We start from the raw sequence: 144,179 nt of genomic DNA, 5'->3' as shown, positions 1-144,179 counted from the left end.
TAGTGTTCTGAAAGGTTGTGTATAAACTAGAGATAGCCAATTCCGGAATTATTACTTTTCGGACTCCCGAAGGTAAAAGCGGACAAATTTCGGGATTCGGAAAATTCCGATTTTGGAATAATTCGGGAATTCGGAAAAATCCGGAATTTAGAAATTTCTGATTTCGTTCACATTCCGGAATTCGGAACAATCCGGATTTTTTCGAAATCCGGAGTTTTTCTCAATTCCGGAATTTTCTAAATTCCGGATTCTTCCCGAGTTCCGGAATTCTTCTGAATTAGGGAGTTTAACTGAATTCCATAATTTTCCGAAATCCGGAATGTGAAAGTTACGCTTCCGAAAAATGAATTTATTTTTGTTAATATGAATCGTGGCGGAAATAAGTCTTTGACCAGGTAATGGCGACTGCTTTGAAAGAAATGGGGTGTATTCAATTCAATTCAATCTGTCACATTTGTAGTTTCGTGTGGAGAAAAAACAAACTTGTGAACCAACGGTTTAAGAAAAACTCAAGTTATTAATGTAAACTTTTCCGACATCATAAAAGAAATACGAAAGTCATTTTGAATCGAAGAAATATAACATACAAGTTTGCAAGCGGAGACAAAGAAAACTAACGTAACCAGACTATAGACGAATCGTTTACCGCGTAGCGATCAAGGTCAACTGTTTTCGAGGGCGAATTTCGAGTTGAGTCGAGTTTGATAATGGCTCGCTCGCTCGTTCAGCTCGTTTTAACTCGTTTTGAAATAATGATCTGATTAGACTGGAAAGCGAAAGCCATGAGAAATGTAAGCAGTAATGTGGAATACTTTTAGTGTTGCTCACGACAGGGATGCGTCTCGTCTCGTAATTTTAGTGCATCTCGTGGGGCAATTTTAGTGTATGTAGTCTCGTCTAGATAACGAGAAGACAAGAGTTTTTTTTAATTATTATTATTACGAGACAGCCTCAAATGTCGTAGTCGCCAATATAAGTATATACGGTAGTTCTTAAAATCAAGGCTGAGACCTTCACTGTCGAATTCTTGAGCCCAAGCAGAAGACCAACTCGGGTAGTGATATCAACCGGCTCGGCTCGTATCAACTGAGCGAACAGCTCGAGTCGGCTCGGTTGGGATGAGCCGATGACCCGAGCCGGCTCAGTTGGAACGAACCATCGACTCAGCTCAATTGAGCCAATGGCTCGAGCTTTCTCGGTTGGGATGGGTCCTCTACTCGGCTCATGTGAACCGGTTCAAGCCAGCTAAGTTGAAACTAGTCCATCGGCACGTTTCGATTCAGCTCAACTAAGCCGATGGCTCAAATCGGCTCGGTTGGGTGAGCTGTTGGCTCGGCTCACTTCTCGGTTCGGTTCGAAGTGAATGAGCTGTAAGCCGAGCCGCTCGGGCCGTTGAGAAGCCTAAACCCGGTCCCAGCTGTTTTGAACATGTTTGGCTGAAGCCTATAACTTTTAACAATTTTTGGCTCGAGCCCGAATACTTGCCCCTTCGGAACTCAAACCCAGAGCGTGACCGCTGTCCTTCCCTCCTGAAAACTTTTCGACGACCGAGATCGACAGTCAATTAGTTTTTATTATTCAGATACAAACCGTATATCTTTTAAAGATTATACACGGTGTTGATATAATAATAATAATAATAATAATAATAATAATAATAATAACAATAAAAGTTTTAAACTTGCCGTTGAAATTTGGCAAATCTTACTTAAAAGTAGAGATTTCGGGGAAAGGGTTCCGTACCTTCAAGACACACCTCTGCAACTACCAACATTTTAAACTGCAACGTTCCATTGAAGTTTCATGTAGAAAGTATTCTACTGTATGTTTTAAGGAAATAACTGTAATAAATATAACTGAATATCATGCAACAGTAAGGCATATAATAAACTAATTTTTAGGATATGCAGAGGTAAATATAAAAGCTTTGCTACAAAATACCTACACAGAGCATAATTCAATGAGCTCTGAAATATAATGTAACGAAATAACCTATGATATTCAGTCTACAGAGCAATTGTTACTTAAAGAATGGACATACACTATTTCGAGAATCGAGACAAGACGGGAAATGTTTACCATACTTTTCGTCTCGTCTCGATTCTCATTTCCAAAGAGAGACGAAAATTTTGAGTTAGCCTTGACCCATCTCGAATGTAAAATGTTAATTCTCATGTTATTTTATTTGTTTTAGAAACGAGATGAGAAACTCCTCTTCTCGTGAGCAACATTAAACCAAACCAAAATATTCTTTCCAAATGTCACGTTTCTGCTTGTAATGGTATGACCTGAGCGATAATTAGCTCCTAGCTTTTAATCTTCTACGAGATAATAATAATTATTATTAGTTTATCATTATTACTATTATTATTCCTGAAGATTTGATAGTTCAAGTATTGAAACATCCGAGTATTCAAATATCTGAATATAATAAAACGTATGTTATCGCCGATCAATCGCCATCAAAAATACTAAAGTAAAAAAAAAATACAATGTGCATTCGCACAAGCACCATGACCACTGAACCACGATCGCTACGCGGTAAAAGATTCGTTTTTAGTCTGGTTACGTTAGTTTTTTTTGTCTCCGCTTGCAAACTTGTATGTTATATTTCTTCGATTCAAAATGTCTTTCGTATTTCTTTTATGAAGTCGGAAAAGTTTACATTACTAACTTGAGTTGTTCTTAAACCGCTGGTTCACAAGTTTGTTTTTTCTCCACACGAAACTACAAATATGACAGATTGAATTCTCATACACCCCATTTCTTTCAAAGCAGTCGCCATTACCTCGTCAAAGACTTATTCCCGCCACGATTCATATTAATCAAAATAAATTCATTTTTCGGAAGCGGGACTTTCACTTTTCGGATTTCGGAAAATTATGGAATTCAGTTAAACTCCGAAATTCAGAAGAATTCCGGAACTCGGAAACAATCCGGAATTTAGAAAATTCCGGAATTGAGAAAACTCCGGATTTCAAAAAATCGGATTTTTCCGAATTCCGGAATGTTAACAAAATCAGAAATTTATAAATGCCGGATTTTTCCGAATTCCGGAATTATTCCAAAATCGGAATTTTCCGAATTCCGGAATTTGTCCGCTTCGGGAGTCCGGAAAGTAATAATTCCGGAATTGGCTATCTCCAATTTATACACAACCTCTCAGAACACTAAGCTAGTAGCTGTCTACAAACAAACAAGTAATGCAAAGCATTTTGTATCCTGCAATACGTCATGTATTAAATCCGACAGCAGTTTCAGTATCTAACCAGAAATTGCATGTATCTATTTACTGGAAGCTGAGGTATGAAGAATTGTATTGTGTCTTATCTTTTTGTGTCTTATACAACCCTGCAAACCACTGAATATCTAAACGGCTTTCGTTAAATCCAAGTTGTAGTACTCACAGTTACATCCATTTATGTCTATATGATCGTGTTACTAAAGTTTTCTATATGACAGCGTTAGTAAGTCTTTCTCTGCTCTCCCGTAAAGTTGTGATACGATCTACTACAGAATAAAGAACCAATTATCAATTTAACCAAGTTGTTGTATTACTACACATTTGCTTCCGCCTCTGTCAACTTTGTTCAATCTCGTTGACGCGACATATTTGCTTTTTATACCCCTTTCTTCGTTTACTGAACTAAACAGTAACTATTCTGAAATATACTACTGCGCATGCCTCGTAGATAAATATTTCTGATGCCAATAGTTTCCGTTTTGTCCAAGGAATGTTCTTTTTCTTATTCCCAGCATGACCCTTTTATTACATTATATGAAGAGCATGTAGGTCTAAATACCTCATGTCTTACATAGAATGTAGGTTTAACTCTTCCAGCAAAGAAGAAACATGTGATCATGGTATACAACCTACAGAAGTGATAGCTGGCAATACAGTGATCGTAATCCCTAACGACACAGAGACTGAGCTATGCCCTCCCTGCTGGTCTAGTGGCTAGCACGTGCGCCTTAGGTCTATGGTGTCCCAGGTTCGATTCCCTGCGGGAGGGAATCTATGATTTTTAACTGTTCTCGATGTTTCTGTGTTCATGTCCCTGTCGTTATAAGTTATTAGAAAAAGCAAGTTAAACGAGTGAAGCAAGTAAAATTAGCAAAAAGTAAGTTATTGAACTGACTATTCTTATTCTTCCTACGAATGATGGATCTTCTCTTTCGCTTCATATCAAACATGCACACGTAATGAAAAGACACTGTCCATAATAATAATAATAATAATAATAATAATAATAATAATAATAATAATAATAATAATAATAATAATAATAATAATAATAATAATAATAATAATATGAAATATTACTAGCTAACTGGTGTGTGTATTTCGACAATATAATTTTATATTATTATGTGGAAATAAGTAATGCTGGCTCGCCCCCTGATTTTTTTCGATGCGCCTTATGGGTCCACGGTGTCCAACTTTGCCCATCTCACTAACGCTTCCTGTTCTCTCGATATAAGTTATCGACATTTTGCCTAAAGAGTGCTCTGCCGTGGCCCCATGACTACCCATGACAATGACTCTTCGTTCATTTTGCATTGAAATCGCTTATTTTTCTGAGTACTATGAGTGCATACTGTCCAACGTTGCTCCCATCACTATACAATTTCCCGTTCTCTCGATATAAATTGCTAATATTTTGTTTGTAAGGGAGATATGGCGTTACAATCATTTCGTTTGAAGAAGAATTGAAAAAGATATTGCCTTGCCACTAACAACACCTATTATTATTATTATTATTATTATTATTATTATTATTGTTGTTGTTGTTTTACTTACCACTAATGTTGCCTACCTTTATTTGCAATGCAATGTGTTACTAAAAAGCAAATCAAATAACACTCCTCGCCATTCAGGCTCTCGAACTCGAAATACATGATTTACAGTTCTGTGTGTTAGAGGAAAGCACATTTATTATATTATTCTTTCAAATAACACGTTTCACACGTTACTTCACTCTCAATGTGTAATTCCATATTATCACTAATAATCATCTTGTTCCGAAAGGAAAATAACCCTCCTCCTGCAAAAAAAAAAAAAAGCCTACCGTAGCGAAAGGGCGTGAACCTGCTTTAGGCGATTAATCGGGTCCAATATTTCAATAAAAGAGGATAAGTCCCTGCACACAAATATTTCAATAAAAGAGGAAAAGTTATTCAAACTTTCTGAATACCTATTAATGGGCGAAATTTGGTTCCCTTGGAAGTTTTTAAGAGTTTGAAGGGCCACCATTTTGAACATTTTCATCTGATTATTCTGGTTAACGAACTCATCAAGATATTTCAACAATTAATGTTTGTGCCAAGTTTCGTCTCAATCCGCTGAAAATTAGGGTGGTTAATGCTTTCACAAATAGCGTTATATATATACAGATAGATAGATAAATAGACACACAGAGGGAGAGAGAAATAGTGTTTTGCTCCCTTCTCGCACCTGTTGGTGCGTCAGAGCTAAACCGGGCCCCTTTGCAAAACTTATTGAGCAGCCTAACCTAAACAGAAACCTCTTACTTGCTAACGTAGAAACGTGGTCGGGAGGTGTAAGGCATGTAAAAATTGTATTTTTAATAACCATGAGTATGGATTCGAACACTCCACTTCCATGTTTTTCTTTTTACTTTTTGCAGCTACATCGGAACGTTCAAATTTTATTCTTTACTAATTGCAAATGGCGTTTACATTCAAAATATGAGGAATTTTGGTGGCATTTGTTCGGATTTTCTTCTCTTTCAAAATTAAGAATAAAAGCAATACGCAAAGACAAAAAGTATTATCAGTACTAAACATTACCAATAATAATTGCTACGAAAAACTAAATACGACCTCTTTTACCATCTCTCACGAGCTGCATGTATTATTAACAAAAATTTTTAAAAACGTCCTCACCGAAGATTCGAACTGGCGACCTTTGCATTTGTAATCCAGCACCTTAACCACTACACGAAGATCACGGCGTGGTGAACGTTTAGTTGTCGGCGTATTTGTTGTATTTATGTTTTATGTTCTCACTTCGACAATTTTTACTCTTTTTTTCTAAGTTTAACAGCTTTTTCTGGCTTTCTCTTTCGGTGTCGCCCTTTATTTACACTATGCACTATTCGTATTCACAGCTTGTGCCCCTCTGCAGTATCTTATTCAGATTAAACTTTTCTTTTTGCCCCTCAGTAAACATTTGATTGAGTTAATTCTCATACTTTCCACGGATGGAGCGCAGGAATGCCAGACTCGAAAAATAAGTGTACATTTACTTTCCTGACAGATAATACCATTGTGTGTGCTTGAGTCGTCATCTGTAGGCAGTCCGAAGTTACTTCTTCCCCTCTCAGCCACTCTCACTTCTGCTGCTTTGTTCTTGAGACTGGACTGCCTTCCTTTGGTCGGTGGCTTTTGCTTTGTTGTGGTTGTTGATTTTGAGCTGTTGTACTTTCTCCGCGTATGTTGGCTTGGTTACATGTATTCTTGCTCTTGTGGTCACTGGTCACTGGTCAGTATTTGACAGTTTTACAATTAGCTACGGGGTGTCGAGATAGTTATAATCCCCTGGCTCCTATGTGAATTGGGAGTGCATCGTGATTGGAGTAAATCTGTGTGCTGCTAAATGTTCAGAAACCGTCGTGAGACATTGTAGTATTTTTAGGGAACCCTAGGCATAGGGTAAACATGACGTGGTGGTAGAGGTCTGCACGGGCCGGAATGTTTAGCCCGAGACCGGCCCGGCCCGTAAATTTGCAATGCAAGGACCGACCCGAGTCCGAAATATGTTTTAGCATATAGGCCCGAGCCCGGCCCAAGCTTATGTGATAATCAAATGAGCCCGAAATAAGCCCGAATTACGGAAACTTAATAATTAACGCAAAATTGTATTTTTATTTACAGCAATTAGAGTTTTAATTTTGTAGTTGTGCTTTAAAAGGTCCTTAGAGAGGACGGTTCTATACCTATGTATATATCGTTGTGCAGTATATTTACAAAGTTAGGCCCGAAAAGACCCGAGAAATATGGTTGTATATTTAAATATTTACGGCCCGGGCCCGAAGTGATATATGCTTATAGGCCCGAGCCCGTTAAGACCTGTACGTGGTGGGTGTAATTGACCGAGGGTATGCAGAAGTTCATCTGTAGCTTGGTGAAGTGTGCGAAAAAACTTTCGTGATTAGAGTGTAATAACTTCCTACAAAAAGGAAAATCGTGTGTATTGGTCATGGCTGGTGATTATTCTTGTGGCACGATATTGCACAACTTGAAGATACGTCTGTTCGTAGGAGCAGCGGTGATGAACAGGAAGTTGTAGCAGAGTATACGGGATGTGCCTTTTAATATTATGATTGTGCCATCTTTGCGAGTGAAAATTCTGTCAGTGCGTATGAAATCGTAATTGCGAATTTTGAAGATGTTTCGTTTAAGCCATGTTTCCGAGATTAGGGCAGTATCTATTTTTCGATCTTGCAGGAAGTGCTGGAGTTCATTTCGTTGACGTTTCATACATTCTTTGTTCCAGAATATCATGGACAATTGACGTCTAATTTCTGTTGGTGCCATCGTCGAAGATTTCCATGATTATTTCTATGACTATAGTAATTTTAGTAATTGGATCACCTGCCGATTAAAATTTTTCTAGCCCTGTTTTGAGGTGTTCAAGAAGATGTTGAAAATTGAGCCCTTGGAAGAACGCAGCAATTTCTCTGAAAGATGAAATAATCTCAAAGTGGCGAGGTGGTGGTAGTTGATGATGATGGTGATTTGGGAGACCCATTTGTTCTTTGAGGGAAGGTTGACTTTGGCAGAGGAGGATAATCAAGAGTTGGAGTAGATGCTGATGTTGAAGACGTTGGTGGAATGGAGAATATTGTTGAAGACTGTTTGTTAATGAAAGTGGTCTTGGCTTTCATTCTGCGTTCTTTTTCACGCTGCAAACAAGACACCCTCGATAGTTCGCGGGAAGAGCCCAACTGCAGTTCCAACAATGAGCTGCTGTATCTCGATCCTTCTTAGAGCAGGTGGAAGTCAGATGTTGTTCCTTGCATTTCAAACAGCGGGCTTGCGCATGACAACTTTGGTGAGCGTGGCCGAGACTCTGGCACCGAAAACATTGCAAGTATTCTTGAGGTTTATACGTTCAATAAGAACTCTATAGTAAAGTAGTGAGCGACAGGTCTTATATCTTAGGCGTTAGTGGAGATTTGTCGAGTGAAACTAGAAATAGTGGAATGGGAACGCTCGATTTGTCGATTTTGCTTCTATCCCTCATCTTTGTCATTTTTTCCACAGGAAAGTTCTTCGCAAAAAGTGCGTTTTTGATATCCGTAGGATTGGTATCACAAGGGAGTTGTCGGATGACAACTTTTGTCGGTTAATCTGTTTTGCGTGTTTCGATTGCGTATTCATATTTATGAGCTTCACAGAAGTTGACTTTTTCATAGTCGGCTGCTGTTTTGCAAGTGAATTTTATGAAATGGAGTGGGTGATTGTCATGAAATAGTACGGGTGATTTATCAAAAGTTTGGGCGATGGTAGAGGTGAAATTAATTTGTTTGCCAACTTGATAGACGAAAATTCCCTTAGGAAAATATGAAGATGATGTCGAAGTTGAGTCGTTTGTAGCATGAGCAGAAGCGTCCATTTGCTGGTGATCAGACTTCGTATTATGAGATTATGGATTAGTCCCAGTGGAGTGGTCGTCATATTGAGATAGAGCATGGAACTAGTTGGCTGTTTTGAAGTCAACTAGAGAGTAAACACCATTTGGCGTAGCCATTTTAGAGCGTTTGAAGACCTTCGTGGGACGGGGGTAGTGAAATGAGCCTTCTTCTACAATATCATCATTCATTTCAGTTTCATCAGTTGAAAATTCCATATTTGCATTGTATGATGTTGGAGTGGCAGTTATCGCCAGTTCTTCAGGTATCTTGTCCGTTGATCCAGTTGGTATTGAGACCATTGTCTTTAGTTGACTCATTTCGAGTTGTAGCATTGCTTCTGCAATTAATGCAGTAGCAGGAAGTTTTGGCATCGAATCGCTGAAAAGGCCGTAGTTGTGAGTTTCAGAGGTTTTCTGTCCAACTCATGTGATGCCGAGATTCAAATTGATAATTTTAAATGCTAATCCTGAACTATTTGCATTTACCCTAAAAGCAGAGGAAAATCTTGCAGAGAACGACACCGATCCTACGTCTGGCACGACTCAGTTCTTATTCCTTATTTGTTGTTCAATACGTTTTCTGTTTTGGAGAAAACCTTTTTGGTTACTGTCTGAATTCCTTCCAACAAGCAAATCCGGTCTTTCTGTGGTGAGATAGTGAGCATTGCGGTGACTCAGGCTATAATTTGATTGGTATCTGTTTCAATTGCTTCCTGTATAGTGCCTTCGTTTGATTGGCAATCCTGTTGTTGGGCTCGTTTTGCTGTTGTTTCTTGCTGCGTGCCTCCGTGGTCCTTGACAGAGTCATTTCTTCTAGGTGTGACAGTATTTTCTATTATAATTCCTGTGACTCATTGTTGAGGACCAGCCTTTGGTCGTTTTGGACAATGACTGCTAGCTCTTCTGTGTGTGTTGACCTCAGAAGATGCACAGAAATTTTTGCTCACGGGGTAGCTGCATTCTGCCGTGTGTGGATCTCCGCAGCAGAAACATGCTCGTTGTGTTGCACACTCGTTGCATCGATGCCCGTACTGGTAGCAGTTCCAGCAGGGAATCGGTCTTGCCGGTTGCTTGGAGTTCTCAACCCTATAGTATCTGCCTTCAGCTTTATGACCATTTGTCATTAATCTGTTTATGTCTCCTGCATTTTTGGAGAATAGCCGGAGAAGTGGTGCCGGGCAACTTTGTGTGTGGAAGGATATAAGGTTGGTGAGCTTGCTGTTTTGCTGGTTACTGCTCTTTTGATTTCTTCTATATTAGCTGTGGTCGTCACTCCTTTTATAACTCATGTATATGTATTTGATTTTTTTTTCTCTTGAGTTGCTGGCTGATGTTAGGATTTTCTGCTCAACTTTATTCTTCTTTCTTCTTCTCTTAACAATTTGGTAGTTGTCTTCTAGTCCCTTTGTTGTTGGTTCTACGTCTAATTCTTGGTTTGGTTTATCAAATTGGTGTGCATTGCTCTCCTTCTGGGAGCTGGATGGTTTTTCTTTGTTAGGTTTCTCACTTTCTGGATTTGCGTTAGCCACCTGGGTGTATGAAACTGGCTCTTGGTTCTAATAAGGGCCGTTGGTAGCACTTGTGTGTGGTTTCTCTGGTTGTTTTTTCACCTCTGTGTGTCTGTTGATTGGATGGTACTGATAAGGTTGATAAGGGCTTGTGTTCTGTCTTGCTTCTTTTGTCTTCTGGTTGCTGCCCTCTTGGTCTGGTTCTCCTCGTTGGTCGTCTTGTCTCTTTCCCAGGATCAATGCTCAGGAACCAAAGTCTTTGTGTTGGAATATTTTCAGGAATATGTTTCCCCTAGCTTCCTTTTTGAAGAATATTCTCTTGCTGTAGTCATCTCCTACTACGCAGTACTGACTTCGGTCCATCTTCTTGTTGATAATTTTCTTTAACTTTTCGTTTGTGAGTATGGCGTTTGCCCTTAGAATTGTTACTAGTGGAACACTTAAGAATAGAGCAATATCTCTTGGTATATCTTCCATGGGTTCTATCGTCATGTCTGGCTGCGAGGTGAGGCGTTTAGCACCTTCCCTTCTTCTTGAGGCTTCTTCCAAACACTCAATGACAATTTCAGTTGTGATTCGTTCTTCCTTTTCCATCGGGCGTCAGGTTGGTATCTTTTTCGGTGGTCGCGGCATGGTCCTGAAAAGGGCCGTACTTTCACTAATGGGATTAGGAATCCCTAATTTTCTGTATGATGCTGCACTAATGCTGTCCCAAAGAGATAGTATTGTGTTCCCGTCAGCCGACTCTCGCCAAGGGCTGTACAACTTATATGACCAGATTGAATCTTGACTAACAATAAGAGGTCCTCGGGAATCTTGACAGAAAACAATGACTATTTCCTCAGGAAGCGGTGTGTGTAGTGTGTTGTGTAAGTTATTTTTATTAATTCGTAAGTCTCTTCTCTAAATGGCACAGAATTATCTTAAAAGACTATTCTGTGTGCAAGTAATAACAGTTCACAACACTAATATCTTGTTTGGCTTCTGCAAAGAACACAACTAGTCAATGACTGCTTGGTTTAACACTGCAAAATATCCACAGTCATGATGGGCGTCTCGCTCCATAGATTCAAGAACGTCTTTTCACTCCAATTCGGGTCTGCAGAGTTGCAAAAGTCAAAATCAATGTCAGAATCTGTTTTCCCATTGTAGGGAAGGACGTCTAGCCATCAGTTCTACTTTGTCCATAGTGATTTATGTATTGTTTTTGTATTGCGGGTCAGGTAGGTATGTTTCTTGTGGGATATAGGTATGGAAATTAGGTTTGTGGGTTTCTGGTATCTACTGTAACCAAGCGCTTGTTTTGTTATTACTTGATGAATCATCCTTAAGTTCCAGCTCGATCGTCACCCGAACGAGAAGAGCAGATTCAGAGGTCCGGTATTCAATTTAAAAACCGTTTTAAAGTATTTTTTAGTATTTGGTCTTTTATGAGGTTTATTAGGGCCTCGATTACTCTCTTTGGGTTATCCGTGTTTCTGACTCTTCGAAGTGTTCTTTAAAGAAGTTCGTTTCTATAAGTTTTTTGGCAAACCTTTTGTTTAGGCATGTGATGAATTCGTATACTTTGGTGAGGTTTGTATGTTTGGTATGCCTCTTCTTTTTTCTCTATCTTCCATAATCATTTTAGTCAGTATTTTTCAGTGCGTTGGAGATTTTGAACGTCCTCATTCGTAAAGAGCGGTGATCCGTACGTACGGTTGGCTCTAATCATAGTTTTGTAAATTCTGGAGTTGATATTCATTTTGTGGTTCCTGTTCTTCATTATTGGCTTGAGGAAGTGCATAATTTTGATAGCTTTACTTTTCAGGTTTTGAATGTGTTGATGTACATTGCGACTGTTGTTAAGGGTGACTCCTAAATTTGTGGCGCTTTTTTGTCGCTTGATGTATGCATTGTTGAATTTTATGGATCTGTTTTGATTTTTCCTCGTGCCTTTGGCTGAGGGGTGTATGATGAGTAGCTGTGTTTTAGTTGAATTCATCTCGAGGTGCCACTCTTTGCACCAATTGGAAAAGCTTGTGGCTTGTTTCTCTAGTTTTCTTAATATGTTTTTGGTGATACGTGATGTGGTCCAGTAGGCAGTGTCATAGGCGTATAGTGCCAGTCGTGTACTATCGTTGTTGGGTGTATCGTTCGCATATATTATGTATAGTAGTGGTGCAAGAGTGGATCCCTGAGGCACGCCTCCTTTTATTGGTATATGGTTTGAAATGTATCTTGGAATTTCAGTCTCGTTTCCGTGTTGCATAGAAAGAAGATCCATCGCATTATCGTTGCAGGCATGTTTATGTTGGACAGCTTATGTAGTAGTCCTTCGTGCAGTACCGTATCGAATGCACTGCTCAGGTCAAAGAAGATAGCTCCTAGTTTGTGTTTTCGTTTGAAGGCCTCCTGCGCATCGTTGTAGATTCTTATGGTGCATTGGATGGTGTTATAGATCGGTCTGAAGCCTGCTTGGTGTTTATTTAGTTGTCTGCTGCCTGCGATGTACTCGTGGATTCTGTTTACTAATATTTTTCTATTAACTTTGAGAATGTGGGTGTTAGTGTGATGGGCTTGTAGCTTTTGGAGACGGTGGGGGCCTTCCTGATTTGAGGATTAGAATGGTATGTGTTTGCTTCCATGCTGTTAGGATATATCCTATGATTAAGGTGGCCTTGTATAGTTCGGCGAGTTTACGAGTAAGATTTTCAAATGATTTCTTGATGTGCAGTGTTGTGATAATATCCGGACCTGGAGCAGTGCATTTTTTCTTTCATGCATTTATTACCTCTCCTTAGTGGATCTTTTAGCAGGATGTCGTGGTCTCGTGGGTAGGTGTCTACTTTGTCTGCTTCTATCAAGTATCAAGTTATGGTGGTGATTGATTATGTTAGTTATAAGTTGAGCTCGGTCTGTTATGCGTATTTGTTGGGTAGTTCCATTCGCTTCTCGGGCGTGTTTTTTTTCTCATGGTTTCCTCGATTTTCTCAGTGGAGGTTTGTACCTACCTGTTGTCTATTGTGTGTGGGTTCGGGATTAAGGCGCGTCGGTTGTATTTCGTTTCTGTAGTTCTTTGAATATGCTGCATATTCTGTTTAGTTTTGATTCTTTGTATTGTATAATGCGTTCTTTGATTTCTCTTTGTAATCTGTTGATGGCGTTTTTTTTTTTTTTGGTATTTGGATTGTTATGTATCTTGTGTATGCGGTGAAGCTCTCTCCTTTCTTTGATGTTGCTTATGATGGGTGCAAGTAGTCTTTTTTCTTGTGGGTTAATCCTGTTTTTTGGAATGTGATTACTATCGCTTCCTGTATGGCGTTAGTGAGGCATTGGTTGTCCGCTTCAATTGACTCCGGGGTGACGTCTATTTGTAGGTTGGCTATTTAGTTATTTATTGTATTCCTGTAGTCCTCCCAGTTAGCCTTATCATTTCTGTAGATTTCTTAGTGTTGAGTGTTTCTTTGTTTTTCCCATGTATTGTGAAGGGAATCACAGCGTGGTCCGATCCGGTAGAGAAATCAGGAGCGTGGCTCTCAGTTATTGCATTCCTTTCTGATGACGTGAATATTTTGTAAGGTTTAGTATCTATTTCATTTGGCATACGAGCTCTCCTGGTAGGTCCTGGAATTTTAACATTCAGCCACGTGCTCAAAGCCAGGTATTCAATCAGTTTTCTGCCATTTGTGTTGGTTATAGGATCCTCCATTAGTTGGTGTTGGCTGTTTATGTCTGTGGCTAATACGATTCTTTTGGACTGGGAGAGGTAGTTGAGGATGGGGAAGGAATTTGCTACGTTCAGATTTGGCGTGTTATAGAATGTGGCTAGGTAGAAAGGTATTCCTGTGTGGATGTGTGTTAGGATAGGAGTTTGAGAGTATTTTTTTTATTTCTGGGGCAGTAGATATTCACTGAATTTTATGCCATGCTTTATTAGTATGGCTATATCTCCATTGGCTTTGGTTGCATGAGCTTTGTCATTGCGGACTGTGATGTAACCTGGTATGTATAATGTATTCTTTTTAGTGAGCATCGTTTCGTTGAGTATGATAATATGCATATTGTGGTCCTTCGCGTATTAATTTAATTCTTCAGTTTTTTGTCGAGCTCCCTCAATGTCGAAGAGCATCAGTCGAAGCTTGCTGTTGGTTTTCTCCATTCTGTTGTTCATCATCTGATGGCACAGTCACATTCGGGTATTCATCTGTGGTGTAGTAGGGGTTTCTGCGAAAAAGCTGTTTCCCAACGTACAGAATTCTTTAACTGGATTTCGTGATGCTTACTTTTTTCATTGAAGATGCCTTCTGTCGTCCTTCTTAGAAAATTTAAAAGCTCTTGAGGTTTATCACTGTGTATTAGTGTAAGAGTACTGCTCACCCAGGTGAGGATATTGCCTGAATTTGTAGTATTTTATTTTTTACTTCTAGTGTGTTCTCACTTGGAGTGGGACTTCATGCGTCTTGGGTTGTCGTCTGTATTCTTCTTCCACACTGTTTTGCTTTTTCTAGTCGTGTTGGTTGGATATTATGAGTATTATTTTAACTTGGCTGTCCTCTTCTGGTATGGTCTTTCAGGGCATCGGCTACTTCCGATTCTGTGTTCTTTGGACTTGCAGGTAGCGCAGAACGTCTTCGAGGCCTCTGTGTGGCATGTCCTGCGTAAGTGTGTGTTGCACATCTGTAGCATGTAGTCTCATTGTTGTAGCTGGATGCGTGGTGTCCATATGAAAAGCATCGTGTGCATGACGTGGGTCGTCCCGTTGTTTTCGAATTTTCTACTTTATATCTAGCGATCCCAATTGTGATTCCATTGGTTATTAGTGTATTTATGATTTCGGGGACTTTAGAGAAGATCCGTAGTAATAAAATCGGTCCCTGCTCATTCTGGTTACATTTGTGAAATGTATTTGTTGTTCCCTTAGATCCTCTTTAATATCAGCAATGTCTTCGTAGACAGGGACCCCTCGTACCACACAGATAACAGTGGCTTGTGGCGTCTGTGTGTGAGAGTTGGTTCGTTTGATATAGTCGTTCGTGTTTCACTGGGCGTTGGCTCCGAAATACGACACTTCAAATCCATCTAGAAATCTTATCTTATCATTTTTGGTATTGAATATGATTTTAACACCGCTGTTTCTGTTGAGATGGTACACAGTAGCTTTGATTTCTGGGTTATCATCTCTAATTTTTTCTTAAGAGCTATAGGGCTTCCCTTAAGTGTGTCTGGATTGGATATTGCAATAGAGAAGATCTTCTGCTCATTTGTATTATGTCTTGTGTAGTGTGGCGTCTTTTGGTGTGACTTCCGATTACTTACTTCACTTGGCTAGTTGTCGCTTCTGTTGGTTGTATCTGTTCCCTGTTTCCCTGTTATTCATGACAGTTGTATGTATGAGTTCCGAGCTCTGTTTGAGGAGCTCCTGCCTCTTCCAAAATGATGTTGCATAATGATAATGTTGAGAAACGTATGTGAAGTTTAATCAGAAGCAACTGTCACCTGCTTACAGTAGGTGTTTTTTTACAATGGTTTTGGCATCTTATATATTCTTCTTCTGGGTTGTAGATGGCCTATGTTGTGAAGTGTATGGTAATCAGAGTGGCGAAGACGGTGTAGAATGTTCTAGTTTGCTGTTGGATGAGTTCAGTGATATATGGTAGGTCCAAATCTTCATGCAGTTGTTGAATACGGGTGTCCTTGGAGTAGCCAGAAATGCAGCGTGCTGCTGCATTTTGCACACACTGAAACTGAAGAATATGTGTTGGAACTGCATGAGCCCATGCTGGATGTCCATATAACAATTGGGAACGGTTAAGCATATTATAGGTTCTGACACGAGCTGAATGACTAAAGAATCTGGAACTTAAAAGGCATGAGACTTGCTGAAGCGTGATTTTTGCACGAGCTGCTTGTCGATGTAGATGGTCTTTGAATGTTAGTTTACGGTCAAGGTAGATACCTAGATATTTTACTCCTGGTTGTAGGTTGATGAGATGTCCATTTAGCTGAAGTTGAATTGGTCTGTGCTTGTAGGTTCTCGTGAAGTGAACTAATGTGGTTTTCTGAGGGTTGGTGGCAATTCGCCACTTTTCCATCCAATCTTCGATTTGGTGGAGATGGGTTTGAAGAGCAGCGGCAGCATATCGTATATTTTTATTCTAAGCAAAGATTGCTGTATCGTCTGCGAAGGTTGCTATTGTGTATTAGGCCTCGTAGGAATATGTGCGGTGTATATTGAGTATAGAATCGGCGAGAGACATGACCCTTGCGGGACGCCTGCAGTGATGGGATGTTATCTTGAAAGTGCCTGATTTATTCGGACTCTGAAGGAGCGATGATGAAGAAAGGATTGTATTAATATGATGAGTGATGGTGGAAAGTTCTGAAGATGAAGCTTGTATATAAGACCATGATGCCAAACGCGGTCGAAAGATTTTGGCAACATCCAAAAACATGCCCAGGGTTTGAGTTTTAGCGTTGAATCCATAAGTGACGATTACAACCAGTCTAGTGATTTGGGTTGTAGCACCATGTTGCGGCCGAAACCCAAACTGGTGATCTGGTAGCAGCTCGTGAGTCTGAAGATGATGTAGGAGCTTCTGGAGAATTATATTTTGCACAACTTTGGATGTATGATTCAGTAGACTAATAGGTCGATGGTTTTGAGGAAATCTGGAATTTTTGCCGGGTTTAGGTAACATGATGATGAGTGCTTCTTTCCAAGGAGATGGATAGTGGCCAGGTCGCAACATAGCATGATAAATGTTGCACAGTAGAACATATAGTTTGCGCGGTCCATATTTGAGAGCTGAAGAGGGAATTCAATCAGGCCCAGCAGCTTTACGGGGAGGTAAAGTCCTTACAAGTCTCTGGATTGTACGGGGAGTTGTGAGCAGGTCGAGTTGAATTTGCGTCCGTGGGTGGTAGTTGTGGATGAAACAGTGAACATCTTCAATGTAGAGATTGTCATAAGGTTCAGGATGAAGACTAAATTGATCTTCCATTGTTTCAGCAAAACATTAGCTTTTTCTTCATCGGTGAATACTAGGCCTTGAGGTCCTTGTAATGGTTGATTGGAAGATGGATTGTTGGTACGAAGGTTTTCGACTAGCTTCCAGAAATCATGGTTTGGTCTTGTAATGTGAGATAACTTATTCTCCCATTGTGTTAACCTGATGCGTTTTAAACGGTTGCGGACTGTTTTGGTGAGACGGTTGTGTAGAGCACGAATTGTAGGATGATGAGTAGATTGCCAGAGTTTGCGGATCAAACGTTTGAGGTGAATTAGAAATTGAGTACGTAATTCTTCATGCGGAGAATAGTGGCACTGAGGCTCCAGATTGGTTGATGCGAGTTGATAAGCACTATTAATGGCGGCTTCTAAATGGTCCACTGCGTGATCTACTTCTTCTGTGGTACTGAGTGGAATTTGGAGATTAATAATGGGTGTCAGTAGGGTTTTGTAGTGATCCCAATTAGTTACTGTTTCTGATGGTGGCAGTGGCACTGAAGATGTATGAAGATGTTGGATTTCTATATAAACAGGATTATGGTCAGAGGATAATGCGTTGACTGATTCTGGAAGGGCTGCGAATTGAACGTCGTTGAACAGTAACATGTCAAGTACGTCTGGGCGTCCTCCATTATACGGGAAGTGTGTTGGTTCAACTGGTGCGGTGGGGGTTAGTTTGATTCTATTTAAGTCGGCTGCTAATAGATCACCAGTATGGTTGCCTCGTCTTGGATGCCAGAGAACGTGCTTGCCGTTGAGATCACCAGCTATGATAGTCTTGGGATGTAGATTTCTGAGACGAAGCAAATCATCGGTGTTGAGTGGAGTACGCGGTGGACGATATGCAGTAATAATATGGATGGTTGATTGTGAAGTATGAATTGCAATTCCCAACGCTTCCAAGGATTGTAGGTTAGGTAGTTGCAAGACTGTGCATGGTAATTTCTTCTTGATCAATATGGCTAAACCACCACCAGGCGTGGGTCGGTCGACCGTAAGATGTCGTAGTTGCGGATGCTGAATTTAGTGGAAGGTTTTAACTTGGTTTCCTGTAGAAGTGCTATGTCTATATTGCGTTCTTTGAGTAGTATTGAAAATCCTTTTTCTGTGTGAGGATGGCATCTGCGTTCCATGAAAGAAGGTGAATAGTGCGGTGAATGGGCGTATTAGTTGGTGTCATCATCGAAGATATCAGCGACGACTTCTATCATGATTTGGAACTTGATGAAGGTATCAGTAGCTGTTTGTAATTTTTGTAGCCCAGTCTTGGCTTTGCGTAGTATAGTTGCAAGATTAAGGCCTTTAAAGAGTTGTATGAGTTCCTTTATTCCAGAGAAAATATCTGTCATATTGGGAGCATCTGCTTCTTGGGTGGTCTGCTGTGCGTATAACGTCTTGGCATAGGTCGTTTTGGAATGGGTGGGAGGATGGTCAGAAGGAGGATCAACAGTTATTTGAAGATCCGGCTTGGTATTTTTCTTGGAAGGAGAGTATCTTTCTTATTTTGGAGTCTGTGTTCCTTTTCCTGTTGAAAAATGGTGCATCTTGGAAAGTTTGCGGGATGGTTCCCTTGACAATTCAGCAAACAGCCGATTCGTCTCTTGTTGTCTTCTTACAGAATTTAGTTAGGTGTTCCCCTGGGCATTTTAAACAGCGTGGTATTGCTTTGCATGTAGCTTGACTGTGGCCCAGTCTCTGGCATTGAAAACATTGTAAAAATTCCTGAGCTTTATAGGACTCAACTAGTAATTTATAGTGTAGCAGATATTGTAGATCGTAAATCGTTTTGTTGTTGGGAGTTTTATCCAAAAATACAAGAAACAGAGGAAGAGGAATGCGGCTTGTGGGATTCTTGCCACGTCCTTTCATTTGTTTGACTTCTTGGATCGGAAAACCTTCAGCAAGTAGGGCTTCCTTAATTTCAGCTACAGGTGTGTCCACAGGGAGTTTGCATATGACTACTTTAAAGGGCTGGTCCTTTTTTGCTGTTTGTGTGGCATATTTGAGCTTTTCAGTGTCACAATATGCGAGTATCTTGTCATAATCAGCGTTTTCTTTGCAAGTAAATTTAATGTAATCTTTAGCATGCTGAACTTTAGTTTCACCGTAGAGATTAGCGACAAGCGACCTTGTGAATTGATGTGTTTGCTGTATTTCGTAGGTATAGATGCACTTTGGTTGAGGCTCCTTTGCACTTGTTGAAGTTTCATCAGAGTCTGTGATCATATTGTCTCCTTGGTACTGGAGTGTCGTGAAACGGTTGAAATTTACAAGAGAGTTTATGTTTTCTCCTTGATGGTTCTTTCCAGTTTGTCTTTTTGCTACTTTTTTAGGCTTTTTATATTCGTCGCTGTCGTCATCGGCATCTGATTGCATACCATTAACATCGTGGTTGAAATCTGGGTGGTGGCCAGGTACAGAAGGCAGCGGGAACGGCTGGGCAGAGCCCTTCATCATTCTTTGTTCAGAAGGAGATGGATCCGTTGGATAGGTTTCTATCATTAAAATCTGTCTTTGCGGAGAAGTAGCTCCTAATCCCGTGTATTGATACTGTAGCTCAGCAGTCGTCATGTTGGATGCAGTATTTTGCAAGAGACTAGGTTTCATCGTAAAGTTCAGGCCCTCAGGGAGCAAATAAGCAGGATGACTAGCTTGATTTGACGAAATAGCGTCAATTTTGATGTCACAGTCCAAGTTACGTGTGTCCAAAACGTGAAAACTTGATTAAGATCTACTACTGATTTTCTAATGCTTATTCGTAAGGAGTTGCACTTACCTAAGCGCAGCAAAATCTAGCAGAGTACGGAACAGATAATAAGTCTGGCACGACTCCGCTTCTCCGATGATTGAGATGTATATGATTGTATCTGCATGTGGGCATGTGTATATATAGTGACTATTTATGGGAGGAGTCTTGAATGGGGGCTTCTGATTAGCTGGCTTCTGGTTGGCTGAGGGGTGCTGCCTCGTGATTGGCTATTGTTGTGCTAGGAGAAATGGCTTTATTTAATGTAGGCCTATTTTTTTTCTGAAAAGGGCCGAACAGATAGGGCTGAGTTAAAACCCATTCTCTGTATTGGGAATGTTCCTTTCAAGTGAGACAGCTACGTCTTTCTATATTATTCTCTCCTAAAAATTGCTGCACTCGACTACTATTTGGACGGAGGAAATACGTTAGTTCTTCTTCCTAAAAAAAGAGCCGGATAAGTACTGTTCTTAGAAGAACAGAACGATCCTTTGTTCGATTCTAAGTCTGATCTTAATAAAGAGCGGCAAAGCCTGTATCTTAATTACATAACCTAACCGAACGTTGATAACTAACGCTGCTTCTTGCCTCTAAAGAAAGCCGGATAAGTACTGTCCGTAGAAGGCTGGTTCCTCGTTGGCTGAGGGATGCTGGGCTCTCATTGACTATTGTTGTGGTTATTAGAAATGGCTTTGTTCAATGTATGTTTTTGTTCCTGAAAAGGGCCGAAGAGAGGGGGCTGAGTTGAAACTCATTGTCTTTATTGAGAATTATCCTTTCACGTGAGATAGTTATGGTTTCTTTATCATTCTGTCCCAAAGGTTGCTGCACTCGACTACTATGGGGAGGGAGGAAAGACCTTAGCTCTTTTTTCTAAAAAAAAAATGCGGGATATGTACTGTTCTTAAAAGAATAGAACAATTCTTCGTTCGAGTCTAAGTCTGATCTTAATAAAGACCGGCAAAGCCTGTAGTCTTAGTCATATAAGCTAACCGAACGTTGGCATTTAACACTGGTTCTTGCCTCTAAAAGGACCGGGATAAGTACTGTTCGTATCAAGTCTATGAACGATAATCATACCATTCGTATAAAATATACAGTAACGTGAACGTGAACAACTGGTATTAAAAGGATACAAGAAACAGGCGTAAGCTATTTTTTCTAGGGTGACAACACATTAAACATAACTTATTAAATTTTTGGAATGACAGATTATCAACTCAGGTGTCGATGTAAGTCTATTCATTTTCACATTCGGGACCGCGGTGGCTTAGTGGTAGAGCGTTCACCTCTGGTGCATAGAGTCCTTAGTTCGATCCCACATCGTGTCTAGTCAACTTTGTGGTGGACAAACATCGTGTGCATGGGTTTCGTTGGGGTTTTCCTGTTTCCTCCTACCTTCTTCATTCCACCCTTTTCATTCACTTCTCATCATCACCGTCTTCTTAAGTCTAACCGGCATAACCGTGGGACGTAAAACTTAAAGATTTCATTTCATTTCATTTCATTTTCACATTGGAGCGACGAAAGAAGAAAGTGCGGTGGTAGTGATAAAAATCGAATTCGAGATTCCAATGAATTTAATGAGTTGATTTTCAGTTTGACGTCCCGTTCAGCAACGAGGCTATATGAGACGTGGACCTACTGATTAACGTGGATCCGAACCACATGAGCTCCCGCCGGGAATCGAACCCGGGTCTCCCACGCCAAAGGTGCGTACGCTAACCGCTTAGCCACGAAGGAGCTCCCAATGAATTTAAGTTTCATCGTCCTTTTACATGAACTCAACTAGAGGCCATGCCATTCAACGCATCTGGACCAATTCTATACATAATGTGTTTATAATATTCTATTGTTTCAAATGTTCCTCCTGCACCTAAAAATAACCCCATGCCGTAAACGTCGCCAACAGCTAGTGTCCCACTTGGCAGCAAATATCGATCATCGATATAGCGACGCGTTAAAGGATTACCGCTAGTGTGGCATTGGCGGCAGGGTTTCGTGAAGTCGAAAGAGATATCTAGAGTTGAGGTGTTGAAAATACCACCGCGTAGCAACAAGGGCTTTATCCTTGTCCGCGCTTTTTCGATTCGTTGCGGAGAATCGCGAAAGAACCAACACGAATTATCGCCAGTCATCTGCATGCGATTATTATTTATATATTATTTTTTCCTTTTGAATTGTTCCTAAACTGAGCTCCAAGGGTCAAGAGTAAAACACCTGCCTCTACATCATGAAGTGAAAAATCTTGAGACGAGTGCGTATAATTGTATGGATTTAGATTGCGACTGTCGCCGATCATTTGAAAATGAATATGGGAGAACAGTGTAATAAAGGAAATAGACGAGAGTCATTTTATTATAAAATTACTTGGCGAACACATTTTTTGTAATCCCAAACGGTTAAAGGAGCACTCTGATTTGCCAAATTAAAAAGGCTTCAACGATGTATCCCTCTACAAGTGACGTTTTCTTCATCGCCAGCGTGGCGAAGTCGGAAGAACATGCACTTAGTAATCATAAGGTTGGTGGTTCGCACCCACTGCGATATACTTTCCTTTTTACTTTTCTAAAGTGTTTTTTAGACTCGCCTTAATGTAAACAAATTACGCGTAGAGGCGATTTAACATATTTTGCGGAAGTAAGTTTGTGGTTCACTGGCGTTTCGTCGCATCTCTGCTACTGGTGGGCCACTGGTGATATGATTTTCAAAACGGAAGTAGGGCCACCGCGGATCGTCGCTGCGGAGCTGGCTATTTTTGGCGAGATGTCGCTAGTTACCCATCGGTGGTCCACCGATTCTTACGGCATGGGTAAGGGTAGGTTACAGAAGGATGAAAATTTAAAATAATTCAATTTTCTCGAAAACAGCTATAATGAATTTATTAATATTTTATAAACAAATATTTTATTAACAACACTACACCGTAGTATGAATCATCGCTCTGAAAAAATACAAAAGGTGTAATTTATTGTATGGGATGATTTCTATCCGCACAATTTTCTCAATCAGATTTCATAAATAAATATTTCACTAATAACCTAACAATATGGAATGACGGGTTAGTGAAGGTGAGGGTTTACCCAGAATAACGTATTTTGGACTGTTTTCAGAAAAGTGGCCGTGTAGTAGCCAAACGTCAGTAATTGGTGGTTGTGCCCAGTGAGGGTTTTCCTCGTGATCACAATATCTACAACATATCACGGTTTCGATCATTTTCATCGAAATCCAGAATATCACTATATTCGGCTGCTTTCAAACAAGTGGCCACATACTGTCAAAGTGGTCAGTGATTGATGGTCGTGTGGTGTCCATTAAGACGTTTTCTTAGGATCAATGTATCTAAAACATATCACGGTTTCAAGGAATTCCACCGAAATCCAGAATACCGTTACCTTCTGTTGTTTTCAAAAAAGTGGCCTTGTAATGGCCAAACGGTGAGTTGTGGTTGTGCCCAGTGAGACTTTTTCTTGTGATCACAATATCTACAACCAGTGGTGTATTTAAGGGGAAGGGGGGGGCTTCCGGGCTTGCCACTGTCTACAACATATCACGGTTTCAGTCATTTTCACCGAAATCTAATTTCCATAAGGATTGTACGGGGTCCTTTCAACATAGTTGGGGTTCTGGCGTGAGATGGCTTTTATAATTTCATTCGATGATACAACTTAGGAGAGGAGAAGGGGGAGTATATAAAAATGAAAATTTCTACTTTTGTGACAATAACTCTTGAACCACCAAATTTTCAACATACATTTGGTTCGGGTCAGGGTCTCTTATTATTTCACTTTGACGGTGCAACTTAGGGGAGGGGAGAGTGAGATATTTAACAATGATCGAAAATTACCAATATTAGTGTCGAATATATAATTTTCAGGATCGCTGAGATAAACATTGACATTTCCCGCTGAGATGAACATTGACATTTCCAATGACGTTTAAATCTAAATACAGGCTCGCAACTTGGAGAGGGGAAGGGAATATATGATAGAAAATGACCTATATTAGTGCCGAATCTATAGTTTTCGGGGTCGCTGAGACGAACAGTGAAACTTCTGATACCGTTTAAATCCAAATTCTCCCCTTTATCTCCAAAATGAAACATTCTCTCGTGCGAAGAACGGGAATTAGGCTAGAATATAAATAAGTGAAAGTGATTATGTGACTTCATATTTCTTGAACCACTAGACAGATCTCGATCAAATTTTTAGCATATATGAGGTTCGGCCAGGGACAAAATATATAAATGATCGAAAACGACCGATATTACTGTCGAATTCATATTGTGAAAACAACTCCTCGATTTTTTCGAGGCAAACGAGTTACACGTTGCTGTTAGATTATTAATGATACATTTCTTTACGAAATATGAACAACACTGTCTGAGGCATTAACAGGAAAACCGTCGACAGAAAAACTCATCCTATGTGTAAACCCTCATCTTTACTCACCCCTCTGAATGTTTACATGACGAATGAGTTATGCCATATTGTTAGGTTATTAGTGAAATATTTATTTATGAAATCTGTTTGAGAAAATTGTGCGAAAACAACTCATCCCATACAGTAAATTACACCTTTTGTATTTTCTCAGAACGATGATTCATACTACGGTGTAGGGTTGTTAATAAAAGATTAATTTATAAAAAATAAATAAAATTGTTACAGCTGTTTTCGAGAAAACTGAATTATTTTAACTTTTCATCCTTCTGTAACCTACGCTTACTTTTAGGTGAGAGGTTCATTTGAAACCGTATTGGGTAAGTTACTTGTAAAAATGTAACGCGTTACAAGTTACTTTACTTTCTCTTAAAATGTAACGCGTTACTTGCCCCTAAAAAGTAACTGCTACTTTACTTCGAAAGTAACGCGTTACTTTTAGGTCCGAAACTTTAAATGTGTGAAAAAATTATAATTTTAATTTACCGTATTACTATTACTACCGCTATTATTATTATTATTATTATTATTATTATTATTATTATTATTATTATTATTATTATTATTATTATTATTATTATTATTATTATTATTATTGCACGTTTTGAATTGCTTCATGTAAATGCAAGGACAAATTTTTACTTGATATATGAACATTTTCATATAATGTAACATTGATAAAATGCCATACTGCATTACTGGTAGGGATGGGCACGAGCGAGTTCGAGCGAGTTTTCTTTGAAACTAGGAGTCAAGGACATTGTTAACGGGCTTCTGAATTTGGGTTGAGGGTCTAGGTTCAGTATTCGGCCTCGAGCCAAACACTGTTAAAAGTTATAGGGCACTGGTCAAATATCTTCAAAACTGCTCGGCCTGGGTTTAGAATTGTCAACGACTCGAGCAGCTCGGTTCCCAGCTCATTCACTATCGACCCGAACCGAGAAGTGAGCCGAGCCAACAGCTCACCCAACCGACTCGGCTACAGTCCTCGGCTCAGTTGAGCCGAACCGAGCAAATGCCTCATCCCCACCAAGCCAGCTGGAGCCGATGTTTCACCCCAATCGAGCCCGCTCGAGCCATCTTCTCAGTTGAGCCGAACCGAGCTGAGCTTGTTATAAAAAATCTCTTGTGGTCTCGCTATCAAGACGAGATGAGATGCGAGCAGTGTCCCCTCTCGTGAGCAACACTAATAGTATTCCATATTACTGTTTAGCTTACATTTCTCATGGCTTTCGCTTCCCAGTGTAATCAGGCCATGATTTTAAGACGAGTTAAAACGAACGAGCCATTTATCAACTCGACTGGATTTGAAACCAGGGGCGGATACAGGACCGACTTCTGGGGGGGGCGGTGGGTTGTCATACTGCTACTTTTAAGGGCTCCAAACTTTGGGATGGGTTATATATATATATATATATATATATATATATATATATATATATATATATATAAGAAAGTTTCCTCTTCTGGGGGGGCGATCGCCCCCATGGATCCGCCCCTGCTTGAAACTCGACGCGAAAAACTAAAAATGGTTGCTTATTATTAATCTCCTAAACTAATTATATAATAATAACAATGTTGTTATGTAAAATTAAAAATACAGAATATACCCAGATAGCACAGAAAAATTTTTAAAAATGTTTAAAAATTTGCAAAGGCAAACTAAAAAGTTTGCAAAAAGCTTGCCTTTTCAAATGAGAAAATTTGCCGAAAGTTCAATGCAAATAACGAAGTTGACGCTGGCTGCGTTTGCAGCAAAGTTGCCTCAGAAAATGAAAACATCTGCCAATACAAACGAAATGTTTGCGACTGCACAGCAAAAAAGTTTGCCAGGACTTTGCTGCAAATATTTTGTGCAAATTTTCTTTGACAAAATTTCCGAAAATGAGCTGATCAATTTGGTGAAAATATTAAAAGGTTTGCAGCAACATTGCAGAAAGTGTTTTCACGATCGCAAGATCATATTTGCTGCAAATGTATCAGATAGTGTTTGCTGCAAATTTATAAAGTGAAACCTAACTTTATGAAACATCAAAATTTTTATAATGTGGATCCGTCTTTTCTTAGTGGCAAGCATTAAACATCTTTAGCTACTTGCCAAAGATAAAAAAAAAAAACTTACGAACGATAAACGCACAGACAAAGGATATCGCAATTTATCTACTTACTCAACGATCATATCCCTGTACTTACTCTCACACACATTCACAAAATAACGTCAGGCTGCCTGGGTCAATAAAAACATCCGATACGAGTCCAGTGAGTTTATTCTGGAGTCCTCTGGTGCATTGGTTTTTCTCGATTCTCACTTCCCGCTTGTTTTGTCACAGTTGATGTAGCGCAGTGAATTCTGAGTACGATGCGCGCGCACTCGGTAATATCATCAAATATTTGCTTTCAGCAAGTTTCTCGAAACAAGTTTTTTTTACAGAGTTGCAAACTGTTTGCGACGGCAAACTTTCAACGTTATATTTTCAAAAAAGATGCAAGTTAATTGCAGTGGTGAATTTATTTTTACAAATCAGCGAAAATTTGCAGATCATATTGAAAGCTTTTAATAAATATTACGAAATTTTGCCTTCGCAAACTTTCAGATTGTTTGCTCCACTAAACGAAGCAAAAATTTGCCGCAAGTATTCGTGCTATCTGGGTAGAGAAACATTACACTACAACTAATAAAATGAGAACACATGAACTGGGAGTGAATCAAAACTTGCCAGTAACCCTAACATGCTTTTTAAAGCTAGTTTCAAACTCTATAATCAACGGGACTCTAGGATAAGCAAACTGATCTGAAAGAACTCCAATATTACATATCATCAGCAAACTATTTTCTAGTAATAAAGTAGACCTGCTCATCAGAACACAGTTTATTCATATTAACCCCTTACTGTATATCGTTAATTATGGCACCCTAGTTGTTGATAAATATTTTCCGCCGGGGCACTTCAGACACTACTTTTAAATTCTGTCTACTATCATCCTCAGGTTTTAAGAAAAAAAAAATATTCTTTCAAATGTTCGAACGGTAAAATATTTTCGTTCTCTATTTTTATAAAAACAACACCAATCAAAGTAAAATAGACTACCGGTATCATTGCACTCCTAGTTCACTCACTGAATGTATTGATTTGAAGCTGTCAAAATGTACGCCAAGCCTTCTAGGTGCTTGCAATCAGTACACATGATTTCCCTAAGGCTGTCCTCATTTTCCAAAAACAACAAGTGGCACTACGAACTTACCTGTTTCTCTGTGTGTCGGTGACTGTCGGTCACTGGCATACGTAGTTCATGCTCGATTGTTTCATTCTGAGAAATTCACTTACAGGAAAGAAACATTTGTTTCCGAAAAAATATACCTATATTGCAGTTACTCATCCGAAATGTAATGCGAAAACATTAACGCAAACTAGGTACGTTACTTAAAATTTTGTAACGCGTTACCGTTACAGTTACTTTGGAAACAATGTAACGCGTTACTAGGAAACGTTACTTGCGTTACGTTACTTCCCAAGACTGATTTGAAACGATATGATATTATAAACTCATTATGTATAGGATTGGTCCAGGTACGATGAATGGCATTGCCTCTAGTTGAGTGCATTTAAAAGCGTGACGAACAGATGGACAGATATCTAAAACCCATTTTACCGATATTTTGGGGACCATGAAACTTAAATTCATTGAAATCTCGAATTCTGTTTTTATCACTATCACCACACTTTCTTCTTTCGTCGTTTAAATGTGAAAATAAAATGAAATCCTTAAGTTTTACGTCCCACTGTTATGCCGGTTAGACTTAAGGAGACGGTGATATTGAGAAATGAATGGAAAGGATGAAATGAAGAAATTGGGATGAAACAGAAGAACCCCGACGAAACCCATGCACACAGTGTTTGTCCACCACAAAGTCGACTAGATACGATGTGGGATCGAACCAAGGACTCCATGCACCAGAAATGAACTCTCTACCACTAAGCCACCGCGGTCCCGAATGTGAAAATAAATAGACCTACACCGACACCTGAGGTGATAATCTTCTTTTCTTCTTTTTCACCTCACCCATAGGTTGGTGGGCAACATGGAAATTTTAAATCTTCTCTCTCCTTTGGGAGAGTTGTTTTATTCTTTGATAATGGCTTTTCTTTGTAACTGAATCTAGATACTCTCTCCTTGGTCTTCTTCCTGGTTTTCCTTCTGCCTTCCCCTCGATCAACACGGTGATCCAGTCGGAGTGCCGAATAAGACGGTCAAGCATGCTCTTTCTTCTTTTTCCTTCATTAGCTTCCTTTAATAGTCTTCGTTCCTTTTCCTTTCGGTTCTGATATGCGCAGCATTCTGCGCCAACACCGTATTTCAAATGCTTCCAGATTGGATATTTCAGCTTTTCTCAATGTCCAAGTCTCCGATCCGTAAAGCGCCACGCTCCATATCAGGGTCTTAATAAATTGTTTTCGCACGTCCATCGTGATAATGTCATTCCAAAAATTTGATAAGTTTAATGTATTTTTACCCTAGAAAAAATAGCTTATGCCTGCTTTTTGTATCATTTTAATATCAGTTGTTCACGCTACGGTATATTTTATACGAATGGTATGATTATCGTTCATACATATGCTATCCTTTGAAAGTATTCATGTTCCAAACTTTTCTATTTCATTCGCTGTAGGTCAGATTGCAGAGGCTGCATGTTGCTTATGTTTTCTTTTTTTTCTGTTCCTGGCTCACACAAACCCGCAGTTAGTTGAAGTTGGTCTGCTGTGCAAGAACGGGGAAGGGAGGAGTATGCATACAATACCATAAACTGAAAACAACCCCTGTTACCAATAGTACTCTAATACTGACTAAATACGTCGAGTGGAGTTGATTTTGAGTTTAACGTCCCTTTCAGCACCGAGTCTATATGAGACGGGACCTACTGATTAACGTCGAATCCGAAGCATATAAGCTCCCACCGGGAATCGAACCCGGGTCTCCCACGTCAAAGGCGTGTACGCTAACCGCTTAGCCACGAAAGAGCTCTAAATACGTTGATTAAAGGCAAATATCAAGAACTTGTATTGTTTCGGTTTTTTTATTAACATGAAAATTATACACTTGCTATAATGTTTTGTAAAAAAGAAAGGTGGGATGTGATGGGATGGGTTTCGGTCTGATGTCAAATAGTAGAAAAAACTTCTAGTCCACTACTCTACCCACTTAACCACGTGGATTGTTGTTGGTTCATATTCTGTTTTAGGGTTTTGCTTTCTTTTATTGACATGGTGAGTGTCACTTCCAACCTCAAGACAAGAGTTTTCCTGTTTGTTTCTACATTTGCGATCGAAATCTTGGTTACAGGCGCTAGTTTATATTTGGCAGACAATCTAAACACTAGATTTAAACCAACAAATTCAGTATTTTACTCCACTCTTCAGCTCCTTGATGCAGATCTTTTCTGGCAATCATCAATTTTCCTTGGCAATCATGCTCTGTTACTGCAAAATCCCTCTAAAGCATGATTGCCAGGATAGGCCAAACTGAGCATAATTTTGTTTTTTGCTTATATTTTTATTATTTTATTATGTTCTAGCATATATTATTCGCTTCGCTGGGCTGAAATGAAAATTTAAATGCACAACTCTGTATCTCATGTGTTTAGTACCCGTGAAATATGCTTTTTCGTTTTTAGTGGCATCGATTTAAACAGCTCCGGAAGATCATTGATCATCTCGGCGACCCCAAAAACCATGAATTTGACACTAATATTGGTCTCGATCATTTATATATATATGATATATATATATATCACCCACCCCCACGTTGCGGGTCATGGCATCGGAAGTGTCACCGTTCATCTCAGTGACCCCCCAAAAATGTCGCTAATATACCTAAGTCATTTTCGATCATTTTAAATATCTCTCCTCCCCCTCCCCCAAGTGGCGGGGCTGATTTTGGATTTAAACCGGATCGGAAATGTCACTGTTCATCCCAAATGATCCCGAAAACTATGGACAATATTGGTCATTTTCGATTATATATAGCTCCCTCTCCCCCTCCTCCGTGCTGCGGCACACGGCATCAGAATTGTCACTGTTAATCTAAGCTACTTCTAGCACTATAGATTCGACACTATTAGTCATTTTCGATCATTTTTAAATGTTAATCCGTTGTATCCTTCCCCTCCCCAATTACCAGGGCTCTATTTGGATTGGAACAGCATCAGAAGTGTCACTGTTTCTCTCGTCGACCCCGAAAACTATGAATTCAACACTAATATCGGCAATTTTTGATCATTTTTAAATTTCTCTCCTCCCCCCCCTCCCCTACGTTGCATCGTCAAAGTGAATAGCCTAAAGCAATTACAGTCCCTAAACTCATGTATGTTAAAAGTTTGATTGGGTTGGTCGGGTGGTTCAAGAGTGATGAAATCACAAAGGCAGTCATTTTAATTTTAATTTTTTTAACATATATCTCCCCCTCCCCTCGGTTGGCTCGTCAAAGTGAAACGATAAAAAACACCCAAGGCCCGACCCTGATATGTGTTGAAAATTTGATGATGATTGTTTGGGTGGTTCAAAAGTTATTATGTTTTGTTAGTTTTTTATTTATACGTCCTCCTCTCCTCCCCCTCCCCTAGGATCTACCGTTAAATTGGAATTACAAAAATGTTTCCAGACCCGAAGCTGATGTATCTTGAAAATTTGATTGAGATCTGTCATATAGTTCAAGAGTTATTGTTACAAAAATAGTCACTTTCAGTCTTATACAAATTGGTTTTTATATATCTTCGCCTCCTTCTTCTCCCCTACGATGCTCCGTCAAATTTAAATCATAAAAACGATTCCAGGCCTGAACCTCATCTATGTTGAAAATTTGATCAAGATCGGTCGAGTGGTTCAGGAGTTAAGTTTTATTTATTTTTCTATACTCCTCCCCTTCCCCCTCCCCTCAGTTCTTACATAAAGTAAATAGCCTAAAACCAGCCCAGCCTCAAACCTCATCCATGTTACAAATTTGATCGAGATCGGTCGGGCGGTTCAGGAGATTTAGTCACAAACATAGTGATTTTCAATTTTATATATATAGATTTTGGAAATTTCTCCATAAGTGGATTGGTTTCTCTTATCTCCATTTACTACTAACAGAATTTTACCCATAACTGTAAGGAAAATGGAATAAATGCGACAGCTACAGTATACGCGCCATTTCTTCTTTTTTTTTTAACTTTAGGGCTTCTGAACCACCTTCATCACTAATTTTGACATTTTATTGTAATAAATTTGTAGGGGGCCTCTGCTCCACCTAAACGTTTTTTGAAGGAAAATATGAAACGTCACGTTATTTCACGTCTAGTATATCTGTGCAATATAATTCGCTTCGGTTTACTTTTTCTTATAAACAAGCTCCAGGCTGAAATATAATGTATTTGTGAAACAATATCAACACATCACAATAGTACGAAACTCCCAGTGATTGTCTTCTCTAAATAACAAATTACAGTTCTTTCTATGGTTTCGTTCCTCGTACGCCTTTATATGTCAGACCTCTTCCTCAATTACACACTGACTGTATTTAATGTGCAATGAATGAAATAGGTTTCTCTCTCCGTATCTCCTCTGCCTCGGATTGGCTGTCTCATATTGCAGTCAGCCTTAAACTTATGATTTTCTTATTCAGGTACCACCGTTGCTAGCCTATAGTCGATTCTAGAATTAAAAAAGTGCATTCACAACATTCAGCCCTTGTGAATTCTGCGGTCAATTTGGGGTTTGGTTTTCATTGGTAGCCGGTAAGGGTTAGCTGTGCAACCCACCATCTCCCAGTTATTATTTTGGTTGTCATCTATCTTACAAAATGCCTGAAAGTTATACATCTTGTCATGTGTTTTACAAGTTACCTAAATTCAAACTGATTGGTAAGAAAAAGCTACCATAAACGAAGAAATAGATGCTAAAAAGTTTTTCCTCGGTATTCATTCATCATTTGAGAAAAAGATTTACTGTTTCAGATATCCTACTAGAACCTAAAAATGAGTTCGGTTTACAAAATTAAAGACCATAAATCGCTATTTGAGCACGATGTTAATTTAACACGGGACCTAAAGTTCATTATTCACAGAATTTCTCCCTTCTTTACTGGTATATCGTGTCAATAGGGGTAGTGGTTTTAACTTTTTCCCCTCTAACTTTTAACGTCGTCGATAATTAATTTTGGCCGTTATACATTACATACATATAAACACCCAAGGTGGAAAGTAAGGAGACAAAGTTGCGGCGTTGTTCGTATGTGCGCTTGCCGGAAAACCGATGGCATGGGAACCATCAGCTTCACAACACGACAGAGCTCGATTAGCTTTGAACGGTCGAACCAAGTGGACAGGCTCGACAGTGTACCCCTGTTTTGTCACTGCGTTACATCAATAATAAAGCAAAGCAGTGCTACGCGATGAAATTTTGCGTTAAACTGAGGAAGTCTCCTACCGAAACGTTCAACATGATCAAGACAGTATACTACAATGATGCATTGTGCAGATCGCGAGTGTTCAAATGACACAAAACCTAAAAATGCGGCCAAGACGACGTCCACGACGAGGAACGGTGAGGGCGCCCATCGACGACGGTTACGGACGTTAATGTTAATTGAGGTGTGTTTTATTGAATACTGAATGGCGTTTAAGTCTGCGTATGAAAGAGTTATGGATTCGGAAAACACAAGTTCAAGAAATTCTAACTGAACATTTGCAAATACTCCATGTGACCTCTTCCTGTTTCCGAGGATTAAAAGCGTTCAATGAGATTCCAGAAAAATATATCCAGGACGCCTACAAATAGTGAAAACAATAGCTGGGCTCGCTTTATTGAGGCTCAAGGTTCTTATTTTGAAGAGTACCAGGTGGATTTTGTCAAATAAAGTGTGTTTTCTACACTTACTAGTCAGTATCCTTACTTTCCGGATAGACCATATATAATATACACGTCACTTGTTGCACGTATGCTCCTGCATAAAATTTCTCGAACTTCTAAAACAAATTAATAAGTTTTAGTTTATCCATAAATTGGAAATTAATGCATTTAATTTATGCATGGTAATTTTATTCCATGAAACTGCAACATTTTCAGAAGAGTTACTCTTAACACTGTTAGAGCTCTTACTTAAAAAAAGAAAATGTTGTCTAACATTACTCTAATAGTTCTACAAAACATTCATTGGAACTTGGAAATTTACTGCGTTTATCAAACTACCCCCTTTTTCTTTTTTTTTTTTTTTTTTTTTTTTTTTTTTGCCTGTCAAATAGCCTATTTTGATTCCTAAATTCTTTTTCTTTCTTCATAATACAGTAATTATTATTTTTGTATTATAAGAGGAAAAGAAAGATGGAATGCACTATTTCTTCATTAATATTGAAATGTTTTAAAAAGCTTAAGTTTCCTAGACAAAAGGCCGTGGAAATAAAACAAAAACTTCCGTTATTTTCCCTCTACAAAAGCAGCTTTTTTTTTTTTTTTTCGTGAACCTTGCATCTCTACTTGGGTATGAATTAATTTTACGAATACAATTTTCTTTTACATTTAAACATCTATTATTACCTTCATGTAACTCGACAGGTGGACAATGATGGACAACGGGGCTATCTTAAATCAATTAAATCCTTCTTATAAGATGATATTCTTCAGAGCGAGGTAAGAGTTGTTGTGCGTGCTTTATAAATGCATAAGTTTTGTTTAATTATTAAGTTTACTGTCCATTCAATTTTGAACTGTCGATTATATCTGTGTTTTTAAGTAGATACAATTCTCTTTTAATAGGTATATCAAGTATGAGGCTCAAGCTTGATGGTCGGTGGACTACATTGCCAAATGCCAGGAACGAGCAGCAAAAGCAAGCAGTATTGGCAGTAAAATTGAACAATTTATGTATATAAAAATTAAATAGACATTGTATGTATCATTTTCACGGCAAAACGGCTGAATTATTTGTATTTTTTTTTAAGTATGGTTGTTACTCGACTCGAGCCGTATTTTTATCAAGGTTAAGGGGCAGTAGTAGTTCAAATTGGTTCCCAAAAATAGAGTATCTCAATTTCATGTTAGGGGTATGAAAGTCAGCATATAAAGATCTCATTAAAAATAAGTGACCACGTGTCTCAGTTTTGGAAAATTCCACTTCTAAAGGGGAAAAGAACCAATTTCTTTAACATTTTAATTTCCAATTTTGTATTCATAAAGGTTTTGCCTGATAATTTGCATAAATTGGATGAATTCATCAGTTCAGAGTATGAGAAACTGATCTGACTTGGTGTTAACGTTGTGGAAAGTTAGGAAACGATTGGGTGAGTTTAGGTAACACCAGTGAAATCAAACATGCATCAACAAGTACCTTGGAGACCACAAAAAGTTCGTATATACACTTTTTAAAATATTTCCTCATAAACTTATTTTTAACGTCCGAAGAATAGGCATTCTGTAACGTATCTATAAATTGGAAGATGAAGCTGAGAAAACTTCTCGCATAATACAAAAGTATAAATACATGTGCACGCTTGGTCACTCCAAAACCTAGTGACAAACTTACACTTGGAGGAAACACCACTACCTCTGTCTGTCACTTTGCGACTAACTCCTAAGTTCTGTGGCAGCAACTATAGTACAACTATACGTTTCCGAATTAACAGTTTTTGAAACAAGTCGCTGATCTTTCTACATCTTAAGCTTCTGAAAAGAAACATGTTTCAAACACTTAGTTCTTTTTAGTAAGAAGAGACTGGCGAAAGTTTGCGCCGTACTTCTGAATTACTCTCGGTATCAGTTCTTCCACAAACTGAATCAAAACATATTCTTGGGCTATATTTGTAAAATCTTAAGTTTCTTTATTTTGTGATAACTAAAGTCTTTGTTTTTCATAAATGAATTAGTTTATGAAAAAAGAGCTTCAGTCACCAAAATGGCGAAATTGAGTTAACATCTGATTTTTGTTCCTATTGGGTACACTTATGTTTCTATGCATAAAAAGCTCCAGTTTCATTAACATTTTATAAATAGATGTTAACTTCGATTATTCTAGGCAACATGGCCTTGGGTCAGTGACTGAAGCCTTCCCTGCATGGAGAATTATATTTGTTTTATATGTTAGTGGCAATAGCTATTGATTTCGTGTCATTCGGTTGGTAGACCTCCAACGTCTGAAACCTAGCAAAAAAGTCTTAACACAGTTTAGTGTTTAAAAAAGAGCAAAAAATAACTAAATAAAATTACATCCAAGAAGGGCTTCAGTCTGCAGCGAACACTTATTATTATTATTTGCATGGAAATGAGCATAAAAATGGTTCTCTTATACAACATTCGATTAATGTAATTCTTATCTAGACACACACACATACACAAAAGTTTGATTTTAGTTTCAAAACTGCAATGCTTTTCTTTTCTCAAAACTAAATTTATTTGACTGAAGCCTTTTTGCATTAACTGATTCAAATATGATACGTCTCGACGAATATTCTTCCAAGGTAAAAGAACAGTCCAGCAGTGCTTGGACTAAGGAAAATTTTGAAGAATTAGAATGGGTTACTTTGAGGCGAATTATATTACTCCACCTCCAAACTCGCATAGTGTAAGTATACTTGATTCATGAGAGTAATCACTAAGTTTGTATCCACGTTCTTATGACATTCGAGGGATGTTGAATTACGGACTTCTGCTTGGAGCTAATTCGTGTTCGTTATAAAAGAATTAGATAAATTATAGCTAAGCAGCGTGAGTCCTGTAACAGAATTCAATTATTAGATAATAATTAAAAATATCAAGCAATATAAAACTGACTACTTGATATGTGAAATTTAGTAAATACCACGTAACTAATATAAATTTACTGATATGAGATGGTGTAGAATTTCCGTCCCATTTAGCATTTTGAGTATGAAAGACATAAAATTGAGTATGAAGGACATAAAAGTGTGAAAAACTGAAAAAGTTGACACCCCAGTTTGCAATCAACGATACAAATTTTGCAGTACTTACAGGACTACTATTACTAATAAAATTTAAAAATCAGCAGACAGAAAAGTATAAAGGAATAACATAAGATATTTATATAATTTTTATTCAACGTTGCCGATACAAAATTTATAAAGCAAATTAACATTCTGGAATGATTCTCTAAATATAATTTGCTTAAAAATTGAGGTAACATTATTTCTCTTATAAAATAATTAATTCAACATCAAAAATAATTTATCAGCGCATTCATTCAAAATACATATCTAAAGAGAAAGACATAGTTGTATCAGCTCAATCACACTGATAGAAAAGCCTTGCTTTCAAGCACCAGTTTCAATTTTAACAACCATACAGGATATTTCACAACACAATCAATTGCTCCAACTTTTAAGAACGGTCAAAAGAACCCTTCTCGTCCAGGGTTGCTAGCTTTTACACGCTGTCTGTTCGAATGATATTATGCTGGACGTGAAGTTCATGATCTTATAAATACAATAAAATTGCATATTTAAACTTTACGGTCGAGATATTCAAAGGACTATTGCAGTAAAATTTACAGTAATACACTTTTCAGACGACATCGAAGAAAAATTACATATCTTTTGCGAAATGCCTTACTGAAGTGATACCAATCCATATACATTTACATAATATTTTCCTGCACCTAAACAAAACAAAACAAAAATCCATGACCACGAGCATTTCGGCGTGCAAATATTAAATGAACGAACAAGAACCTTTCCCGATTATAATAAGTTTCTGTGGTATGTCTTCTTGCATTTGCAATATTTATTTCTACAGAAAGTAAAATTCCTAAAATTCGTTACCTGTAACTTACAATGTGGAAACTTATAAAAATATAATCAACACTCATCCACAAAAGTTGAATGCCACACAAATAAGCTGTTGTTCTTTTAAATATTCCTCCTTTTTCGCTCTTCCTTTTCTTGTTGTACTGGTAATTTCCAAAGATAAACTACTATAATAGGAAGACAGGGATTCACTCTATTCTTCAAACGTCGGAGAAATGGAAGCTACAGTCCTCTCAATTATGCTTTTGGTCGATTTGAAGGCTTAATATTTTAATGCAGTTCATAGTTTCGCTTTTACTTTTATACTAGTATGAAAAATGTAACAATAATGGTGTTTCTATAGAGTGAAAATATAATAAGCAGGTAGTCAACTTTTGAGGATGTGTATATTAATATTCCGTTTCCTATTAATGTCGATGCTGTGTCATAATTTTATTAATAGTTACAATAAACAATAATATGCCATTATTATGCCATTGTTGTCTTTTTGATAATAGCGTGTCTTATAGTAGTTCTAGCTTTACTGTGGAAAATGAGATGTTTAATACACATGATAATGGAAGACTTTGTTACGCAGATCCTCGGATAACAATAAATTCCACTCAAGTTAACAGAAACTCACTTCTGTTGAAGAGTGCAAGGTATGATACTTTCTTTTATGCTGAAGAAATTTCTTTCAGTTTAACGTCGCATGATTCTGCCAGTTTGGCTAAAGGAAACGATGTTTAAGGCAAGTGAATGATGATGGAAGTGTCGCTGGAATGAGAACGTAAGAGGAAACGGAAGTACCCTGAGAAAACCCACGGACAAGATGTTGTCTACCACAAACTTAGTTGGCCGGGGATCGAACCAGGGGCCTCATGCACCAGAGGTTTTTATACTGAAGAGAAGATAACACTTAAAAGTTGACTCGCCTTCAAGATTTCTTGCCTTCAAAATACATAATTTTACGTCACGTATATAACTAGATAAGTTTCAAAATTCAAATTCACGCCAATTCTATTGCAAGCTGCTGTGAATGAAAAACAGAATATCACAACTTAATTGTAACCATTGTAATTCTTAAGAATAAAGATTAACTCGCCCATATCCATAGTCATAAAACTTACGGTAACATCTCTCTAGTGTTTGAATTAGGCAACTCCTCCAGTAATTTAAGCAAGATGATAACGATATTGATCTGTCATTATTGCTGAGTTTTATACCTCGCAACTACATTGGCACATTACATGATATATCGTTTGAAAGGAAAGAACACAGACCTGCATCATTTGATGCTTTAGTAAAAAATATAAAATGTATAGAACAGCAGTAAGTAATAAGAACTACATCCATTGAAACTACAGCAATAAGAACAACCACGATCCATCATAGACAGATTTCATTATGTATTGCAAATCCGGTTTGTTCCTTTCTAGAAATTCATAGTGTATATTTGTGAATTCAACAGTTCAATCTCAAACTGAACATTAGGTATCTAAGCAAGTTACAGCTATCAAAAGATTTAATGAGAACTATTGTAATACTATTTTCACAAATTTGGAAACTTAACTTTTAATTTTCGCCTAGAAATCAACAAATTTTACTTTATTATACATTCATGTTCTAGTCAACCACAGACAAAATCCAAGAACAATTTTTCCGATAATGAAAACGCACTTTTTTTTTTTTTTTTTTTAAGCAAAGCCCTTGTATCTAAGTAATTACTCATTTTAGTTTACTTAAATATTTTAGGGACTATAAGGTGTTCCCATAGGAGCTTGCTGATTTTTAAGAGAATCTGTTGCACAATTTTAGTCACTGAAATAGATCTATATGATTCCATTGAATTTATCAGGATTTTGCTAAATGTAATTAAGATATTCTCGTATTGTAAGAACGAAAATCAGAATTTCAGGTAAAAACATTGTTTGTATTTGAACTATTATTGAGTACTCCAAAAGTTCTACCCATTTCTGATAGGTCGCTGGTGAAAGGTGTTGTAACCGAACAGAAGGCGCTCCAAGAGCTGGAATCGGTGGTCGTGTTATCGAGAGAACATTACAGCAAGAGTAGGCAGTATGTATTAGTGGCACGTAATTAGTGTTGTGTCGATCAAATAGGGGCCAATAAAGAACAGATCAGACATTGTTTACTGTTTGAGTTCGATAAGGAGAGTAGTGCAGCTTTGACGTGCCGCAACATTAGGAAAGAGTATAGTGAGGATGCAACAAATGAAAGCACATGTCGTCGATGGTTTCGAAAATTCAGGGACGGCGACAGAAGCTGTCAAGATCAACCACGATCTGTGTGTCCATCAGCGTTTTCCAAAAAGGATCTAGACCAAGCCATTACAGTCGGTCCGAATCCAACTGCAGGGGAATTAGTGGAAACCTTGCCAATACACAGGGCAGCAGTGAAAAAAAAGTTCATGTGACCCTGGCTTTCATCACAAAGTTCGATTATTTGCTTCCACACAAGATGAGCGCAACTCAACGAGAGGGGTAAGTCTCGACATGTGTTTTCCTTGCTTTCTCAGTATAAAAATTACTCCTCCTTGACATGGGTTGTAAGAGGAGATAAGAAGTGGGTTATGTACTAGAACGTGAAGTGTCACAACACTGTGTGTCCCGTTTCCGAACTTCGTCCATCGACGTCCAAACAATAACTTAATCCCAACAAGGTTTTGTCGAATGTGTCGAATATGTCCAAGAAATAATTCATTGGGAGATCCTGGAACTTAATCACATCATCAATGCGACTTTGTACTGTCAACAACTAGACATACTGCAGGAATCATTGTGATCGAAGCGGCCAGGTCTTAACTTTCAAGGGGTTATCCAACATGATAACGCTAAGCTACATACTGCAGTGACGACACGTCAGAAATTAATGGACGTTGGTAGGGAGGTTTTACTCAGCCGTCCTATTCCCGTGACTTAGCCCTTACAGATTTCCAACTTTTTCGCGCTTTGCAAACCTCTTTCATTGGAAAGACCTTTGCTGATGTAGAGGCTGTAAAATTTGCCTTACGTGAGTTCAATACTGCGGAGTTTTGGGATTCATCTTCTACCGGAAAGATGGCAAGGGCTCATTGATCAGGTTGATGATTATAGGTAGTCGCACGTGAGTTACATTTTGTGTTCTTCGCTCTTCCATAGGCACAGCAAACACGAGTAGAAATTTTGCACGTACCCACTCTGCCCGTGTTGGTTTCCCTTTTTCATTCTACAAGTTCTTTTGATTTCATTGTTAAACGAGAATAATTGAATTATATATATAAATTTTCAGTATCTACACTAAGAGCTATGCCATTTATTGGTTAGCGTTGGTATTGAACGCATGCGTCTATTTCTGAACTGTTATCAATTCAAACACACACATATTTTGAGATTAAGAAGGATTATTCAATACAGCGTTTCATATAATGAAGAAAATGGTGAAAGTACATCACAATGGCAAAAATTATACTAGATTCGAAGGGGGTCAATAATTCACATATACATTAAATTGTATTCAGACTGTATCTCATATTTTGCACGATAGTCACACGGACACACTCCTCTACTAAAAACACACGATCAGTCATGCGTCGCACTGTCTACTATCGCATCAAGAAACCCATCAACGACAACTCAACGAAAACGAAGAATGGAGTTTCAGAATGGACTGTAGCTAGTATCTATGAAACGTTTTCGAAAATATAGATAGAAAAAATAGTAATATAGTTTGCAACAAGTTTTACCTTAAAAAATAATTCCGTACGTTAACACGGAATATAAAAAGATATTTCTATTATTATTGGTAACATTTTTTTTCTGAATTTATGAAATATGAATATTAATTATTATATGGTTTCACTATACATTTTTTCTCGATTTGCTAAGATACAAGGACTTTCAAAAATGTCTCCATTATTAAATTGTTTGCTTTAACATTTAAATAAAAGGCGTTTCGGAATTGTGCGTTATTAACTTGTGCACCAAAAATTCATAACACTTGTTACTTTCGTTTATGTATAACTCCTCATTTGCTGTCCATCCTCTGTTGTCGGACAAGTATTAAAAGAAGGGTCGGTGCAATAAATCTGATCTGGAAAGTAAATTTAGACTAGAAAAAAAAATCAATTTTGTTCGACAATGAAATGTTTTCCTTGGATTTTGTTCTCACTTATTGCAGAAACATGTTAAAATTATTGAATAATGAATAGCTTTTTTTTGTTTGTTTGTTTGTTTGTTTATTTTTGTTTTATTTAACTGTGCTGAAGGTATTTCTGCCTTGAAAACGAAATGTTCTTTAGTGTTACCACAATATTATTAAACAACTACTCAAGAGATTTTACTCGTGGTATCATGTTTTTTTTATGTTTAAATTTTATTTCACATGTTTTCTTAGTTATCGAATCATGAAGAATCAACACTATTATTCTGGTGGAATTTTCTGCTTCTAAAGTAAGCTATTCACCAAATATTATTATCGTATTAACACCGTTTCAAAGTGTAGACTCGAAGTGCTTAGACCAAAAAGTGTATTGTTTCAATATATAATATTGAAGAAAATAAAATCGTAGCAATTAAGAACAAAATATCAATTTTTAGATATACTCTTGTCAAATAATTAAAAAGAAACAAACATAATTTTCCTCTTTTCACATTTACTTGGTCCCTGATTTGTGGATTTCTTTCGTACATGACAAACGAATCTGCAGCAATTCGTACCACATTACAGCGAAACACTCCTACATAATACAAAGGATTAAGAGGGGCGCTACCAAATTCAACCACCAGGATAAAAATATTTACATTCAAACAATGTACATAAAACTGTGAATATTCTCAAGAGAATATAAAAAAAAATCACACGCATATAAAAATAATATATGTAAAACCTTTTTCCTCAAAAACAGGAATAATGACAATTTGACTAGCGCTGCAGTTACAATTTCACAGTTCTTTATATTTGATTGAGCAATTGGTCGAAACTTCCTTACGAAAATGATTTTTCATCTCTGCAGGCAGCAGAGCATACTGTCTTACAATTCTTGAATACCTAATGTCTCAATGATTTGCGTCAAGTATTGACTTTTCAATGGAAGAAAGTACATTCTTTCTGCTTTTATAGCTTCACACTAAGAAAAGAAAAAGGAAAGAAAATATTAGTATTTTGAAAATTAATAAAATATTTGCAATCTAGAACATTTACGACAGGAAACAACAGCACTCATAATGAAAAATATAATTTCAGTGCTGCTGAGACTAGTTATAAATGTGGAAACAAGATATCTCAAATATTAGTGTTTTTTTTAACTTTCAATAATTTTAATGATAAAACAAAACCAAAGAATACATTACATGAAAATTCATCATTTTATATTCCAATTTAGCTACCGATATTAAATAAGAGCAAGCAGCTCTCTGAAAACATTACTAATTGCTCAGTCCTGTTAAGGGAAACAGTCACTCTAACTCTCTTTCAAACTCTACATCCCTGAAACCATATTAAAAAAAAAATAAAATAAAATAAATAAATAAATATATATATATATATATTAATACTTTGGCTTTAAGAAATGTAAATTGAGCAAATATAATTCACTTATTTAGTGTAATTGTGTGTGTGGATAAGAGTGGAAGATTCTCTCTCATAAGAATTTCCAACTAAGCATGCAGTTATGTATTTTGTGAAGTTAAATAATTAAATATTTCTAGTATTCCAACGGTGTTTTGTTTTATTGTACATTCATAGGGTTACGTTCTGAAAATCCATGACTTTTTTTAACAGCTCATTGAATGAAAATAGTTCTGGCTTTTCGAAATGTACACTCATGTCAAAAATGATTGTCGCATATCTATAACTGTCTTCTTGTAAGAATATAATTTGATAATGATTTTGCAGGGTACTTTTAATACTGACACTATATGTAAAATCGGGAAATGTATATTTGTGGTAAAGTTCATAGGAAAAGAATTATAAATATGAAAATTAGAATGAATAAAACAAAATGTTGCTAAATGGACAAGAAAATTTTATTTTCGTTTTATTGTTCTTATTTACTGCTCTTTTGACATGAAATTTGCCACATACATGTCTTTGCCGATTATACACATACTAACATTATAAGAAATACCGGACGAATTTGTTATCAAATTATATTCCTACAACAACATGTTTATAGACATGCGACAATAATTTTGGACATGAGTGTACAAAAGACTAATGATTTAAAATCAAATAACATATAGATGAAACATAGTAATAATAATCTTAATTTCAGAACCACGGACAGTTTTGAGCAAAAATACTACACTTTGTAGCTCCTCTCCACATTAAACACATATTAAGCCAACACATTAAACTCTCTCGCTCCAAACTCTTAAACTAAATCATGTTATGCTGCAATTATTACTGAAACATACATTTGTGAAATACGAACAAAATTATACGGTGTTCTCGGAAAACTTAGTTCTAAAAATAATAAAAATCTACCCTTTTTGGAGTCATTAATCTGACATGACATATATCAAGGTTATTAATGAAAAATTTTTCGTTAAATGTCAACAAAATATCACAAATTGTATTTGAGAAAATTAAAAACACCCCCAAAATAAACTACCACTTGTGCTTTTTTTTTCAGAACAAATGAGTTACACCATAATGTGAAGTTATTAATAAAATATTTATTTATGAAACATGAACAAAGTCGCCAAAGTTGTTTGTAATTCCTCGACCAACAGATCATCAACCAGAATCCTGCTTAAGCTCGGTTAAAACAACTGAAAATTTCTAAAACCACTCGGTTAGATTAAATCTTTTGACCAAGTAAATGCAACAGTATAAAAATTCCTATCTTCGAGTGATCGATGCTACCTAGTAGGCTGCATAATAATTTTCATAGCTACAAACAAACTATAGCTTCATTGGCCATATTCTCAGTTTCCCCGAAGTATAGAAAAAAAAAAAAAAAAAAAAGGTAGGAAGGCGAGGCGAATGACATCCTCGCCTTAATTATATTATCGCGCAGTGCGAAACAAAACTGAAACCAGAAATTTATTCAAGCCTGGTAACTAGGATGGATACCATATCTGGGCACGTCCAGAACAGCACAGTAGACTTTTCGAAGAAGATTGGCGCATTATCACGAAACACAAATAAAATTCAAACCACCAAATAAAAATTATCGTTACGACTACATTATCATTAACATACTTATCAAAGAGTAGTATTAGATAGAATTAAATTTGTATAGAAAAATGATACTTGACAGTTTAATTTTTACTTGTGGCTATAATAATAGTAATAATATAAAATTAAAAGTGAGTACAAAACAATCGAGTTTCTTAAATACGCCGATCTTCATGAATCTGGAATAACATTTGTGAATAAATGTTCACCAATTCTTAATATTATCTGTTAGTTACTTCTTCATATTATCATTTACTGATTGAACTGCGTCACACCTTCCCTTCCCCTCAACCACACTACTTCATGAAGCGCCTCACAATGAAATTGTTATTGGAAATTCATAAAAACGTGTAAACTTTCAGAATATCAAGAACTATACTTTGTTTCTGGAGTTCTTCAGGTAACTTGCTACAATATGTTTCATATACATCTTACATAGATGTAACGTTTAATGCTTGAACTTCGTATTCATATAATATACAGGCTTTTACGAACACTTTTACTTTTTATGACTATCACAGGCGGAAAAAGGCAGATCGTTTTACCCACCTCCTTTGGTCAAGATACCTTGATCGATATGACTTCTAGGTGAGCGGAAATATATCGGGAGAACATATTATATATATATCGGGTGTTGCAAAATAAGTGTTACAACTCTTGGGAGCTGACTCCTGCCACTGAGAAAAGAAAAAAAGTCTCTTGAACTTTCGGCTATCGGACATAGTTTCGGATCTACAAGGTGCCGAAAGCGTGGGAAAATGACTTTCGGACGCAATAGTTCGGAAACTATCCAACGTAAAGAGGGCGGGTAAAAAATTCACTGAAGAAGTCATACCTGTTGTATTTTATTTTGCATGTTACACAATCCTACATTGCACGCGCAAGGGATTTCCCAAAGGATATAACGAAATACTTTAGTTTGTATAATATTTACCTGTACCGTGGGCAAAAAGTGCTCATAAATATGTAATATACTTAGTGGAATGTTCATTTTAAATTAACAAAAAAGAAGAATGTTTTTAATATATGTAAGAGATTATTATGGGATAGTTGTGGCTATGTACATGTTATGTGTTGACCTAGTCAAGTAAATTTATGTATTTTTCGGTCTTAAAAGGAATATTTAAGACATATCAAGCAATAAAGGTGAGACTAATAATCTTTGAATATTTGAGTTGATTCTTGCATAAAGAAAAGTTATTATCGCTTCGTAACTTATATTTTACCAGACGGACCAGGTTGACGACGCTTTTCTATAGAGTCGTTGTAAAAATTTGGTTTACCAAACCCGGGACTTTTGAAAATTCAGTTCCCGAAGAAGGAAAGTAGGGCTGAATTTACTTAGATATTACCATTTATGAATACGAACTTAACCGTATTACGAAGCGGTAAGGTCATTAAAAGAAAAATGGATAGTGAAATAGTGCAACAGGAATCTAATACCAGTAATACAGGTGAAATTAGTGCAACACCAAGTTTGTCATCTGAGGATCGACTTTTGTTAGCTGTGCAGCAACAAATTATGCAAATGACGACTGAGATAAAACAAACCATGGAACAGAAGCTCAATGAATCTAACACAAACATGGAACAGAAGTTCTATGAAGCTAACCAGACCATGGAAAAGAAGATAGAACTGAAATTTAATGAAGCTAGCAAGCAGTATGAAGAATTAAGTAAACGAATAGAACGGATAGAACTGAAATCAGACGATACGAAACAAACAATCGTCCAGGTGATGAACGACATATCCTCGCAGTTTGAAGAGAAGTTAAAAAGGTTAGCCGATGAGTGTCAAGAAAAGCACGATCATCAAAATCATGAAATCTGTGCTGTAAAAAAGGATTTAACGTTAATAGAATCTTCCGTTAAACATCAAAAGATCCAGTTGGCTACTATGCAGGAAGAAATTAAAACGTTACAGGCTAGAGACAGCATTCATCGCAATAATCTGGGCAGTGATCGCTTCGAGTTTCCCCAATCACCGGATATAAATACGCCTTCGCCGGAATCTGAGGAGGATATTATATTAGAGGAAAATTGTCCGAAGATCACTGATGAACGAAATATAAATGGTATCATGACACAGCACGCTACGGACCGGAACAATCACACCACAAGAACAAGGAGTGAGAAAAGAAAGGTAAAGCTAAGTGTCAAGATGAGCGAAATCAAAGCCATGAGTAAATTTAGTGGTAAGTGCAATGAAAATGCTAGTTCTTTCTTAGAGAAATTCCAAGACGAATGTAATATAATGTCTATCGACCGATCACAATACATGAAATTAATACCCCATGTATTACTCCCACCTTGTTCCTTATGGTTTAAGGCAATACGTGATCACATTAGTACATTTGAGGAATTTAAAGCGGCATTGATCGCGAATTACGAAAATGACTTTTTGCTGGCAAACAGAGATGCCACTCTTAGAAATCAACATTTCAATCCTCGATTGCACAAATCTATTGTAGAGTTTGTTATAAATGTCTATAATGAATTAAAGGTTGTTAATCCCTTGCAATCGGAATCAAGAATAATTGCATCGATTCGCAATTTGCTTCCATTTAAATTACAGCAGATCTTATTTTCCACACAGTGTATGAGTTTCAGTCATTTATTAATGCTTGTACAATGCTACGAAACTCAATACCATGCTATGAATCTAACACAATCAGGAATGGGTAAAAATAAGAATAATTCAGATCATTTAGTCCCTGTTCGGAATTTGAATATCCGAAGTGTGAATAATAATGAACCGAACCTAAGACGAGTATACTCTAGCAATCAAAATGAACAAAATAGACAAGGTTATGTAGGGAATCCGCCTAACCTAATTAATCGTAATAATTCCTATGTTAGACCATATAGTCAAAATAGGTTTAAAAATAGACGAAATGTATGGAGAAATTCCACCAACGCAGCGAACTACGTGGATAGAAGTAATGGAAGGATAAGAGATGGCACTTCACATCAAGATCCAGGTATTGAAGTAATTTCTGTACAAAACAATAATACAGGACATAATCATGATTGTGCTGTACAGTGTACCCTATTGGAACCCTACTCGAGTATGAATTTAAACTAATTGCGGCTGATATGGTAGGGGTTAAACCCATGTCAGCTGTAGGTTCTCATGAGCATTTATCTAAAAATTTAAGCGATAATTTCTATGAACATTTATCTTCCAATTTACCGGTTCATGCTAATTATGAAAATGATCTTTCCTATGACGTTTCTGTAAAATAAATTTATTTACTTCCATTTGATTATTCAAACGTAGGTTATGTTTAATTTTTATTCTTTCTTATTAATGTAAAGAATCATAATTCAATTTATAATTAGTTAAAGGCAAAAAAATTACTTTATATCAGATTGATTTGTGTTTAATTGTCAAAGATTATGTTAAGAATAAGATCCATTCTATAAAATCAATTATTCAATAACTACCTCGAATGAAATTCTTCTTTATTTATGACATCTTAGTGCTACTATGTATACATTATAATTGCAACATCTAACTTATTTGTTATACAATGCGCCCGAAAAGAATAAATATTAGTTGTCACATCATCGTTTGTAATAATGATCGAAACTAGTAATCTTGATAATTTGTGTTTCACCCTCGTTAATTATATTTCTAAGCGACGATGTTTTTAATGATAAAGAATAAATAATAATGTAATAAAAGAGAAATATTAATGAAATCAAAGATTTATTGTAAATGTATTTATGTGAATGATAATAACTAATATTTTATATATATATGAGGGTTAACCAAAAAAAATAATGAAGATATATACGAGGTGTGAACAAAATATAAAGAACATATGTAATGTACGAACATTAATCTAATCAGACCAGTGGTTCTTGAATATAAAAGCCAAGCCTACTCATGACTTTTATATTCAGTCCCTTTGTCGGGCGACATTTTCTATAACGAAATACTTTAGTTTGTATAATATTTACCTGTACCGTGGGCAAAAAGTGCTCATAAATATGTAATATACTTAGTGGAATGTTCATTTTAAATTAACAAAAAAGAAGAATGTTTTTAATATATGTAAGAGATTATTATGGGATAGTTGTGGCTATGTACATGTTATGTGTTGACCTAGTCAAGTAAATTTATGTATTTTTCGGTCTTAAAAGGAATATTTAAGACATATCAAGCAATAAAGGTGAGACTAATAATCTTTGAATATTTGAGTTGATTCTTGCATAAAGAAAAGTTATTATCGCTTCGTAACTTATATTTTACCAGACGGACCAGGTTGACGACGCTTTTCTATAGAGTCGTTGTAAGGAACGTAGGGAGTCCCGGATAATCTGCCAAATGAAAATTGGTCTAAATGGATATGAATTGATAGGGTTTCTACCAGGTAACAATAATTCGTTTGTATTAAGTTGATATCTGGAACAAATACAAAATGGCGGACACCTTCATGTCCGTTGTGTGTGGTTGCATAATCACCAGGTACGGATGCTGGCCAACAATGACGTTCTGAGTATTAAGTGTAGCAAATTTGCACTCAAATGCTCTAGAAAGACATCTGGAGTGTCGGTAGGACACAACAGATGAAGCAGGGTTATTCACATGTGTGGAAACACGTAACGAAGAATACCCAGAAATGCACTCATACTAAGTAAAGGTGAGTTCAAAGCGTCGGAAATGTAAGAATTAGCGTCAAGAACATGAAAGCCATTGTCAATTCACCAATAATATTCCCTCAATCCGATGCAATATGATGTGCACAGTTGCATACCAATAAGGATGCCACAACTGAGGCCTAGTTGAAATTGTGCAAGGGGACTCACTAAGAAACTGGGTAAACTAAATGAAAAAAAATGAAATGAAATCTTTAAGGTTTACGTCCCACGGTTATGCCGGTTAAGCTAAAGGAGACGGTGATGATGAGAAATGAGTGAAATGAAGAAAGTGGGAGAAAACTAGAGAACCCCAAGAAAACCCACGAGCACGGCGTTTGTCCACCACAAAGTCCACACGGCGCGAGCTGGGATCGAACCAGGGACCCCAAACACCGGAGTTGAACGCTCCACCACTGAGCCACCGCGCCCCCGTAAACTAAATGAATGTCACTAGTGGGATCGCATGATCGCTATTGAAATGTGTCCAATGTGTGTGTTGGTATCGACATGTAGCTAATGGACAAATGTTAACATGTCCCACTACAGCTGGGACACCGTTCCACGTGGGAAAAATGGGAAACTAACGTTGTACATTCTGCTATTACACTTGGTTCGTATTGTAGTGCAACGTAAAAAGAACACAATTGTATCCATGCCCCACCTCTACTGGAACATTATCCCACTCTCGAAACATAGGGGAGTAACTGTAATATGTTCTAGTACACATAAGTCACATTCTGGTACAATCCGCGGCAAAAAACCTGCAACATGAGGATGTAAGTTTATTGTGAAACTACGCCTAACAGCACAGGGAATGAACATAACGTCTAAGTGGAAGGAATCAGACCAGGATAAACCTCGGCCTCCTCCCGTACACACTTATTTTGGAGCAAAAGACTTCGTCATTTCACAATAAACTTATATGCTCATGTTGCAGGTTTTTTGCCGCGGATTGTACAACGTACATAGAACACAATTGAATCCATGATCCCTTCGTTTGGAACATTGTGCCACGCTCGAAACATGGGAAATAACTCTCTAAAAGACATGGTTCAAATTACGATACAACTTGAAAGTAACAGCATGTTAGCATGTCCAACTTCTTCTTGGACAATATTACGCACTCAAAATATAGGAAAATAAAGCCGTAAATCTGTATAGTGCACATTCCAACGAAGAATAAAAACAAATCGGCACAGTGCACATTTTCATGCTCTATCAGAATTTGAACCATGGGTTAAGAGATTTCTTTTCATATGTGTCGACTGTGGGACAATGTCCCAAACAAAGAGAGACATTGATACAATCATGTTTTAGTTACGTTCTACCAAAAAGTGCACCAGATGAAATAGCAGAATGTACAACGTTATTTTCCTAGTTTTCGCACGTGAGACGGTGTCCCAGCAATAGTGGGACATGTTGACATTTGTCCATTAGCTATATGTTGATATCAACACACACATTGGCAACATTTCAATATCGATCATGCGAACCCATTAGTGACATTCCTTTAGTTTACCCAGTTTCTTTGTGAGTCCCCTTGCACAATTTCAGCTTGGCCTCAGCTGTTGCATCCTTACTGGTATGCATCCGTGTAAATCATATTGCATCGAATTGAGGGAATATTATTGGTGAATTGGCAATGGCTTTCATGTTCTTGATGCTATTGCTTACATTTCTGACGCTTTGAACTCACCTTTACTTAGTATGAGTGCATTTTTTCTGGGCATTTTTCGTTACGTGTTTCCACACATGTGAATCACCCTGCTTCATCTGTTGTTCTCTACCGATACTCCAGATGTCTTTCTAGAGCATTTGACTACAAGTTCGTTCCACTTAATACTCAGAACGTCACTGTTGGCCAGCATCCGTACCTGGCGATTATGCAACCACACACAACGGGCATGAAGGTGTCCACCCTTTTGTATTTGTTCCAGATATCAACTTAATACAAACGAATTAATGTTACCTGGTAGAAACCCTATCAATTCATATCCATTTAGACCAATTTTCATTTGGCAGATTATCCGGAACTCCCTACGTTCCTTTGGGGAATCCCTTGCGCGTGCTGGTAGGATTGTGAAACATGCAAAATTCAATACAGCAGGTATGACTTCTTCAGTGAATTTTTTACCCGTCCTCTTTACGTTGGATAGTTTCCGAACTATTGGCGTCCGAAAGTCATTTTCCCACGCTTTCGGCACCTTGTAGATCCGAAAATATGACCGATAGCCGAAAGTTCAATACAACTTTTTTTCTTGTCTGAGTGGCAGAAGTCACCTCCCAAGAGTTGTAACACTTATTTTGCAACACCCGATATATATATATATCTATCTATATATATCTATATATATATCTATCTATCTATATATATATATATATATATATATATATATATATATATATATATATATATATCTATATCTATCTATCTATCTATATATATATATATCTATCTATATATATATATATATATATAGATATAGATATATATATTAGTTTCCTTATAGAAAAGCTATGAAAAGTGCAGACTCGTTGAAATCTCGAATTCCATTTTTTTTTTTTTCCACGATCATTTTCCTATCGTCACTCGAAAGTGAAAACGGATTTTTGATGTCTGTCTGTCCCGATTTAAATACGTAATTTGCCTGAAGGCCATAACGTTCAACATATCAGAAACCAATTATAAATTTCATGTTTTTATAGTTTTGCACGGAAGGTTTTAGTATTTTTCCTATCGACAAAAATACTTGAAGTTTGTTGAAGGATGGAAATCAAAATTTCCACTCTTATTGACTTATGATTTTATTCGTATTTCATAAATCAATATCCCTATAATATATGACGTTTTCCTAGGAGAAAGAGGCAGTTTATTCTTAGGGGTTGGTTCTTTCATGACTATTTTCTTAAACAATTTAGGTAATCTTGTTCATATTTCCTAAATAAATATTTCATTAATATGGGGTTAGTCATTTCTCATGGGAAGAGAAAAATCTGCAAGGGATAGTTTACTCTTAGGGAAGTGCTTTCCGAAGAATATTTTCAATAACATCTCAGTCTTTTCTGTTGATCTTGCATAAACATATATTTAATTAATGACACGACACTGCCGTAAATATTTTCTCATTTAAAAATTCACAAAGGGTAGTTTATTCTCTTTCACAAAGACTCTTTCCAGATGATATTCTCAAAAATAATTCAATAATTAAATATGTAATGAAATATGAACAAAATCGACTAACACTATAAGGGGACTGTTGGAAGTGGAATTGTTCGGACAATTTTTTCACATATGTCGCAGGTGATTTTAATCATATTTCATTAATAAATATCTCATTAACAACCCAATAATGCGAAGTATATCATTTCTCGTGAAATGATCAACGAGGGTTAATTTATTCATGCTAGTGAATTGTTTCGGAGACTTTTCCCCAAAACTGTTCATGCGACTTTGTTCCTATCTCTCAAATAAATACTTTACAACTCTGCAATACAGTATGTCATGTCATTTCTCATGAAAAACTCTATAAGTAATAGTATGTTCTTTCAGGTGAGTTTCCTTTGAAGTTTTCGAAAACCTCTACTATACACAGTGTGTTTCAGATAAAACATTCAGTGTTCATAAAGTGATATACGGGAATGTCATAGGGTTCACTGACTCCAGAGTACTGTTTTTCCCATGGGGCTCCCTATCATGGGGCACTAGGGGGTCACTCGAAAATCTTTAAACAGGAAGGTATGTCATTTCAAACGCCATTCAAAATAATATGAAAAAGCAAACAACTTTTGTAGAAAACTGTTTTGCGTAAGGAGCACACTTTACGAAATGGCCACCATTTAAATGCGAGTTCTTACAGTCAGATAAAACGTCCAATGCTTATAAATCACAAACAATTGAAAAAAGGATAAAACAAAAAGTAAGATGGGAAAATGTCAGAGCACATTGAATGAAGCGTGCAGTTTGTCGCACTGGACCCCATATCATGGGGTACTAGGCGTGAATCAAAACTTTTGAATGGGAAGATATGTCATTTGATTATCATTACAACATAATGATCAAACAACGTTCCTTGTAACAGTTGTTCTTGCTGGGAACGTTTATGAAGACCAGTTAGATACAATGACTGCGATTGTCAACACTTGAGCTAAGCAAGACGCTTTCAGATTTGATAAGTACATCCACTTCTTTGGGTATTACTTCTTAGTTTACGATTAATGTCTCAAACTCAAAATGCTACTTTCAAACTTCAAGATTGGTTTCCTTAAATAGAATAAACAACAGGAAGAAAGGACAAAAGGTAGATAATTTAGAGAAATTATTCGAATTTTGACAGAGTAGGAATAAAGGAATAAAGTAATAAAGTAAACTGTCTGTGAAGTCATCTGTGTGACGTCCATTTTAAAATTATTATTTTTCTCTTCTGCACTCGTATTTCACTACAGTATGTGCACTTATGACAATTTGGATGCTTTACTATACGTCACACCATGCGACTTCTATTTCACTTCTCAAAATTTATTTTTACATCGAACATCTTTGTCTGAATTTTGGAACGATATCTGCTTTAATTTTGCAGTTTTTCTCTTATACTATACTAGCAGCGTTCACCCCGCTTCGCTGCGGTCACCCCGGAACGCAATAAACTTTGTTACTTAGATAATTTTTACTTTTTAGCTTTCAAGTGATATGATAAAAACCATAGTAGATTGCAGTAAATGTTAACATTATATCGCCTGTCATTTATGTTAACCCGCCCCGCTTCGCTGCGGTCACCCCGGAACGCAATAAACTTTGTTACTTAGATAATTTTTACTTTTTCGCTTTCAAATTGCAGTAAATGTTAACATTATAGCGCCTGTCATTTATGTTAACCCGCCGAGTGACACGGTCATGCGGGTTGCATATAAATACGTTTATTTTTATACCTATGATGAACTAAGAAAGGATTTGTACGTTATGGACACTTGAATGGTCAATTATCTCGAGACACTGGTAATTAAAAATTAAAGTGATATGATAAAAACCATCTAGGGTCCAAATCCTAATAACCCCCCAAAAATGAAAGAAATTGGTTCAGCCGTATTAGCGTGATGAGCTAACAAAGGATTTGTGCGTTCTCTTTTATATAATAGATTGTATTAACAGCTACGGTGAAAGAGCTCACATTTAAATTATGGCCATTTCGTAAACGGTGACCCACAAGAAAAAAATTACTGCAAAAGTTGTTTCTTTTTTATGATATATTCCAATGATATATCAAATAACATAATTTCCTATTTAAAACTGTCAAGTGACCCCTCTAGTGCATGACAAGTGATAAATCATAAGCACGGGATCTTTTGTCTGTGTGTGCATGGGCTCACATTTAATAGTAGCTATATCGTAAATAGCACTTCACACGAAAAAAAAAATCCTACAAAATTTGTTTGCTTTTCATGCTATTTTCAATGATATATCAAATGACATACCTTCCCATTTATAATTTTCAAGTTACCTCCCTCCCCCCAAGATAGGGAGCCTTCTGGGAAAAACAGTACTCGCCATTCAATATCTTACAGGGTAAGTGCTCCATTTTATCTTCAGCCGTTTATCTGTGTGCAAGAACTCACACTTAAGGCCACAGAATTTTTCAGACGCCACACATATTTAACATTAACTGTCTAGGAACTTCGGTTTAGTATGACACATTGGTTACATATTCAATAATTTCTTATACCACTAATTATAATTTAATTTTTGAACGGAAGTTTGAAGTTAACTATGTAAGTTACATGAAGAAAGAAAGAAAAAAAAGCAGCGCCAAATAGAAAAATGAAATGAAATCTCTTACTTTAACGTTCCATGATTATGCCCATTAGACTACGAGAGACGAATGATTAAAGTAAGTGAATGACAATGGAAGAACTGGTGGAATGAGAATGTAGAAGAAACCGGCAATCCCAGAGAAAACCCGTGGACACGATTTTGTCCATCATAGACTTACTTGACCGTGATCGAACCAGGGACCCCAAACACCAGAAGTAAATGCTCTTATGCGGAGCCCCCGTGTTCTCGTGTGCCCTACAGGGATTCTTACATTGTAACATATACGGAAGAATTGTTACATCTTTAGTTTTTTTTTATGAAGAAACATTTTTTGTTTGTTTTGTTTTTCTACATGTATAACCAGTTTATCAAGAAGTCTTATTTCAGTTTTAGCACCCTTGTGTCAAAAGTGTAAAATGTGTTTACAACGTGATTCGATTTTCATCTGAGTAACTTAATCCGGTGAAAAATACAACAGGGTAAGTGCTCCAAAACGTACAAGAAAACTATTAGAAGAAATTCAACGAAGTAACTGTTTCGCTTGTCCTTTTAACAATTTGATTGAAAATGCGTAATTTCTGTCTTAAAGACAATACAGAACTACTGGAAATTTTTGACAATGAAACTATGTCTAAATACAGCACAAAACCAGTAATGAGGAACTAAAATACAGCACAAGAAATACGTACGCAACATTAAAAGCACAAAAAATACGTAGTTCATGTATAGATTATTCGCTACTTACCGATGGTTCTGATATATTTGCTGATCGAGCATCGACTACTGAAACCACATTCTCTTTTTCAGTCGCATTTTCATTACCCCAAGATTTCTTACGAAACTGTGGCTTCAAGGGAATCAGATGACCTTCTGTTGTGAAAACGAATTTGTTGAAGTTCTTATTCACAAAATTTTCCTTGTCAAAGAGCTGCAATACAGAAAATAGTGAAAACACGAAAGTAGTGAAATATAAGAAGTACTAAGCAAACAAACAAAAGCCATAGTAATGATCTATTTTGCTATGTGCTTCATCAAATAGGGAAGAAGTACGAAAAAAATAAGAAAGAAGCTATGAAGCATCCACATGGGCGTCCGCCACGTTGGAGTGCCATCAATGTCGTGTTTTATATCTTTTAGGTATTTTGAAAGACACGACGTTACAGCATCATTGTATTTGATATCACAAATATATTCTTTCGGTCTTATGTGTGGTCTTTGTAATGTCTACGTAGCGTCCTAAAAAGTACATGAGACTAGATTAAGACACGCGGATTAATGAACAAACTTTTATATCTGTCATATTTTTTCGCTGCTTTTAGGTTAACGTTGTGTCAAAACGATGCTTTTCCTTTTCGAAATTGTTAATTGTTCGAAAAGGAAAATCCACATGGGCGCTCATGCGGAAGAATTCTGCTAAACGTAAAATTTTATGCAGAACTGTTGGCCCTTACACGGAATGCGTATTATCTGATAGTAATTTTTTCTAAGCTACATGCCATGCAGTCAAAAGGTGAAAACTCCCATACAAGGTATAAAAACTACATGTCTTCATTGATCTATGAAATTCCCAGATATCATTTCCATCAAGAACTTGTTCTAGGGTCAGTAAAACCGTTCAACAAGTGAAAGAAGACCATGTCAAATACTATAAGTTTATGATACCTTTCTATATGGCAGAAATATAATAAATGCTACTTAGATTGTCCCATTTTATGCACGCAGCACTGTACATCAATTGAGACTACCCCTAACCCTATTTAGATGAACTTTTTCTAAATATATCAGTATTATTACACAATATATACCGTATTCGTTCGCGTAATGTCCGCTCTTTTTTTTTTTCTTTACTAAAATCGCGGTGTCAAAATGCAGGTGCGAACATTACGCGGGTCATTCAAAAAACGCTCAATTATCAGTCACCAAGGGATTGACTCAAAATCCATAAAAAATATATAGCTAGTATATAAATTATTTTATTTAGCTTAAAATTATATTTTACACAAAATAAAATAATCCACAATTATTTTGTATAATTTCTTCTAAATTTTTAAATAGAATGTCTGGTGCCAGGAGTACGAAAATTGGTACCGTATTAGAAATACCACAAGACGTAACTTAGATTTTCAAGCTGTGATTTTAAGGGTGCGGACATTACGCGGGGCCTTTTTTTTTGCCCTTAAATAAATATCTCTGAAGTTGGGGTGCGGGCATTATGCGAGCGTATACGGTATTATAGAACTAGACAAAAATTCAATAACACTAGTATTTCAAATGAAACAGTTGGAAAAGCTACTGACTTTTATTTAAAATTGTGCTGGAAGTGAAATACAGATATTGAAATGCAGTTTTGCGTAAGAGTTGTTTAAATTCCTGAAAGAAGAAACTTTAAAGAATACATAGATCGCAAAATCATATGAAAAAATATCTATGACAATAAACGTCTGCAAACACAAAAATGCCGCCTGGTGCATGCTTTCTCTATCAAGCTAGTAAGTTGTTTGAAACCACAAATACATTGCTTGATATCCCTACAATTGTGACGGCAAGTGACAAAATTACTCGACTCAATCATACTATTTAATCCAAAAATCGACAAGCTCAGTTTACAAATAAGGCAAAAAGCTTTAATTGTGGTTCTCCAGGTAGAGAAATTTAATAAAGCTGCAGTACGATTTTAACGAAGTACAACGACAGATTGTCAGCTGAGTTTGTCCATATACAATTCATATAATTTATTGTTCCAAAGAAAGATTTTATGTATATTACACTTTTGTCAGAAGAGTTCCCGAACTCATGTAATGTATATACATTCAACTAAATTAATGGATTTTGTTCTTATCAAGGTAGTCTCCTCTACTACTTATACAAAGCCGACAGAGTTTCTAGAAGTCATGGAAGCAAGACGGGATGATTATCAGCAAATCTGTCATAGATTTTTGGGTTGCTGAAATATCTTGATGTCGCTTTCTATTCAGCATAATTTTCACACGAAGAAATCAGGAAGGAATCACACAGCGAGAGTTTTGCCAGATATTCCTGTACCAATATAAAATTATGGGACCTTGCATTACTAAGATGAACCATTGCCCAGATGCACAAGTCAACTCGACAACGCCTAAAACCTGATGCAAATATTTCAGCACCTTAATGCAAAAGTCGAGGCTTGTCATCAATCCTAGCAGAATCTTGTGTCAGTAAGTGCGATCAACATTCTCTTTGTTTCGAAAGTTGCAGCTTCATTTGAGAGTCGTATTCGTAAGATCAACTTTCATCTTGAAGAATAATATTAAACATGAATGTGGGATAATTTCTGGCCTTTTCCAACAGTTCGGAGGCAATCGTTCTTCTCATTTCCTTCTGTTACTCTGTTTTATTGAAACGTTCCATATTTTCAGCAGTATTGTGTGGTTGAAGGGTTGCCTGTTTGTCGATTGTCTTTCACTGTAACTCCTCTCCCAAAGCCTCTCCTGCGACTTAAACACACAGCCTCTCAATAATGGTTAGTCATCATAGGGTTACGGTATCATGTTACACGTTTCCATAGGAGCTTTTGCTAGTTTAACACACAAATTAATATTGACCCTCTATTTCACCTCCACGTCCATTATGTCACTTGTATAACTCCAATTAAATGAGCCAACACCGCGAATAGTATAGTTAAGCACAGATTATCACTTAGTGAGTTTATATGGATCCCTTCTTGAAACATGTTTATTTATAACACATATCTGATTACATATCAGGTAACAAACGCCCAATTCGTGTGTCAGATATCATAGTTTGGGAGTTAAAAAATGCGCAGATGGGTAAATTTCTGCAGTCTTTCGTACCCATTCGTAGCCAAATGGTTAACGCGCATGGTTTGTCTGCGCGTGGTCTCGCTCCGAACAGTAGGCCCCGTTTCACTAGTTCCGGCGCTGAAAAAAGCCATGAAGTTCCAATTAACCAACCAAGCGACTTTTTGTAGTTTTAAATGGCATTTCATTTTCGTCGGTTACCAAATCAATTGCTAAATATGTTTTTATTATTTTTAGTAAAAACTGTTGTTATTAAATAGCAAAGTATAAATTTGTTTACCAGCAACTCTAGTCACCCTGATTTTATGTGGTAGAATTACTAACTGGAAGGTAAAAATTAAAGTTTGAAAACTATATATATATATAAAATTTCGTGTTTATTGCTGTCCATCTATAAGGTATCTACTAAATACTTACCAAGTACAGATATTTGCAAGTTTCACTCAAGAAAAAGCTTTCCATCCTGTCTTCCAAAGTTTTATCTAGAACACTATGGACTGTAGCATAACCACATTCTGTTCTTGTATAGTTGTTTAAGCTCTGTAGTATTTCCTTTCCCACATGAAGGTAGAAAGGATTTTTGGTTGCCTACAGTAAAGAAAAACAATCCTGCAATTTACTGAACACCAAAATATGGACTTCTTGCAATAAACATCATAAAAGTTTGCAGCAGTAACTTACGAGTACACTAAAGTTCAGGTGTACACTTCAACATAATAACTGAATCTGAAAATACTAAACTATAATAATATATATATATTTTACAGCGTGCTTCAAAATAACACCGACAACGTTTGGGAGGTGATTCCTGACTTCAAGATAAGACAAAAAGTATAGACCACCCTGGGTGCAAAAATGCTTCTTTTCGGAGTTATAGGCTGCTGAAAACATGCAAAAAATCTCTAAAGGTCCATAGGTCCAAAACTATGGGACCTATCGTAGTCGGGTCAAGACTTCACTTAGGAACTAGTATGTGCCCTATCGAAATATCCTAGTTTCAAAATCCTGCAGCACTTCTGCAACAATTTTTATAGAGAGAGTTCAGCTATAAAACTCTCCAACTAACTCGGCATTTAACTTGAGTTACTCACCAACTACCTCTATAAAAACTGTTGCGGAAGTACCGCAGGATTCTGAAACTTGGATATTTGTATAGGGCACATACTAGTTCCTAAGTGAAGTCTTGACCCGACTACGATAGGTCCTCTAGTTTTGTAGCTATGGATCTTTAAAGTTCGTTTCTTCATGTTTTCGGCGGCCTATAACTCCGAAAGGAAGCATTTGTGCACCCAGGTTGGTCTATCCTTTTTTCTTATCTTGGTGTCAGGAATCACCTCCCAAACGTTGTCGTTGTTGTCTTGAAACACCCTGTATATATATTAAATTCAGTATTGAAGATTAAAAAAAAAATCTTACGTAGATGTTTCTGCAATCGTTCAAAGCTAAAAAAAAGTACTGAACATGGTCAAACTTCACAAAGAATAGAGGATAGCACTTGTTACCAGTACTTTACTATTTTAATTTTAAAAATATTAAATTTCAAGTTTTAATAAATAATAATAATAATAATAATAATAATAATAATAATAATAATAATAATAATAATAATAATAATAATAATAAATGATTAAGAGTTGTCGAAAAGTGTCCTGTAGTAGAATTTTTACTTAGACAACTTGACAGAATACTATACTTTCCACTTTTTTCCATTAGATATATAAGCTACAATGGCCAATAGAACAAATAAATTTAACAGAAAAGTTGAATTTCTAAGAGCGCGAAGTGAATGACTGTACTGAAAATCGAACCCGAGGGCTATGCTTACTGCACGGTGTGCTAACCACTACGTTAGCCAATCAATTTTTCGATCAGCCACATATTTTCACTTTTGAGGGTGGTGCTCAGTTATTCAAGCCATACGAACTATACCACAACTTCTGTTATGCTTTGAGAATCCAGTTTCTATATTAATGAACAATATGATGCTTGAATTATTGATAAACGGAGAAACTAACTATGTACTACAGGAGCCAGTGCAAAGAAATTCTAATGCGTGGCTGCTCAGGAAACTGACTAGGTAGCCAGGTCATTACCACACCGGCACGGTATCTCGGACACTCAGGGTCAATTCTCGATACAGTCATTGTTTGTTGCATTTAGTTTAATCCATTAGAATTATATGACGAGCTGTGTCGTGCGAAGTTTTAAACGTTTAATTCATATGACAACCAGAACTCGCTAAGTGTAGACGGTCAATATTAACGAAAGTAGTACATTTCCGTGTGCACAAATGTCTCAGACTCACTCACTCTTGTGGACGATATACGTGGTCGGATATTTTCCTTGTAAATATACTGTCATGTGCTTGCAGTTGGGCATTTAAATCTGATTCCGACGGGTTAATTGAATTCGTACCCATAGAGTATGGTCTGGGAAAAAAAAAGGTTTGATTTTTCATTGATCATCAATAAAAATATTACTGAAATTCAATTAACTTCAGTAATGTACATAACTTGAATATTAATCCTCGATTAGGAAAGGTAATAAACGAAAAATACATGGTTAGAATTTTTGTAATTATTGAAACAAAAAAGCGTTTTAGTGTCTAATGAAAACAATTTCAAGTATTTTGTAGTACACCTGCAATTTCGCGAACGTGTTTTCGTTCTTTACTTCAACACAATTTATTCATTTATTAAAACAGAACTTCAAATTTATTTCTGCGTAAGTTTTTATTTCATAAATGAAATAATTGGTTTCACCCAATATCATACTCACTTGATACAGAAAATACGTCGATTCAACAAGCTCTGGCCTAAGAGGATAGAAAGTAACATCAGGCGAAAGTCGTTGCCAATTGAACCGTTCTGGTAATACTCCAAACCGTTTCCATATAGAATAATATAAGGCATGCGTACAAATGGCTTCCTCAATATCTCCGTATAATACCTATTCAAATAAAAGAGAAAACAAATCATAGTTGTGTTGTAAAGCAAATTTCTTCCTCTAACAACAAGTACAAACTACGTATTGTATCCCTTCCCCTTCCTCGCCGATGTCATACACACACATTTTATTCATAATGAAAACGAAGGAAGTAATAGTAATTTTACCTTAATAATCGTTAGTTTGAAATATTGCTCATCAAAAAATAAATAAATATATAAAATAAATACAATTCATGACAACTTAAACAAACTACTAAGTGATAAGCAGTAAACAAAAAATACACAAAGTTTTTACAAATAATAGTGCTTTGTAGGGTCATATAAGAGTATTTATCATAAACTAGCATATATTACCCGCTTCGCTAAGTTGAAATGAAAATTTAAATGCACAACTCCGTATCTAATGTGTTTAGTAGTCGTGAAATATGCTGTTTTCGTTTTTAATGCCATCGATTTAAACAACATCGGAAAGACCATTGATCATCTCGGCGACCCCGACAACCATGAATTCCACACTGATATTGATCATTTTTTTTCTTTCTTTCTTTCTATCTCTCTCTGTATATATATATATATATATATATATAGAGAGAGAGAGAGAGAGAGAGAGAGAAAGAGAGAGAGAGATGTATTTCCCCCATGTTGCGGGCCATGGCATCGAAAGTGTTACCGTTCATCTAAGCGACCCAGAAAACTATAAATTCGACACTGATAGTGGCCATTTTCGATCATTTTTATATCTCTTTCTCCCCTCTCCCAAGTGGTGGGACTGATTTTGGATTTAAACCGGATCGGAAATGTCACCGTTCATCTGAATGATCCCGAAAACTATGGATTAGACACTAATATTGGTCATTTTCGATTATTATTATATATAGCTCCCCCTCCCCTCCTCCGTGCTGCGGCACACGGCATCAGAATTGTCACTGTTAATCTCAGCTACCCTTAAAACTATGGGTTCGACACTAATATTAGTCATTTTCAATCATTTTTAAATGTTTATCCCCCTCCCCTCCGTTGTACCCTCCCCAACTCTCAGGACTGAACTTAGATTGAAACAGCATCAGAAGTGTCACAGTTTCTCTCATCGACCCCGAAACCTACGGATTCAACACTAATGTCGCTGGTTTTTGATTATTTTTAAATTTCTCTCCCCCTTCCTCCCCCTACGGTATATATAATTCACCCTCCTCCGTGTTTCGGCACACGGCACCAGAATTGTCACTTTTAATCCCAGCTACTACTAAAACTACGGATTCGACACTAATATTATTCTTTTCGATCATTTTAAAATGTTTATCCCCTCCTCTATGTTGTAGCCTCCCCCACCCCAACTATCAGGGCTGGATTTGGATTGAAACAGCATCAGAAGTGTCACTCTCTCTCATCGACCCCAAAAACTATAGATTCAACAATAATACCAGTCATTTTTATCATTTTTAAATTTCTCCTCCCCCCCCCTCCCCTTCCTCAACGTTGCATCGTTAAAGTGAATAGCCTAAAGTAATCCCTGACCCTAAACTCATGTATGTTGAAAATTTCATTGAAATCGGTCGGGTGGTTCAAAAGTTTTTAGGTTTTATTAGTTTTTATTTATACGTCCTCCCCCCCTCCCCTAGGATCTACCGTTAAAATGAAATTACAAAAATGTTTCCAGATTCAAACCTCATGTATCTGGAAAATTTGATTGAGATCGGTCATATAGTTCAAAAGTTATTAAGTTAAAAAATATAGTCACTTTCAGTCTTATACAAATTGATTTTTATATATCTCCCCCTCCTTCTTCTCCCCTACGTTGCTCTGTCAAATTTAAATCATAAAAACGATTCCAGGCCTAAACCTCATCTATGTTGAAAATTTGATCAAGATCGGTCGAGTGGTTCAGGAGTTATTAAGTTTTATTTATTTTTTTAACACCTCCTCCCCTCAGTTCTACCATCAAAGTGAATAGCCTAAAACCAGCCCAGCCTGGAACCTCATCCATGTTAAAAATTTGATCGAGATCAGTCGGACGGTGCAGGAGATTTAGTCACAAACAGTGATTTTCAATTTTATATATATAGATTACTATGTGTTACTCTTAGTTTCTAATATTTTGAAAAGTTCTGAAAATGTAATAAGATGATGTCTACTTTTTCCTTTTAAAATTAGTCGCAGATTTTGTCACGTCCCAAGTCTGGAAATTTATTGGCGCCTATTAAAAGAAATTAGCAAGAAAAGGCTACTTATCACTTTCTAACCTCTCTTTCATTACTACGATAAACATGAAAAAGAGCCAAGGTGATCGTGCACCATATCTTACGACTTTCATTTTTTTTTGTTTTTGTTTTTGTTTTGTTTTGTTTTAGCAATTATTCGTTTGCTGGTATATCCTAACTATATATAAAACTACACGAACTGACAAATTAAAGGGGTACTTCCCGTTGACGTGGAAAGTTTAAATTTGGCATGATTATAGCTTTTCGGAGCTAACCGAGAGGAAAATTGCCAAAAAGTGAACATTTTTAATTTTTAGGGGTCTAAAGGGAAGATGAAGAAATTCACAATGTTATTTAAATGGGTCATTTTTTTATTAATTTTTATTTTTATTTTATTTTATTTTATTTTTTTACCTATAATCTCATATTTTAGTTACTTAGAATTGGAATAAACACTTGACATCCGGTATGCTTGTACGTTTTCGTTAGCTTTCCCTAAGTAAATCATCAAAAATGAAAATTCTTAAGTGTAGGGTGGTTTTATGAGGAGCTGAAAAATCTTTCCCATGTTATCTATATGGAATATTTTCTACAACCCAAAATGTTTAGGTATTTTCGGCAGGATTAGAATGATGAAATTTGGCATGGTTGTAGCCTTCCGGGACTAACCCACAGGAAAATTGCCAAAACTCAATATTTTTAGTTTTTAAATGGGTCTAAAGGAGGATGAAGGGAAATTCTCATGTTATTTAAATGGCGTTTTCTTGGGATACAAAATCTTATCTTTTAGATAGTAGAAAAAGGAAAAGAAACTTGAAATTTGGTAGAATTGTGGTCCCGGAGTGGTCGTTCTACGTAAACACTCCTGGGACCGATTTTGAGAGTGAGTGGCTCTTCTAGGAAGCGTCAGTAACTTTTTCACTCTTTGCACGTTATTGAATTCACATCTATAGAGGATATGGTGTGTTAAAAAATCGGTGTATCCTCTTTCATTAATATCTATATTAAATCACAAGCGTCATAAGGTGCCCAATATATATATATATATATATATATATATATATATATATATATATATATATATAGTGATTGTCCAAGCATAGCAGGGGTTTGTAGTACAACCCACGTGGTCTGATTGAATAGTTATGGTTGGGAGATGTAGGAAACTAGCCACTGGTTTCACTGACAATTGTTACTCCTAATTTGTTGTAAGGACTTTTAACTAAGAGAATCGCTTACTTCACTAATGTCTATTATTGCTGATCCTAATGAGATATCACAATTGATCTTTCAAATTTTATAGTCTTTAATTAAATAACCGTTAACAATGCTGAGGAAACTGGCATTAACTGTTTAAGAAGAATATCAAATAGTTTTTAGAAGTACAAAGAGTGAAAAGATGATTGACTGGACCGGGAATCGAACCCTCGGCGGGACCTTCGGCAAACCGTGCCGATGCATTAACCACTAGGCCACCCAGCCTGTTTCCCAGAAGAGCCACTCACTCTCGAAGTTAATGCCAGTTTCCTCAGCATTGTTAACGGTTATTTAACTAAAGACTATAAAATTTGAAAGACCAATTGCGATATCTCATTAGGATCAGCAATAATAGACATTAGTGAAGTAAGCGATTCTCTTAGTAAAAAGACCTTACAATACATTAGGAGTAACAATTGTCAGTGAAACCAGTGGCTAGTTTCCTACATCTCCCAACCGTAACTATTCACGCAAGACAATAAACTTATGAGAAATTAATTGAATTATTTATTTTAACGTTCCTTTTTCTTGCTTGTAGGGTAATGAACACAGACGATAACTGCAACTGAAATCAGTAGGATAAAGAGTATTGAATAGCGCAGTCGAAAACCCCAAAAAATCAGAATATGGTGTTGTCGATTACGAACTCGTATGTTTTAGATTGAATCAGGAACCCTGTGAGTACCAGAATGAGCGCTCTATCGCTAAACTGCTGCAGCTCTATTTAAAAAAACTAAGTGTCGGATGTAAGAACAGAATAATCACCACAAATATCGGGTATTCCAGAAGTTCAATATTTCGAATTAGTACCTACGGCTCTTATTGTAAAATCATCTCTGAGCAAACAGGTCATTTAATATTTCTGTTAATATATATTTCGTGCACGCATGATATTTAAGTAAAAACTTTATGCTCGAAAGGAAAAAATAAGGTTTAAAGAAACACTCATAAAGTTTAGAATAAGAGAAAAGAAAAACTTGCAATCTCATTTACCTGGACGCCCGCAAACGAAGCTTGCAATGAATCGATCCAAGAGGTCTGTATTGCTCCACTCATCATGTCTACGTTGACATATAATGGATGATCTCCTACTCCATCATTACAATGCTTCCTCCTACATTAAAAAAAATACGTGAAATCTTCTTTAGCATAATGTTCTACGGTTCTGCTCTGTTAGGTATGAGAAATAAACGTCAGTGAGCAATGGTCACATAATTAGTGAAATGATCAAGTGGGAGGAAACTAGAAAATAAGGAATCCCACATGATCGAGGATCGAACTTCCAACGCTTTGTAACGTAAGTAAGTGTGCGTTCTAACTGAAGGGATGTTACTTTTGATAGTAGTCATGTAGTCTTGGAACCGTTTCACTGAATTTCAAAATCACTGTATACATATAATCTTAATACATTAAACAGATACAGATGGTGATCAGAAAAATGGAAACACCTGTAGTTGGCAACACGTCAGATGTATGGGTTGGAAGTGGTGTCGTGGCGCCCGCAGCGCCGGACCGCTGGTGGTGGTGTGTTAGGTCGGTCTCCATACTACGTCAGGCGCAGTGGAACAGAAGTGTCCAGTGGCTGCAGCAGACGGAAGTACTTTAAAATGGGAGACCTCTCAGATTTTCAAAGAGGGCAAATTGTTGGTGCGCGGTTATGTGGAGTGAGTGTGACGGCAGTGGCTACTGTGTTAGGTATGTAGCGTGGGACAGTGTCGAAGGTGATGACGGCCTACACAACACACGAAAAAACCACATTGGGGAAGCGGAACAGTGGGCGGAAGAAAATCATGAGTAACAGGTCACGCCGGGTATTAAAGCGCATTGTCACGCAGAACCGTCGTGCCACTGCGGAGCAAGTGACGGAGGAACTCAACCAGCACCTCTCCCATCCTATTTCGACAATCACAGTCCGCCGCGAATTACATGACATGAACTTACGGGGTCGTATTGCACGGGCCAAACCGCTCATCAGGGACCATAACGCTTTCGCACGCCGCAAATGGTGGCGCGACCATGCAACTTGATCCGTTGAGGACTGGAAACGTGTGATATGGTCGGATGAGTCATCCTTCACCCTATTCCCAACCACGGGCCGTGTTTATGTGTGGAGAGCGCCCAAAGAAGCTTATGATCTGCAGTGTCTCCGCCCAACTGTGAAACATGGCGGCGGCTCGGTGATGCTGTGGGCCGCCATATTATGGTTTTCATTGGGTCCTGTGGTCACACTTAGCGGACGAATCACTGCCAACGATTACGTCGCAATTTTAGGAGACCACTTCCATCCTATGGTCAAGATGTTGTTCCCAGACAATGACGCCATCTTCCAGGATGATAATGCACCCATTCACAAAGCTGACGTTGTTGCAGCGTGGTTTGAGGAACATCGGGATGAAGTTCAACACCTCCCCTGGCCCGCCCAATCCCCAGATCTCAACATAATTGAACATCTGTGGTCCGTCTTGGAAACACGACTCCAGCGACGATTTCCACCTCCGTCCTCTCTCACAGAACTGGCCGATGCCCTGCACGAGGTATGGTGTAAAATTCCATTTGCTACCATTCACGACCTCTATGCCTCCAGGCGAAAGGTGGCCCGACACCGTATTAAGCTGGTAAGTTGCAATTTCGTTCAGGTGTTTCCATTTTTCTGATCACCATCTGTACTTATTCCACTTAACCACTCTCTGACACCTAACATTCAATTCATCTAACAATTCTTATTCGCAACAGAAACCGGACTCTTACGTCACGAAGGCACAGATATTAATGGCATCCGCTTAGAACGGCTGAAAAATCACCTACAAATTTCCTATGAAAGCTTTGTTACTAATTTACCTTTCTCATGAAAAATGGCAAAATAATTATTAAATTTTCACACAATCTCCGGATATTACGATACTACTGCATTCGAAACAATTTAATTTTCACTTTTATTACTTCTGCCCCCTCCCTTGCCCACACACCTACACAATAAAACCTAGTACAACAGATGCTGGTGTACTATTCACTAGTTATGGGTAACTAAAGACGCATTTAATATAACATACGACGCAGTAACTTTAGTGTTGCAACATTATTTCAGTAGCTTATTTCTATTTCTACGCCTTAAGGCAGCGTTTCCCAACCTTTTTCAACTTCCGGCACACTACGGGTGCAACTTGAATTCTCGCGGCACACTTATAGATATTATTATTTATTATATGTAAATATATAATACCGTATTTTTTTCTGTGATTATTGATCTCAGAGAGAAGAAAGGTCGATCACTGGTTTTCCCCCGTGATAAATCAATATGCTTGTTTTCCGTTCTAATTTAAAAATAAAAAAACAATTGCATTGAAATATAGGACTCAGGTTTTGAAAATACACTTTCTTTTTCGAAAATTGTAGCCCACCTTTCACTAAGAAGGAAGATGACTAAATAACAAAGGAACCACCAAATCTCTTGTACTTTCAAAACACAAATGTAGGTAGTGAGTATTTGCGTCGTCGAAAGGATTGAATGATATTTTAAAATTTCAATTTACGAAATAGTCTGCAACAATAAAGAAGCGATAGTGATCATAACAATGATAACAAATACTTTTTTCAACATTAGAAATGTACGGAAAAGTAAAAGAATACGAAACTTATAATTTATTAACATGGTTAATATACGTTACAATTTTTAAATATTATATGAAGGTTAGAATTGTTCAATAATATTAGTAATGCAACAATTTTTCATTAATATCTATTGAAGGTTACAATTATTTAATAATATATGTAGGTTACAATTTTTCAAAAATAAGTGAAACAAGTTGCTGCAAGAAGCAAAATTAATGTGCAACTTGAGCTTGATGTTCTTTCATAATCTTTTTCAATTGTGGACAGATAGTTGATAAACACACCCTCATATCATGTTCCGGAGTTCACAGTCATCACTTATGTTCTTACACTTGATTGTGTTCATTGCAGAAAATCCTGCTTCAGTAGGATGTAGAAATGAAAATGAGAACTTTCAAAGCCTTTGTACAAATAGCTGGATATTCTCGTCGAGAGAAATCCAAAATGATGCCATGTCTTGTTGTGAGTCCTGGAGCTTCAAACCCCGCTCATTCCTCACGTCGACCAATTCACTTTCTTCCTACACATTTAATTCTGCAGACTGTAGTACAGAAGGCGCAAAGGGGTCCCTCATCCAGTCATACGTTTCAACTGATAAGTAGGAAAACTTCTCAACACTGGTACACACAAAAGACAATGTCTGAAATGAATGTTGAGAGGATTATGTCAATTTTCCAGCACTTTGTAAGCTCAAACTTGTCATATTTGTTTTCTTATTCTGTCTTCCCAAAGTGAGAGTTTCTCCCTAAATGAGCAAATTTTGTCATTTAAGGTTAGGATATTTTCGTTATTTCCCTGCACGCTTTTGCTCAGCGCATTCAACGGTCGGCAAGAAAAGCAACTTTATTGCACTAAGAATCATCTGTAAGGAAATCGGCATATTTACCTTCTTCTGACAGAAAGAATAGGAGAAGTTGTTAAGTGCATAAAATCTTGGCAATACGTCACCACGAGACAACCACTTCACTTCTGTGTGATTAACCAACTGAATGCATTCAGAATCCATTGCAGAACATAGATCTGAAAATAGCCTTGTTTTAAGAGGCTTTGCTTTTATGTAATTAACCATTTTTACCATTTGATTTAATACTTCTGCAAGTTCAGGGACAAGAGAATATGAAACAAGTGCTTCTCTATGGAGAAAACAATATGTAAATATTATTTCTGTATTCTTTTGCTTTGCTAATGCCAAAAATCACTTTACAGAATCTGTCATAGAGGGAGTGCCATCTGTGCAAATTTTTTCAAAGATTTCCATGACAAACCTGCTGCATCAAAATAATCACTTACTAAATCAAATATATCTTGTCCCTTAGTTGTTTGGGAGAGCGCTTTACAAAATAAAAACTGTTCAATAATGCTTTTATCATGAATCAATCTGACAAATGCTGTTAACTGTGCTTGATTTGTGACGTCAGTTGACTCATCCAACTTCATAGAAAAAAGAACTCAACCTGATGGACTAATCCTATAGTTTGAGATTCATTATTTTTAGACATGTCTTGAATGCGTGCACTAATAGTATTGTTTGACATAGCAATTTTCTTTACTTGTTTTTCGATATTTTTTGCAAACATTATTTTTATAATTTCGGAACATGCAGGTAAAATTACTGTCACCTGTTATATATATTTATCGTGTTAGCCACTATTTCACCCACAGCATAGCTCGCTTCTTGTGCTTTATCAGATTTACTAACTTGTTTTGTGAAAATTTTGATTTGCTGGGCTTCTTGAGACAAGATTCTTTTAAAATACTCCAACAGTTTATCTTTTAAATTGGCTTGCTTAATATGAAAATGAAGTTTTAATTTCCTTGGTACCATTGTTTCATTGGACAATTGTTCTCCACAAACGACATACTCAAGGCGTGGGCGATCTCCTCCAGTAGACTTAAAACAAAAATTGGAACTTTTTTTTCTTATGCCATACCGTTTCCCCTTTCTTTAAGTATATTCAGTTCAAATTTGAAGTCATTCTGACCAGTGGTTCGTTTTCTACAGCATTTTGAAAGTGGAACTTTAATTATAATCACCCTGTACAATAATGTACTACTTATTACAGTATTTTTTCCAATGTAGAGGTTTATAGTAATGTGAAATACAAATATACATTTTTTCTGTCTTGCGATTTAGTTGCTATAGAATTAACAATTTTGTTTCGATTTCCCCGCGGCACACCTGCGGCCCATTCGCGGCACACCGGTTGGGAAACGCTGCCTTAAGGCCTCAGCTTATCTCAAGTTTACTGGTTGATGTCTAGTCGGTTCATTGATCTATCGAACAGTATGCTTAAACTCCTAACATGTAAACTGCAGACGTGTTCAAATTATTAGACTCAACATGCAATTTCTGAATATTTTACTGTTCTTACAATATTACGTGAGAAAATACGTTTGAACTTAGTCCAAATTACTACCTTGTAACTCTGTCCTAATTTCTAGTGGGTGTGACATATGCTTTTCAATATCAATAAAACAAATGCGTACGTAACATTCAAATATAATTACTATAAAGTTTGTACATCCAAATTGGAAACAAAATATGTAATGGAATACTTACAAAAAAATTCTCTCACACAAAGGTTAATATTTCTTATGAAATTCCTTATTCTTTATTAAGTCTTTTATCCTTTGTGGCATCCTATGTACGAGTTTAGCACATTTTGCCTTCAAGTCAGCATCGTGATACCACAAGTTGTTGATCTCCTTTATCAATTGAAGTTTGGTTCTAATGGGCTTTTTCTCTAGCTTTTCTTTCATGAAGCTCCAAAAGTTTTCGAGTTCATATCAGGACTAGTGCCTGGCCACGGAAGAATACTAATTTTGCTGTCCTCGAAGAATTTTGTCGCAGCTTTGGCCCGGTGGCATGGGACTCCATCATGCATCAAGATGAATTGTTCGTCATCAACCCAGAGTGCAGTCTGGGAAAGCAGTTCTTCTTGAAAAACTTGTAGGTATTGGTCGTGTTTCATTGTCCTCTCTACTATATACAATCTTCCAGGCCCGAAGCCAGAGATCACACTCCAGACCATGACTGAAGTAGGACGCTTCGCGGTTTATTAAAGACATTCCAACTTGAATTACTCCAAGGTCAACGTCGCACATATTGTAAACACTCACCAGACACAAAGATACATGATTCATCACTGAAACACACTATTCTCCAATCGTCAGCAGTCCAATATTCTAGGCCTCATGCCCATTCGAGGCGCTTCTTTGCCATGATTGGAGTAGAATCTAATTTTTGTTTTCTTTCTTGACCGTGTGCTTTTATTCCCTCGGCACAAAGAATCCTTCGAACATTTTCAGGCCAAATATTTGCGCCATACTCAGCCATTTTTATGCTTAAGTCTATTAGAAGTTACACTTCTGTTTCCCAAAGCCAATCTTTTTTCTGATACCTCTTAGCGATAGCTTTGGTTTTCGCCCACACTTCCCAACCCTATTTTGGCTCTTGTTCATTTCAACAGATATTCTACTCACAGATTTTTGTTCTATCCCAACTCTACTAGCAATGCATTGCCGTGTATATCTTATTTTCACCAGAAGTGTTTTGTTAACTTCCATTTTACGCGGAGAAAAGTCTTTTGCTTTTCCCATCATGCTGCAATTACAGGACTACATAGAATAAAAGATTGATACACGAAACACGTCACGATCATTTTAAACTGGCTCATTCGAACTGTTGAACGCTTTGAATGTCGTTAACTTCTTACGACAGCAACCACAATACTTCAGACTGTAACTTGTTGATAGGAACCACAATAGCTATCTACAACTGAAACACCACTTTCAGAATCCCCCCCCCCCCCCTCACTAATACCATCTGCTGTTCAACGGTGATATCACCACTTCAACTGTACAGTAAACAAATAAAGGATCCTATATTGGTGGTTTAACCATTAAATTAAATGTTCGAGAACTCTGAAATTATGACTCTTACATCAATTTTGCATTTTACGAGCGTGAGTCTAATAATTTGAACACATCTGTACCATCAGCCCAGTATAGCAAAAGTAAACTAATATATAGATCGTCACAGGGCTGGATTAACCCATCTGGAGGCCCGGGGATAGAAAAAAATGTGTGGCTCCTGCTGACTTCACCTAATACATTTCTGTGAAAGTACAGTAGGAAAGAGAATGTGTTTCATATTTTTAGTCATATTTTATTTTATGATGATGGTTGTATCTTCATGATTCTTTTTAGATAGCCAGTTGAGATTTTGATCAGAGTGGAGGCCCCTGTCCACCTGGAGGCCCGGGGCTATAGCCTCCCTAAGCCCCCCCTTAAGCCGGCCCTGGATTGTCCAAACAGAAACGAAATTGGTGCTTCTTGATTACAAAATGACTACATCATCACTAAATTCCCTACAATCGGTATAGTTTCCACATGATGCCTAGTTTCATTAGTTTGTTTCCTAACTACATTTAATAAAATTAAATACCTAGGTATTACTTTCCTACTTAACACTGTACTAGCAACTACCACATAACTGCACAATTAGGCAGAGTGCGAAAACATAACGGTCAAGGAAGGGGGAGGGGAGTGTAAAAAAATATCTCTGGAATGTTTCAACATAAGAGAATTTACATATTTGAACATCCATAATCATTAAACTATGAAAGAGCAGGGATATCGCTAACAATTAATAGTTTACCCATTAATTGTATATGAAATACATATTAATTGCGTATGAATTGGTGTTATTAATTTGTAAACTTCTGACAATCGTGTAACTTTAGCCACTTCCTCCTCCCCCTGATTTTGCACTCTGCAATTTGGTGCTAATAAATTACATATCATAAACGACTCGATAATGTCAACTTACCCTCTTCTCAAATATTGTTTTATCACTTGATATGATTCACTGAACATTTTGTAATCTTCTTCTTCACCAAACATAATGTAGGCTTTCAATAAATATTCATAAAATGAGTCTAATCCTGCACCTAAACCACTCAATGTACCTTTCCATTTCCCTGATTGAACATCTATTACATTACCTGCAACACAAAGAGAAATTATGTAAGTTTTTGTTGTTGGTTTGAAGTTTAACGTTTCTTTTCAGCACCAAGGCTATAAGAGACATGAACTCAAAGCTTAAAAATGTATCCAAAAAGCATGAGGTCCCACCAGCAACCGAACCCGTGCCGAAGCATATCTGGGCATGTAGCTACGACAGAGATCTGTAAATTTTATAAGCATTAAGTAAATTATGTGAATGCTCATGTTTTCATAGAAACAATGACAGAAATCTCTAACAATATATATTCAATAGTGAGATCTTTGATATAGAATCTAAGTTGAGTGTTTGAAGATATAACTGCATTCTATCTGCCAGTAAACCTAAAAAGTAAATAATTAACGTTGGATTCTCGTGTTACCATGTTTGATTTATGGTAGGTGTTGAAGGGATATATCAGTTTGAACTGTGTTTATATCAGTTTGTTTAACTAAAGAAAACCACATTAGTAAAACTGTTTTAACTTCAACAAAACAAGTACGATATTTATCCTTACATGTCGACCACGCTGCTTTGAGGCATTCAGTGAAAGAAAGTATGAATAATAGAACGAGAAAAGTTTAGATGTTGTACGGAAAGAGCATATTTCAACTGTAATATTTATACAAACTTGATACTTCTTTCACATTCCGCTGACAAAACTAGTTTCCTACGAGGCCCTGATCAGGTGTCTGAAAGACTAACTTATTCATAGAATTTTTATATTAGTTATTTATTTCTTTTCATCAGAAATAAATAACTAATATAAAACATACATTTTGTACAATAAGCTTGAATGCTGGAAACAGTTTTACAAGAGAAATAGTAGTTGATCTGTAGTTAAACCGAAGGTGCACAAAATTTGAGTGAAAAACTGCATTTGATGAATATAGTTCTAGGTTCAATTTTCAGTAGAAAAGATCTCCCATCAGCTTACATATATGCAGGATGTGAAAGTAAATTAAGAAGAAAAATTGATCATATGAAATTCCTGCTAACTGTTACAAACAGTCAAGATCGTTTTATCTGGAAAGGTTAGTTTTCTGCATCGTCTACGTTTGCTGTTATTTCCTATTTTCTAAGCAGAGATTATAAAATTCTTAATTCAAATACTCCAAAATTGCTCACGAGTTTAATTGAACCGAAATTTGACAAACTTAGATTCAAGTCCTAGTACAAATCGAACAAAGACTCAATAATTTCCTATTAAACATTCATTGTAAGTTGTGTCACATCATTGAAACTTTAATATTATTCGACGCCTTATTTATTTCAATGAAAAGTAATTTCTAACAACCCATACTCAACGGTTTAACAAAACTGTGTTAAATTGAGTGAAAGATTAGTTACCTAATAGGGTATGAGATTTTTACGTTCAAAACAGTATGGATCCTGAATACAAATCGCAAAATGTGGTTAATGGATTTGTTTTTTAAACATTCTTTTCCAGCACCAAGGCTGTATGAAACATGGACAGACCACATATACTCCCACTGAGTATCGAATCAGTATCTCCTGCACAAAAGACGAGATTCCTAACTAGTTACCAACGAGGGATTTCGTTAGCAAACCAATGTACCATTGTTCATGCAGAAACTGCTTTAGTTTAAGAGACAATGGAGGATATTAACGGGATTTTACACTTTGTTTCAAAAATGGATTACAATTACTCTAGTGGTTGTGGGAAAGTATGTAATATCAACATTTCATATCACTGAACAAAGATTGCACATTTACAGTTGTGCGAGTTCTGGCGTTATTATCTTGGAAAATGAGTCACTGAATGGCCATGGTAGCCTTAAAATTATCTCATGATTCCTATCAAGGTAGTAAGGAGACCTACAGAAAACTACGATATGACCAACACAAACCAGCAAAGAGCTCCTTTAACAATCATTGTTGAAAGAAATGCATGAATTGTATGCTTTTTCTGGTATCTTCCACACGAAAATACGTTCTGCAGATGGAAATAATTATGCAAAGCTTCATTCACCCGATCATATTTCCATTGATTGACGGTTTGGATTTCGTGTTCTTGGAATCAATTCTGTATTGTTTCTAATTCCCCTGGGTTGCAAAACGGCTGGCAACAACAGTCCTCCAATCTGCACTTTGTAGTCTTTAACAAATGAAAATATCGTATTTTTATGTGCAGAGTGTATACAAAATACACTATTTTCTTTTTTTGCTGACTCTACATGTAGATTAAGGTCAACATTCTCTTTTGTAGCAACATTGAAGAAATTTTTATTAGAGGTAACAGTCCTATATAATCGTAATACTGTACTGTAACTACTTGGTTTCATGGTGGATGCTCTCTATACTAAAATCGTATACTCTTATGAAGCTAGACAAAGTAGTTCTTTTCGACTTCAAGTCGCAAACACAGCAACAAATTGCCTTTTTGGGAAATCGGACAGTTGTCAGAATGATGATATATCAACATAACGACACAATAAAGTACAGGTACGGTGGCTAGTAACAGTTGAAGAAACGCAGAAAGGTCGCAGTTGGTGACATTTCAAAAAGAATAATAAATACATGTAAATTAGACACTGCTGACCAAGTTTTTACATTTTGTTCAATCTTTCCTATATATACTTACTTTATTTTCGAATATGTTAAATACTACTTCAAGTATATATTCAAATACCGATCTCCATTGAACAGACTAGTACTGAGTTAAAAGTTATTGTCTGATCCAATGTTTATACAAACTGTAGCATCTATTTCTTTCGTTTTCTTGCCACACATAAAAAAACAAACAGTGAAACTGTGCATGAAAAAAATCGGAATCACGTGCGAGTGTTCAAACAAACATAAAATTCCATGACATGGTTTTAAAAAGTATCGTTAACACTCACCTGTGCCATAACCCGAACTCCTCACACTCTCTTAAGAGTTCACTTTAAGTTATGTTTTTTTTTCTCCTTTTAGTGTTATGATTACATATAATTATATATCACTACAATGATCACATTATAACAATGAATAAAATATTGGAAATCAGTATTTAATACAACTGAATTATTCTTCAGATTCTCGTAAAAAACTTCACAGATATTTATTTTTGTTACAATACTTTCAAGATACATTCTATTTACTACTTCACTATTATTGTAAATCTAGATGGTAGAATATTTACTTCTGCGACAGATGATATTGAGCTTGATCATACATTGGTTTACATGAACTTTGTGATGTACATATAGCGAATGCGTGGTTCTTCTGATCGTACTCTCTCTTTCTTGCCTTTACCACTCCATTAACTTCAAAAGAATTAATTCATTTTTAATATAGTTTCTTTTGCGTATAAACGCGGGAATGTACACTATTTAATTGAATTCAATTCAGTTGCCCCTCTACACTATCATGCACAGAGTTACTTAGTCGCAAATCTTTTAAGTTCAATGTCCCAAGATCCCGGTGGGGATACAAGGTCGAAAAGTGTAACAGTTTTTTCAGGCTAGCAATTCTGACTGAGGTTTATCTTCGGCTTTCCTCATTCACACCAGGCAATGTCGTGATGGTGTCTACCATACAGGTCCCAGGCCGCTTCCTTCCTTCCTTCCCTTAACCGAATAGTGTGTTAGGTGAGGGACGTCATTCCTCATACGTGATGGGCTTACGGCCGATATATGCCGGTAATACTCAATAAGAAGTCCCTTACCACCCTTTTTAAAATCCACACGGACGTAATATCATTAAATGTGAGAAAGGTGATACACATTAGGACCAGGGGACACTTTTGGGAGTATGTCACGCGGACGTCCGCCATTTTGGGTTCAAAATTTTTATTATGAAAATTTTTAATGTAGTAAGTTTAAGTGTCTACTGGACATATACATTTAATTCTTTCAAATAGTTTTTGTTTGAAATCAACATCTTCAAAAATAAGGCATCTACAAAGTTTACCGCAAATCTTCGTAAACTGCAAAATAGGCTCATGCATCTGTAAACAATGACAGCTTCGAAGAAAATTCAACATGTAAAATAAATAAATAAATAAATAAATAAAATAATAATAATAATAATGAGTCTGTTTTCAACTCTTTAAAAGTAGTACAATTTCGTGTACAAGAAATTACAAAATAATAAATTTTGTCAGCTACTTTTTAATCTAAATTGGGTGATTAGAAATTGATTGACCCCTCCCCCGCTATGGACTAACGGAAACGGATGATAAGTAAAAGTGAATGATAATAGAATTGATGGAAGAACCCCACCCCCCACACACATTACTGTCTACTACAAATTTACTTGGCATGGGATCGAACCACGGCCATTCACACCAGAGGTGAGCAATTTGCTATTAACAGCCACTCAGAGTCCCGATTGGAAAAATTAAGAAGAAACGGCATATTCCATTCTGCCTTGTAAATTTTTACAAAATCCTAACTTTTGTGCTACTAAGTGATACCTACCTAAGAGCCCAGTGGTCTTGGCTCTTGAGTTCCAAAGAGCTCTATTTGCCCGACGAGCAAATCCTTCATAAACAGGATCATCTAGAAGGCGACTCAATATACCAAACTCTAAAACAAGTGAGCCCGCTCCTGCTGTGCATGTCTCACTCACCACGTTTTTTGGAAGACCTTTTAGTAAATTTACCTGAAACATTGAAAAATTCATCCTTTATAATTAAAATCTTCACATCTTACGTTGCCAGACGTCATACAATGTTCCAAACTCATCTTAACCCAAAACTCAACACATCCTAAAAAGGAGAGAATAAAAACAACAATGATATCAACAGCTGAAATAATCTCTTATTTTATCTCATGCTCTCAGGTTCCAGCGGATTGATTTTCAGAAAGAAAAAATCTTATTGTTATTATATTTAAACATATATTACCGTTTATCAAAATACATCTTTATGTTAAGAAAATAAAACATACAATCAGCCCAATGATAATCTAAAGTTCAATTTTATTTAGATTTTATATAGTTTTTCTAAGGTAAACATCAGTAACTCTAAATGTACAAATTCCTTTCAAAACGTACTTTTAACTGATACACTAGTATTTGTGTTCATTTTTTAACAAGACCTACATGAAACCAAATGTACAATCACGCCGTAACGTAACGCCAAAACCATATTATAGTGTTTCTGAAAATTTGGGCTTAAAAGTATTCTCTGATTCCACTCAACATTTTCATACTTAAAAGGAAAAGATATGTTCTACAAACATGTAACAAGTTACTAATACTTTCAAATGTTTTTGTAAAATAACATTTTCAGGAAGGGTGTAGGTAGTAGTTAGCTTTCTTATTTCTAATCACGAGGTTTCGAGTTGAAATCGCCGCCAACTCTCAGCCCCACCAGCTAAATGACGGGATAGTAACTAAAATGTAGCTCATATCCGAATTCTTTCCATTTGCTTTCTCGCTACTGATATTAAGATCACACTATTGGACCTTACAAGACTGTAATGTTAGTAAGCACATCCGTCCATTATTCCCCGAGAACTTTTGAATGAATGAACGCGAATTTCTGAATTATCACTATTATTATTATCTTTGCAATAGACAGCTAGAACTAATATCTAGACTAAAATTTAGTTTAGGAAAAGAACGGAAACGACTACAGCAGGGTTGTCAGTACTTCAGGTATAAAGGTAACCAAGAAAGTTCTGTCGCTTTTCACTCACCACTTCCGAACATCGATATGTCACCTAAGACGTACCTGAAGATCAAAAATAGTCCCCATCAGCATCGACGATCTTCTACCAACGTCCTGGAAGGCCATGGATTCCATCGCGGTAGAACTTGGTGGGCCGTGAAGCGAAGAAAGTATCAAGTGCATTTTGCACCTCCAAGAGGGATTTGAACTGGTATTCTCTAAAGTGATTATCCAAGAACCGGAACAGGTGATAATCAGAGGGTGCAATGTTTGGGGAGTATGGGGATGCAATATTTTTCCATCAAAGGCAGAGAATGCTGTCCCGGGTCATCCTAACCACATGGGGCTTAGCGTTGTCCTGTAACAGGAGGACCCATTTGCGATTCGAAAGTGCCGGCTCCAGAGTTTTGAGTTTTTCTTGAATATGGCTCAACTGCTGACAATACACAGTTGCACTGATGCTCTGACCAGCTGGTAGCAGTTCCCGATGCACGATGCTGCGAGCAGTCCACCAAACACATAGGAGAACCTTTTGCTGCAGTGCTGGAACCGGTTCATGGGATGCTAACCAATGATGACGGTGCCGTGGAGCTTCATACAGGGCCCACTTCTCATCACATGTCAACACTGTCCAGAAATGACTCCTTCCTCAGACGAGACAGCAAAGAAACTCACGTGTCTGCTCGCGTTGAATTCTGGCCCGGAGTAAAATCATATGGGACTCATTGACCCAAATTGTAGTGCTTTCAAAGTTGATGGAGGTGCGCCGTGTGTTTTTACCACTCACACTGAATTGTAGTTCCAGTTCCTCATATGTCTGGCTACTGTTCGCCCCAATTGCTGCCTGAAGATCTTCATTTTGCACAAGTGTTGGTCTTCCGGCACGTGTTGCGTCTTCGTCCGTTAAACCACAGTTGCACTGTCCGTGTAGTCACGACACCCTCACCAAAGGCCTGGCATGTCTTTCGCCTCGCCGCAACGGCGTTTGACCCCAGTTTGAACTCGTACAGCATATACGCCCTTATGACAGTCAGTGGAGGTCCCATTTTCACTCTGTGCTCACGCAAGTTCACGGTGTAACTGAAGTGCCACAACCAGATAGTATGTTGGATATACCCACACGAACAACTGACCTTCGCCTTATCTCCATTCGCATTCAATTCATGGTGTGACGGCCAATGGAACACAGTCTTCCACTAAAAAGCAACTTTCTTGGTTACCTTTATTGAAAATGTAGATTCTAGTGTGTATGAGCGTGTTCAAATCTTCAGCGCAGGAAGCACAAGCTAGGCGTATGCAGAAATAAAATGTGGCATAGAGCAAAGATTTGCTATGCTTTTTTTTTTTTTTTTTTTTTTTTTTTTTTTTTTTTTTTTTTTGTACACTTATGATTTTACACAGAACATCCACTTATTTTCTTTCCTTTACTCAATTTCGTCACACTGATCTTTAGATGTGTCAAATTATGCGTAAATAGTTGAAAGAAGAATAAACAAAACAGCAAGTAATAATAAAACAACTGCAACGGTAGTTTTCTTCTTACAAAGTATTGGGTAACCAGTGTTACTTCAAGCTTTGAACGATATCAGTGGTTACAAGAAATAAACATTATTTTATGCTGGGGATTGTGCTTTGTCGACATAACTATAACTTACTTAAGATTACTCTTTATATTAATTTACGTAGAAGCAGATCTACTGTTTTCCCAACCATATGTCATGACATTTGTCAAAATGTCAAGCGACTCCAGAGGAACTTGATTCACATGCATCTACTACGGAAACAGAGGTAATCTCTGCACCACTTTGACATTCAATTCTTAGAAAATATACCAGTTATTACGTTGAAGGGGATCCTTCAAGATGTATTTGAAAAATAACTATTACACAGAAAAGCTGTCCCAGATTAAATGGAATCGGTTTTAGTCACGAAAGAATTCCTTAGCCTGAGATAGCAGATCAAGATACATTTCCTTCCTCCCAAGCATATCAACTTGAAGTGTGAACTGCAACTAAAAAAATAAAAAAATAAAAAATAAAATAAAAAATGCACTCACAAACAGCCGTGGGAGTTTCATTAATGCTATGGATATTATTATTATCATTATTAATATTATTATTGTAGAGCTTCTATAGCATTGGTTGCGGGGTAACTAAGATCGTGCGCCATAAATACTTTTGACAAATGTATAGTAAAAAATATAGGAACGTTTCTGGTGCCCATGGACTTCATATGGTACTATGGTTGCAAATCTGTTTTCAACATCGAAGGGACGGGCAAGAGCGTTTGTATAATCTAGTGTTTTTTTTTTTTTTTTTTGTTTTTTTTTTAATAGTGGTCTAAATATTTATGAAATTGAAAAATAATATTGCGGAGGATCAGGGGAGCAGGGCTGTCTTCAATATTTGTACTTTATTTTCAGAAATATATGGGACAAGAAAGAAGTTTTTAATGTTTTAGCTCTTAAATAACATATACAAATGCGCGTCTTTTTACTGGTATTACAAGCAAAAGGGAAAGTGAAAGCTTACTTCACAAGCAAAAGGGAAAGTGAAAACAGCCCCCTCACCAGTACTGGACAACGATAAGCACAAGTTCTCGAAAAATATTAGGACATGAATATGAAGTTTAAAATTTTCATATTTCCAGGAATAAAGTTAGCAAAGCCCCTAAACAAAATCGTAAATACGACACTGTCCACGAGTAAGGCAATCTCTGGCTTTGAATTCCAAAACACCCTTTTGGTCGAGTTCTAAGGACCATTACGTGGTAAATGATAAAGGACCAATACAGTGTTTACGGTATAGACTGAAATAGTGTGACGTCACATCCTTTTCGTTGCCATAGTGATCCCCATTTTATTTTCTAAACAATAAGTAGCTTAAATACCTCATCTTGTTCATAATCAGGTATTAACGTTAAGTAATTCTGGAAAATTTTGATTCATTAATATAAGTATCAGAATATTGCATACGTATACAGGATTAATGTTTAACAGTTGTTTAGAATGTATGTTGAACCACTCACAATTGGATGTTTCCTTGTTGTACTGTTTCTAGAGACTTCCTTTTATTTATATATATATATATATATAAAAAAAAAAAAAATAATATGGAATATAAGAAAAGATTTTAACTATATCCATCGACTGATGGTTCGGATTCAAAATTTCAAAACTTGCTTTTTCCCCTTTCTATTGTAATATTGCAGATTTCCATTATGAAGAGTGGACATAAGAAAAGTAAATGTTCCAATAGAATTAACACTGTTTTAAAAAATATTTTTAAAAATCGTATAGTTTTACAGTTTTCCTTGTGCTAACAGTTTGTCAATCTGCACGTTACGAAGTTTATACTGTGTATAATTGTTTCTTAAGGTGGATCATATGATACTGACCTTTACAGTAATTATTTGATTTCTACTTTATCACTTAGAGATGTGGTACTTTAAGAAATAAGTTCCTTAGATATTAGTCTTTCTTTATGATTTCTTTGATTTTATTTGTAGTTTCCTAAACGCATTTCCCTATTCTAAATCTGTACCCGTTCCTACCAACTTTATTAGTCGTTAAAACATTTTATAATTTTAAATAAATTTACAACCGTTGTCCTTGTTTGTACTAGACTTTAAAATATACCATTCGCTTCACGCATTTGTATAGAAAAAAACATGGCGATCACCATGGTATCGGAAAGGAAATGACGACATCACTATTTCAGTCAATTCTGTAAATATCGTAGTACCAATTCGGTAAACGGAAAATTATATCGGAAAACGTAGTTAGCCATTTATTACATGTTAATAAATAAATGTAGAATCACAAACCTTATGATCCACTTGTGACACTACTTGTTCAATTATATTACAGTTCATACATACTGACATAACTACAATTGTTACTTTCATTATTCATCAGATTGATTAAATTCTATGATTTTTTGTATATGTACTGTAGATGCGGGCTACTTGGACCCAATTTTGCAATAAATTCGTTCTTTCAGCCTGTTTTCATCCACGAAAACTCGAAAGTTATTGTCATAATCCATATTAAGTGGAACTACAGGTTTTATTGTACATATCGAGGACAGTTTTAGTTACATATATTGAAAACAAAGCACAGGCGATTATTGTAAAAAATTGGTCCAAGTAAGACTCGCGTTCGGGCTACTTGAACCCACCCCCATATTTTCCTACAGAAAACCATTGAAATCTGCTCTAAGTACAACGTAGGTGTTCCAAGAACAACACTTCTTATTAACTGCAAACCACAAAGAGAACATGTTAAGATGTACTATCAAATATAATGACTGTAATAGCTGATTACGTTTTCTTCTACAGCTGCACGAGCCCTATCTATATCAGCAGCGAATCTAGTCGTTGACTGGAGGTGCAGTTTCTAAAATAACTTTACCATATCTCGACTGGGAAGATTGTCTTAGAAAGCAATGACAGTTCTCCCATGCATGGCTAAATAGGACTTCACAATAAATCTGAAATCAAGTTAATTAACGAGGAATCCAAAATCAGAAACTTTATCAAGATGACTAGCGAAGGCTAATTCTTCTTCTTCAGTGAACACTTTCAGATGGCCCGGATTCTGCCTTGACCTGTTCTTTAATCTTCTTTCTATGGTGGAACGACTTATCTTGAAGTGAGCTTCTGTTTCTTTTTGCGACACTTTTCCCGACTGAATTACTGGTAAACATTCTTCAAGCTGTTGTGAAAAATCAGCATATTTTCGACCTGCAGGCAATCTTTAATATTGATGTACCATTTTGTACCGGTATCCTTAAGGAAACAATGAGGAGTCCTTACTTGTGTGACACGTGACAACAGGCCTTTATTTTTCATTGATAAAGATAACAAAGGATGGGGTGGGATAAAGATAACAAAAGATGTGGTGGGACAAAATATCAATGTTTTCCAGGTCTTATGTACATACTTCATAAATAATACAATTACGCACACATCTTATTGTATATGAGAAAGTTTACCATGTCAGTTTCATTAAGCTATACGTAACTACTTATGTGTTTACTTAACATTGGTTCCACTTCCTTGCAAATAGTGTACACACATAAAAGTTTGGCGGCCAATAAATACACTTTTCGTCAACGACCTTTCTCATCAATGCTGCTCAATCGTAGCCTACCACAGGACTAGTTTCAATGTATGTACGCCTGCATTATGATCCCATGTAACGGATCTAACTCTGAACTCTCTCATTATTGCATTGCATATGGGACTTTAAACGAGTTTTTGGTATGGGTCCAAGTAGCCCCTTAAGGATCCAAGTAGCCCGCAATTACGGTATTTCATTCGGTTGCAATTCACACTTTAAGTTGATCTATTTGGGAAGAGGGAAGCTTATCTTGATCTGCTGTCTTAGGGCTAAAAACGTCGTACGACATCTCCATTTTAATTGTACATTGTCACTGTACTGGCAACCGTTCATCGACGGAGGGGTAGACCCAGGTAGGGATGGCTGTCAATTTTGTCGGATTTCCCGTGTTGCTGTGTGTGTGTGATATAAGATTGCGGCTTTTTAACACTGACCTCAATGCATTCACGCAGTCTATGCGGAAATCCGACAACAATGATCAGGGACGTTGCCACGTTAGTTTACATTGGATAAAATACTACGAAACTAATGTTACTGAGTGAACATAATGAATATTACTGGACCTCATAATATTGTTTTATTTAGTACCTGAAAACAAAATAATGAAACTATTTTTCCTCTTTCTTCTTTTTTTCCTACCTGTTCAGCGCGCGACATTGGAACTGCTTGGTCTGAAGCAGACGACACCATTCCCTCGCGTTAAGCAGCGACAGCTCTGCACTTCACTTTACTTCACTTACCCCCACTTTCGCTTTGTTCCGATCTAAAGGTGAATTTTAGTATACATCGAATTCGTTAATGGAATCAATTCGTTAACATCTTAACGGGTAACGGTAACTTTAACGGTGGCTATCCATATCCCGTTGAAAATTTTTAACATCCCCTAGCTTCTATGCAACCCGCACAGTAACAAAGACACAATGGTTGCCTATAATTAAAGGAATGTAGCTTTTCTCACTGCAATTATCTCGGCCGAATTCTTGAATCCGTTAACATTTTCACGGGTAACGGTAACATTAACGGTGGTAATCCATGTCCTATACATGGAAACATGTGCTGAAGTTACATTATTTAGGGTAAAAGGTAATATTTTTTAAGGTTAAAACCGTTTTTGAGGTTAACAGATTTTTCTGTTAAACCTCAAAAAATATTGTTGAGTTTAAAACCTCACATACTTGGGCTATGAGAGGATACATAGCTCGCATGTTTGGGATATGAGAGAATATGTAATACTGATCGTTTCAATTATCAGCATAGATTCATTCATAAACATAGGTTTCGCGTGATACTCTTTACTGATTTTACCAGTTTATTTTTAATGCTTTCAGTGTAAATTGGCCTCATAGACTTCTCTGAAATTTTGCTAAATAAATGATGAAATAAAATGTAACTTACTGTTAATTAGTAACTTTATCTCTATTTTCCCCGAAGTATGCTTTTGAAAGATATTGTTGAGCCAATCCTGAACTTAATCAAAGCTATATAGCGTAAATTTACGACGGAATTCTCAATTCCTCGTAGATTAGTGCCAAAAGGAATCAATTTTGTGTTTGGAGGAAGACAATTTTTAGGCCATAGACTCAATGAGCTGCCTGTATCAATGATTACAGGATATTTTTCTTTATTAATTGTTACATTAATTAATAATTTATGTTCCTGATTTAACATTTTAATGTTCTCCCTTCTATCTGATAACGGAGCCACTGCATAAAGTGATGTATTTGCCAATTTTTGTTGTTCACTTCTTTCCTGATTTTCGGCCCTCAGAACATGTTCTTGAAAGGGTTTGTCCTGGGGCCCCCCTAGGCGTTTCCCTGCTTAGTATTCTTATAACATGTGCTGGAAGAATGGCCTTTTTTATAGCATGTGCCGCACACTGTACCTGTTTCCAGCCTAGGATTACTATTATTATTTTTATTATTTTTAGAATTGTTCTTCTTCCCATTTCTGTTCTGATTGTTACGGCGACCTCTCCTAAACTGTGAATTCTTTATAGCATTTTGAGCTACCAGAAGAGATAGTTCAGCCATTTGATTTGCTAATTTAGTGAAGTCTAATGAATTATTTGCACTAGAATTACTGGATGTGCTAGGCGCGGGGGGTTCGGGAGGGGGATTCTGATTAGCAATTTGGGGGGAAGGATTTGGAGGTAATTGATTTTGTGATGCACCCTGTAGCTGTGGTGCTGAAGGTGTAGGAAAGATTGGGACTGGTTGCTGGTATTGTTTCCAATTAGATGCTGGATTACATAATGGATAAGTTCAGTTGTTGTCGATGCACAGGGAAGGAAGCGCCTGGAACTGCTGATGGATTTAAATTGCTGACTGGTGAATTATGATTACAAAGTGAATATATTGCCTGTTGTAATTCCACGTAATCACGTTTCTTCATTAGGTCATTTGCTTTCTCCAGATTATGTAAATGTGTTTGTAAGGCCTGAACAGTTGTAAATGTTTCTAACGCTATATTTTGTAAAAAGTTTTTCTTTAAACCTAAGGATAAATAATTTATTTTCTGCTCCTCGGTGGTCTGAGGCAGAACTTGTCTAATGACCCTCAATTTTCTGAGAAAATACGCATCTATTGGCTCGTTTTCACCTTGTTGGACCTGAAAAATTTCAAACTCAGCCCGATATGTCGGTAATTTTGGTCTGCTCAAGTCAACTAATTTATCCTTTAATTGTTCGTAATTAAGTGCATATAATTGGTTCTGGGCCTTTAACTGTAGGACTAAATCAAGTGCTACGTCTTGTAAATACATAGGTAATAGTTCTTTCCAGTTCTAGTTTGAGGCATGCACTAAATAAAGTCCTATTCACTATTTGTACACTTAAGAAAAACCCATACCTTAAAAAGGAGTTCACTGTCAAGTTAATAAAAACACTGTCCGGTAGGGGAGTATTCAGATCGATACTGAGCCGGTCAAAACCTCTACCATGTAAAACTTTGTCTCGTATAGGTTGTAGGTAGAGCATTTAATAAAACGAGCGTCCGGAATCGACTCCCACTACCAGTTTTATTATAAAAGCTTCCACTATAAAAGTATTTTCACAAAATACTATACAAAATAATCTCTCTAGTATGAAAGGTTAGAAATAGGTAGTCTTTGACCGTAAGGTCGCAGACAGGATCTTCACAGAGTCCCGTAGCAGGCTAAGCAGAGGGGAATTAAGAAACCAATGCTCCGTAGCAAGCAGAGGCGGGTTAAGTGGCGAACAGAGCCCCGTTGCAGGCTAAGCGGCTGAGGTTAGGATTCCCAGACAGATCCCCGTAGCAGGCTAAGCCAGGAGAGGCGTAGTCCCGTAGCAGACTACAGGAGGGTCACCAGAAAACTGGTGTCGAGTGGGATGTTAAACTGAAAGATTTTATTTAATTGAAATGCATATCCGAATGAGGAAGGTGACTCAATTATTTCGCCACACACCTACTCTCCCCGTCCGAAGAACGGGTATTTCAGGTAGTAGATAAATAAAGTGCACACTATGTATAATACAATCACTGTGGCTTGATAGCTGACTGAGTACAAAACTGAAGTTAAAGAGAAGGAAAAAAAGAAGTATTAAAAGCCGTTGTACAGATAAATGAAGAGAGTAGCTAGAATTTATTTATTCTAAATAAACTGTTGTAAATAGATGGGAATACAATATTATATCTTCAGATCAACTATTAATCCTCGTCGGTCTAGTGACTAGTGCATGCGTCTTTGGTGCATGTGGTCCTGGGTTCGATTTACGGTGGGGGAGCACAAAAATTTAATTTCTTCTTCATTCACTTTCGTTAATATCTTCCGTCTGTTTTAACCTAAAGGGGCATAATTGTGGGCGTAAACTAAAAAGAAAATAATTTCAATAATTTCCAATGATTTCATCGTCTAAGTCATGAAGTTGGTACGATCAGGCTATATACCTTCATGTGCAATCCTGTGCACACAAATGGTTTGTCGCGGTTGGTGTGAACTTGAATGTTACGTTTCTCTGTCTTGTTCAAAGAGTCGACGCTCTTGCTTGCTTGTAGTAATTCTTGATCTACCAGTACTGCTACTACAAGCCGTTTCGCCATTATGGAATTACCTGCATTACATCCCCTAGCCAGTTCTAGGTTTTATGCCGTGCCTATGTGTTCTGCAGTTTAACACTGTAGTCTTAATAAATAGAATAATAAAACGAACTTCTGCTTCCTACATTGTGTCTACCAGACAAATCAAGTGAAGGTGAATGTCCTTACAGGCATAAATTTTGAAACCACTATAACCCTCTTCCTCGATATATATTTTAATGAAACTAATACAATAAAACCACTGTTCGAGGTAAGTGCTACCTACGTTCCAAAAATCATTTCAAACCGTTCAGAAGTATCTCCGTGGTCATGAGACGGTATTTGATTTGAATGTGGAGAAAATCATTGTAGAAATTTCACGTTTTCATCCTTAAATGCGAAATTGTTAAAAAGCCTGAATACGTGTCTACTTATTTTAAATTAGGAATCTATACACAGAGTTTCATATCCCTAACCCTGAAATCTCGTCAGATATCTTTATTATTATTATTATTATTATTATTATTATTATTATTATTATTATTATTTGCATAAATTTTGAACCCTCTTCCTCTATGGATTTCAATGAAAGTAACATGATAGAACTCCGGCTCGAGGATAGTGCAAATTATGTTTAAAAATTAATTTCAAACGGTTCACAGGTTTCCCACGACGATGAGAGAGAACATCAATTTGAATATGAATTTAAAAAATGTACCAATTCCTCCCTACCCCTCCCAAAGCGGAATTTTCAAAGAGACTAAGATATATATATCCACTTATTTTTAATCAGAAATCTTTACAACGAGTTTCATATATCTAACTAGAGGGGCTCTGAGCTACTCTATTTTTGGCATAAATTTTAAACCCTCTTTCCCACTTAGTATATGCATCTTAATGAAATTATTTTAAGAAGATCCACGACACTGTTCAAAACTTCTTTTCACACGACTTTTTTTAAAGTTGTGACCGATGCAGGTAAGATCAATTTCATTTTTTTAATATACTAGTTGAAATGCTTGTTCTGGCACGGGAAGATAAGATTTATGGAAAATTCTTGAAAGGCACTCCCCCTCCCCCTTTTAGGATACACCTATGAGTGAATGATAAAAACCTAGGCGGAACAAGTCACAAATTCATTTTAAACGGTTTAACTATTTTCTTACTTTCGCTATTTTATGAATAAAAAATGGGAAGTTAAAATATAGAAATTGATCTTGTTCCTCTGCTTAAAATCGAAATTTTCAAGTGATGAGATTCATATAAACTTGAAGTTTATAAGCAGCTCATATACCAAATTTGATCTGTGTAACTTGAATGGTTTTTGAGATATATATTTTTTACATGCATTTTGAACTCCTCTTCCCTTTAAACATACCCATTTTAACGAAAGTAATATGATAGCAAACAGTAGTGAAACTATGGTAGACTTCAAACTATGCGAATTCAATACTCAAACTGATCTATAGCTTCAGTCTGCAATAAAGGGATCATGTGAGGTATGAATGCTGTTCGCTATCCGTATGAATCTGCTGTGAGGTATGAATCTGGCGCTATATCCATATCAAAAATAGTTTCTAGTTGTATCTTACAATTAATTACTACTATATATGGAAATTCATTTTGAAATCGAAACTTCTACTACTTCTTACTACTTCCGGTATCAGTAAAAGATTAAAGCTGAGATTAAATCTTTTTTTCGGATACTGAATCCCTATTTAAAAAAAAAAAAAATCACTTGTCGCCTCCTATTACTATTCCCGCTCCATGGGAAACAATATTAAAACTGGAAGTAATATTAGATTATTTTCTACCATTTCTGGCTGCAATAGGGGAGTAAAGTGGGAGATATAAACTATTCTTGCTGTACTAAATCCGTATTAAAAAACCTGCTTCTCGCTATCATCATTTTGCACTACTGTGATCAGTACTGAAACTGGGAATTGTAGATTTAACACCTCCGGCTGACATACAGGGATAAGATGGAAATGGAAGTTGTTTCTTGGCTTAATTGATTCCGAAAGACCGCTTCTTACCGTTTTTGCTCTACCGAGATCAATATTTAAAGCGGAAGTACTACTAAATTTTTACTACTTCCAGTTTTAGTAGAGTAAATACGGGTGAAGATGTCTCTTTTCTTGAGATGCTGAATCAATTCCGAAAAAACACTTTTCGCTTATATTATTGTTTTTGTTCTATGATGATCAACGCTGTAACCGGAAAAGATTTATTTCTAACACTTCCGGTTTAAATAGGGGGTTAACGGTGGAAATAGAACCTATGCTTAGAACAGCTGAAGTGATTTAAAAAAACGCTTCTAGATATATCTCAGGGTTTTTGCTCTGATATCTGCCAACAGACGAACAAACGGACATGGTCGTTCCATAAGACTTTCAACATTTATGCACAGCACAGTTTGGAAGTTTAAAAACCCTGCTCGAGCCAAGTGCTAATTATGTTCATTTCAAACAGTTCAGCCAATTTCTGTGATAATGGATACACAATTTTACATTTTATGTTCATATACTTAAACATATATATAATTATATATTTTATTTTATTTTATTTATTTATTTATTTATTTTTTGAGTTTAATGTCCTGCGATTATATTCTGAGAATAAGACGACAGTGATGAGATGGATAATGATGATGGAATAAAGAAAATAGGAAGAAACGGAAGAAAACCAAGAAAAAAAAACGCACACGGTGTTTGTCCAGCGCAAAGCCTAATTGGCAAAAATATTAAACAAAGTATCCTAATCCGCCTTTTAGAAGCTGAATTTGTGAAAACCACTTATTTTTAATCAAGAGTTAGCATACAAAATTTCTTCTTCCGAACATGAGATATTTCGAGATATTGATTTTTGGCATAAATTTTGTTTCTGTTCCCTTAGGATACGCATTTAAATGACAGTAACGTGATAAAAATCTGGCTCGAGAACGGTCTTAGTTACGTTCAAAAGTTAATTTTAAATGGTTCAGCCGTTATCATGTAACAGACAACGTTAAATCATATTTATAATACAGATATAAATTGTACCTGTTTATTATTATTATTATTATTATTAAATTGAAATTTTCTTCGAAATCCTTTTGTCTTAATGAACTGAAGGAACAAGTACCTTGAATATGGAATCCGAAATTGCAAGCTATTAGTCATCACTAGACGAATCAGCGAAATTATCAACCTAAACCCACAATTTGGACGAGTGTATAATACTGAATATATTCTTCCAATATCTAACATCTTTCCGTACGAGTCGTTATTGTATACATTTTCTGTTGCTAAGCCTTGCATATTATTATTATTATTATTATTATTATTATTATTGAAGCGTGCAAAAGATAACTTTTCCATTCGATGAGACGTAATTTGCACTTGTGAGTTAATTTTTCCAAGAAGTTTCTTCATGCTTCTGAATAACGCCTGTTTCTTCGAATTGAAATCATGAAAACGACACCAACTAGGATGATTACACATGATCGTAGGTATACAACTAGACTATACCTGGGTAATAACTTGATAACTGAGACTACGTAATCACTAGAAATTACTAGTTTATCTGAAGATACAATGTTGTATTACCATTTATTTACAACAGTTTATTTAGAATAAATAACTTCTAGCTGCTCTCTCCATTTACCCATACAACGGCTTGTAATACTATTTTTTAACTTCAGTTTCGTACTCAGTCAGCTATCAAGCCACAGTAATCGTATTATACATAATGTATATTTTATTTATTTATTTATTAAAACTATTTCAAATGCGACGAAAGGCCATTAACACTGAAACATTAACAACAAAGGAAGAAACTTGTAAAAAGAGTTTGCCAAGGCTCATGTATTAAAAGTATCCCGAAATTCGCTTGGTGGAAATGAATTTTCATCAGTCAGGATCCTTGGTATCGAAATTCGAATCTGGGAACTCCCGATTACGATGAGCCACCGCTAACCATTAACCTCCGTTCACTTGATAAATATCAAATTATTATTTTATTTTTTTTTAATGTTTATTATTTTCATGAAGAGCAAATTTTCTATTTTAGTTGATAACTATCCCTACCATACTTTTAATCTGTCTATTTTCTACATATTACTTGCGAGGATTATTCGGAGTAAATGTTGATTATGTTTTATTTTAGTAATGTTTCATTAACCTTTGGTCATCCGGTCATTCAAACTTCTAAATATTTAAAAGTTTCTCCTTCAAGTTATAACAACGACTAAAAAGAAGTGTCCTCTTTTAATTAAATTCTTCACAATTTTAACGTTTTATAGACACAATTCTGGACTATTTGCAAATATTCAAATAAGCTAGAATGAAACGAAAAATATTAAGAAACATTTTTGGAAAGAAATATTATTATTTAACGAAATGGCAGATACGAAATTTTAAAATAATAATAATAATAATAATAATAATAATAATAATAATAATAATAATAATAATAATAATAATAATAATAATAATAATAATAATAAAAAGGAAGAAGCTTTACTACAGAATATAAGACCTGAACTGATGATCGAAAATGTGAAAACTTGAGGTGACACGCTATCCAACTCCACGACAAAGACGAGTTGAAGCTCTGCTACTTGGTAAACGTATATATGCAATTCAGTAACAAAATGCCTCATCGCTTCGAATATTTTGTGGCTAATTTCTACTTAGTCCTTTGATTATGTTTAAAATGATTAATACCTATGCATATAAGAACTGTGCCATATGTGTAACTAGCATTATGAGAAATTTCTAATAAAGCATATAAGTCCTTCTCTATAAATTTCACTGCGCGTTTGCCACGTTTACGAAAAGGGAACTCAGGATTTGTAATAAAATTTTCGGAAAATTCTTTTTAATTATAACTTTTTAAATATGTTTTTAGAAATATGTGTTTTCTTCTGTATATTTCCAAGAAAACATTTGAATTATTTTCTTATAAAAAAGAGAATTATCTCTACCTATGTGTTTTCTCAAGACACACGACAGAAATTTTGGACATGAGTGTACGCCATTAATCATTTATTCAATTTAACTTTATAGATGTCAGATGAAGTTAAAATTGTGAAATTTTAATTTAAGATAGGGAGCTGATGATATTAACCCAGTACCTACTTTTAATATATTGAAATTTGAATGGTAACATCCCATAATTAGCATTTATACTGGTTAGTGTTACATGCATATTATTCAAGCATTAATGAGATAACACGGAAAGAAATCTAAGGAACTTCATAAGCACTGCGTGCCTAGAGACAACTAGAATCCACGAATTGCAAATAATACATAACAACTGATAAGGTACGAAAAACACTTGTTAACGTATCCCATTATCCTTCTTAATAATATAGTAGTAAGCCAGAAAATAAATCTACATGCTGTGTCCCTTGTACAGTCGGCAGCAAAACTGCATGTCGTTATCTATGTCAATAGCTTAGTAACTGTTGCATTATTTTGAATTGTTTGGTTGAGCATAAGAACTTAATTTTGTAGACGTTAGTGAAAATCATATTCTAAATTGTCAATTCATTCTGAAGTCAATGCCGAAAGAAAATCTATGGGGAAAGGTTTCTGCTGGTCGCTGTAAAAGCGGCTCAAAAACTGAACAGCTTGGAAACAATTTTTCGTATTATTCTTTAAATAAATCTATTTACAGTATCAAGATTATTATCTTTTGGATAAAGATGATGTTACGTAAAAAATCTCTCAAACTGTTACATGGAAAAATGTGAGGAATCAACGACTTTCCTTACCCTCTATAGGTGAGAATTTAACGAAAATTTTGAGGGTGTAAAAGTATACCCTCTTAACCTTTTGGACACCCACAAACTAATTTACTCACCTTGAAGGAAGTGGTCACAGAACCTAGGTAAGAAAGGTACATTTTTCAACCATCTGCATGATTTTTGTTCAATAAGGAATACTCCCCAATTTATTCGTGGAGTTCACACTTTCTCTCTTCATTCTACAACTTTACAACCTTTTCCAAGTACTCCTGTTTAGGTGTGCAGTAATAACATCTTTGTTTTTATCGATGCAGATGTACACTCATGTCCAAAATTATTGTCGCATGTCTATAACTATGTTGTTGTGGAAATATAATTTGATAACGAATTCGCCCGGTATTTCTTATAATGGTAGTACGTCTATAATCGGCAAAGAAATGTATGTGTGCAAATTTCATGTCGAAAGACCAGTAAATAAGAATAATAAAACGAAAATAAAACTTTCTTGTCCATTTAGCAACATTTTATTTTACTCATTCTAATTTTCCTATTTATAATTCTTTTTTAATAAAATTTACCACAAACACACATTTCCAGATTATACACATAGTATCAGTGTTAAAAGCACCCTGCAAAATCATTATCAAATTATATTCTTACAAGGAGACAGTTATAGATATGCGACATCATTTTGGGTTTGAGTGTACATGCTTTTGGACTTTGACAAAATTCTTACTAATTCTGAAATGAAATCTTTAAGTTTAACGTCCCACACTTATGCCGGTTAGGCTAAAGAAGACAAATGAGTGAAATGGTGGAATGAATAAAGTGGGAGGAAACGGGAGAACCCCGAGAAAATCCACGAGCACGGTGTTTGTCCACCACAAAGTCCACACGGCGCGAGCTGGGATCGGACCAGGGACCCCAAGCATCGGAGGTGAACGCTCTACCACTGAGCCACCGCGCCCCCTTACTAATTCCGAATAATTCCAATTGATTAAAGAAATTAAAGGATTAAAGAAGTATTAACTATTTAACCTGAATAAATTATCAAGTCTTGCTTTTCGAATATAATTAAGATAAGCACACAGTAGAAATGAGTTCAAAGTTTCAATTCATACGTTGTTAAGGATATGCAAACGTTTCTCAAAGTAAAGTTGTAATACTAAAGAAATGACGGCAACAACCAATTTACCCAGCACTTAATTTTTACTATAATAAAACTACATTGAATCTAAGTGAGTGAATAGGTGCAATTTGGTCGGTGACCTAGGAAGGGACTCTGACTCATCATACCGGTCTATTAACTACTTTGCTATCCAGTCTTCTTCCGGACAGCCACGTATTTCAACCTATGAAATGTCATTTAACGACAGTCACTCGGTTTGTCCAAGCACAACAGATGTCAGTTGTGGTCTGATCAGAGAATCTAATCTGGACATACTCACCCAAAGCGACGGTACTAACTAATCGGTTACTAAGGTGTATATATATAACTTGGCAATATAACCAAGATCGGAAAAGAAAAGATACAGCTACATTTATGTTGCTTAGTTGGTTTGGAGTTTAACGTATCTTTCTGCACAGTGGTTATATGAAGTGTAGACCCTCAGCTTAGCGTGAATCGTGTAGCTTCACGCCGGGAATTGAAGCCAGGTCTCCCGAATAGAAGATACATTTATTAATCATATACCGAGGAGGCAGCCTCTGATTACACGAAGTATATAGAGCTATTTAAGAACATATTTATAATGACTACAAGTCGTTTTGAATGGAACGAATGTGTGCTCTATCACTGATTTCTTTTTCTGAACTTATTATGATTCTGAAAATACAAAACAACATCACGTATTACGATTATAGCAAATTTGCTTTAAAAATAACAAAATATTCAGTAAATAATATACCCGTGGATACGGAATTCCAGTAGAACTTTCTTCAAATGCTGGTAAAAGACGAGATGCTAAATCATGGGCAAGATGCAGTAACTCTCCATCATACCAGGAAGGCTTCAGATCTCCATAAGGTTTATTGGGATCAATCATCAAAAGATGAGCGGAAATTAAGGCACCAAGAATCCTAAAAGTTTTAAGAAAAATGCATTAACAAAATAATGTGCGACTCTTGTATGCACATCACAAACAGTATTCATATTTTAATAATAGTTACGGGCAAAGATAAAAGTAGTTTTCTCGGTTTTTCAGTGTTTCATAAATTCTTTAAATATGGTTGCAAAGAACTATTAGATAACTATTCCCATGTTAAAGCATAGTTGATTCCTTAATAGAGCAATGAAGTTCACTGTTAACTAATTCTATGGCTCAAGTTCAACGCCGAAAAAGTAAAAGCCCATCACTGGATTTTACTTTATGATGATCCATCATCGTCAGGATTCCTATTATCCAGCTCTCCAGACCTCATACACTTTCATAGAGATGCAAAAGCTCAAAAGGCTTTTTTGCCTGAGAAATTTTGGTCTTTTCTTAAATATTTCAAGTTTATTTCAGAGATAATAGTACATTCCACCTTGGTTTTCCCATTATAACACGAAAGAAACATTTAACTGATGCATTCTGAAGAGAAAATAAAAAAGAATCAAAGAAAATTTGTCATTCGATAGGACAGAAAAATTGCAAATCGGCGGATGAGCTCTAGTTTCAACAAACTGTTAGAGCTATTAGGTAAACATTCAAGGACAAAAATGATTTACTAAAAATTTAATAGTTAACAATAACTGTTTGTAGTAGATTTCGTGGAACAAAATTATCATTTAAAATTTATTAATAAATTAAAATTTCATTACAACTACATATAGATTTATTGAGACAGCTTAAATTCGAGAATGAGAATGTTTAAAACGTTCAAAAGTTTTGAAACGATATAACAGCAAAGAAAGAATGAATTCTGTGAATAACGATGTTAACTAACATCATACCTAAAATAGCCGTTTATAGCTTTTAAATTTGTAAATTGAACTCTCTGAAGCTCAGGATAAAATGTTTCCCCGAATCGAGAATGAAGCGTAAGCAAGAAAACATTTTGCATTTATATGTATGAAAAAGTTTGTATGTGTTTCTTGGTTTATGGTACTTTTTTCCTGCCTGCCATATTACATTTAGGCAACCAGTAAAACATATATATGAAGATGTACAACTTACAGGAACTTGATATGATGGTTAAGCAAAACGACATTTGGGATATGGTAGTTACATAATACACTTGCTGGAAACAATTGCAATGGAGGTTTGAAAATCAATCAAGACAACTAGTCCGGGAAGAAAGTCATAAAAAGTAAAAAAAGGGAACATTTTCGTTTTCTCCCAAAAAAGCTGACTTTTTATTAAAAAAAAATCCGTCCCGAAAAAGGTAAATGACGTGACGTCCGGCGTTTTTGCATTTTTACTTTCTCATATTATCCTTGCATCTTCATCTCGAACTCTTACACTCACTTTCCAGCCACTTCTTGTACATACCCCACGCGAACCATATAATTCCTTAACTTACGCATCTCGATGTCATTGCTAGTAATATACTGGTTGATATGTATATAATGTAGAGACAGCCTCACTGGCAGTCTAGTGACTAGCACATGTACCTTTGATGCATGAGGTCCTGGGTTTGATTTCTAATGAGAGAGTATCGAACGCACCCGAGTGTTCAGATCTCACTTTGAACTTTTGCTCTCATTCTATGTAACCTTGCTGCTAACAGAACGTAAGTGCTAATCAATCAATCAATATTATGGAGCTTTAACTTCTGCCATCTTCATTCTCTCCTTTGTTTGTGTAATTTTGTTCCGTATATTTTCGAAATTCTTTCGCCATCTATTAATCCCTGATAGTTAATATTAAACTTTTTTCATCTATACAAACTACTCAAAATCTATCCTGCAGCCAACGAAAGCTTTACAGTATTTAAGTATAAATGCGGACTTGCAAAATAACACATTGTGTATTGATCACCGTTATCTTTACATCATACGCCGGTATGCCTAGTTATTGACAAGTTCTGGCCGGGTACATTTTGTATGTTGTGCTCCCATTAGATGATTGCTTGCCAATGCTAAATCAAAACTAGTTTCAATTACTCATCGGTGCCACCCATAATGTCACTAGCAAACTATCGCCAATTAGGCACAACCAAGTGATAGTAAACATTATTTTGTATTGTAATGCTACACCAGCTTCTTGTGCTGTTGTCAGTAATTCAGGGAAAATCCTTGTTCAATGATTTTCTGAGATACAATAACCAATTTATTAATAAACCAGAACTGACCAAAGCACCAAATATATACTAATAATAGCTGTGTAATAGTTTCGACAATGTAACATCGCCTTTATCAGACGCGTTATCCATATAAAGCGATGACGTGTCTGATGAAGGCAATGTTACATTGTCGAAACTATTACAACACAGGTATTATTAATATACATGGTGTCACAATACTTTGGGAACGGATTCCTCACATCAAAATTAAAAAAAAAAAAAAAAAAAAAGTTTATATGGGCCCGAGCTCAAAAGTGAATAGTTTCGGAGTTATAGGGTGCCGAAAACGTGAAATGAGTGAACTTGAAAAGTTCATAGCTGCACTACTCTGGGACTATCGTAGTCGGGTCAAGACATCAATGTAGAAGTCGTATGTGACCTATCCAAATATCCATCTTTAAGAATGCTCCAGTACTTGCACACCAATTTTTAGAAAGGTAGGTGGAGAGTGATCAAGTACTCCCAGACAGCCTCTCTAAAAATGACTGTGCAAGTACCGGAGGTTCTGAAAGATGATATTAGGATAACTCACATACTAATTCCTTACTAATATCTTGACCCGACTACGATCGGTCCTATAATAGTGGAACTATGGACCGTTAAAGTTCTTTTTTTTTCGCACTCTATAACTGTGAAACTGGCACCTCAGACCACAGGTCCATATGAACTTTTTTCTTATTTTGATGTGAGGAATCTATTTCCAAAATGTTGTGACAAATTTTGTAACACCCTGTATATTTGGTGATCTGGTCAGTTTTGTTTTGTTAATACTTGAATACTTCCATAGTTATAACGAGCAAGATACAAATATCCAATTTCTATAACTGATTTCCAATGGCGTATTTAGGGGGGTGGCTTCCGGGCTTAAGCCCCCCCCCCCCCCGAAATCTTATTTAGTATAGTAAAGTAAATGAAATATCTTGCAGAACTTTCACATTTCCAGGCAACCCCCCCCCCCCGAAGATTGGCAAAGCCCCTCCCGAAACAAAATCGTAAATACGCCACTGCTGATTTCTATCAGCAGTCATGACTGCAATTCCGTATTTTCCGGCCATTATGATTGTATTCTGATAATAATAGAGTCCTACACTGTATGGAACACAAACTGCGTAAAGTTTAGTAATTTGCCAGTAGTGCAAATACACCATACATTATGTAAGCAAAGAAGAAAATAAAGCAGATGAGGCCTCACACATTCGGGGACCGATTCTCAAACTATCTTTAACAAGTTGAAGCTTGCCAACTGGATCCCGGGACAAAATCTGCGAACCTAGTGCTCCACAGGTAAGAGTAGGAGGTAGAATGAGGATACAGCCCAAGCGTGCGTGGGTTTCTCGGATTGATTCCCATATTGGAGTTGTCAAATAGTTCACTCCAGAGAAATCGTGGGGTAAAGCAAATTATTGATATTACTTACGAAAAAATGAAAAGCAAGAAAACTACCAAACTTTGGCCCAAAAAATTGTTTAACTAAAAAAAAAAAAAAAGTGTTACTTTTAACAGTAAAATATCATGCACACTGATACACGTGCTCTAAGCATAACCAACTGTACTACCACGTAATGATATTTATTGTCATTTGTTCCACAATATAATACCATGAAAGCAAAACGATATATAAGGATACCAGTATCTTTGTTAGTGGACACAATTATCACTCACACATATACAATTACAAAAAGCACAACAATTAGCACAATATATTGTACAAAGCTTATATATACGTATATATTGTGCTTACATAAAACATCCATACATCCAGTGCTATAGAACAAGCTATAAGAAAACAGAACTACTAGCAACATTAACAGTCTATATACGAGGATAATCACAAAAGTAAGGCTTCCTATTCTTTAGAAATACAAAGAAACGTTTATTTTCAATAATATTTACATCATTTTAAAGCTCATACATTTAGCTATTTTCCCCATTTGGGTCGATGCATTTTTGTAGGCGCTGTGGCCGTTTTTGCATGCCCATATCATACCAGCTCACCGCCATGTGTTTGAGGAAGCGCTGAAACTCATCTCTCACCTCGTTGTCGTTGCTGTAGCACGTTAAGATCAAATGTTCTTTCAACTTTGGAAACAGATGCTACTTAGTGGTTTGTTCGACTTTCAAGACTATCTCGTCGGAAATTGACGGTCTCCTGCTCTTAGTCTTGAATTTCAGTACGACCATCTGCAAACTCCCTACACCTCTTGCGGACGTTATTGACACCCATGCATGACTTTTCAGACACTTCCATCAACTTTCGATGAATTTCATTGGTTTAAACCCGTTTGCTTTCAAAAATTAAATAACTGCGCGAACTTCGCACTTGGTGGTAGTGCCAAGAGGTAGCTCCAAAACAAATGGCTGACAAACCTAGACTCAGCAACCCAGCAAGCTGCGCGCAGTAGGGGAAACAACAAACAACAGGTTGCCAACAGCCGCATGAACAGTTTCCTTACGTCCCCAACGCTTTGGAGACCTTAATTTTGGGATTACCCTCGTAATAAAATACTTTCAGCGCATTTTCACTGTCTTCGAGCTGTTACCATATACAAGCATAAATTAATATTAATCTAAATTCAGAAAGATGAGAACTAATCACTTATTCTAAGAAAATAATACTAATTAAAAATAAGTCTCAAACCAGATTATACCCAGCTGATGTAAACCAAAACAAAAAAAAAAAAAAAGTTAACGAATAGTTTCATGCATATATATTCTTGTTATGATAAAATAAACTAAATATTTTTAACATGTCAGGATTGGTATGCGAGCGCACAAGGAAAAGAAAAGTGTATTTGAGAAACAAATGTACAATAAATGTATCCAACTAAAGTACGTTAAACCACAATAGTAATAACGTCACAATTTGATCCAATAAGTTTTAAAGATAACGCTGGAACATTAATTATATTCGAAGTACCACAACCCCCAAGATATTATATAATCAAAATAGTGGGCTAATTTTAAGTTTGCAAATCGGGAGGTTGTAACACTGAAGATGTGTTTAGTTATTCCTGGCTGTTGTTAGTGGTGTATTAGATGCTTGCATGTAGTACGCCAGGAGGGAAAGGACGGAGACGTGTATTGCAGTAGGTAGACGGTGGTGATACAAAATGAGAGCCCTCTCGTGAGTTTCAAAGAGGCCAAATTGTGGGTGTGGTTAACTGGCGCAAGTGTACCTAAGGTTGGCAGTATATTAGGTGAGCAGTGAAAAATAGTGTCCAAGCTGATGACGGCCTACAGAGCTCATGGCGAAACAACGTTGGCGAAGAGTAATAGTAGACTGTGGCAGTGATCGCCGAGCATTGAAACATTGTCATTAAGGGCCGCAGAACGAATGCTGCAAAAGTGGCTGCAGACTCAAACAGTACCTGGAGCAGCTTATTGCGACCATAGTCTAATGCTAGTTGATTAATCTGAACATTCGCGGTGGAGTTGCAATTTCTAAACTGCTGATTACCGTCAACAATACTTTAACGTGAAGAAAATGCTACATACAGATAGAACATGCAAAATATATCACCTCTAATGGAACCGCGGAATATTCATTTATATATCACTGCCTATTACAGAGTTGTTACTCCCTTCCTATGGTCCGATGAGCCCTCTTTCACCTTATTTCGAACAGGCCGTAGTTATGTATCGCGCACGCCAAAGAAGCTTATGCTTAAGACTGATGTGGGTCACAAGTTCCTGTTATTCAGTAGGTTCTGTGATTATGTTCACAGAATATATTACTTCTTGTGATTATGTGAACATTTTAGGTAACCACATGCATCTTGTAATCTATATGTTTCAGTGCAAAATGCAAATTTTCATTATGACAATGTGCCAACTCATATTGCTGGAACTGTTGACGTGTGGCTCCATGAACATCACGGTGAACTACTACCGTGGGTCCCCAACCCTGACCTCAGCATTATTAAACACCTGGTCAGTTCTGAAAGTCAAGACTCCGTAGCAGATCTCCTCTTCCAACCTTGCTGACGGAATTGAGTGAAGCAGTGCATGAGGAATGGAACAATATTCCTCTGGAAACTATTGATGACTCAAATGGCTCAATTCCACGACAGTTTTTTTTTTTTTTTTTAAATAATATTTTTAAGTTTAACGTCCCATACTATGCACCGAGGCTAAGGAAGATCGTGATGATGATAATGAACTAAAAGATGAAATGATGAAAGTGGGAGAACTTCGAGAAATCCACGCACACGATGTTTGTCCAACACAAAGTCCATTTGGCGTGAGATAGAATCGAACCACAGAGACCACGCACCAGAGATAAGAGCAACAAATTAGAACTGTTCTGAAAAAGCTAACGGTGGTCTCACGTCATATATTTATAACCATTTTTAAATCTGTATCACATAACAGTTGGCTCAAAAATCATAGAAACGCGATATAAAGCGACAATAAAGTAGCATGCATCTATCATCATGAATTATTACTAAACTGGGGTAGTTTTGCGACAAACGACTGTATCATTCTTTCCTTCATAAGGAATTAGGGATTATATTTCTGGGCTGGCGGCAACTATAGCCATTTTAGCCCGTTGCATGTAAGGGATGATGCCTTTCGATGACCACACTACCCGGCAAAGTAGGGGAAACATCCTGGGACATTTACGTTAGGTACCATCCCGGTATTGCTTGGTGTGAATGAGAGAAACTCACTTAGGATGGATGACCTGAAAGTGCTTTTACACCTTTCCGACCGAGTGTTCCCATCGGGAATCGAACCCGCTACGCTACGTGGGGCCAGATTATCACCTTCATGATAGAAGGGCTCTCGTTTGACCTTACATATAGTAGAATTCCAATGCCGAATGACTCCTCGAAAATCTACTTTTCCCTTTTGGTAGCTCTCAGGTTCTCAATTACACAAACCAACCCACTACGGATTACACATCATATTACTAAAGACAGCCGTAGAATAAACGACAAACCCTTTCCTCCTCCTTTTCTCCCTTTCTGTCTTTTCCTAGTTGGTTTCAGTTCTGGTAAGGTGAACACGAATGACATCAATTTACATCATCTCATAGGACCAGATTTTTCTTTTCTACGACATCATGTTTTTCACTGAAATGGAGAAAGAAAAGTGTTCCGATCAGAACGTTTAAAAATGGAAAGACGAACTGATTCTTACTCGCATTTGCCTACCATAAAGCTTGGGAAATGAATATTTAAAATTACGTAATTGTGTTTTTATCATAAGAAGGTTCAGTTTTGTGGAGTGAGTAACGCCAATTTCCCCTTTCTTGACGGTATTATTAAGTCAGCATTTAATGAAAAAAGCTCCATATTCACACGTTCAAAACTAGATACCAGCTGAGACAATCTATAGAATGGCATTCTATGATATTTTTATTTTTTAGTAATTAAATGTTTTTATTTTCCCTCCATATCATTATTTGTTTCTACTTTGCTTTTCATTATCTTACTTGCCTGTGATTATATAAAAATTGTTTATTTGTATCATTTCATATCCACACAAAACCGTAAAATAAATAAATAATTCGTAACTATTTTTTTCTGAAAATGTTAGGGATTAAACAACCACAAGAAATTCACGGATCTGACTCCAAGGAATGTCTATTCGTCGTACGGTTTCCCACAATTATTATATTCTAAATGCATAGCTAAACAATGTTATTATCAGAGCTTGGTTAGCAATCAGGCGTCATCTCACCATGTCCCACATGTGCTCGATATGACTCAAGTCCGGAGGTCTAGCAGGCCAAAGTAGATGCATACCGAGAAGAGCACGATTGGTTGCCCTGGTAGGGTACGGAATGCATGCTATTCAACCGATACGGGTTGGAAAACAGGATTTGCGACGTAACAAAGTACAATATCCTAGTCATACTTTCCTGAAGGAACAACGGTGACTCAGTAGTATAGCGTTCATCTCTGGTTCGTGGGGTTCCTATGTCGATTCCAGTTCGCGCCAAGTGGACTTTGTAGTGGGCAAACACTGTGTGCATGAGTTTTCTCGGAGTTTTCCAACTTTCTTCATTCCACCATTTCATTATCATGACCATCTCCGTTACCCTCGGAACATAACCGTAAGACCATAAACTAGAAAAAAATGTTCTTCTAAATGAAGACCAGGTGCAATCGGAATGTGTAGTTTACTTTCCCCATATGAGCATGACAGGTGTGGGTTCAACATAAGTGCGAACAATGCTGGATTTTACCGCTTACCTAAATACCCACCGACCCCACGCGGTGCGCGTTTGCAGTCACACTCGATACCACCAAAGGCGTTCTCGGTGATAAGCAGGTGTCAGGGGTAATCATTCGACAGTACTATGAGAACGAATATAATGAGTGCAAATAAACTTTTTTGCGGGGGAGGGGGGAGGAGTACACAATAATATACATGAAAACAACCTTAACACATTATTTCATTATTTGTCACTTCCGATAACTCGAATCATTGTTCGAAATGTCCCCACGTTCAAACTCTAGTTTTTTCTTCTATCTACTTTGCTCTTTCACTTGCTGATAGGTGCATTTGTAAGGCAGTTTTATTGAAATAAGATATTAGCGAGTTAGTATGCATCTTGTAAATTGTGGAACTAAATTTTCAAGATTATCATAACCTAAAATAACATTTGAATACAAACGTAATAAAAAATACGGGCCACAGTACTGAACTTTCTCGCTCCAATGTCTTAAACATGTTGTGCTACAGTAATTACTGAAATATTTATGAAATATGAAATATTATGTTTTCGGAAAAGTTTGTCGAAGAAAACTAAGCTCTTCGTGGGCTTTTTTTTTTTTTTTCCATGAGAAATGACTTATGCCATATATTAAAATCATTCATGAAATATTTGTTTATGAGATAAACAAAATTGCATGAGTCGTATTTGAGGATTTTTTAAAATGTAAACTATCCCTTGAGGATATTTTCACGAGAAGTGATTAATGCAATATTATACTATCATTAATGAAATATTAACACAATCACCTGAGTAGTTTTCGAGAAAATCATCCGAAAATAAACATCCCCAAAAGTTGAGAAAAAGACTTATAAAATGCTTCATGTGGAGTGTTTTACTGTATGGGGCGGAAACGTGGACATTACGTGAAGGTGATGAAAATCGAGTGGAAGCCTTCGAAATGTGGGTATGGAGAAGAATGGAAATAATTAGTTAGGTCGAGCGGATAACGAATGAGAGTGTGTTAGAAATGGTGGGTGAGAAAAGAACACTTTTAGATATTATTAGGAAGAGGAAGAGAAACTGGTTGGGACATTGCCAAAGAAGAGATTGTATCATGAGGGACGTCCTAGAGGGTATGGTGGCGGGAAAGAGAGGGAGGGGGCGAAGGAGACCACAATTAATGGATAATATAAAAACAGAAAGATCATACGTGAAGACGAAGAGGTTAGCGGAAGACCGTGGAGCATGGAAGCTTCTCAGCTGTGGCAAGTGACCTGCCAATAAAGGCACAATACCTATGATGATGAAAGTAAACTATCCTCTCGTATTTTTTTAAGAACAAATAAGGTATGCCATATTATCAGGTTATTAATGAAACATTGATTTATGATATATGGACAAAATCTCCTGTAGGTTTTTGAAGAAGTCATCCCAAAATAAAACATTCCGAACATTAAACTATTTTTTTCTGGATGTTTTCAGGACAAATAAGTTATGGTATATGATCAGGCTATTAAGAAATAGTATTTATGGTATATGAAAAAGCATAATCTGATTCGCTTAGGAGAAAATCGTCCGGCAAAAGTAAAAACCCCTTACGGATTTTTCTTAGAAAAATGAATTATCCCTTATTATAGGGTTGTTAATGTAACATTGATTTATGAAATATGAACAAAATTGTTATAGTCGTTTCTGAGAAAATCAGAAATTTTGATTTTCACCGTTTACCAGTAAACTACCATTATTTTTCGGGGTAGGATTCAAAACCCACCCTAGAGAATCTTGTAAGAACCTTAGTGTTAAAATTTCATCTTGAGGCGTTGAACGGTATGGCCTCTAGACGAACGAACATATTTATGTCGGAACGAACAAACGGACACATCCAAAGTGCGTCTTTCGGTATGTAGGGGAATGAAACATGTAAATCCGTTGAAATTTCGAATTCGATGTTATTTCACGATTAATATACTTTCTTCTCTCCTATTCTCGCTCGAAAGTTAAAAAAGAATCACTTATATCCTATGAAAAGAATAAATTAATTAAGAAAAATCAACTGGATAAAATTTTATTGACAAATGAAAAAACAATTGATTTTTAACACATTAATTCCTCTATAGATGCGAATTAAATGACAGAAAACGAGTGCAAAAATGTACGACTGGACCGAAACTCGAACCCAGGATCTTCGGCGTACCGTATCGATGCGTTGACCACTACGTTACCCAGTCCGCTCCTTGAACAGTTACGCAATCCTTCACTCTTGAAGTCTGTATTCGTTCACTTAGACCACTTCCTTCATTATTGTCTTTCCATTTATCAATATAATGTATAATACATTGTCCGAGATGTACCGAATGTGGATATTGGATTGTCCAAGCACAACAGTAGTTTCGGCATAAACCGTGTGATCTGAATGAATGAACACCGACTTCAAGAGTGAGGGAATGTGTGGCTGTTGGAATGTATGGAAAGACCGGATTGAGTATCATAGTGGTTAACTCATCGGCACGGTACGCCGAAGAACCTGGATCTGAATCTCGGTCCAGTTGTGGATTTTTTCTCTCTTTGTGTATCATTGGATAAAATTTACACTAACATGTACGACGATCTATTTTTCTTCAAAAACTGATGTCATCTCATCTACACATGAAAATGAAAAATCAAAGATATATATATTATCGGCATTTTTCAGATTTTTATAAGCAAAGTGGGTGGCCAAGTATCTTCAAACATCACTCACTATATGCAAAGGCAACAGTATTTTATACTTTCTAAAATCGAGAAATGATGGAATTTCATGTAAATATAACTACCATGCTCTTGAAGTTAGAAGAAATCTTTATTATATATCTATGATTTCTTTGAAATCAACACTGGAATTATCCTTAATATTAACACTTAAAGTAGAACAGAACTGTAATTTTCAACATGTAATTCTGGTCCTTTAATGTGACCTGTGAAGGTACATATATTCCGACTCAAATGTGCTAAAGGAACTAAGAAAAAGTTCCAGAAACCTTTGATTTAGATTTATGTCATAGTTACCGGACTGAAACTTACGAATTATATGCAAAGAAAAACAAGAAGGAAAAGAAAACATATTTGGTCTAGGAATTAATTCGTGCGGTTGGTACGCACACATTGAAGCTGTAGTACAAACACAAAATACATAAATACCTTAAGAAAAATATTGTCCATCGCTAGCCACCACTTTCACCCATCTGTCAGGCAATGTACGGATTCCGTGGCGAAAGAAGTCCTCATCCTTGGAAGCGATCCAGTCAGAGACCCATGTTTCGATATCTTCTGAAGAAGTAAACCGCTGTCCAATCAAATCGTTGTTCATGCAATCGAACAAGTAGTAGTCCGAAGGAGCAACGTCTGGTGAATACGGCGGGTGGGGTAAAACTTCCCATCCGACATTTTCTAAATAGGTTTTGACCGGTTTTGCGACATGTGGGCGAGCGTTATCATGTTGAACAATAAGTTTATCATGTCTGTTCTCCCATTCTGGTCGTGTTCTGGCCAGAGCTTGCTTCAAACGCATTAATTGTCGTCGATAACGTTCTCCATTCATAGTTTCACCCGGTTGCAGCAGCTCATAGTACACCACATCTTTCATATCCCACCATATGCACAGCATAACCTTTGCACAGTGAATATCTCGTTTTGGTTGTGATGGACCTGGTTCACCTGGTTTCACCCAGGCCTTTTTTCGTTTAGGGTTCTCGTAATGGATCCACTTCTCATCACCCGTAATAATTCGATGCAGAAACCCCTTTCTGCTCTGTCGTTGAAGCAGCAATTCGCAAATGGTTTTTCGTCTTTCAACGTCTCTGTTTTTCAATTCATGTGGAACCCAATGTGACATCTTTTGAATCATTCCCATGGCTTTCAAGCGTTTGGAGACTGTTGTTTGATCAACGCCTAATGCTGCTGCAAGTTGTTCCTGCGTTTGACACGAATCCTGCTCGAGCAATGCTGTCAATTCTTCGTCTTGAAATTTTTTTGGCTGTCCAGCTCGCTCTTGGTCTGCCAAGCCGAAATCACCACTTCTAAACCGTGCAAACCACTTCTGACACGTTCGCTCAGCTAGAGCATGGTCACCATACACTTCCACCAAAATACGATGACTTTCAGTCGCACTTTTCTGCATGTTAAAGTAATGCAGCAGGACACCCCGCAAAAACACTTTATCAGGCACAAATTGCGCCATGTTCACTTAACTACAAACTGGTGTTGTTGACGCTTTAATCCACTGCCCTATACTACGAACGATACGCGATGACAGGGGTTTGCAACACATGTGTGGATACACGGAACTGTGGGACGCTCCGTTCGTTGCGCCATCTCTTGTCCACCCGCACGAATTAATTCCTAGACCATATATATATATATATATATATATATATATATATATATATATATATATATATATAAAAACAATTGTCTGTACTATTAAAAATAATAGGATGTTTCCTCAAAATAAACAAGATTTCTTAAGAAAAAATTACAGAAAATTCAAAAAAATGTGTTTCCACTTGTAGGTAGAATTAATGCACACAGGTAATTATTGCGTGCCTTATAAAAACTTTAAATTATAATTTCGTTAAGAAGAAATTAATTTTCGGACTGTTTCTCAGACCGTTTGTGATCACCAGCTTTTTAAAGTTAAGTGTTTACTATAATCTTTGAAATATTTGGAGCTATTACCTTATATTGGCTTCAAAAACTTGAACAGTGTTATCCTTGTTAAAACTGACATTATTTACCACATGTTCAACTGCTTTCTGGAATTCAGATATGTTTCCCAAAATGGCCAATGTATCCAAAGAGTCTACTAATGTTAGACAGTAATCACCTAGTATATCATTGATATTTATATTGGATCTGAAACAAAACAAAACAATAGAAATGACATTACTTGAAAAGAAAGCAAACATTTTGATTTAATATACGCAATATTTTTAACGATGAACAAATATAAATGATTTTTTAAAGATAAACAATATAAATGATTGATGATGAAAACATTGTTGGAATTGAGAACTAAAAGAAAAGGAGAGTATCTACAGAAAGCCCATACATACACTAGTTCCCATAAGGAAGCTCTATTAAACAATTATACTCACGCCTTCAGGCCACAAGCACTGAATCACTGCACTTCACATACAATATAGTACGTAACAACTCAAGCGTCAATAACTCCGATTTTCATTGTTATTTTATTTCCATTTTCGTTTTGCATAAAACGAACTTTTTACAATTTACCATACGCGTTCATTGATTTATGTTCCTTCACTAACATATACTAACAATTTCTTAGATCACTTTACAGTTTCAACAACAAATAACTAATACTCACAAGGGACATCACTCAATTGTCCGGCTCCGATTTCAATGAAATTTTTGTTGCTGATAGAGGACATGTGTTCATTACTTGTGATGACAGAATTTTTTGCCATGGTGCATGTTTTCTATTTTTTAATAATTTTTAAAAGTTGTGATGTGGTTAATAGAGATTACTGCAAAAGTCCCTTATTACCCTTTGTAAACGGAGTGTTAATGAAAGAGCAACCATGTAGATACGTATAGAGCCTAGGGGGAAATCGTATGGTACGTATCACCTTGACGGCAGCCATCTTGAAATCCGCCATTTTGAATTAAAGTGAAGTTTTGAAAACTGAAAACCATAGCATGTGGCTCCAGATTTTAATAGTAAATTTTCCCCAAAAACCAGGTATAGGAAATAAATAATTACATTGCCTATGAACTCAATAATTACATGGCAAGTCTTCAAAATTCAGAAAGATTGCTGGATGCTTATCCCAACACTATTCATGAACTGACAAATCGCAACTCTTAAAAAAATGTAATAAATTTAGAAAACATGAGCCATGGCAACAATTGCAAAGTGCCAGTTGGAATCTTAAAACATGCGTTGGAGTGTTTCCAATTTGGAAGATCGAAGAATGGATGTTTGCTGCACATTAGAAGACCCTAAATTCATACTGGTTAACTATAGAACAAACATAAGCATATCATTGGCTTTTGGGGAAATTTTACTATTAAAATGAGGTGTCACATGCTATGATTTTCATTTTTCAAAACCACTTTAAATCAAAATTGCGGATTTCAAGATGGCTGCCGTCAAGAATATCCTTATCGTATCACCTTCCTCTAGGCATAATATGTATTACAGAAACCTTTATCTACTTATTATCATTAATACGCGGGTTAGAAGCGGAGGTAAGGGACTTACGCACATAGTAAGTATAAACAATTAATATGCCTGTAACTTTTCCCCAAATGGGCGTATCTTAAAACTAACTTCACCATTGTCTTTCCGATTAAATTCTAGCCCGAAATTATGTATCATGTTACCCTACTCCCATTTAAAAACTTGACCTTAATTCAAAATGGTGGATTTCAAGATGGCTGCCGTCAAGGTCATACGTACCATACGACTTCCCCCTAGGCTCTATACGTATCTACATGGTTGTTCTTTCATTAACACTCCGTTTACAAAGGGTAATAAGGGACTTCTGCAGTAATCTCTATTGACCACATCACAACTTTTAAAAATTATTAAAAAATAGAAAACATGCACCATGGCAAAAATTTCTGTCATCACAAGTAATGATTACATGTCCTCTATCAGCAATAAAAGTTTCATTGAAATCGGAGCCGGACAATTGGGTGATGTCCCTTGTCAGATATGAACAAAAACACCAGAGGTGCAAAAAGTGCAGCCAAGTTCGTCAGCCTCAAAAAGTGTTGAGATGAGGATGGATGAGCCAAGTTCCTTGGCCAGTGCCTCTGAAACGAACACTGGAACTTCGCGCGTAGGTGTCTAACATATTCGAATACATTAAGATGTCTGTTCCTAGTTTCACGGCCAGGACATTTCAGCCCTAAGGCTAGTGGCGATCCCCAAATCCACCACGCTCACAAACACCATCCCTAAGGCTCGTTAACATCATTTACCTTGACACTTCGTGCAGGAATATAAGGTTTCCTTGTCTGGGTTTCGAACCATCAACTCTTACTGCAGTATACTGTATATGTGCCTTAGCGTCTTAGCAAAGTTGATATTCGTAAGGTTGGTGGTGGTCCCAAACCCACCACGCCGACCACCACTATCCCTAATGTTCCTTAACATCATTTTCCTTGACACCTCGCGCCAAGTTCCAGTGTTCGTTTCAGATGCAGTGGCCATGGAACTTGGCTCATCCACCCTCATCTCAACACTTTTTGAGGCTGACGAATTTGGCTGCACTTTTTGCACCTCTGATGTTTTTGTTCATATTTCACTTCTTTCTGTAGTTTACCATGTCAATGTCGTATATTGGCATTCTCAATTGTGGCATATTGCTGGATTTAAATTTAAAATTGTACATTTTTAAAGGAGTCATAATGTGTCACATGCAACATTAGTTCCCAAGGGCTCTCCCACCGGGAATCGAACCCAAGACCCTACACAAGCAAGGCGCACATGCTAGCCACTAGAACAGCGGGGAGGATATATTCTATTAAATATTTGTCAGAGAGTTATGTCCAAACGAGATTCTAATTCATTTACCCGAACTACAAAATCACGATCGCTAATGTCTCAGTTTTCATTACCTAAATACGAAGAGTATCAACAGGGCCCAAAACTCTTGATGCTGAATCCTCGCTGCTACATCACTAAACATAACTGGCGTTTCAATATACTTAGTTGTTCCCTACCTTTCCACATTGCGAAATTACGGAGTTCATTACATGACGCGCATGTTGCGAGTTTCATACTGCCTCGGGTTTTCTCTCCAATGATATACACCTTTCATAAAAGCTTGTAATCTTAATTATATTTGCCACCAACATATCCTAACTGTATATAAAACTACATGAACCGACATAAATTAAAGGGGTGCTTCCGGTTGACGTGGAAAGTTGAAATTATGAAGAGGGATGAAGAATTTCCCCATGTTAATTAAATAGGTCTTTTTTTGGACCTATAATCTCATGTTTTAGGAACTTGGAATTGGAATTAAAAATTGAAATTCGGTATGCTTGTACGTTTTCGTTAGTATTACCTAAGTAAATCAGTAACTTTAGAGTGGTTTTATGGGGAACTGAAAAATCTTTCCCATGGTATTTATATGGCACACCTTTTACACCCCAAAACTATAGGGCACTTCCTGTAGGGCTACAATGACTAAATTTGACATGATTGTAGCTTTTCAGAACTAACCGACCGAAAAATTGTCAAAAGTGAATATCTTTAATTTTTGGGAGTCTAAAGGGGAGATGAAGAAATTCCCCATGCTATTTAAATGGGAATCTTTTGGACTTATAATCTCATATTTTAGGTACTTGAAATTGGAATACAAACGTGAAATTCGGTATGTATGCTTGAACGTTTTCGTTAGTATTACCTAAGTAAGTCAGTAAAAATAAAAATTTCCAACTGTAGAGTGGTTTTATAGGGAACAGAAAAACCTTTTCCATGTTATTTATGTCCATGTTTCAGCAAGTTTTATCAGCCATTTGACTTTTCTGTGTGCTTCTGTGACTGTGCAGTGTTCTGTGAGTGCACCGCTTTTAACATTTCTTGCATTATTATTTTATCTTGTGCTTTTCTTTTTCTGCAATCAGCCTGGTGCCCTGAGTGACTGTTTTAGTGTGTTCCTTATGACATTCTCCTCTACGGAGAGTACGGTTTTCAGCTGTGTGTGTTTGCGTCTCTTCGCGTCTACTGTGTGTCCTCTTACCTAGTGATGGGTGCTAAAAGACCTTCGGCGCACCCACCCCAACCTTTTCAATTCAATTCAATTCGATTACTGTGGGCATGTTAGTTTTCTCCCCATCTCACTTTCTATGACGATCGGGACTGAATTTGGACTTAGACGACATGAGGGAATGTCATCAACTAGCTTAGCGACACCGAAAACTATGGATTTAACACTAACATCGGTCGTTTTCGATTATTTTTACATGTCACCCCATTTTCGTCTCCTAGGGTTGCTAGGAGTGTCTTACCCCCACACAGTTTCATTTCCTAACATAAGAATCTCGTGAGAGACTATTTCTGGCATAAATTTCAAACCATTTCTTCCCGTTTGAATCTCTTCTCCTCCTCTCCATAGGATAAACATCAAAAAATCCTAAACAGCCTGTGGTCTCTTCCAGACTTCGGTTTCTTCGATACACTTACTTTGAAGTATGTCAAGCTAACGGTATGGATTTGTATATGGGACAAATATACACACATACATACATTCATTTTTATACTTAAGATTTACATACATGCGAAATAAACAACGGAAATTATCTAGAAAAATACTTGATTTGCAAACTTCGCTCACTGTTCCTCATCATAAGTCAGCAAAGGAAAATAGGAAGAGTCGAGAAGGTTAATCACTGGACAGAAGAAGCTAGTATAATCAAACGCACGCGGTTCGAAACAGTTAATAAGAAAAATAAGACACACAAGACAGCAATATATATACTTAAACGATAACATTTAATATACTTAAACACCAGGATTTAGAATTAAACTAAACACATTTTACAACTGGAAACATTTATGTATATTATCCTTATGCTAATGACGTTTTACTACTTGCACGTAATGAAAATTCTTTTACTGATATTTGAACAGTTCAATAATCAGCGTCCTAAGTTGAAGTTCACTCTCGAGCTTGAATCTGATAACTGACTTCCTTTTTCCAGATTTACTGATTACTCAAGCGCATAATAAATTTGTAACGAAAGTATATCTAAAACCCACTGGAAGTACTACTTATATACATACATCAACAGTCATCCCATTCAACACTGTACAAGGCCAATATTTGGAAGAATTTCCTCCGTAGGGCACTACAAATTTGTGATCGTCCATGTGATCTCAATGATGAAATAGTTTTTATATCAAATAGAGGAAAGAACGGCTATAAGTTCGTATCTTACAAGAATGGGTTAATCAAACACACAGATTGATACAAATTCCTAAACAAGCTATTCGCAAAGAAACAAAAATTTAATAGAATTTTATATTTTCCACAATTATCGACAAAAATTCATCATATCTGCTACCAGTATACCTCCATAAAGTTTAGAAAAGCAGCTCACTGACTTTAAAAGTTGCTTTATTGATCTATTAAATAAGTGAAGTATTTATCGTGCTCAATGTGAATGTGATTCTTCACATATAACGTTAAACCAAGCTCAATATTAACACTCAAATTAAAGAACACTTTAGATAATCAAAAAAGTAACAAGAAGAGGGTATGTTTTAAGTTATGCTCATTCGGTGGTATGTATTCCTGTTCCCATACCATATTTCTCCTATACGTTTTTATCCTTGTTACCTTACTGAGGATGGGGATGGAATTGTTGTTCCGATACGTCTGGAGAATATTTAGTTTTCCCACTGAGAGGATATACTGGTAAGAAACCAATTTTTTGTTAATTAACAATAAGAATTTAATGAATATGAAATAACGAATTTGCGCAAAAGCCTTAATAAATTCAATTATTAACTAGCGACATTAGAGTAAGAGAATACATGAAAATCAATATGTTAAGTGACCGAGTTAACATACAAATATCATGAAATAAACTTGGAAGCAAAATCCGTTACAAGAAATAGCTTATTTTTAATTCGTATGTTAGTGGACGGATACCAATCTCAATGAAAGTGGTAAAGTTGTAATAAGTGTTATGTGAAATTAGTTTAGTCCGGGAATCCTTGGGCCAATTTTCTTTACAGGACAGTACACACGCAGTTAATGATGAGTACAAAGGACTACCAGCCTGAAAGAAGTAACAAACGGATGTGAGCATGACTCCCAAGTCAGTCGAAATATCAACATAAACTAAAACAGAGAGGACTACATCTAAGGTGAGAAGTTTATTTACTTTAGATAGGCCAAAGATGGCATATAGGTAAATATAAGCTAGTTCTGGTTGTCCTTAAGGACTCTTCTTTTAGTTTTGGGGTGAACTGTTATTCTTTCTTTTGTCATTTGGTACTTCTAGTTAGTTGTGTTTGCTGCGTTGTTCGGGCATGTTAAGAGGATTTTTAGGTTTATGGGTGATATATCTCCCCCTCGGAGGTATAGTGTCACATTTGTCTAAGTTTACAGGAGAGCAATTTTATCATGCTGATTGTTACTTTTATTTATTTTCTGCTACTGTCTGTCGAACATAAAGAAGTTTGAATACTTCTGGAGGCTAGTAATTTGATTTGTTCTGCGGTGTTCCAGAAACTAATGACAAGAGCAAATAGCTATTATATTACAGTCATTTCAGGTAGAGTCATACATTGCGCAATGTTAGGTCGATGAAGTTTGTTTCTTTTTCCAGTTTTTTTCCGCTTTTGTTCTTTTCACTATTATTTTCATACTGTCTTTATTACTTGTGTTGTTATTGGGCTACACAGAGTCTTTGATTACATACCTTATAGCTTTAGTTTGTTCCCAAAGTATTTTTTATTTGCATTAGTATAATATTCATTGTATTGTGAAATGTTTAGGATAGCCTTTTAGTCTGTAGTTAGTTCTCCGTACTCATTTCTATATATTTAGCTTATTTCAGAAAGATTCCGCTTTTTATTATTATTATTATTATTATTATTAATGTTTAAGAATAATCTTTCTCCTTTGTATCTCTTCAAGCTGCGAAGCTTTTCGTTTATCTTATTCTCTCTCTCTCTCTCTTTGTGTTTGTGTGTGTAGTAGTAAGGTGGGAGGAAGCAGTTATTAAAATGTTTCATTTATACTTGCTTAAGGTTATTTGGGTATCTACTTCTAGACTGCCATAGATGTACTAGGGGACATTAGCCTTAATTGAATTGAATTGAATTGAAAATGCCTTTATTCCTGAGGCGAGGTTCAGCCGTAGGCTGCTCTACCACCTAACCTAACAAAAGTATAATTAGGAATATTACATGGAATATATATAAAGGTATTTTACAAGTACATATATAACGACAATAAACATATAGCGTTTAGTTAACTACAAACTAATATTATATATATATATATATATATATGAAGAAAACCAATATGAAGTAAGAATTCATTATATATAATTCTGAATATTCATTATATACAATTCTGAATATTCATTATAGTTTTCTCTCTAAACGGCTCTTACAAGGGTTCATTCTCAAATCTGAATTATACCTGAAGGTACCATTATTCTATTTTCTAGGTTATTGCTGTACTTGGATTTTTCTTCTAGTTTTTCTACAATGTTTATGTTAATTAATACTTAATTGTATGACTTTTTTTTCTCTGACTTTGAATGCTAAAGCTAGGCTAAGTTCTTTGAATCCACTTATGTTTTTGTTTATTTGATAAGTTTTCTGAAATTCAATAGTTTGAAATGTAAACTTTAGTCTACTTTTATCCTTATGAAAATTATTCGTATATTCTTTTAGTTGTTTTGTCACAGTACTAGGAACTATTTTTAACTATATTGTCCATAAAACTGAATTCAATTACTGTCTTTAATGGACATTCATGAACTAGTTATTGAAGGTATAGTTCTGTTTAGCTTTTGCCTTTTAGAACCACCAATTAGACTCGACTTAGACTAATGTCTAATACCGAAAGTGCACAATTTTATGATATTCTACAAACGTAAGTACACAGCTATTTGTAACGAAAGGCCTTCAGGCGATTTAATGGCAGTTATCTAGTTACAAAACTAGTTGTGTTGATGCACCGCGGAACCATCATTGAGGTCTTGTTACTTTTTAATGTTCTGCTGAATTTTATGTCGACACTCCATAACTTTTATTTCAGATATTGGGAAGTGACAATAACTTACAAAAGATACCTGATGACTGTTTTCCTTCAAATAAATTTCTAGATTAACAGAATGAAAGAACCTGTCACCATATAGTTCGTGTACCATAGTCTTGAGGACTCTCACCGAGGAATAAATCAGTTTGACTTCGAAACTAATAAATATATTTTACTGGATATTTCAAGTAAGAAAAAACTGATTTAATTAACTTGTAATACACAAGGGTTTGCCATGGTCTAGCAATATTCTGGTACACAACATACCTGTTCATTGTGATTTCAGAAGTGCGCCATGAACCAGAATAGGTAGTAATTCGAAGGGAGAAAGTAAAGTCTATATTCCGGATATGGCATCAGTTCACTTCCATGAAGTTCCTACATTTTTTGTTGGATTTTTGAAGTCGTGTATAGTTTTGTGTTATTCTATTGCAGTATTGCGCGCTTTCGGTTCACAAACGCAGGATATTTTTGGCGTAGTGAAGCATATAGCTGCTCCAAGTGTTTGAAATAAAGATTGGCATTGATGGTACGACTTTTAAGAATGGATTCGAAGTGAAATATCCCCTCGTAGTTCCACTACATACAAAGGATTACCTTTGCTCAAAACAGCCCTGTTTGATGACTGGTTCTGGAAATTGGCCCTTACCCAACCGCTGCTTTTGCACATTCGTATTTCGAGAAAAAACCTATTTTTCGTAGTGTGTGACAATCCGTTTCAGAAAACGCACATTACCCGCATTTTTCGGTAGTTGTCGGCACACATCCACTTTCCTCTAAACTTGAGAGGGTTCAACTCAGCACATGGCACAATGCGGCAGCTTCCGGTGGTTTTCCCCAGTTCGTAACCCACCACAATGGACTGGGACATTTCGAGATGGCTTGACAATCGTCGTATGTTGGTGACGATGGAGTTTTCTGAATCGCATATCGTATGACTTCAGAATCTGTTGCCGTGGAGTGACTCGACCTTGGCTGATCTTCGACATTTTTACAACCTGTATGAAACTTCTGGAATCAACGAGTTGCTGTGCCGTGGTTAACTGCATCTTTCTCTTTCGCATGATAAATGTTTTGGGTTGCTGGCGCAGTGTTATGACCCGAGTTCGAATTCATAAAGATTTCACACATCAGATGATGTTGATTATTTACAGTTACTGCCATTAAAATCTGACTAGAGATACTGACGGGGTGGTTGTCTCCGTATTGAATAGACGGCTTGTCACACTACCTGTTGCTCTAGTATGGCCTTGTGCTTACGGTCGATCCCGGCGTATATACGCAACTGCTGCTTGGATTGTAGAAATATTGGAAGATTTATGACTCACTCTTGTACATCCCATCGTGTCTTTGAATAATTGTTTTTGATTATTAAATTCTGTTAGAACTACTGCCAGATACACAAATGTAAAATTATAAAGTAATAATGCATATTACGTTTATTTCCTGTAGCCAGCCGTCACCCGGCTGAGTATTGTAACGTTTTAATTATCCTATTCATTGAAAAACAGAAATTTATTGAAGATAATAATAATAAGTGATAAGAAATGTTCAACTTTCCTATAAAGTGAAATGTACACCTTCGTTTCTCTCTCTCTCTCTTTTAAGGCAATTTTACGCAAATTTTTGGCAGGCCTCATTTGCAAAAATTCATTTTTCTTCCACTAGATCAAAGACGAATTTCTGAGGCTGGCAACAAGAATTCTGTTTTAGATGTTTGTTTGCGATTTGCTTGCGTCGAATATATAATTTTTAAGAATCATATTTCTTACCATTGGAGCATTTACTGAATTAGTTTCAAATACTCTGACTTGTGAGTAAGATAAAATAATTACACATTGCGCCATGAATAGGTTTTCAGACTCATTTAGAAATCCGCTAGTTGACATTCAATCCCTCTTTTTTCCTTATTATCATTTCAATCAATTTGTTACGCAAGGATATACGATTCAGTTATAATTTATAGCACACGCGGTTCCTTTTCGTTCATTTAACAGTTCTCTTGTATTCTAACAGTTCTTGACCCAATTTTTCTTATATGCTCCTTTATAGTTCGTTAATCAGTTAATTTGTCCTAATCTGTGTAAAGACTGTAAGATGATTGGTCTACAGTATATTATATTTACTTGTAAGTTTTTATTAGTGCTTCTGTGACAATGTTAAAATAAATAGTCGAGTGCTGACTTGTTTGAATATCTTATATTTACGTTGTGAGCTGACTTTACTCATGAACTCCCTACATATATAGGATATTACACCAAAGTACCAATACCAATAATAATAATAATAATAATAATAATAATAATAATAATAAAAGTTATTTTGCATTCAACGAAAATACGTAACAGTGATAAGAATATATATATTCGTAAATTTTGTAAATCAAGCAGTTGTTTGTAATACTGTGAAGAAATAAACAGATTAAAGTCACATTCCAATTGCAATATTGCAATTTTTAAGAAAAAATTTAATTGTGACAAATCTCAGAATTTAATCCGGGTGAACTATACAATGCCCGCTCCAGTTGGTATCCTCACGCAGACACAAGAAATTACACTTGATTAATTTTAACTACATTGGTCCAAACTTCCCTAATCCTAAGCTAACCCGACCCTACTCTACAATATCCTTTTAAAGCGGTCTTATCAACGCGCAACTGAAGCGTGTATGGATTATTTAAGTAGTTGTCACTTCCGCTCTCAATCTAAGTGCAAGAATCTAAACACATTTACGGTTCCAAACGATACGTCTACTAGATAAAGAAAGCATAGGTCGGTATAGGTTTCACTTTATTTTCATGTAAATACGTTACCCTGCCTTACATAACTTTAATTCATTTGCTCTTTTGATTTCCCTGTTTCAGGAATTAAACAAACACTGTAACTGTCTTTCGTTATAAGTCAATGCAAAACACAATCATTATAACTTCCATTTGCAGTTCATGACGTTGAAACCCAGCGAAACAAATGAGCATTGAATGCAGGCGGAAATAAATCATTCTTAACCTGTCCATTATCAAGTTTACCTCTTAATTCATTTAAGGTTAGCAAAAGATTGTACTTTATTCATTACTTAGCATATTACGGATATACGTTTATCAAAGAGTGTAAAAACAAGAAGTAAAGTGTTGTGTGAATTTCTTTCTCCATATTATTACAAACATGGAAAATGACGAATTTACAGTTTTCGCTTAAGATATTGTAATTAAGTCGTGTTTGTTCTTAACAAATAAAATTGTAATTCGGTCCTTATAGAACAAAGCTTTTTTTTTTTTTTTTAATGGTAACGGTACTGGGATAGATTAGAACGTAGGCGTACTCTAGATAACAGACTAATTGACACTACAATTGGTAGGTGGTGAAGTGCACCGAATGGTAAATTGGCAGATTACTTTTCTGAAATGAAGCCTACCACCCCAAGTCCGACTTCACCTTCCCGTGGTTGTGCTTTTAACCCTTGGTGGAGAGAGAGTATCAAACCCGTGTGGAAGGTAAGGGGGCAAAAGTAGTTGGGCATGGTCCCCCAGGTTAAGTGTTGGTCGTCAGACTGCCAACCTAACACCGGAAAAAATGTCATTGTTAGAAGACCGGATCAAGAGAAAACGGGATCGGAAATGGAAAAGGGGCAAAGAGATGTTAATAGGAACCTTCAACGTCAGAGCTCTATAGACTAGAAGCACTTCAGAAATTAATAAATGAAATTCAGAACTATAATATAGACATTTGTGGGATACAGGAGATGAAGTGGAACAATAAGGGAATTCAACAAAGACAAAATGAAACCATTTATTGCAGTGGTAACGACAAGAAGAATGTCAGGCATAGTCAGAGGTCACATCCAGTTGACAACAGGGTATGTAAAATCAGAATAAAAGCAGAACCATATAATATCACTATCATTACACACCATGCACCAGCAGAAGAAAAAGATGACAGTGTAAATGATGAGTTCTAAAACTAGCTAAATAAAGTGTACAACCAATGCCTTATATACGATATGAAAGTAATTGTAGGTTATAAGAATGCAAAGATTGGCAAAGAAAGCTCCTATCACGCCGCGACTGGAAAATACAGTGCAAATGAAACCACGAACAGCAGCAGCATGAGACTAATTGATTTTGTATTATTCAAGAATATGGTAATATCAAGCACATGGTTCCTTCATAAAATACAAAAAGAAACTTGAAAATCAGCAGATGGAAAGATTGGAAAATCAAATTAACCGCTTTGTAGCAAACAGTTGATAACAAAATCAGAATAAAACCTACCATCTTGCAATATCCGAGATGTGAAAATAAGAGTAGGAACCAACACAGACTCTGACCACTATCTGATAATAACGAACAGCAACGCAAAAATAAGAACAAAGCAGGAATATAACCCACCAAAAATTATGGAATGGGATATAGAGAAATTATGAACAATGAGCCAATGAATACAGGAACAAAGTTCACTCAATATATAAGAAAAACAGAATGGACAATAAAACAGGATATCAAAGAGGTATGGATGCCATTATAAGAAAATATTCTCAGAACAACAGAAGAAGCTATAGGAAAAAAAGATTAAGGCCAAACGAAACTATTGGTTCGACAGAATGCGAGATAGCAATAAATCAATGCAATATAGTCAGGAACAACGTGTTAATACACAGAACTAGGGAAAAGCAGGAAATATACAACTAAGCGAGGAAGAAAGCGAAAAAAAAAATATTATGAAAGAAAGAAAAAGCATAGCCTAGAGAACAAATAGAAGTTGAAAATATAAGATACACAGGCCAGATAAGAATCTTCTATAGAGAAGTTAAATAACTTAAACGAGGTTTCAAGCCATACTGTGCAGCTATTAAGGACGAAGATGACAATCTTCTCAACTCTAAAGATCTACTAAAACAATGAACGAGTATTCCATAATGAAAAAGAAACACAAAAAACTGCCGAGATACATTACGAAAGTAAAGAAACCATAAACTCATAAAGCGAATAACGAGCAACAGAGACCTCAATAGTTCAAGAAGTTAAAGAATCAATCAAACGATTAAAAAGCCCTGAAATGGACAATACTCCACGCTGCAGAACTCCTTAAGGAAGAAGGTCAAGAAATAGAAAACATAACGTATATTGAGAAAATTTGAAACGAGCCTTATAAACCTGCCCGAGGAATGGAAAACAGGATTAATTAACTCAATGCGTAAGAAAGGCGATCAACTGTCCTGCAACAACTACAGCGCGATTACACTATTCACAACAACGTATGAAGTCCGGACAACCATCATACACAATAGACTAATCACATTACTAATCCTAATGAGATAGTATCAGGGTGGTTTCAGAAGAGGACGAACAAACATACACTCACTATTCACAACCTGACAAACTCTACTGAAATTCTGGAAAAATAATATCGCCATATATAATTTTGTCATAAATTTTAAAAGCCTATGATAAGATACACAGGTAGAAAATGTGAGACGCACTTCAGAAACTAGGCATACGGAATAAGTAGTAAGGGAGCGCGATCGCTCAGTGGTAGAGCGTTCACCTCCGGTGCTTGGAGTCCCTCGTTCTATCCCAGTTCGCGCCGTGTGGACTTTGTGGTGGACCAACACCGTGCTCGTGGGTTTTCGCGGGGTTCTCCCGTTTCCTCCCACTTTCTTCATTCCACCAATTTATTCGTTTCTCATAATCACCGTCTCCTTTACCCTAACTGGCATACCGTGGAACGTAAAACTACAGATTTCATTTCATTTCTGAATAAGTAGTGCAGCTATGTAAAATCACAGCAAAATATTCAAGAACATACACAAAAATACGAAGTACAGTGAAACCTGTCTATGTTGGCCACCATCGGTTCCATCGAAAAGTGGCCAACATAGCCAGGTGGCCAACTTACAGAAAATAAGTGTGATTTGGTATTTTTAGAATAGGATTTTTAGTATTACTTGATTGTAAAATTTTAATAAGCAGTGGCACGACAGCTACTTATAAATAATGTATATTGAGTAATCATAAAATACACAGTACTAGAAAATATTACTATAGTATGTTTAATATATGTGCATACCTTTCTCTTCCTGAAAACTAGTCTGGTACATTGGATTATTCGGATTGAAAACACAATAACACAAACAACCATGAAATAGAAGCGTATGTACGCAGTTTATTGAAATTGATATTATAGCACACTGAGTTATTCAAATTGAAAACAAGAAAAGCTAAGTTATAAATTGGAAAATCATATGCAATTTATATTACTTCTTTTCAGTTATTACTGAATGGTGGTTCATTCTAGACGTATTTGTTTTATTCTTTTTGGCAGATATGCACATTCTAATATTGTAGTTAACTACCTCTTGTTAATGAGCTAGAAGTGTTTCCCTCGGGGCAAAAGATGTTTTGAGAAAATCTTGAGGGAATTGATATCTCAAAAACTCCGCTATCTTTTGACAAGCCGACAGGTGCCAATAGTTGACAATTGAGATAGTTAGTTTTAACCTTGAGAATTTTCCGGAATTACTAAAGCTCCCCACTGATGAGAGGAGTTGATATAGCTAATGGTTTTACCAAAACAGACAAGGTAAACAAATACGAGTACGTACAACCATTTCATGAATTCCTGTACGTGCTTTTTCTTATTCACACCTTCCTTCACCACCCCTTTATGAGGGTAGCGTTCTGGCCATTGACCTCCAAGAACAAATCGTGCGAATCTATGCTTCTTTGTGTCCAGTCACAAATACAGAACATCTGCCTCTCATATGGGAATACGAAAAAGTTAAGAAAAATAACAAAACGGTATTTTGCGTGGCCAAGATACGCAGGTAAATTTATCATTATCATCATAGGGTAAACATTGCTTCAGTGTGGCCAACTTCCAGAGTAGTAAGTAACGAATGTCTTATGGGAAAATGCAGGTTCAAGACGAACTAGGCCAAGATAAGCAGGTGGCCAAGTTGACAGGTTTCACTGTAATATATCAAAACAATTTCCAATTCAGAAAGATGTCAGACAGGCAGAAAGATTACCCCCAATACTGTTTGATTTGGTGCTAGAAGCTGAAGTGCGACGAGCAGGAATAAAATGAACTGGAACCTTAGTGACCAACAATCAACAAATTTTAAGGTACGCAGGTGACATTAACATTATTAGGAGGAGTCAAAGTAGTGAAGGAAGCATTCATGAACTTAGAGGACACCTCAAAACAAGTAGGGCTGGGAATAAATGAGGGGAAAACAAATTCATGATTGTGTCTAAGAACAAACTACACAAGAAGAGACTAGGATCACATCTTTATATTGATTCATACAAATTCCCAATACTCAATGAATACACCTACCTGGGATCTATAATCACGGCAAATAATGACCAGAGCACAAAAATCGAAAGAAGAATTATAACTTCAAATAAAGCCTAGTTTGAACTACTTCCCTTATTAAGATAGAACTTTATCTAAAAAACACCAAATAAAAAATCTACAAAACCTTCACTAGGCCATTATTTACATACAGATCTTCTTGGTCAGTGCAGAAAGAAAAAAATACATCTGTTGGGAAGCTTTGAAAGGAAGACACTAAGGAAAATATATGGAGTAGTAAAAATATATGAAAATACATATCGAATCAGATATAACAACAAACCATAGATTAGGTACGCAAATACAGGCATAGTAACATACATAAAACTTAACCATTTACAATAGGCAGGGAATACTGCCAGTATGGGAGAAGAAAGAGTAGTAAAGAATACTTTCTTAGCTGACACAGAAGGCACAAGGAGAAGGGAAAGATCCAGAAAATGGTTTTACGGGATATGAAGGAAGGTGGAATACAGAATTGGAAAGTAGATGTGGCAGACCGGAAGAAATTGAGGCAGATTCTGACGGAAATTAAGGTTCAACTAAGAGCTGTGGTGACACAGAAGAACACTAATTTGTGGAAGATTTTCTTTCAACATTCCACTTATGGTTAGGTATACTTTAACTTGGGGTATTATCCTCTTTCTCGTTTAAACTCTTTTGAAAGTGAATCTATTTTCTGTAAGGTACACATATTCAATACCTGTACTGGTTAATATTACATTGTCTATTGTTTGGTTATCTTCCGATTACTGTGATTTGTTTACGTGTTTTTTCATGTACTTAAATCACTTGCAATCGAAGCAATGAATCGGAACATTGAATTGTGTGTGTCTGCTCTATTTAAGTATAGATATACCCAGAGTATATTTTCAGAATAGTTAAGATGAAAACATTGCTACAAATCTTTAATAATCCTAACGTAGCACAGGTAAACCTAATCTAACTTCAATGCACACTTTAATGTAATCAGCTGATTCGCACTTATCCATCATATGAAGGGGTAATTTGGATAAGGGGGTATCGATCTATTTCCGGTAAAACGATATATATATATTTTCTCCAAGTTTGAGCATGTCCGTATGTGTCTAGGTGGTTCTAAAGTAATATCTCTGCTCCGTAGCAAACGCCTATCTCCAAAAATAGCGTGTGAATACCAGGAGCGGATCCAGGACCGACTTCTGGGGGGGGGGGGGGGTTGTCATACTGCTACTTTCAAGGGCTCCAAACTTTGGGATGGGTTTTATTTATATATATAAAACAAGAAAGTTTCCTCTTCTAGGGGGGCGATCGCCCCTGGTGAATACGTTGGTTAATTGGATAAGGGCGTTTGTTTTTCTTCTCTCCTGAAAAATTGAAGAATTGCTAGTTACGCCCTTATCCAAATTTACCCCTCATATGATACACTATATGCTTAACACTTCATGAATTAAAAATTATAAACTCACTACCACACAATTGATCAAAAACCTAACTCTACACAAATAAAGGTTTCTGAAGACTATAATCTACTGAGTTCCATCACACTAAAACAAGTACTGGATCTAACCTGACCTCCGTAAGTATACTTGCAGTTCTTTATACAGAAATAAACATCGTAAGCAATTCATTGAAATAATCTTATTTTATATAATATTCCCGGATGGATTATCTGCACCTCAAATGAATCTACGAAAGTGATCCCGAGGAAGTCTTTAAAATGTTTGAATATACATATTAGAATATAGTAAGGATACTAGGTTTCAAATATGCAGGCTTTAAATAGTGCTTTATTGATAATATATAGGTGCTCAGAAAATTATCATAAAAATACAAATGAGATGAGGAACAAATAGAACTGCTTGAAAATAATGAATAAAACTATACTATCCAGTCCATGGTCAAAAGTTTGACTGATTAATGGATGACCCACAAAGTTTTTACCATTACTGTACATAGTGTGTATTTTTTTTTTTTACACATCCTTACTTACGGATTTTCGTAATCTGGTCCTCTTCCGGCACAAAGAATTGGATTTAACTCGTCCATAGGAAAAGCGTGTTCCATGTAACTATCATATCCAAAATAAAACATCTTCTTCGCCTCTTCCAACATTTGTAGCCTAAGGTACTCAGGAAAACTTCCATATTTTTTATCTAATTTGTCCAATGGTTGTTTAAATATGTTCAATGCACCATTACTGATGCAAACTAACAAGTTCAACAACGAGATAAAACACAACAATATGTAAGAGTGCAAAGGCATATTTCCTTGTATTTTGTCATAACTCTGTCAATGTTCTACTGTTTAGTCCAATTACATTCTTACACATGGAGCCCTGTGCATGGAGCATTCTGCTAATCCACTGTTGCCAAGAAAATAATACAGAATTCCGCCAGACATCTGAACAAAACCGAAAATAATTAGTTCAACCTTTCGAGGGAAAAATATTTTTACGTACTAAACAAATGATCATGATTAATTACTATCTACTTAACGGATGATAAATGACCAGAAACATTTAATATACGAGGGGCGTATTATAATGATTTTCAGACATAACCATATAGGTTACACAGCAACTGATGTGTCCACCTTCTCAATATAACCTCCCTGCATCATTATGCCCTTTTCCCCGTGTCGTGTAGCTTCAGAAGACCCTGTTAGAGCTAATTGTTAGGAGTCCCACGCACAGTGGCGCAACCAGCTATGAGCTCGGGAGGCCCAGGACCCTCCGAAACTAACCTGACTTATCTTGTACACCAGAATTGTAGAAATATTTTTGTGAAATTTACAAACAATCATTTTTGTTTGTCATTTGTTCACTATCTTTAAAAATATGCAAACTTACACACATACACGCGCCGTGCGTAAAGAGTGCGATTAATCTGTAGTAAGTATTGAGGCATGAGATATCACGTGCGAAATATCGGCTTAATAATTCTGAATTTGAATTTTTATTTTAAGGGCTTTTAGCATGTTAACAATATGGATAATTAAATTTCTTGTAATAGGGAGATTTCAAACTTTCACTTTGTCCATATCAGATGGTGCAGCACGTCGTTAGCAAACTACTGTACTAGGTAATCTTAGCTCCTCCCGTAATAAAACCCTGGTTGCGCCACTACCCACGCATGCATGTTTGGGCATCTTGTTCAAGTTCATGAGCATCTATGCCGCCGACTACGCAGAGGTTTTCTCATTGCTTTGAACGAGTAGTAATCGCTGGGAGCCAAGTCCAGAGAGTAGGGAGGATATAGCAATAAACCCTAGGTAATCAATGGCAGTAGATGCAGCAAAGTGTGGTCTGCAGAAGTAGCGAGACATGGTCTGCAGGAGCAGCGGTTGCAATATCAAAGGTATATGTGTATGCACGAGTGTTCCTCTCCCGCAGCATACTTGAGTCTTATCCAAATAATATTCACGAAATATGAAGAGGAAAGTCTCTTCAAACTTTATTTGTATATTTGTTGATTTAAGTATGTTCTCTAATATTGATTTAATATATAGATTATTTCTCTTATTTCGAACAAAATAAATAATCACTGTTAATGTACGGTTATACATTATTTATATACAACATTTCTACACCAATGTTATTGAACAAGAGATAAATAGAATACATAGCATGTGTTGTAAGACGTGAATGAGGGCGTTACGGAAAAATAAAAAATGCATATACTCATGCACAATTTAATTAAATATATCATATAGTATTTAGAACGGAAGCTCATTGTTTATTCTTTTCGAGTTGCTAATTTTTCTATTACCTACTAAAATCTGGAATGTTGCTCACCAAGTCTCTCTAATCGAAAACATCGCTGCCACAAATATTTTTCTCTTTATATTCTTTAAGGTAGAGAAACACCTCTCTTCTCCGACAATCGGCATTTTCTTAGCATTTCTTTATATAGACCTATATACTAGCATCAATTACCCTCTTTGCTGGGTTAAATTAAGGGAAAAAATAGTAATATGTTTCTTTAGTCATATTTAGGATTAGGATTAGGCTTTATAATTCTGGGCTTTCGGCGTCTAAGGCCATTCAGCCCGTCACGTTTCGAGGGATGACGTCCCTCGGCGAACACATCCAATGAAAGGGAAGGAAGAAAGGATTTGGGAAAGAAGGAAGCGGCCTGGAACCTATAAATTAGATACCACCACGGCATTTGCCTGGTGTGAATGAGGAAAACTCAGGAAAACCTCATTCAGGGTTGCTGGCCTGAAAAAGCGTTTTACACTTTTTCGACCAAGCGGCCCCACCGGGAATCGAACTCAGGGTTAGTCATATTTATATATTTTACTATTACTAAAGCGCTCTTTGATATCGGTCATTTTTGATAATTTTTATATATCCCCCTCCCCTTCCTATTGCGGGGCACGACATCAGAAGCGTCACTGTTCATCTCAGCGACCCCGTAAACTATGAATTCGACACTGATATTGATCATTTCGATCATTTTTATCTATCTCTCCCTACCCCAAGTTATGGGGTTGAAATTGCATTTAAACCGCATCAAAAAGTGTCACTGTTCATCTCAGCGACCTGGAAAGCTATAGATTCGGCACTAAAGTCTGTTTCAGGCAACCTGATAGGAAACTCCTCTACCTCCCACCACTTTCTACTACAGAAGGGGAAAGCTAGTCGTTAACCTTCACAGGGAGGGAAGCTTTTCTAGTAAATATGATCGAGTAAACTCTAAATTCGTATGTCTATTCGCTCGTAGCTGATGTTGAGAAAGCACTACTGTTCCTTTTAGCTATCAGCCCCGAGTAAAAAACAATTACAGTTTTTAATTTTTGTCTTGAAGAAAAGTATTGCATATTATTTATGTACTAAAGTTTATCCAACTATAAAATATTTTATTGTCTTAACAAATATCGAAAACATTAAAATCAATTAGAACTCAATCCCCCAATTTCGTATGAATGTATAAGTTGAAATGAAATGAAATATTTGTTTTCCGTCTCTCGGTTATGCCGGCTAGGCTAAAGGAGACGGTGATGATGAGAAATGAATGAAATGGTGGAATGAAGAAAGTGGAAAGAAACGGGAGAACCCCGAGGAAACCGACGCACACGAAGTTTTTCCACCAAGAATTTCACATGACGCCGGCTGGGATCGAACCAGGGACCCCATGCACCAGAGATGAACGCTCTACCATTGAGCCACCGCGGCCCCAATGTGGAAGTTGTTCCCTAACACGAATACAAGAACAGAACTTCGGAGTTTCGAAACCAAAATATTGATAAAAATATTTGGACCAAAAGAGGCAAACATTCAGGTGAATTAGAACTCTATACAAGCTTTTGTTTCACAACAACTGCAGGTCACCGAGCATTATAGCAATAGTAAAATTAATACGTATAAGATAAGCATGACACGTTGCTTGTATGGGAAATATGCACTAAGTCACCAAGTCCAATCAAAAAACTTATGAGAAGGAGATTATTAAATGGGAGAAAGAGAAGAATTCCGGACAATGTAAAGCAGGATCTTTGAAGGATGGTTGATAACAAACATGGTAAATTGACTTTTTCAAATTTTTTGTTTGAAATTTTTGTTTGTAAATTTAATGTTTCAAAATTTTTTGTTTGAAAATTTTTCGTTTCAAATTTTTTTTGTTGAAAATTTTTCGTTTCAAAATTTTTGTTTGAAATTTTTTCGTTTCAAATTTTTGTTTTGAAAATTGTTTAGTTTCAAGATTTTTGTTTAAAAGTTTTCGTTTCAATTTTTGTTTTGATTTTTTTAGTTTGAAAGTTGAAAAGAAAGTTTTAAATGCCATGAATCTTGTTCAAAGTTTCCACCTAATTCCTAGAGAACATTGACCAGGGACCTCGTCGCGCATCAAAACCAAATCATTGATCACGTGACCGTACTACACCCGAAGGGTCCTACCAAATTGAAAGGGGATACCCGTCCATACCTTATAACCTTAATTGAGTAAGTAACCGAACACGTGGTTGTACTTAATAATTTGACAATAGGACCACCGAAACATATTGAGGTCCTGTACTATGCTTCAATTGGACAATTTCAGTGGACCCCCATTGCCAAAATTTAAGAAGGGTGCAACAATATACCCATGTCTTATGATAGGAAATGGACCCCTGTAATCATAGAATCTCATCAAAGGGGATAAAATGGACCAAAAACCAAACACGTGGTACAACGTTTATATTTTGGCAATTTTGTACCCCTAAAAGGGAACGATGTGGACCATCCAAATTTATCGTGATACATATTGAGGTCCTGTACTATAATACCAAATGTTTAAATTGGGCATTTTCCAAAATTTAAGGGGTGGGCCAAGGTACCCCTCCCGGGGTGCACCAATGTACCCATGTCTTATGATAGATAATGGACCCCTATACATGACGATATAACCATATAAGGTAATAGGACCTCATCAAAGGGGGATAAAATGTACCAAATACCAAACACGTGGTTGTACTAAAATTTTGACAATTTTGTACCCCTAAAAAGGAACGAGGTGGACCACCCAAATTTATCATAATACATGTTAGGGTCCAGTACTATAATACCAAATGTTGAAATTGGGCAATTTCCAAAATTTAAGGGGGTGGGCCAAGGTACCCCTCCCAAATTTTTAAAGGGGTGCACAAATATACCCATATCTTATGAAAGGGAATGGACCCCTATACATGACCATATAACTATATAGGATAATACCACCTCATCAAAGGGGATAAATTCGACCAAAAACCAAACACATGGTATAACGTACTGCTTACGTTTATATTTTTGGCAAATTTGTACCCCTAGAAGGAAATGAGGTGGACCACCCAAATTTATCATAATACATATTAGGGTCCTGTACTATAATACCCAATGTTTAAATTGGTCAATTTCCAAAACTTAAGTGGTGGGCCAAGGTACCCCTCCCAAATTTTTCAAGGGGTGCATTAATATACCCATGTCTTATGAAAGGTAATAGACCCCTGTATACGCCTATATAACCATATAGGGTAATAACACGTCATCAAAGGGGATAAATTAGGTCAAAAACCCCCGAAATTTGAATTTTTGGCAATTTTTTACCCATGAAAGGGAACGACATAGACCCCCAATACTGATAGAGGTACATACTATGGTCCTAGGCTACCATACCAAATTTTTAGATTTGGCAATTTCCAAAATTTAAGGGGGGTGGTTCTATGTACCCCTGCCAAAATTTAGGGGGTGGGCCATGGTACCCCTGCCAAAATTTAGAGGGGGTGGTCCTAAGTACCCCTAGGTCATTGACCCCGGGCCAAGGTCATTGACCTTTGACCTATGACGTCATAAAGGTCGGGGTCAAAGTCCAAACTTCGGCCAAGTCCCGCAATTACTACTGCGTGGTGGGGGTAAAAAAATTCTTCTTTTTCATATCAGGTTATGTGAAACAGATTATAATATCGGTCATTTTAGATAATTTTTATATATCTCCACCCCCTCCACTCCCAAGCTGCTGGACTGAATTTGGATTTAAACAGCATTGGAAATGTCACTGTTCATCTGAGCGACCCCAAAAACTATAGATTCGGCACTAATATCGGTCATTTTCGATCATATTAAAAATGTCTTTCCCTCTCTCTCTCCCTTAAGTTACATCGTCAAAGTGATATGAAAAAATCTCAGCTTTGCACTTCATCTTGATTGAAAAGTTGATCTAGATCGGCCCGGTGGTTCAAGTCATTCTTTTATTGATTTTTATATATAACTCCCTCTCCCCTCCCCTCCCGTAAGCTCTACTGTCAAAGTGAAATGATTAAAAAATATATCATGGCTGAACCTCATCTATGTCAAAAATTTGATCGAGATTGAACTTTTGGTTCAAGAGTTATTAAGTTCTATTTATTTTTTAACTCCTTCCTCGCCCTCCCCTAAGTTCTGTCGTCAAAGTGAATATGAATATATATATATAAAACTTTCCAGTCCCGAACCTCGTCTATTTCGAAAGTTTGATCGAGATCGGTCAGGTGGTTCAGGAGTTATTAAGTTTTATTTATTTTTATATATACCCTCCCCTCCCCTTCGTCTAAGTTCTATCGTCAAAATGATATGATAAAAACCACCCCAGGTATGAACCTCATCTATGTTGAAAATTTGCAGTCGGATGGTTTAAGCGTGATGAAGTCACAAAGACAGTCATTTTTTTTTTAATTTTACATATGTCTCTCTCCTTCGCCTCCCCTACGATGCACCGTAAAAGCGAAATGACAAAAACATCTCAGGCCCGAAACTATCTATGTTGACAGTTTGATCGACATCGGTCGGGAGGTCCAAGAGTTAGCCTATTAAAATTTATTCATTTTCGTATATTCCCTCTCCTCTCCACCCTCCCCTAAGATCTACTGTCGAAGTGAAATGACAAAAAGCTTCCCAGGTACGAACCTCATCTATGTCGAAAATTTGATTGAGATCAATCGGGTGGTTCACGAACATAGTTATATATATATATATATATATATATATATATATATATATATATATATGATATAAATGATGGAGCAAAGAAGACAGTTGAAGATAAAAGAACAAAGAAAAGGAATACAGAAGGTGCAGAAATCACATCAACAGAGAAGTAAAGAAGGCCAAAGAAAACTGGGTAAACAACTTATGCAAAGAAATTGAGGAAAATCTAGTCAAAGGCAATACAGAACGGCATATACAAGTTAGAAAACAGTTCAGTGAGAAAAAGAAATGCACAGACACTATCATAAACAAGGACAGAACAACGCTAATAGAAGAGGAGCAGATAACAAGAAGATGGAAGGAATACATTGAAGAACTCTACAAAGAAGGCAGAGTGAACGAAGAAGAGATAGAGAAGGAAGAAGTGGTGGATGAAAATGAATTAGGACAATCAATTTTCCAGTGCGAATTCGACAATGCTTCGGAGAAGATGCAACATGGTAAAGCCCCAGGAATAGATCAAATATCAACGGCAGTGATTAAGAATCACGGAAAAGCAACAAAGAAGAAACTATTTAATCTTATTAATGAAATGTACATCTCGGGGAAAATACCAGGAGACTTCGAGAAAAGTATATTGGTACCTATCCCGAAGAGGAAAGGCGCACGGACATGCAAAGAACACAGAACGTTAAGTTTGCTTTACCACGCATCAAAAATACTGTGCAAAATTATCGCACAACGATTAGAGGTGAAGATCGAAGAACGGTTACACTGTGTAACAACTGTTTTCTTTCCTGAAAGTTATTCACTGATTGTAGTTGTATTTTATGCCCTGATCTTAAAGCCATAAGTCGTTCGTTTGTATCAGCCACCATTTTCCCAAAATTGGGGAAAAAGGGATTTTTATAAATCTTCCCTTCTCAATTTGGCAACACTTCCTGCTGTGTAGTTGCAACACTATGTAAAAGTCTGTATTTATGGAATTGTGGCTCATTGTTTAGACTTCCTTATTTGTGATTTTGCTGCAGGTGGAAGGACTGGGAGGCTTTGCACTGGAAATATACAGCTCTTATTGTTGACAGCTTAACCTGAGGGACAAAGATAAAAGTGTGTTGCTGGATATCACTCTTAGATTTTTTCTAAAATGTACTTGGGTGAGGTGTGCGCAGTGAGTCTTGTCGAGAAATTGCTTGAATTACTCTAACAGATTCTGTTACATATGTGGGAGAGTGATTGTTAAATCTGATGTTACACAGGTAACACCTCTTGTGAATAAAACTTATGACTTGTACTTTCAGTGCAAAGTCGGGGATCAGGATAAAAAATGGGCTCCACATGTGCTTGTTCAGTGAATTTTCGGGAGTGGTTGAATGGAACACAACAAAGCAACGCCATTTGCCGTGCCAATGGTGTTGCATGAGCCGAAAGACCACACGTCAGACTGTTATATTCGTTGACCAAACATAAGTGGAATAACCTCAAAAACCCATAAGTCAATCATATAACCAAATGTACATTCCGCTGTTCGACCTCTTCCACAGCAAAGAGTTAACTGTGACTGTTTCATCAAGGAAACGGTCGTTGGATGATTCTGAAGAATGTGCTACTTCCGTAGATCGTAATCCGAAACTGAAGAAGAGGAAGATCTGGTCTATACTGAAAAATCGTTGGAGCCGCAATTAATATCTCAAAGTAAGTTAAATGATCTTGTTAGGGATTTGCAATTGTCCAAGTCTCAGGCTGACCTATTAACTTCCAGACTACAAGAGTGAAACCTTATAGAAAAGAACACAAAAGTAACTACGCATCGCTTTCGCGGATGTGATCTAATTAAGTTTTTCGATTATCGTGAAGGTTTGTATGTTTGTGGACTCAGGTCTGCATTGATCATTGATTACGATGTGAATGATTGATGGTTATTCATTGTGACTTCCAAATTCAGTCTAAAAGGCGTGTTATTACACAATGGAAATAGCTACTATGCCATTCCGGTTGCTTATGCTGTAGGTATGAAACAAACATGCGGAAATATAAAGCTTTTACCTGAAAACTTGAGTACGCGGAACATCCATGGCACATTTGTGGTGATTTTAAAGTTCTTGCCCTGCTTTTGGTGATGTAATCGGAGTACACGTAATATTGTTGTTTTCTGTGCGAATGGGACAGTAGGGCAAAAGATCAAACGCAAACCAGTGTTCTCCAAGGACGTTTTTAACTCCCAGACAGAAAAGTGTTAGTTACGAATCACTTATCGAACCGCAGATTGTGTACTTACTGCAATTACACATAAAGTTAGGATTAGTGAAGATTTTTGTCAAGGCTCTAGATAAAGAGGGTGGTTGCTTCCGTTAGCTGCAGACATTATTTCAATGTATCACAGATGCTAAACTTAAGGAAGGGACATTCGTTGAACCCGAAATGAGAAAAGTGATGAAAGATCCAAAATTTGACGAAATCCTGACCGAAAACGAGAGAAGAGCGCGAGTTGCGCTGAAGAATGTGGTAAATTCTTTTCTGGGAAACAGAAAATCTGAACAATATGCCCAAATTGTTGAAGAACTGATACTGAGTTTTCAAGAAATGGGTTGCAACATGTCTTTGCAACTTCGTTACCTCCACAGTCTCTTGGACTTCTTTCCTGAGAACTTAGGTGCAGTGTCAGATGAACACGGTGAAAGATTTTATCAAACAACTCGTATGCTGCAAGAAAGGTACTCGGAGAAATGTGAGAGGGTCTCTATGCTAGTTGACTATTATTGTTGGACCGTGCAGGGAACATGAGGGTGCGTACAAAAAGAAACACCGATATGAACGTTCATAAGTTTGTGAAACAAGATAATTTTCTTATTTTGCTTTAGTAACAGAGAACATGAAAGTGCATACAAAAAGAAACACTGATAAGAACATTTTGTGGAGCAGTACAGTATTCTTATTTTACTTCACTTCTGTATGTTGTGTTTCACTAATTTTGTTTCAATACATATTTTATTTGTATTTTAAGTTAGTTTATATTTGCATTTAGGTCTTTGACTCAATATAATGTACCTATGAGATGCGTGGATGAACCTACTTCTCCAGCTGTCCATCAAACAAACAAAAAGCATTCTCAGGCACATAGACGCCCATAAGACCCTTCCCAAGAAAACACCTCTGAAAAGTAGACAATTTTGTCACAAAATCGTTCAAACTGTAGAAACAATTGCATAAAACCAGTTTTTCGAAACGACAATCCAGGGGACAAATGCTCTCTTGAGGCACTCATGGTCAGGCATTAGTAGGAATTTGTATCTGCAAAGTGTCCTCTAAATTTCATACAGGTCGTTCAAAATTTAGACGGTCTTAACGAGTTCTGAAATGTTTAACCTAACATATTAATCAAATTATATATGAAAACTCCAATCGGCTATTTCTCAGAATTGGAGGCTGATACAGAAATTCCAGTTACATCACTGTAATCAGTGTAAAAATTCTATAGGAATCAGTCATTCCTTTTCTGGAAAGAGAGAAAAGTTGAAAATTTGTTGCACAGTGTTATCAGAGGGCCAGTTTGGATTCAGGAGGAAAAGAGGAACAATAGAAGCAATCCTGAGTCTACGGTTGATCATGGAACAGCACATCAAAATAAACAAACCAATTGTGATAGCATTTGTAGATACAGAGAAAGCTTTTTACAACGTAGATTGGAATATCATGTTCAGAGCGTTGAAGAATTTGAAAGAAGATTACAGAGACAGGAGAATAATATACCAACTTCATAGGAACCAGACAGCTGTTATAGGAAGAGATCAGAAGGAAGATAAGTAAAGGAGTGAGGCAAGGATATGGATTTTGGCCTCTCCTGTTCAACATCTATATCGCAATGTTTTTTATACGTAGAGTCAAAATGATGGTCCGGGCGACTTTTTCCCTTCACCAAATTTTATTACAAAATATAATAAAATACAAAATGTTTCTGATTTAGTGGCTCCTCCTCAATGACCAAGTGAAGGAATATTGAAGTTTTTCCGGGTGTCGGGTGCCCCAGACGAGAGACCGAGGGTTGTTATAAAGGTTTTCCCCTTTATAGTCTTTAGAACGTCCTCTGTTGATTGAAATGCATCCGATAAATACTTGGTATAACTGCTACACTTCTGCAGATTAAGAACTATCAGGAATTCTGGTGTATTAGGTTTCCTGAGCACCAAAAGTGGAGAACAAAATTCGTTACTGTCTCTGGGCCTAAATATTTTTGCCTTGGTAAGGTCTTGAGCCTGTTTGTCTACCTGGTTCCTGATGTATAATGGAATAGGTGGGGAACGGTCGTGAAATACAGTAGACTTAGAAATCCTAATTTTATGAACATATCCCCTAAAATATTCGATGTCGTTAGGGCCATACGTAAAAACGTCTCTATATTTAAACAATAAGTCACAACAGCTTGTTTTTGCTTTCTCTCCAGGTTGGGGTAGACGTCAAAGAGTTCTTTATTGAAGAGTGTTTTTGTGTATTTTAGTCGTTCAACCGTTTCCTCTTTTGTCTTAAACTGATACGCTTTTTCTAAAAAGATGGTTCGTTTAAGGTGTTAAAAGAAATTTCGTGCCTTTCTTCAAGAACCGCCACTGGTGTATTCCTTTTTAAAGTGACGCTATTGCCATTGGGATTTGAAATTAAAATTATCATTTTGTTTGTTTCTACCTTCTGGTCGAGAGCATTTAACTTATGTTTGTCGCGTATTCCAGGAAGTAATGATATGTACAATAATTCCGCGTCAGCTATTTTTTCTTTACTGCCACTTGAATGAACGTATGTGAGCGTGCAGGTAAAATTATTTGCTTAGTCACGTACAAACTGTTTTGGTCTGTCTGCGATAATATTTTACAAGGGACATCACCCAATTGTCCCGCTCCGATTTCAATGATTTTTTGCTGATAGAGGACTTGTATTCATTACTTGTGATGACAGAAATTTTTGCCATGGTGCATGTTTCCTATATTTTTATAATTTTTAAGAGTTGTGCTGTGGTTAAAAGGAATTATTGCAGAAGTCACTTACTACTCTTTGTAAATGGACTCAAAATGAACAAACAACCACGTAGATACGTATAAGGCCTAGGGGAAGTCGTGCGGTAGGTATGACCTTGACGGCAGCCATCTTGAAATCTGCAATTTTGATTTAAAGTGGTTTTGAAAAATGAAAACCATAGTATGTGACACCTCATTTTAATAGTAAAATTTCCCCAAAAGCCAATGATATGCTTATTTTTGTTCTATAGTTAACCAGTATTTATTTAAGACTGTTTCTAATGTGCACCAAACGTCCATTATTCAATCTTTCAAATTGGCAACATTCCTAAATTTCACTGCAAGTTTTGAGATTCCAACTGGCACTTTGCAATTGTTTCCATGGCTCATGTTCTCTAAATTTATTACATTTTTTAAAAAGTTGCCATTTTTCAGTACGTGAATAGTGTTGGAATCCAGCAATCTTTCCAAATTTTGAAGACTTGCTGTGCAATTATTTAATTTAACCCGGAGTACATGAGGAACCTATGGACCTATGTGACGTAAAGAAATACAAATGAAAGTATAACAAATTGGTGTTATACGAACAAAAAATTATCATGAAATGTAGCCTACATGTTGCGCAAACGACAAACAGTATTGTAATAAATACAACTTTAAAGGAACAGCAGCATCAAAGACACATACAGTGGCTCAATAAAGAAGTCGGACATATACATATTCACACATTCCAAGAGAGAATAGACATTCCAAGAGTATGCTTCAGAGAACAAAATATATATTTCAATTACTCCATATTATTTACTTATGGAAAATAGAAGTATCATTAACCAAACTCAATTTCATCACTATAAAAAATACAAAAAAGTGAAAATACAGCTAAAATCCATGCCAAAAAAGAACTCGGACAGGTAGCACCACTCTCTTTCTTTTTGGGCTTAATAGCGGAATTTCCAAGAGTTTGTTTACTTGACAGTTTATGATGTCCAAGTGAAACGAGTTGAAGCCGCACTGTTTATACGTAGGTAAAACTGTGTGTTTAAAATTTAAAATGGTAAGTCAACTTGGGCAAACTTCTTTAGCAATAAGATAACTTATTTTAAAATATTATAAAGAGAGAAAATCAGTTCGTGATACTGTGGAAATAGTAAATAGGTAATACTCCAAAGTTCATGACATTATTAGGTGTTTTAAATCAACAAAATCACTGGAAAATAAACCAAAAAGTGGTAGACCCAGAGTGTTTTCAAAGTCAGGTGAGCGATGGATTGTACTATAGGTTAATAAAAACTCCAAGATAAGTGTCCTAAACTGCCCAAAGAAGTATCAGAACATCTTAATAAAAATGTGCATCCCGAAACGATAAGATTGGTTTCAAGAAGAAGCAATATACATGGAAGAGTAGCCCGTAGAAAACCATTCGTGAGCAAGTGCAATAGACAAAAGAGACTTAGTTTTGCAAAAACTTATAAAAATTAAGGTTTTTCGTTTAGGAGTACTGTGTTATTCGCGGACGAAAGCAAATTTAATTTGTTCCGCTCAGATGATCAATGTTATATCTGGCGAAATCCTAATGAAGAACTCCGACAGCGTAATCTACGATCCACTGTGATAATGGAGATGGCTGAGTAATGGTTTGAAGCTGTATGTCCGGTGCTCGTCCAGGTAAACTGTGTGTAATCGATGGAATTATGGACCAACCGAAGTATTTAAACATTCTGAAGCAAAATTTGGTACAAAATGCTGAAACATTGGGAATAATAGGGAACTTCCAGTACTACCAGGATAATGATCCCAAGCACAACGCACTCAATGTGCGCTTGTAGCTCCTGTATAATTATCCGCATGTGCTGGAAACACCTCCGCAATCTCCTGTTATTGAGCATTTAATGAGCTCATTTGGAAAACTAGTTAAAATATCATACTATTAGAGCAAAGGAAGACTTGGAATCAGCATTTCAGACTGAATGGACAAAAAGTTATCCTTCCTTCTGCCAAAACTTGTAAAATTGATGCCCGGAAGATTGAAAGCGATAGTGAAAAATAAAAAATTGACAACAAAATATTAAAAATATCTAATAACATTCTAAAAGTTTGTTTGTAATAAAGTGTCCGAGTTCTTTTTTGACATGGATTTACGCCATGTTTTCACTTTTGGTATTTTTTTATAGTCATCAAATTGAGTTTTACCATTGATGTTTCTATTTTTCAGAAGGAAATAATATAGAGTAATTAAAATATATTTTTTGTTCTCTGAAGAATACTCTTGGAATGTTTATTCTCTCTTGCAATGTGTAAGTATGTATATGTCCGACTTCTTTATTGAGCCACTGTAATATGACTGTTCCATCCAACCCGCTGTTTGTACCCTGAACAAAATATGAAGACAGGTAACTTGTTTATAAAGAGGTGTTACTTAATCCAGTTCCCGATCAATACTGATTATAAATCTTACATTATAAATCTTAGAAACATGAGCCATATAAAACAATCACTAGAAAACGAATGACTTTTTTGTCTGACTAGCTAAAAATTGCCATAACATAAACATAGACTCTTATGTTACTATCAAGCAGTGTTGGGCAAAATCAATTGAAATCAATTGCAATTGATCAATCAATTGAAAGTAATTGCTCTGAAAATCAATTGCAATTGATTTCAATTGCAATTGATTTCAATTTGTAATTCACAATTAATTTCAATTGCAATTGAATCAATCATAAAATTTGCAATTAAATTTCCGTCAATTGTTAATTGTTAATTGGTCACCAGGCAATTGAAACTTTTAATTGTTAATTGTCAATTGCAAAGGGTGCAATTGAAACATTCAATTGTTAATTGCAATTGACAATTGAAACTTGTAATTGTTAATTGTAATTGTTAATTGCAATTGAAATCAGCAATTAAAACTGAAGATAAGAAGATATGTGTATATTGTATTGTCCACTTGTTACTGTTTTACATATTTCAAATAAGGTACTTATAAGAAATGCTGAATACCTACCATCCCTTTCCCCCCTGGGAAGAAAACCGTGAAACTAAGTATTTTTTAAATATATTATGTTTATGGTTTATTATCCCCCTCGAAAGAACTCTATATGCCCGTCATGCATACAATAGGAATGAGCACGAGCGAGTTTTCTTTAAAACTCGACTCGACTCGAAGCAGACATCTTTGAGTTCGACTCGAGATCTCGGCTCGAAAAATTTCCCCCAACTCGACTCGAATTCGGATCAAGTTTCCAGTCGAGTCGAGCCAATTTGAGCTAAGTCCTTTGTGTAGTTGCAAGTACTACTATCTTCAAGTATCCTACATAGACAATATAATTATCAATGATACTACTACTACTATTATAACTAATTATTATTGTAACACCGTGTACCTGTATAAACATGGAATATAGGCGGTTTGTATCGGAATACTAAAAATTAGTTAACTATCGATCTCGGTAGTCAAGAAATCTTCAGGAGACAAGGACATCGGTCACAAGGTTCTTGGTTTGAGTTCAGGAGGAGCAAGTATTCGCGCTCGAGCCAAAAATTGTTAGAAGTTATGGGACTCCAGCCAAACATGTTTAAAACTGCTCGACCCGGGTTTAGGATTGTCAACGACTCAAGCGGCTCGCTCACAGCTCATTCACTTATCGAGCCGAACCGAGAAGTGAGCCGAGCCAACAGCTTACCCAACCGAGCCAGCTCGAGCCGAAGGCTCACACGAGCCGAACCGAACTGAGCTGATTGCTTACCCCAACCGAGCCGGTTCAAGCCATTGGCTCAATTGAGCCCAGTCGATGGGTAATCCCAACCAAGCCAGCTCAAGCTGTACGCTCAGTTGAACCGAGCCGAGCCGGTTGACATCACTATTCCGGTTGGGCTTCTACTTTGGCTAAAAAATTTGACCGTGCAGTTCTCAGCCTTGATGGTAAGAACTACAAAAAATGATATGAAATCTTTAGTTTTACGTCCCACGCTTATGCCGGTTAGGCTAAAGGAGACGGTGATGATGGGAAATGAATGACATGAAGAAAGTGGGAGGAAACGGGAGAACCCCGAAAAAATCCACGAGCACGGTGTTTGTCCACCACAAAGTCCAAACTGCGCGAGCTGGGATCGAACCAGGGACCTCAAGAACAGGGACCACTGACCCACCGCGCCCTCTGGTAAGAACTGCTCGACGTTACTTATATTGGTGCTCACGGCGTCATTAACTTGTTCCACCACCAACGAATTTCGAGGTACTTTGTTTTGCATCTTTTGTGCGTGTTTTGTGTCGATTTGTGCGTTTATTCCCACATTTTGTGCATCACCGGAAGTGGGTCAAAATGGGCCTACAAATATGGCGGAACAAATTATTGCTCTTCCGTCACCAATGAATTTCGAGGTCGTTTCCTTCACATCGTTTTGTGCCGTTTTGTGTGTCTACTTCCGTTTTGTGCGTCATGGGAAGTGGGTCAAAATGGGCTTCCAAGATGGGACGAAAATGACCAAGAGTTCCGCTACTATCGAATTTCGAGGTCGTTAATTTCACATCACGTACCCGTTTGTGCGCGTATTTCGACGTTTTGTGCGTCACTGAAAGACGGTCAAAATGGGCCTCGAATGTGGCACGAAAATGACCCACTGCTCCGCCACTACCAAATTTTGTGGTTCTTCCTTTCGCATCGACTAGTGAATGTTTCGTGCCGTTTCGTGCTCTTATTTCCACGTTTTACGCGTCACCAGAAGTGTGTCAAAATGGGCCTCTAAAGTGTGACCAAAATGACACATTGTTCCGACACCATCGAATTTCTAGGTCGTTTCTTTCGCATCGTTTAGTGCCTATTTTTAAAAAAAGTTTTATGTACCTACTTCCTTGTCTTGTGCGTCAGTGAGTTAAACAGGCCTTTAAAGTGGGAGTTAAATGGCTCACTGTTCCGCCACTATCGAATTTCGGGGTCCGTTCTTTCGCATCGTTTAGTGTCTGCTTTGTACGTTTTCTGCGTCACCAGAAGTGTGTCAAAATGGGCTTCCAAAGTGTGACGAAAATGACCCACTTCTCCGTCACTACCGAATTTCGTGGTCCTTCCTTTCGCATCGACTAGTGAATGTTTCGTGCAGTTTCGTGCCCTTATTTCCACGTTTTGCGCGTCACCAGAAGTGTGTCAAAATGGGCCTCCAAAGTATGACGAAAATGACTCACTCCTCCGCCACTACCGAATTTCGAGGTCCTTCCTTTCGCATTGACTAGTGCCTGTTTTGTTACGTTTTCTGCCCGTATTTCCACGTTTTGTTCGTCACCAGAAGTGTGTCAAGATGAGCCTCCAAGGTGTGACGAAAATGACCCACTGCTCCGACACTATCGAATTTCTAGATCGTTACTTTCGCATCGTTTAGTGCCCTTTTTTTTAAAAAAAAAGTTTTCTGCGCCTATTTTTTGTCTTGTGCATCACCCGAGGTGAGTTAAACGGGGCTTTAAAGTGGGAGTTAAATGGCTCACTGTTCCGCCACTATCGAATTTCGGGGTTGGTTCTTTCGCATCGTTTAGTGTGTATTTTGTACCGTTCTGTTCGCCTACTTCCACGTTTTGAGCATCACCAGAAATGCGTCAAAATTGTCCATCAATGTGTGAGGAAATAGAGCCATTGTTCCGCCACTGCCGAATTTGGAGACCGTTTCTTTCGCATCGTATAATGCCTGCTTTGTACTGTTTTGTGCTCCTATTTCCACTTTAGTGCGACAACGAAAATTGGTCAAAATGGCCTACAAGTATAGCGGAATAACTTAATGCTGTTCCGTCACCATCGAATGTCGAGATCGTTTTCTTCACATTTTTTATGCATGATTTGTGTCGCTTTGTGCATCAGTGGGAGAGGGTCAAAATGGACCTTGAAAGTGGAATGGATATGTCTTTTTCTGCCATATTTGTAGCTCGTCTTTGACCCACTTTCTTTGGCCTACAAAACGTGAAAATATGCGCAGAAACGGTAAAAATATGCACTAAACAATGCGAAAAAGCGACCTTGAAATTCGATACTGGTGGGAGAGTGGATCACTTTTCTTCCCACATTGAATGTCCATTTCGACCCACTACCATTGATTCACAAAACGTGGAAATAGGCTTACAAAACGGCAAGATGATGTGAAGGAAACGAC

General features: G+C 36.6%; 1 protein-coding gene across 1 annotated transcript; it reads right to left on the bottom strand.

Annotated features, from left to right (window-relative positions):
• Positions 1–36,405: 36,405 nt before the first annotated feature.
• LOC145688477 (ER degradation-enhancing alpha-mannosidase-like protein 1) lies at positions 36,406–127,074 on the bottom strand. Its single transcript, XM_081762762.1, has 10 exons — positions 126,619–127,074; positions 109,211–109,387; positions 95,973–96,144; positions 77,983–78,166; positions 73,385–73,559; positions 65,938–66,058; positions 61,320–61,490; positions 58,959–59,129; positions 55,490–55,672; positions 36,406–42,237 (listed from the first exon to the last, which is right to left on the bottom strand). The coding sequence occupies exons 1-10, from the start codon at positions 126,888–126,890 to the stop codon at positions 42,142–42,144; spliced, it is 1,722 nt and encodes a 573-aa protein (XP_081618888.1). The 5' UTR covers positions 126,891–127,074; the 3' UTR covers positions 36,406–42,141.
• Positions 127,075–144,179: the final 17,105 nt, after the last annotated feature.

The sequence above is a fragment of the Thermobia domestica genome, chromosome 6 (assembly GCF_964235325.1).
Source record: "Thermobia domestica chromosome 6, izTheDome1.hap1.1, whole genome shotgun sequence".
In the NCBI taxonomy this organism is placed as follows: domain Eukaryota; kingdom Metazoa; phylum Arthropoda; class Insecta; order Zygentoma; family Lepismatidae; genus Thermobia; species Thermobia domestica.
The sequence above is the reverse complement of the archived record's forward strand: the minus strand, read 5'-3'. Positions and strand labels throughout refer to the sequence as shown.

What these genes read in the sequence shown, in the direction of transcription:
- LOC145688477 (XM_081762762.1), bottom strand. Translation starts at nt 126,890, where the DNA reads ATGCCTTTGCACTCTTACATATTGTTGTGTTTTATCTCGTTGTTGAAC. An exon ending in GGACCAGATTACGAAAATCC is followed by an intron (nt 109,388 to 126,618) that starts GTAAGTAAGGAT and finishes GTTTTGTTTCAG; the next exon opens with ATCCAATATAAATATCAATG. An exon ending in CAAGACCACTGGGCTCTTAG is followed by an intron (nt 73,560 to 77,982) that starts GTAGGTATCACT and finishes TTTGTGTTGCAG; the next exon opens with GTAATGTAATAGATGTTCAA.